At 36.7% G+C, this 144,179-nt stretch overlaps 1 pseudogene; it reads left to right on the top strand.

Annotated features, from left to right (window-relative positions):
- Positions 1–26,396: 26,396 nt before the first annotated feature.
- Positions 26,397–92,625, top strand: LOC149250425 (serine/threonine-protein phosphatase PP2A-1 catalytic subunit-like; annotated as a pseudogene).
- The last annotated feature ends 51,554 nt before the right edge of the window (positions 92,626–144,179 follow it).

The raw sequence follows: 144,179 nt of genomic DNA, 5'->3' as shown, positions 1-144,179 counted from the left end.
ATAGGGCAAGCAAGACAACCTTAGTCGAAAACTTGGCTGAGGCATTGGCAGTCGAAAGACGCGTAGTAGCCCTAGAAAAGAGATCTACAATCGAAGAGCGTAAATCTAAGAAAATCTCTTTCAAAGAAGAAACCAAGAAGTAGCAAATGAAGGATCCTTTCGACATGGAAGGATTACAAAAAATCTTGAAAGCCATGTCTAATGAGATGATTGACATAAGAAAGCAAGTGGCAGAATCGTCCCCAAGAAAGCCTTTTAGGAATTTCAAAAGAAATCCCCCTATGGAGACGAAGCCACCCAACGTGGTCTCAAATGTGGAATCTGAAGAAGAAGAAGAAGAAAGCACCATCGAAACGCAGACCAACGACGAAGAAGTGGTGGAACTACAAGGAATGTGGGATTTCATCCTCCCACAAGAGGAAGATCAAGAAGCACTTCCGGTTAGCACACGAAGCAGAAATCAACTTGATCCTCCCCAGACTACCCCAAAACAGAAGGGCGCAAGCCCTCCAGTGAAAGAAAAGGTCGCAACAAAGAAGACAACCTCTAAAGCGACCTCATTTAGTCCAGTCCAATCAGAGCAATCGCCTCCATCAAAGACACTAATAGTGTCGGATGAAATGGAGTATAACATCATCGACGACATGAAGAAGACTAGGGCTAATATCACCCTGTACGAGTTGAGAAAATTGAAACACCAACAGAAGATCATGATGAAAGAGTTAGACGCCGTACCTACTCCACCTCTACCTACAGCTATAGCTTCCCATAATATAGGAAGACCCCCAATCAACGCGATCAATAAAATCGATCCAAATGACATCGCTTTGATTGGAGGGAGGTCTAGATCTCACACTCCTCCTTTCCTCCTCACTTATGAGATCTTTAACAGAAACGTGCATAACTGCTTGGTTGATTCTGGTGCTTCAACCAATATTTTACCCAAGTTAATATGCGCCAAACTTAATGTTCAACCGCAAAAATCCGCAGTGCGCATAGTTCAACTTGATCGATCACAAGTCTAAGTGATAGGCGAACTTAATCAAGTGAACATAAGACTGTCGTCCAACCCCAAGGTATGCCAGGTCATCGATATTCTAGTTGTTGACATCCCTGAATTTTATGGTCTAATTCTTAGCAGGGATTGGTCCGAGAAGCTCCACGGATATTTTTCGACTGACTTGTCACACATGTGGTTACCCTTCAACGGGAAGCCAAATCAAATAAAGGTTGAACGAGAACTGCACCAAAAGTACATAGTGACGGATTTGGAGGGAGAGAACGAAGCCATAGCATACAACAGCAGCATCATAGGCAACTACTCGGTAGACTCTTTCCTTGGAAATTTCAATGCTCACATATCACCATATTTAGAAAATTCAGTCGTGTCCCAAGTAGAAAACTTTTCCCAGACTGATGATTCAAAATGTGTTAGTTTCTTAGATAACCCTGTAAATACTTCTTTATTTTGGAAATTATATTTTGATGGCTCTAAGTCCAATGAGGGAGCAGGAGCAGGATGCGTCTTGATTAGCCCCAACAGAAATAAGACCATGCTCACATGCAGGCTAGAGTTCGATTGCACGAACAACACAGCAGAATACGAAGCCTTGGTGTAAGGCCTATACAAAGCAATCGGCTGCAACGTCAAATATCTTCAAGTCTTTGGAGATTCCGAGATCGTCGTCAAACAGGTACGTAACACCATACACTGCCTGTCTAGTCATTTAAAGCATTATCAGTCTTTAGTGCAAGATCTCACTGCGCATTTTACAGCATTCAATATTTCATCAATCCCAAGACTTCACAATGCAAGCGTAGACCTCCTAGCAAACGTAGCCTCTAGACTCATCCCCTCCGAAGACTTTAGTCCAGATAGGTTTTCCATAGAGTTAATTTTTAAGCCGTCTATCCCTGACAACATCACCAACTGGAGAGTATTCAACGACGACCCAGACATCGTAAGTTTCCTTACCTCTGAAGGATCCTACTCAAACCAGATAATCGACGAGGACTGTCATGACCACCAAATACAACAAAATGGCACGGATAATGCTATACCCAAATCAGTGGTCAAATTAGAAGATTTGTATGACTTAAAAAGTCGGTTCAAAAGATCAGCTAACACTAAACTTTACAGTTCAACTCTAAACTACGAATCAGTGAACTTAGGAACCGAAGAGAAACCCCAAAATGTTAATCTAGGCCAAGGCCTAGCTCCTGAAGAAAAGTCAGCATACATCCGTCTTCTATGACAGTACAAAAACGTCTTTGCCTGGAACTACGATGAGCTGAAAACATATAACACTTCTATCATTCAGCACAGTATCCCTATGATTGATAACGAGAAACCCGTCCAATAGAAGCTCAGGAAAATCCACCCCAACCTGGAAAATCAGATAAAAACTGAGCTGAATAAGTTGTTGAGAGCCAGAATAATTTTCCCTGTCAGACATTCCAAATGGGTATCCAATATGGTACCTGTTAGGAAGAAAAATGGAGATATTAGAATCTGCATCGACTTCCGGAATCTCAACAAAGCCTGTCAGAAAGACAATTTTCCCCTCCCTCCTATGGAGCAAATACTACAGGCTGTAGCAGGGTCAGAATTGATGTCTTTCTTGGATGGATTTTCAGGATATAATCAAGTGCTAGTACACCCAGACGATCAGCTAAAAACCACCTTCCGAACTAAATGGGGTACCTACGCGTATCGGAAGATGCCGTTCGGTCTGATCAACGTCGGCGCTACTTTTCAAAGGGCTGTGGACATTGCGTTCAAAGGGTTAGTCAATAAATCAGTAGTGATTTACCTGGATGATATAATTGTGTACTCCAAGAACCGAAGCGACCATCTCAAAAATTTGAAGCAAATCTTTCAAAGATGTTTAAGGTATGGAATCTCGCTTAACCCGAAGAAATCTTTTTTCGCGTTGACTGAAGGAAAATTGCTAGGGTTCATAGTGTCCAAATCGGGCATTCACATTGAACCTGACAGAATCAGAGAAATTTCCGAGATATCCATGCCCCATAACAAAAAGACCATGCAATCTTTCCTAGGACAGATCAATTTTGTGAAAAGATTTGTCCCAGATTTTTCACACATTATTTCTCCTTTACAAAAAATGATAAAAAAGAATTCAAACTTTAAATGGGGTCTAGACGAGCACGAAGCGTTTAACTTAATCAAACAAGCCATCATCAACGCTCCATCCCTAGCAACCCCAAATTTTTCAGAGCCATTCATCTTATACACGTTCGCCTCAGAAAATTCTTATGCTGCGATCTTGACCCAGGCAAACCAAGAAAAGGCAGAAGCCCCGATCGCATTCTTTAGCTGAAACTTACAAGGTGCTGAGCTGAAATATTCGGACGTAGAGAAACAGGCGTATGCCGTTTTCAAAGCGGTCAAATATTTCAGACCCTTCTTGCTAAAGGCCCATACCAAGGTCATAGTACCATTCCCAATGGTAAGAAACCTCCTGATTCAGAAAGACGTGGGCGAGAAGAGAGCGAATTGGATCACCGCCTTGCAAGAATACGACCTGGAAATCAAGCCAACACACATCGTAAGAGGCCAAGGCTTCTGCAAGATGTTAGCTGGAGCATCGCAAATCCCCAAAGAATCGCCTGAAAAGGTACACATGTATGAGGTAAGCCTAAACGACGCAGAATCATTTTATGCTGACATCATTTATTTCCTGAAAAACGGATATGCTCCATTTCACCTGGATCACATCAAAAAGAGAGCCCTGAGGTTAAAAGCCAAACGATATCAGCTCGTAGATGATGTCTTATTTAAAAGAAACTATGATTCTGTGCTTCTTAGATGTCTTGAGAAAACTGAAGCCGAAAAGGTTTTGCAGGAACTCCACGATGGACCAGCAGGTGGACATTATGCTGGAGAAGCCACCACACACAAAATCTTACGTGCAGGATACTACTGGCCCACGCTGTTCAAAGACTCGTACAATCACGTAAGAAAATGCCAAGCCTGCCAAACGGCTGCAGGGAAACAAAAGAAGTCATCCATGCCACTGCAGCTGGTTAACATCGAACAGCCTTTCAGCCAATGGGGCCTGGACATAATAGGTGAGATCGTTCCTCACTCCTCTAAACAGCATAGGTATATCCTCACTGCAACTGACTATTTTGCTAAATGGGTAGAGGCAGTTCCTCTCAAGACAGCTAATTCTGAAAATATTATTGAATTCATAGATCAGTTTATCATTACTAGGTTTGGATTGCCAACGGCCTTAATATTCGATAGCGCTTCATATTTTTCTGGAGATACCATGGATGAGTTCACACTCAAAAGAGGGTTCAAACTAAAGTATTCTGCCAACTACTATCCGCAAGGTAATGGGTTGGCTGAATCAACGAACAAGAACCTAATTAGGATTATCAAAAAGACAGTCGACCAAAGCCAAAAGAATTGGCATAAAGCGCTAGTAAACGCCCTGTGCGCAGACAGAATTACAAAGAAATCCTCTATCGACACTTCTCCCTTTAATTTAGTTTACGGGAGAGAAGTAGTTCTTCCTACTCACTTAGTCATTCCCTCCTTGTCCTTAGTACAATACATTGATGAAGTATCCACTTCTCCCTTACAACTAAGGCAAACGGAAATAATCAAGCTAGAAGAACAACGAGAACAGGCCAAGAAAACCCACGCTCACCACCAAGCGCTGATAAAATCCTCTTTTGATTCAAACATACTGACCAGAAAAAACTTTCAGATGGGAGATCTAGTTTTGAAGTGGGATAAGGCTCACGAAGAGAAGGGCAAACATACGAAATTCCAGAAGCTATGGCTTGGTCCTTTTCAAATCGTAGAAGTCATAGGCCCATCGACTTTTGTGTTGCAGGACTTGACAGGCAGGAGAGATTCTCTGCCTGTAAACGGACAAATCCTCAAAATGTATTTTCCATAGAAGGTTATCCTTCTAATTTTTGTAGGATAATTTTAGTTTTATTTTTTAAATATAAATAAGGTTGGTTGTGAGTGATCATAAATTGTATTTATGAAGTATATACCATTTCTCTATCAGATTTTGATTTCACTTGTATAAATAGTAAAACTTTTCGAAAAATTTGACTTTTATTATTGACTGGTAGAGTTAACTTTAGCCTGAATGTGATGTTAGTTTCAACTTTACAAAGAAATCTGGGATGAAGGTAACTTTTGGCAAAAAATTGTTCTATGCCAACGCAATGAAAAGTATCATCAATAACAAAATAAGTATTCTCTGCAAAACTGCTGTTCTTAAACTCTATTATTGTCGTCCAGAGCTTTCTTAAGGAAAAATAATGATTTCCTCCCTGTTAAGGAAAATCGCAGCATCCAGAGAAACAATCCAAGAAAACACTATATCTCAAAGAATAAGAGGTCTCATCACGAGCCGGCTTATCATGATCACAGATATTATAACTTGCTAACTTTGCCACTACTGTCTATCAAAACAGGGCAACGACTCAAGATTGTTGCAATCAAAAGACAAGGGGTCTCATCGCGAGCCAGCTTGTTCAGCAAAAGTGTAAATCAAGTGAATGACTGTGTCATAATTTGGCCACCAAACCAAGACATTGTTCTTTAGAGAATAAAAAAATAAAAATTTAAAAGGAAAGAAAAGGTGTCAAAAGGGTTTTTCTCTGGAATGTTGTAAATAACCTCAAGCAGGAAAAAGGATCATTGCTGGATAATATGGTAACCTTGTCGAGGCTATGGACGCTTGCGGGCAACAGAGGCTCTACCTACGACAAATGAGCATACTTTACAAAACCAGTATGCAGAGAAGACCTTATTTTGTCTTTGAAAACACTGAGTAATGTCTAGGTGTAAATACAAGAAATAACCCAGAGGAAGCAAACAATCGGAATGAAATAAAAAGTTGTGACGAAACATCATTGACAGGATAAGGGGTGATACTCTATCTGTCCATAACAAAATTTAGGCGTAAGAAAACTTTTCTGTTTGGAAGTGAAAATGCAATAGAACAAGCAGAGATAACTGGTTCTTCACAGTGAATCGCCATTGTTGTGGTCACCAACAACCCCCCTTCTTCACTTGACATTAGCAATAACGTCAAGCAAAGAGGGGACCCTGAAAAAAAAAAAAAAAAAAATCCCAAAAAATATTTTTCTAAAGTTTTTATATTTCTCTCCCTAAGGCTTAAATCGCATCGCAAAGAAAGGTCGAAGCATTGCTCGAGCGCGAAAAGCAAGACCGCGAATGAGCGATGCAAAGTTCATCGTGTCGCATACATCACACGTGCCCCTTTAAAAGAAGACCTTCGAAAACCGCCGACCGCCGATATGCGAAATCGCAAATTGCAAGCATCGCGCTATACGGCATAACCATTAAACAAAATTTGCGATCTGCGATGGCAGCGATTTGCGATCTGCGATCTGAAAAGACTTATCACACGACAAGCCCAAGATTAAGTGCCCGCCTTGAAGGAATTTAATGACCTCATGCTTGAGTATCAAGGAATGATTGCATAGCATTTATCGAAGAGTAAAGTCTTGATGCATGTCAGGATTACGCATTCATTAGAGTTTAATGCTTTCATGTCAATCTTTTCATTTCCCTTCTTCTTTGCGTAGACTGCAAGACACGCAACTGATATAAATCTATATGCAGGAAACATCTGAGAGAGAGGGGAAAGCGGCTGAAGGAAAATTTTAAGGATGGAAAATTTTCTTGAAGTTTAAAACATTGGCGAATCTCACTAATCCCTAAAATGCAAATTATAAATGTTTATTGATATATTTGTAAAATTATTCAAATTTATAATTATTTTATATATAATCTCTATATAATGTTGGCGATTTTTAAGGTAAAATAATTATATATTCTAAAATTTGGGCGAATCGTATTTTATAAAATTGGAAATTGGCGAATCTTTTTTGTGGAAAAATCATGGAAAATTAGCCCACTGGGCGAACATTAGCCCCTAAAATTTTCCATGGTCAAAGCGCCAATCAAACAGCAGAGAGAAGATGCCTCCGCACACGAATGCCGCATGCAGCAGGACCGCGGATTCCAGACTATCAGACAACCGGCACTGATGAAATTAGACTATCCAGGACTCAGAGTCAAAGGCGCACAAAAGCAGCGTGTTCAGAAAAGATCCTGAAGCTCAGACTTGGTAAAGCAGAGAAAGAAGCGCATGAGAAGGAAGACGCTTCAGGAAAACCTGGAACAAAGAACGGAAACAATTCTTAAAATAGGGGGATGTCCATACAGCACGACTCCCAACCCACTCAGTCATTCGCACGACCGGAAACCGAAAACAGCAACAGCAAAATCAGTTCGAGAAGAACCTGGGTTGTGCTAAGTATACACGTGGCGAATACACCCAGCTAGAGAAAGGTTTTCGAAAATATCTTCCGGTCTGTCAGAAGAAAGTGTCAGCTCTTGTTATTTCCACTTTTATCTCCCGAGCAAAAGAAGAAGGTAGTCAGCCGACTCTTCCCAGGAAAACGTTGCGCTGTTGACAGCACTAAAGAGAATATACAGAAACGGTCAGAAATTAGATTTAAAGTTTTAGAAATAAATTTGCTTTTAGTAAAGGGCGGTCATTTGAAGCCGATTCCCTAGATTCGTGTAATTAATATCAATTAGCTAGTAGTATTTAACCCTTCTCATGGCATTTGGAGAAGGGTCCGGAAATCTGTCAAAAAACTTATCCTCAGAACATGCACTTCTGCACCCTCAGAGGAGGTTTTTGATGAATAGATGGATCAAGATTTATTTATGTTTGCATTTTAATATCTGTTACTGATGTTGCACTTCTGTACTCTTAGCAGATGTTAGAACAAGTAGAAATAAATCATTATTACTTGAAGTTTTTTGGTGAAGTTAGTCATAAATGGTACTTTTATCTCTTGACTAGATTCTGCTAGTATCCCTAAAGTGATATGTAGCTGAGTTCTTTATATGTTATTGTATGAATGTCTGCATTACCATTTGGCACTTCTGTACGATGGGATCATTTAATTATGCTTAACATATAGAAAACTGATTATGCGATATGTTTTTCACAACTACTCTGCCTAACTTCTTATGCAGAACTGTTTATCTTTATTGGTTTATATTCTGATATCAGTTGAATGATCTTTATTACCAGGTGCTGTTAGAAATCTTTCTAGATCGCACAAACAAAAGAAAAACACCTCAGGTTAGCATAGATCAGATGTATTTCTCTTCATTATATTACATTAGCATAGAGTTAGTTTAGCAGTTAAAATCAAGACTAGTTTAGAAAAACCTCTAGATTAATATCATCAGACTCTACGCACACACACACACCCATCACATTGGGAAACTGGTCCCATTACCCCTAGTCAGACCCGCTACTCCAAACGGGCAAGGAGCCGCCAGCCAGGTTCCGGACTGGGTGGGTATCCCCCTTGTTGTTGACCCGACTTCGGGGCCCTCAACAGGTCCTCACCAATCTATAAGAGGACCAAAACATACAACCCTTAGAAGTAAAGGCACATGAGAAACAACAGTAGTATGACAACGTCAAAGGGACCGCGCAGATGGTGGCCCTTACTTGGAGGCTCGCACGAATGAAATAGGCCAAAGCACTTAAAGAGAAAGTAGACACAGCGTGACACAAAGACATAGTTTTGAAGGCACGTATTCAACCTTGGATCGACGAGGCCTTCGTAATCACACAATAATTGAAGGTAAGCTCACGCAGATGCAGTGGATGTAGGAACATATAAAGGGAAGCAGTTCTGACACCGCGGTATCAAAACAACACATGTAGGAGATACAACAAGCAGCTGCTCAGTGCAATGCTGACCTTGCAGCTGTCCGAGTAGAGTTGGGAGGTCTCCAAGCAAAGATCTCCGTATCGATAGAGTGACTCGAGGGCGAGTCATGATGTTTGTGTTGGGGGTCTGTTGGGCGTGGGATCCCCCCCATGGCAAGTTTTAGGGCTTAAAGCCCAAGTTTTGACTAAGTCCATTATAAAGACTCCGCGATTTGTGAGCGCAAAGAGTGAAGTTGTAATAGAGTCATAGGGTTGTCCGCCCTCATATTTGTAATGTAATGTCAGTTTGAGAGATCTACTGGACCATGGGATTGTATAAATAGAGTGAGGCTCTAAATGTAAAGATATCTAAGAATATAAAAAGGAAGGATCGAAGGAAATGAATCCATGAAGCTTTGAGTCAAAGTGTAGAGTTGTGTCTTTGGGTAGTAGATTAGGAGAAGGCTTTGCAATTGAGTGTGGAGAGGCCTAGTAGTCCACAGCTAAGTGCCTAGGGCAGGCTAAGTCTATAACTGTTGGAAACATTAATAAAGAGAAGTGTTGCCATATTTTTTTGTATATTTTCTTGTTTTATGCATTGAAGTATATTGGGTATGAATTGCAAGTTTACTATTTATATACTGCATGCACTTATATGAATGTGTTGAATAAGTAAATCTAATAGAAGGTATCTGTTTACGTGAATATAACTAATTGTTATAAGAAAATAAGTAAGACATATCGTGTGACTTGGGGAAATAGTGCATATCACTGCTCTAGCAGTGGGAAATCCCTATAGTCCCTGGTTAGGGCTATGCGAAGACGAATATAACAGAGCACGAAGGCCTCACAGGCTAGGGAAGAGTACGAAATAACCTGCATGAAATTATTCACAGTTGGAATAAATCAACCCATCACACATGTCAAGGGTGCGGAAACCTGGCTCCAGCATCCCCCCATACTGCATCCGGTGAGACCTTAGCCTGCACTCCATGGGTTGTTGCCCTAAGGGCGAGTAGTATAGGGATTTATTTGGATAATTAACTCCGAACATGGGTCAGGCCCCAACAAGCCAACACTCTACCACTTATAGATTTAGTAGCATATGAGAAAACGATTCATAAGCTGCGAAGAGTCTCTCCATCTTTTTCCATGAGACCCATGGTAATTATGTTCAAGTGTCAATTACTAGTGTTAAGATATCATCTTTGATTTAGGGTACATATACTTCTTCAACTAGTGGGGGGTAATTCAAGCATTAAGTAGGTAAGGTTTTTCATTTACAAGGTTGACATCGATAAAGTCTCTTACCTCTGTACCCAATCTAAGATGAGGAGTGTGCATAATTGACTTATTATTGTCAACAACTACAAATATTAAATTATCTTGAAGTTCAAGGGCTTCAATTGGTTGCATCAACCTACAAATATTCAAAGGAAGTGTGTGTTTTTCAATTGTACCCTTGTAGTCAAGGAGCTATAAAAGAGAAAGGCCTTATGGCTATTTTTAAATGGTTGGCCTAGGTTCACCTATATACTAACTTCTTTTGTTAGATGACAAATGAAACTTTGGTCATTGTGGCAAGAAACTAAATTACACTCTTCGCAAATTTTTCTTCTTGTGTGTTATTGATCCCAGAAAATTAGATCATGTGATAGGCAAGCTCTGCTTGAAGGGTTTGGAGCAATTGTTTGATATTCTAAAAGTTTACAACGTTTATATTTGACAAACTTTCTCACGAACAAGGCCTTTCAATGGATTGGTACTCATGAAAAATATTTGGAGATATTTTGTTTCTTTCGTTGGTGATAGCTACTTTGAGATGCAATTTGTATTCTCAAAATTTACAAGTCTCTCTAATATTGAGGAAAGGCATATTACATTTGATTATTTTCACTTTTTTATTAAGTTTACAAACAATGGATTAATGTGATCCATTTTGATGTCACCCCATTCTACTAAAATTCGTGGACTTTAGGAATTTTTTACAACAATGTTTACCATGAATGTTGAATTTATCCATGCTAGGGATCAATTTTAAGACATGAGTTACACTAGTCAATCCATATATTGACACTATGTACCAATCACTTTCCAAACATCAAAATGATACACCACGTCATAGATGCACTATGTAACTAGTTATCTCATTTCTCACGTACCATGGATGAAACTCACACATTCTTGCTCAAGCAATGGAGTTATATTCATGGAGAGGAATTTTCTCTCTTACACAATAGATGTGGTTATTTTTTTTGTGGAAATCAACATTTTCACCTTTCACTGCGAATTTTTTATGGAGTGTAACAAAAAATTTAGAGATTAATTTCTATTTGGCATATATTTATTCTTGACATTTTAGCACCATGCAACATTATATTCCAATTTATTGCATTTTCTATGGACTAATTTTTGGACTCCTTTAGCTATGACAAAAAAATTTAAATTTAGTGAATGCACAACTATGTAGACCATGACAGGGGTTTAGGAAATAGTACAGTCTAATTTCATTAATATGGGTTTAGGAGAAGGAGGACCATGAAGCAATAGATCCTCCATTGTGTATAAATGGAATCATATTTAAAAATACTCCTTCTATGTTTTTGTGATGTCCCCACTTCCAATTTATTAGACATATATTACTAAACAGGAAAGGATTTAAAGTCACAGTCAAGTATTTATTCCAAGTGCCCATAATATCAATTTTAAAAGACTTATAAATGTTTGTAAATTCAAGAGGAAACATTAGTAACTTGAAATACTACAGTTATCCCACTCTCATAATTTTCATCTTTTAATCCATCTTTTTTATGCGTAATTTGTGGTCATTGCATCACATAGCGTTGTGGTTTTTCAACTGCAATATGCTAAACATGTGAAAAATGAATTTCAAATTGATAAAGATATTTATAATTGGAAATTATGCAAAATAAGGAAAAAATAAACACCATATACATCAATATAATATTCCAAAATTTTGAATAGGATGGGTGAATATTATTTCCTATTTATATTTTAAACCATATGCTAAATCAATTTCCCTATATGTAAGATTGATATATGCTTTATGTTCAGCTTTTCTAACCAATGTATCCATCTCACACCATGATAACCTATGATTATTAGAGTATAAACATTATTTAGTCGATACAGTCATCCATTCTAGATTTTTTGCAATGTATAAATGTATTACATCCCACTATCGAGTAGTTGTATTGAAATAAAAAAATTCATAGATAATTAGATACCAAGTATACCTTCACACCAATGGCTTATGCAACAAGACTAAAAATTAAATAAGTATGATATACATAAAAATAAAAAGTGAAATGTGTTATAAATCTCCACCATATTCTTACATATCACTTTCCTCATTCTACCTTTCCCCAATAGGTGCTCCCCTTCAAATTAGTTGATGTGGTTGACATCCCAAATGTGATCCACATTAATAATTTTAGCTATTTTAGGAATATATCGAGTAATATGAACCATGATTTGATTTTCCATATACCCCTCTACTATAGAACCCTCAAGACATGCCCTTTGTCTACCCAAATCCGTCAATGATTTCAAGTGCCTCTCAACCATCCACATTGACCTTATGTGTACATGTCCACACTTTTCAATATCCTTAGCTTGGTGTATGAAGTAGTGTTGTTTTGCATTGAAAAATGCTAGAGGTAGACACTTCCACATTTGACACATCAAACAAGTAATTTGTTTCGTCCAATACTTTATATTTTGTTTATCAGTTTCTTTAGATGAAAACCATCTAAAAATGATGTAAGAAAATAAAATAAAACACATGCAATGAAATAAAAGTTGTACAATGAATTGAACAAATTACACTTTGCATATAAATTGTCACTTACCTCATGTATTTACTAGTATCATGTATAACTTGTTTGAAATTGTTTTCAAAGATATATGGGAGAGATAGAGGTAAAACATGCTAAAACAAAAAAAACATGAATCATTAGTTATTCCCAAACAGGTAGGAAAAGAAAAACTAACATGAATTTTCATCAATATACAAATATATACACCAAAATAATTACTTTAATAAAGGTTTGGCAATCATGATTTTTTATTGGGCACCTAATTCAACTTTCTTTGTTGGGAAACTTTTTATGTTTGAAGAAAATCCAATGGATTTTTTTTTTTTAATAACCTATTATACATCCTTTCTTTGCTACTCTATCAATAACCATGGAAGGACACTTATATTTTTCTCTTCATTGTTATTTGAATGAAACACATATTGCATTGGATGATTGGCCTCCTTAACGTCATTGCTAACCTTGACAATGGTTTTATTATGAAAAGTAAGAAAACATTCTGTAAAAATCACATCATTAGACTTTTGTCGATGCATTTCAAACCATCTAGTGTGGTTCGTCTTGTGGTGACAATGAACCACACTCGATGGTTTGAAACACGTCAACAAAAATTTGATGATGTTATTTTTACTAAAAAATTTCTTATTTTTCATAAAAGAAATTAGTATCACTCTTTCTATATAATATTCACCATAATGTCTATATTATATTCTTCCAAATGTGAATTATACTAAACAAATGAACAATTTCTAAGTGTTGATAGTCTAGGAGCATACTGAATTGTATGAGATAACTTTTCATTCCTCATGGAAGGACCCCATTATTAATTCCTTCATGACAACCTTCAAGGTGAAGTATAATGAATGAGATTGAAATAATTCTTGTTATTTAGTACAAAGAACAAAATGCAATAAAAATATGAAATATTCCAAAATTTTCATGTATGATATACATAGATGATTTGATCTATATCTTGATGATTTATATTATATGTCAATTTCCATAGATGAGATTTAATTCGCTTTGGCTTTGATATAGTTTCTTCTTTCCCAATGAAACGTTGTTTTTCGGTAGTTTGATACCTATGGTTCTTAGAGAGGAAATCTTTATACCATAAAAGGCCTTATTTCCTAAAGTTCTTGAAATGTGAGATTTCATCTTAGGACCACAAACTATACATGCAAATTTACCATTTGTTTGAATACCTACAAGAGATGGAATAAATTTTATATCAATTATTCGAATTAATATGTATAAGAAATGGATTATTTAAAAAACACCCTTATTAGGCACTTCATAAAATGAAACACTATTAAAATGTAGTGTAATGTTATAACATACTATGGATATGTGTTAGCCCTATGGCATCATGAATTATCCATACGAACATTGCATAGAATTGAAATTCCCTTTGGGCACCTATTGGTCTATAAATATCACACGTAATTATGCCCTCCCATAACTCTGGTAACTTTTCGATAAGAGGATCAATATATACATTCATATCTTTGACTTGGTACTTAGTTAATTGATAAAACATACAATACATAATTACTACATATATGAGTAAATAAAAAACATCAAACATATTATAACACATAATTGAATATATATGACTACACAAAAAAATATAAAACATAATTACGAAACAAACAGGACAAATAAGATCTTACGGTGTTAAAAAAATATTTTAAAAAAATACCTAGAACAATACTTTCCAACATTATGTGCTCCCTCTTTATTGACATCAGTGGATGAATGTTATTGTTGATGACAAAAATAGGTCACACTGAGTAAGTAGATCTAGGCTCTCTAAATGGATTGGCATCACCAATTTCCAACGAAAGCATAATATTATGAGGTTTGAATTTAAAATGTGGCCACAATTCCTCTATATTCTTAAAGGAAAACCCAACAATAGGCATTCAAAGAACACATATTTACTTGTGTTCTTTGCATGGTAATCCATAAATCGTGCTACACTTTTACTCTTGGGCAATTACCGCAAACATGGAATTAATGGGAATATAACAAAGAACCTTGTGATACACCCTTTTTGTTACTTTATTTCTTTCATATCTACTAATTTTAAATTTTTAGCATTATTCTTTCAACACTTGTTCTCCATAATACAAAATAAGATCAGTAGGGCATACATGAATAACTTGATACTCCATTGCAACTATCTTTCATAACAGAATTGAAATCTCAATATGTGTGAGGTAAAACATTTGTCAATAGTGGCAACATAAATTTACCAAACAATTTACAACATAATTAGAAAAAACTTGTTAATGATTGTAAAGAATATTAACCATACATATTCCATCCAAACTATACAGATGATCAACTAACAATAAAAATAGAGGAAAAAAGAAAATCTTTATCAGCATGTACTAAATGTGACAAAATATATTAGATACCTTGGGAATTGTGTGACATGAGTGTGTGACAAACCATTGATAACCTTTATGTTCACCAACAATAATACAAAAATTATAAGACTTTTTTTGGAGCCTTCATAAAGAGGTTGTCTTTCCTTCTCTAGTGCAAATATGTCAAAAACAATATTGATATTGTCGTCATCAAATTCCATTCCAACATTATTAAATGTCTCATATATCAATATATTTTTACGATATTTTTCAACGATGTTATTAGCATCATCATATTCTTCGATAGGATCATTAACTTGATCTTTGATATTAGCCCCATGTTCCTCAATAAGTCCTTGTACAACCATGTCTTTCTCCATGGGAAGTGCCCAAGGGTGTTGTTTCTTTATAACTACAAACAATCAAGTAATATTAATGTATATAAAAATATCAAAATGATACAAACAATCAAAAACAAAATATAGGAAATCAAATAAAACAAAGTCAAAGACAAAAGGGAGATTAGTTAGGATTTATAAACAAAGAAAACAAATAAATGATGAATATTGTCACACAAATGAAATTCCAATGGAGCATCAAAGAAAAAATTACATGCAAATGCTAAACAACACAAGGCTCAACCAACTATTATGAGGGTTTCAATCTAGCTAAAATTCCTTTGTAAATGACTAAACAATTAGTATGCAATTTGAGGATTAATAAGACATGAACATTTGTGTTCTTGTACATTTCAATGAAAAATATATACTAGAAGATTTATCTGCTAATTTTTTTTATTACATTTCTTTTTTATTCATTTTAAAATATGGTTATAATTTTTGAGTATTTTTTTGAGAAAATCATGAATAAAATGTCCAATATGCTGAACCAATAGCAAAAACATACTATATTCTGAACTACAAAACCCTCTCTTAATTTTTTACTATTATTAATATTTCCTCTATTTGTTAATCCAATGCTTGTTATCGATGTTGAGCTCTATCCATTTTCTAAATGTAAGGAACTCTTTCCATTTGAAATTATTCATAGTGTTTAGAAAAGTATTTCATGTATTTAATATTTTTTCCTATAATGGCATTCTGGCCATTGGACATGCTTTCTAAATTGAAATAGAATGGATAAGAGGAGGTTGAAGGGTTTGGAGGAGAACATCAAAGGAAAGGATTAAGATTAGACTTGAAATGGTTACACATATTTTAGGTTTGCATCACCTATAATTGAGTTAACTTGTCAATCCTTAACATTGGAAAATAAATTTTATTAATTGTATTTAATGAAAAAAAATACCATGAACTGGAAAATTTTCATTAAGATTCAGTAAGGTATAGTTCCCAACAAAAATGACATAAAATGGAAGTAAACTTGAAAGGATATATTGGTTCATAATCTAATATATGTTTCATTGGCTTAATATTCAATGTTTGTAGTAAGCTTAAGTTCGACATAAAACTCCAACTTCGTTGATAAGAAATTTGTCTCCTAAAGGAAGAAATTCCTTCCACTTCATCTTTTAAGAAAAAGTACAAAGGAATCATATGTTGTAGCATACACATTTCCAATGACATGGAACATATCAAGGAGGATATTTTTTATTATGATGACTCATTTCACATAAGTTGAAGCTCAAATGGATGTCAATATTGAGTGAATTCTAGCAGCCAATAGCATTCAGTAAAGCTATTCTTTCAAATGGAAAATCAATACAATTGTAGTATGCTTGAAAGATTATCTTTGTCGATGTTATGGTATCATCATCTTAAGATGCCTCTGAATCCCCTCGGAAATAAACACCCTAAACCTAAATTAAACCCTAATCTATTAAGCCCTAACCCCTTAACCATTAAGCACCAATATAGCCTTATTAATCCTTAAACCACTAAAATCTTAACTCCTAACCCCTTACACCTTGTACCCCTAAATTTTTAACTTCTTAACATGTAAACCCTACCCTAAACCCTGCTTAAAATATACATCTTATGTCTACTTCTTCTCTTCTTAACTTACTCTCAATTTGTTGTGTACGTAGAATATATCCATAAAGAAAAAATAATACATTATTTTTCTTCTACATTTAACATATAAACATTTACAAAAATAATCTGCAATATAAATACATATAATAAATAACTTACCAAGTGGTTATTTTAATTCTTTCCTTCAAAGTGTCTATACTATATACAATGTCTTTTAGCTATTTTTATTAAAATTTTCCTCCTTTTATAGCCCTTACATTCTTTGCAAGGAAAATAACATTCTCCATCACCCGAAGCTTGTAATGTGAATATTGTGTCTCGTTCCCCGTTGGAGGAATGTTTTGTGACATTTTTCCTTACCAAACATTGAGTGATGATTATCTTCAAAATCAATCACAATAACATTTAATTATTTGTAATGAAATTAAAAATATATTTTTTTCTATTTTGACCAAAAAAATAGCCATTAGATATATATCGCCTTTTTGTTGGAATGTTGACGGCTGTTGAGCAAATAGATGTAGTTTAATGTGAAAAAATATTGACTTCGTCAAATGTTGGTATTATGATAAATATATAATTGAGCTAGTCAAAATATCTAATAAGAATTCAATTATTATCAGATATTTAACAAATGCAATTATTATGGTGATATACGAATAATATAGAGTCAAATATTTGACGATAATTGTGTTGGTTGGATATTAAATGAAAGTTAAGGATTATAAAAAATAACAAAAAAAAATGCAAGTAAAATTTGACAATATAGTCAAATTGTGAGAGTATTATGTCATATTTTCTTCCCATATGTACTATTGGAGTCATGGTTGCCAACCAACATAAAAAAATGATCAGATTAGCGTTATACAATAATTGAATAGATCTTATAGATCACTTATTTACAACCAAACTTAGGAGAGGGAAAAAATAATATTTTTTCGCTACTATGTGTTTTATATTGATTTATGTTCCTCTAGCATGGATTCACATATCTTTAAACTGGGGAAAAGTTGCATAGTAAAGGAGATATGTATAGTCCAATATTTGTACATTTTTCTACCATGGAATTATTAATTTTCATTTTTCTATTCCATATTCATATTTATTATAAGGGAAGAAGTTGCTGAGTAAAGAATATATGTATGGTCAAATATTTCTATGCTTGTTTCTGTTGAATGAAGCATGGTGATCAATTTCAAATTTAAATACTGGATGTATTTCATTGATGAATTATTTTGCTGAAAATATAGTGTTAAGCCATCATTATTATATTAATAGAAAATGATTATTTATTCACAATATAAGAAAATTTCACATACAATAAGCATATAGAACAAGATTAAATTGATTGTATCTAGATGAAGAAGTTTGTTGCAAAATAAGATTAAATTGATTGTATTTGGTTGAAGAAGTTTTTTGGAGATCATTGTTTAGGAGTTTTATTCCACATTCAATTTTTCTATTCTACTATTATACTGACTTGAAATTGGAGGATAATTTGGCTGCATCATACTTTAAAAGTTACATTCTCAACATGTTTTTAAATTTTTTCCAACACATTGTCTCGAATAGCCTAAAATGGATTAGATATTTGTTGTGTCACGTCTTTCATGGTTGCAATAGTAAACAAATTTGCCCAGGCATTATTTTGCAAAATTGTAAAAGTAGACATTAATGAAAACTTTCACTTGGTTGTGAGTGCTAGTTTTTTATTTTTAAATAATTTCTCTATTTAAGTGTTAAATGAGGGTTTGGGCTTTGATTTTTTTTTAGCTAATTTTAATATTAATGGGTGACTTTGAGAATGTGCTGAGTGGAAGAAGCTTCCATATCTAAGAAGAAGAATGTATCATGTTTTTGCATAGGGAGTTAGATAATTTGGAATGGAAGTGAGAAACTACTTTTATAAGATATTGATTCAATTTTATATGAGATTTATAATACTTTTTTTTTTGAGATACTTTTTTTCACATTTCAAGGGAATATATTAGCAATTGCACCACATGTTGAAAATGAAATGCCATAAGATAATAACATACTGAAGAATAAAATAGAGGAGAAAAATGTGACATGTTGTGTGGTTTACATTAATTACTGCCCCTAACGACTTGTAATAAATTAATTTAACTTTATAAGAAGTTGATAATTTAGTTGTTATAATATACCTTTCAATATAAGCAAATTAAAATAAATTTATTTTGAGAATTTGTAAATTATTATAGTTGTGATATTCAATTTTCATTCAATAGTGACTTAATGGTCAGGTGTAGATTGATTTAGGCACTCTAGTTACCAGATATTTAAAAAAAGAAATACTAAATTCCTAAAGAAAATAAATCATCAACAAAATTACGGCCTACTTAAATACTAAATTCCTAAAGAAAATAAATAATCAACAAAATTACGGCCTACTTAAACAAGTCCTTTTAATGTTTTTGGATATCTTGGTGTGTGATTAAGTGTTAATTTTGTTTGGGGATGTTATTATAACTTTAAGGGTTAATTTTTTGGGGGATATCTATAAGTGGTGTGTGATTAAGGGTTAATTTGATTTGGGATGTTATTATAACTTTAAGAGTTGGTTTGATTGGTTTGAATGTTAAATATATACCAGATTTGTCTTGTCATATGGATTCGATTTAAGACTCTTTTGGAATAACATTGTTTTTACACTTAAGGTAACAACTACAACTCTTTTGATATATCAATGTCATTACTTCTGATTTTTGAATATATTTTATATTATTGTTTTATTAATGAATTTATAAGATTTTTTATCCTTTTAATTATAATAATTATTAGTTATTAATTTAAAATTTAATTTAAGAAATTTTTAATTATGAAAAATAGGTAGCAATTTATATAGTAACAATTTATATAGTTTATATTATTATTGTTATTTATATTTGAAAATAAATTATTATTAATTCTAAATTTTAATAATATATAAATAATTAATATAAATGATATTAAAAATGTTAATAATATAGATGTTTTAGCGGATGATGTTCAATTATTTATTTATTAATTTATATTAATTCAAGTTAAACATGCAAGTAAGAGGAAAATATTAATTTAATGTAAAAATATTGAAAAAATAATATTTCAAAATTTTTGTTTTTCATTTAAATTTGGTGATATACTTTTGATGAAGTGTCATTTCTTCTTCTTTATATAATTATTTTTAAATAATTAAATATTATATTTCATTTTATATAACTATAATTAAATATATTTTTAATTAAATAATTAAAAATAAAATAATTAACCAAAAAAACTAAAAAAATATATTGCTATATATATTTTTTCCAAAATAAAAAAATATCAATATGCAATAAACATATAAATAAATACATTTCACATAATGACAATCCATTTATAAATAAATTAATTGTTGATGGCAAGCAATTCATAGAAAATACAATAACTATATGCAAGTAATATATAAAAAAAAATTGGAATTTCAGAAACTCCATTAATGGTTAATAATTTGCCAATTCACACTATACTCTTCTCATACATAACGATCGATCACCACGTTTTGATTTTGAACTCTAATATATAACTATTTAAATATATTGATATAAAATGTTTTCAATATATAAAATAGATTCATTAAATTGGGCAGATATGTAACATTAAAAATATTTCGCTTTATTAAAGTACCTTGATGTTATTCAACTTCCACTTAAATAAATAAATAAGAGCTATGTCGAGCCTTTCTAAGCATAGTTATTCAACTTCCAGCGCAGATATACATAACACCACAAATGAGAGCAAAGTGTAGCATGCATACAAGAGTAGAAGAGTAAAAATATAACATGGAGTTCATGTCTGATCAATCAAAATCACTATATTCATATATGATAAAAGATAAAAGAGCAATTAAATTAAATTTATTATTATTTACATGTTGAACCTAAAAAATTTTAATAGGCAATTCAATTAATTTAAAATTATATATAAAATCCGTGTTGCCCTCTGAAGTTTCTAGACAGAAACGTGGCAGCCGTCCAGCTTCCGCCCATCCCTTTCTTCTCATCTGTCGTACACCTCCCCTCCCTTCTCATCTGCCAGTAGACAGAATCCTCTGTCGGTTGACCTACATACCTCCTCTATCCTCCCCACCACCTCGCGACATTTGCGACGTTTGCCCGGGCTAAGAGAGGAGCTCATCCAGCATAGCCGGCAGGTCTACCTGCATGCAACGACGCGTTTCCCTTGACCTCCGTCAAGCCGCCGAATAGACAACAGACGAGACCAACAGGGTTTTTTCACACCATGTTGCACATCGCCATGTTTTCGTTTCCTTCGACCATTCGTCCATCGTCGCCCCTCCCGAACACAAACCAGGTGAAGTATTTTAAAGCTTATTTCACTAACACTCCTCTACTGCCGCGACATATGCCAAGCGCTAATAGTTATGGCTTTTTGAGTTCTTGATTAGGGCAACGATGGTACGAGCGGCACAACTCTGGATAGGAGAGGACCAGTACCAACATCGGCCGTGCCTACAAGGATTTTCTCTGTTGCCGCCGCCAAATTTGAAGGGCTGACACCGAATCTAGGGTTTCTACCTCACGGATTCGTTTTTTTCACTGTCCTGCCCAGTGATTCTCACCAGGGATTTGCTAGATAAGGTTTCCAACTTAGGGTTCCCTAGATGAGGTTTCCTAGTGTAGGGTTTGCTGGTCTCATCAACGGGGTTCCAGAAACACAAAGTTTATCTCTGCTTTGCACTTGCATGCCCAAAGTCGCGGGCCTTTTTTTCAATTATGGACGTATGGACGTCTGTAGTTTTAAAGAACCCTTTATAGGAGGTTTCACATTTTTCTTTTCCTGGACGCTCGTTTTAAATTTTTCCTCTGCTGGACTGTTATTTTTGCAAAAAATAAATAAATTTTTGTTCGACGCAATTTTTTATTATTCAAGTTATTAATTTACATTTTTTTCCCTTTCTTCAACTAAAATCTATGCATAAAAAATTTTAGATCTCATCTTTTTGCGAAAAAAACTGTAATTTTTTTTAATGGACGCTTATTAATTATTTATTTTTTGTTCCCCTGCCATTATATTCCAGACTATTCAATGTCTTGTTTATTCCCTCTCAGGAAAAAGGGTTTTTTTTCTCCCTGCAAAAGAAATTTGTGTAAATAATGACATATTGACTTTGGGTAAAAAAAAAATCGAATAAAAAAAAAATAACATGAAAAGAAATAGCTAAAAAAAAAGAGGCTATTTTGATTAAAAAGAAATACTAAAAAAATGAGGCTATTTTGATTAATTAGGCAAGACAATGAGGCTAGCTTTCATCAACAATCAGAGTATTTGTTCGATTAGCTCTAAATAAGACGACATCATGATATATCATTTATCAATCTCTAGGCTATAGCGGAGGAAATCAAACTAATTTTTTCGATTAGCTAAAAGTACAGAACCGGTATCTGAACTAAATCAGAAGGAACGATAGAAAGCCCTGTATGAAATTTAACCTCATGCCAATCACGGACCAATTAAAATGCCGGCAAAATCAAAGGTGATGTTTTACTTCAACCATACAATGAAAGTCTCTCGGCCATCCATTTCCATTCATATGAATGGAAATGAAGAGAAATGATAGAAGCCATGAATGGAGATTAATTGAGGGATTCATGGAAAGATACATAGAGATACTCATGGATATATTATAGAGATAATTATGGAATTGGTTTGAAATAAATTCTTAAATATGAAATGATTTTTATGGTCATATACAGTTATATAAGGAACCATTTGTACATTAATTATAAGAATCAAGATTAATAATTTAATACAATTATCCATTATGGAATCAAGATTAATAATTTAATACAATTATCCATTATGAGGACTCTGTGTAATGGTATTGGTGTCCCTTTCTCTACTTCAATCTGCATAGTGTAAATATGGTAGTGTTTTTCATTATGCTGATACTCTAAAGACATCATGCACAATGAAACTTAAATATGAAATATAAATTCTCATATTTTTGAACCCCCTCTGTTTTTGTAATAAGCAAGGAGTTAAAAAAATTTAAGGTTTAGGGGACTCCAAACTATTGATTTGCTAGGAATGTAAAAGACGAGTAACTGATGTTGCTTTTCTTGATCCTCTTCAGCATGATATTTATACTCTTGTTTGAATGAATATACTTCAATCCTATCTATAAGAAATAAAAAATGTCCATGGAGACTTTAGACCTACAGCTAGATTAATTTGGTATATATGAATTCCAAGATCGCTAGAAAGGGGAAGCTATGGAATTCCATTTATATGCTATTTAATTTGGTATCGATCAACTTCAATATGGATAGGAAAGGGAAGCTATGGAATTCCATTTATATATTGTCTTCAATATGGATAGGAAAGGGAAGCTATGGAATTCCATTTATATATATATCATTTACGTAATTATATATAAATATATATCATTTACGTAATTAGTTTTATTCTAATCAACCTGGCATTTTTATGGGATAAGATTTTAAATTTCTAATTCAGAAGTATTTATGTATATAACAATTTTATATGATAAAGAAAGCAATTTGTAGTTGAGAGTAATTTTTACTGATGTTTATAAGGAAAAATATATATCTCTATGTCAATAGAATTCACTCGTTAAGATTGTTGAAACAACATACAAAAACAACTCATTAAAATTGGGGTCATTTAGTTCTCTCCTTTCTTATAAATCAACATAGATCCATCTTAACCCCAAATTTATCATACATCGAGAAGGATCAAATCCCTTGTGGTGCAAACCTTTCCTCCCATATTAACCATGTCTCTATCATGTGCTCAGAGTGATCAAATCCCTCGAGGTGCAAACCTTTCCTCAAGTTCTACACTCCAGAAAGAAGGTTTGCACCTCCAGGGATTTGGTCCCTCTCAGCACATGATAGATCAAGGGTTAACATGGATCTATGATGGTTTCATTCATGCGTGGCCATAGAAAAATGATTGAACATCCAATTGCTATGGTGAATATGTCTAATATTAATCTGGTCACTTTAATATTAAATTTTCTCAATTACCTCAATTTTTTGAGATGATAGAGATTGTTAATAACTTGATTATTGAAATATGGTCCAGTAAAAAATTCAAATGAAAAGTTACAATCTAACAGTGTTGAGTGATAGAAAATGTGAATAATAAGAATGTATTCAATTACAAATCTATTGTTCTTACTGACACAACGAATAGTTTTTCTACCTTTTCATATGGACCATATGGAAAGGGCGTTTTAAATCATAGACCATTCATGATGTAGGAGCCAACTGTTTATTAGAGGAGTTAGTTTAGAAAGCTAGGATTTAATTATTTATTGCATTTTCATGTAGCTTTTAAGAGAGAATGATTATTATTGTAAGTAGGAGAAGGTTCAAGAGTGTTGTGGAAGGTTTGAGAGGATTATGGATTAGTTAGCTCTTATCTAGCCATAAGGATTTGGATGAGAGATTTTAGGGATCTGGAGAGATATTGTTGGAGTTTGTTAAGGGATCTAGAACCTACTTGGGTTCTAATCCATTTGTATAAATTAAGGTGAGCCTATGAGGCATGTAGGATGTAGAAATGTATATAGAAGTTTGAGACTTTTGATTAAATTAGTTAGAGCTTTTGACTGTGATTTTTTTAGAGTGTTCAAAGTATTGGAAGCGCTGCATCATTTTTGATATTAGAGCTACGGTGAGAGATGAGTGAGATTGTGTGGTTTTTAAATTAGTTGTGCTTTTAATTAATCTTGGGAAAGGTTCATAAGTTGGTTGATCGCAGGCTGTGCCTTTGATCGTTGATGGAGATTCCGTTGCAAAGAGCGTTGTTGGAAGAATTGTAGGAAGCATTGGGTTTATTAACATTTGTGGGGCAATGGTTGTTTATCAATAGACCATTTCTATTAGAAGATAAGCGCATTTTCTCTTGTTCGCATACACTGCCCGTCTATCTGGAGAAGTAGATCTTGAGCTTGGAAAGAAATCGGTCATTTGGAGCTCACTATGAAGTGTGTAGAGAGTTCACACAAGATTTATTTTAACGATTACATGTGCGTCAAACTGGATCTGTGTAACGTCATTGTGAAATCGTGATCTGCGATTTCATGTATGTGAGGATTCTATCATGGTCGGTTAGTACTGCAATAAATTGTGAGACGTCATTGTGTGGATTGGAGACATATTGTTCGGAAGGTAGATGATACTACATTGAAGATACTACAAAGGAGTTGAAGTCTTACAGTCTTCAGGCATGCTATACGTGATATGGTGGTTCATGATGCTGTGAAAAAGTTGAATGCTGTGGTGCTAAAGACAGCCGATGATATGTCCAAACTTGAAGTTATTTTTCAGGCATCGTATATTTTGTCCAAGGTGAACGACTTGTGAGAATTTTTGTGTGAAGAAACCAATTAGAGGATATCTGTGTGGGCGTGGCTACTATGAAACCTCCAAAGGCTTTGAAACCTTGTCATGTGAGTTTTTATGAAAAGTCAAAACTTGATTTCAAACCGAGGAGAAATATTTTTGGTGTGAATGTTCGAGGATCGTGAGGGGAGAAGTACGGAGAGAAATGGCACTCTTGAGCAAAATGCCTCTTTAGAAGCTCGCATTGTCTTTAATTGAAGCAGAGGCGTTGAAATTAAATCTAACTAACGATACGTTAGATTCTTATGGTAGCATACTATAAGATAGGTGGTTTTTATGTCTAATGTGTACAGTTTGATTGGTGGGTTGTGTGGCAGTGAGTTCAGATATGCAGTCTTGGGCTTCACCTCTTGCAAATTTCACGAATCATTAGCTTTCTAGTTTCATAATTTTGATTCCTTTATGCTCATATCGATTTGATTGGCATTTTGGAAGCACTAATAAAAGATTTGTAAACAACGTGGATGCATGTGCAACATGGAACGTTGAGTAGTACACTTTATCACCGAGTTGGTTGATTTGTTGCATTGGATCATCGGTTGTGTGAGAAGCTGTTGCATAGCCTGGAAAATTATATATTTTGATGTAATGTGAGCTACAGAACTGTATTTCATTTGTAGTCTACATTGGAATTTGGCACTTTCAAATAGAGGAAAATCTTTGGCCATAAAATAAATCTATTGTGTGTGGAGTCTACTATGAACGAGTTGCACTCTTAAGACAAAGTAAGTGGTTACTATGAAGGAAAGTGGTGAAGAACCTAAATGTTCTAGCTAAAGGTTAGACATAGAGGAAAAGAGTGTTCTCAAGAAAAGTGGATTTAAGTTACAGAAGGAAAGAGGAGCAAGAGAGTTGCTCAGAAGATGGTTCCAAGACAAAGAACCAAAAGATATCAAGAGGTCAAGCACAGAGAGAAAACTTGCATTGTTGGATGGCAAGTATGAAGGCTTGCTGAAAAGGGGATTGAATGCAGTCCATAAGTGAACAGATGGAGTTCACAGAGGAGGAGAAGGTGACTGTTGATATTCATTGAAGAGGATTGGGGAGAAGCCATAGAAAGGAGAAGGAAAATTCCAAGGGAAACGTCATGAGAAGGAATGAAGAAGAGATTTACATAGAGAAAGTTGAGATAAAATTCTGTCTTGAGTTATTGATGGATATGTTATAGAGGAATAAGGAAGACCAGAGGTATGGTTGGATTATGAAAAGAAAATTCAAATGGCATAGATTGCAAGTGAAGTGGGAGTGTAGATTGAATGCTCAACTGAAGGAAGAGTTACTCAGAGTAAATGAGTTACTTAATGGGAGAAGACAATCATCTAAAGCTGTCATGGAGATGGAAGATCAGAATATTATTCTGGTGAAGAATGAAGGAAAATTGTGTCAGAGAGGTAAGCCAATGAATTGGAATAATGTTATTGTTGAAGAAAAATTGTGGAAGAATGCTAAGGCAGAAGATGGCACAATGATATCTCTTGAAGAGGGATTACAAAACGACAGTAATGCAAAATTTGTTGAAGAAGGAAGTGAGGTAGATTTGTCTTAGGACAAAAAGAAGATAGTCATAGGATTGAATAGAGAGGAATGGAAGCTACTCAAAGACGAAGAACCTATTGAAGACTATAAAAAACATCATGATGAAGTACTTGTGAGGTGTCAAAGAGAAATTTAGTTGCTAGAGTATTTGCTAAAAGAACATGTGTATGAGAGTGTGATTGCAGTAATAATTGAGGGAGTGTCTTAAGATTTGATTGGGACAGAGATATGTGTTAGCTTCCAAATTCCTAATATATTGGCTAACATAGAAGAGGCGGATGAGTATGCAGTTAGAAAGATGACAGACAATTTACTTCTTGAAAGTAAATTTGAAGATAAGAATCAGAAGATGGAAATTGCACAGGAAGATATTTTCAAAGACATTAAGGATGTATGGATGGCAGAAAAAGTTGACATGAGTAGCCAGCAGATTAAAAATGAATGTGCAAAATTGCAACAGAGAATGGATCTCAGGTAAGATCTTAGGCAAGTTGTTGAGACAAAAGGATTCCATGAGAAAGCAAAAAATTGATTCTGTGATTGAAGAACTGTGAAAATTGATGATGTGACAATCCATATGGAGATAACTAATAGCAGAAGGAATGATTAATTATAATTTGAAAATGATTGAAGAAAGGAAAATGAACCAAAAGATAGTAGACATGCAGCAACAAAAAAGGTGTAGATCATTTGGACAATTACAAATTAAGGTTTGGGAACTTGGAGCTTTTCATCATCATATGAAATCACATGATCAGGAGATCATGAATGTTTTCAACTTTGGGAGTCTCATGGAGGAGCATCTAACCTATGTCAATTGTTTATTATAGGAGTTAGTTTAGAAAGCTAGGATTTAATTATTTATTGTATTTTCGTATAGTTTTTAAGAGAGAATTATTATTATTATTATAAATAGGAGAATATTCGAGAGTATTGTGGGAGGTTTGAGAGGATTATGGATTAGTTAGCTCTTATCTAGGGATAACGATTTGGATGAGAGATTTTAGGGATAAAGAGAGATATTGTTGGAGTTTGTTAAGGGATCTAGAACCTACTTGGGTTCTAATCCATTCGTATAAATTAAGGTGAGCCTATGAGGCATGTAGGATGTAGAAATGTATGTAGAAGTTTAAGACTTTTGATTTGGTTAGAGCTTTTGAGTGTGATTCTTTTTGTGTGTTCGAGTATTGGAAGCGTTGCACCTATTCAAATCTTTCATTCAATCTATTGTACTAAATATCATACCTTGTCTCTATTACTCTCAAATATTAATATTAGCTCTCCAAACTCAATCATTGTGACTTATGGAGTGTTAAACCCCAACTAAGCTTCATTGGTTGTTATTTTATATCACCTCATTTAAACGCAAATTTACTAACAATGTTGGATGATGGAAAATGGGAATAGTAAGAATGTAGTCAATTACAAATAGTTTAAGTTTTTAAAAATAAACATTTCAAGTAAGTGAACATTATATTTAAGATGGAAATTAAAGTATTTTATTTATGGTTGAATTACTATAACACAAAAATCAATGTACGTCATCAATAACTTATTTTTGCGCTTATATTGAAATCAATGCACTCTATTAACCTAATTACATCTAAATTAATATACATCATATGTCTAGTTACATCAAATCAGGAATCAATATTTATACTACAATCAATGCATCTAGTGCAGCCATTCAAATAGAATTAGAAATCAACATTTACACTTAAATCAATGCATTTAGTTCAAGAAACCAAATAGTATTAGAAACCAACATCTATAGTGAAATCAATGCATGGATTGCAACCAATCAAATGAGAATAGAAATAAACATCTACATTGAAAATCAATGCATCTAGTGTAAACAATCAAATGGAATTAGGAATCAACATCTACACTCAGAGCAAAGCATTTAGTGCAAGAAATCAAATAAAAGTAGAAATCGAGGACTACACTAAAATCAATGCATCCAATGTAATCAATCACATAGGATTAGGAATAAACATCTATATTTAAATAAATTCATCTAGTGTAAGAAATCAGATAAAATTAAAAATCAACAACTACACTAAAGTGAATGCATCGAGTGCCATCAGTCACATAGGATTAGGATCGACATGTGCACTGAAATCAATGTATATACTTTAGTGAATGACATTTTATCCACCCTCCCTCTCTCCCCCTCTCCACTCTTCCCCCACCATATATATATATATATATATATATATATATATATATATCCCCCTTTATCTCTCCTTATTCATCTCTGTATACCCCTCAAACACACATGCTCTCTCTCTCTCTCTCTCTCTCTCTCTCTCTCTCTCCCATATCTATCTATCTCTCCCTCTCTCTTCTTCTCTCAGCCTTTGCTCGCTATATATATTTATATCTCCCTCCATCTCTCCTTAATTTTCTTTCTATCTCACACCTCTAAGCAAACACACTATCTCTCTCTCCATAACTATCTATATCCCCCTCCTTCCCACTGTCACTATTTTCCTCTCTCCTTCCCTCTTCCTCTCCCTCTCCCTCCTTTTGTCTCTTTTCCCCCACTCCCCTGTCTCCTTCGATCTCTCTCCATCTCTCCCTTTTCACTCCCTGTCTCTTTCTCTACACCATTTTCCCTCTAACTCCATCTATCTCTCTCGAGTATTCCATCTCTTCATTCCTCTCTATCCATTTCTCTAGCACCTCCCTCTATCTCTCCCCTTCATCTCTCTCTAAACATTTGTCTCTATCTCCTCCATATCCATCTCTTTCCCCCATCTCCTTCTCTCTCTTCCTTTCACTTGCTCTTCCTTCCTCTCTTCCTATCTCTCCCAATTCAATCCAATTATTTTGGAGAGAAAGGGTCAACCCTCAAAAGACAGATAAGCAAATATCTCAAATTCCACTTAAAATGAAGACATAGTGTAGTTATTATTATATTTTTGTTACATTATTTATATAGGTTTATTGGGCCAAATATCTCCAAATCCTTTTAGAATAAAGTCATAATATACTTAATATTATATTTTTCACTATATTATTATATAGATTTATTTGTAAACATAATATAATTAATTAATTCAATTATTATTTTTTTTAAACAATTTATAAATTAAATATATTAACCATAGAAGGAAAACTTACAATATGTATTAAACAGCAACTTACATTTTCCCAAGATAGAAAACTAAGCTCGATTTGTTATATCTAGTGGCATAGTAGAGGAAGAAGAGTGGAAAACCTAGATTTATCATATAATTAATAATAGCAATGAGACAAACGTCAGGAAAGGGAATTCCAAAGATAGAAGTCAATATTCATGTAGATAGAATATCATATTTTTTTCCAAGATATTTAATATTATAAACCTAAAAAATTAGAAAATATATTTTATTTATATTAAATCAGCATATATTCGGGCTAACTATGGACTTCTTAAATGGTGGGAAGTTTTCCGAATACTTTTACTTAAACTGAAGCTTGTATCATCCATATGATTTTCAATAGATGCTATTCGCACTGTGTCATGCTATGATAGAATTCCATCACCTGCCACACACAATTTTTCTCTCATCAAATTCAATTACATAATGTTTTAGTGGCGCATTGAAACCCTAAAATATATTTTTCATATTTTTGATTTAAAAACCTTCATCAAATCAATAGCTATATTTACAATAATTTGGAAACCTAAAGCATTAAAAAGATCAATTATGTAAAAGTGCAATTCTTTATTTTGAATGTAGAACATGTAAAATGATTTGATGAGAAAAACTTGATAAATTTTAAAGTTAAAGTAAATTTAATTTTATTATATATAATATTTTTTATTTTATTTTATTTTAACTCACTTAAAATTTTCAAAATATTTACTTAAGGTAACATTGAAACATCACATTACAACAACACCTAAAGCAACACCTCCTCTTGACATAATTATTAATTAGATTATTAATTCAACCCTACTATATCTCATTCCAAATTCAAAGACAACAATACAATACATATGAGATCATCTCTATATCTAGATCCAATTCGATTATGTGTGATTCAACACCAACAATTTATTGTAGTTGACTGAATTAGTCATCCATTATCGCCACATGCATTATGATTTTGTTGCATCCAAATTAATCATGAGATTCGATAGGGATCTCTGGTTTATTTTAAAAGCCAATCAATCAAATTTTAACCAACATTGTGTGATGTTAATTGTTAATCCATAATAAACACTTGTTAGAGATAATCGAGAATATCCTAGAGTAGTGAATTGGTTCACGATACCTCAAGATAGGAATTAGTTTCTATTTCTTAGGGTATGGTTCTAACTTCCCTAAAACCATGATTGCTATATAATGTTTGATGTACATTGAGTATGTAGAGCGTTCTTCAGAGCCAGACTCTTTTGGTTCATACTCTCTTTCGTAGAGCTAACCAATGGGTATTTTTTATTAATTCAAAGATCTCTTTTAACATTGTACCAGAGCTACAGGGCTAAGAAACTTGTTCGTTGAGTGAAGGATTTTCCAGGCGTGCCTGAGGCAAAATTGTCATGTGGTTTGGGGGAAAAATTGGATCGATCCCACTGTGAGACTTGCACGTATTTTTATTTTTCTGATTGTCGCGAATCTTTTTTGTACAATCACGTCGAACATCGTGAATCTTTCGTGCTAAATCGTGTCAACTTTGCAAACAAAAAAAGGGGCTACATCTTGGTGGTGGCTGCCGATAGAAGTCTCTGTGGAGCTCGAGGTTTGCCGAGAGGAGGTCATGGTGGAGGTCGTGGTAGAGGCCGTGAAGGAAGCCATGGTGGTTTGCATGTGCACTACGGGATCAAATAGTATTGGAGACCGTTTATCACAAACATTGTCTTTCATAAAGATCTAGGGTAAATCTAACATATATTTTTTTTTACCTGTCAAATTTTTTAATCACCAAGATGAATAATCAAATGATTGAAGCATACTTGATTGAGCATAACAAGCTCGATGGCTCCAATTATGCGAATTGGAAATTCAAGATGTAGACTTTGCTGGAAGTGCAGAGTGCTTGGACGAATGCAAATGGGGATAAGCAGAAGCCAGTAGCTCGATCAACATCGAGCCCAGATTGGGAGAAGTGAAAATGTAAAGAAAGGACGCTGTTGAAGATGTTAGTGAAAGATTACAACATATCACATATTAGAGAATGTAAATTGGCAAGCGAAATTTGGAGAATATTGAAGGATTTGTATGAGATCATGAATACAAATCGTCTTTTGTTCCTGAAGAGCAAGATCTTATCCCTAAAGATGGAGGAGAATGAAATATCTATTGCCTTCATAGCAAGGATCAAATATCTAAAGAAAAAATTCATAGACGTTGGTGATACAGTTGTAGATACAGATCTACTAACAATTGCCATGAATGGTGTGACTGATGACTACCATTTTACCTAATGGTACTGTAAGACAAATTCATAATGTCATGTATGTGCCCAGTGTGTTGAAATTAGCAACAAGAAATGCTAAAAATAGAAATGCTAAAAATAGCATTGCTATAGATAGCATTTCAAGATATTTTCCAATTTTAATTTGTCCTTGAATTAAAATGGAGAATTTAGTCTCACCAACTGTTTGAAAAATAATTAATAAATTCATATTGAGTTAATTAGTTGGAGAAATTCAAGCATGAACTCTTTATGAAGTCATGCAATAGTTATGCCTTTGATTGAGGAAGTTATCCCTTAATTAAGGAGATAAGGATGAGTTGTAATTAGTTAGCTGAGTTAACTGAGTTATGTCTAGTTAAATTAGTTCCAAACAGTTTGTGGAACTGATTGTTAGTTCAGTCAGTTAATACATGCATGCATGCAACTAGTCTTCTCTATATAACTGAATATTTTCTCATAAATAACTCATGCATGTCAGTTCAGACAAAGACCCAGTTGAGATTAAAGGAAGGGACAATGTACTATCAGTTGCAAGAATATTCCCATGAGGAAATCTCTTGCATGCAGAAGGAATTCATTCCTTGAGGATTGGGTAGCTTCTACAGAGGTCAGAGCAGTGTGTGAGGTGAGAATTACATAGGTTATAGCTGGAGGACCCAGGGAAAACTGTTCAAGGAAATAAGAGGCTTGGAGGGTAGAGGAGAAGGCATATGTGTTGTCTATTATGTCTATTAGCAGCAGTGAGGGATTGTACTGAGAGCTAGATAGCTTGAGAGCTAAATCTTTGTTTAATCCTGAGATATTTCCACTTGTATGATAATACATATAGCGGGGTTTCTAGTTGAGGCTTTCCCCAGAGTATTCTTCTGTGTTTCATGTGTGATTGTATCTTCTTCTCTGTTATATGTGTTCTGTTTGAACTTTCTCAAAATCAATTAAGCTTTCGCAAGTTTGATTGTAGAAGTAGATTAAGTATGTTTCTTTAGTAATTGCATAATCAGTTTAATATATAGTGAGAATTTCTACATGGTATCACAACAAAGGTGATCAGAGTTGTGAATAGCATATTGAGAAGGGAAAATTTCGAAGTTTGAAGTTCTTGATTACACGTACAAAATTGATTTCTTATAACATCTCCAAGTTCACCAATGGTGTTCAATGGCTTGAGACTTGAGTATGCCCTGGATGGTAGCTTGAATTACATAGCATGGAAGTGGTATTAGAATATAATGGTTTGAAGGACTTCATTGATCAAGAAGTCCCCAAGCCAGCAGCAGCTAATGCCCAGAATTGGCGAAATGGAAGAAATGTGTGGTGAGAGCAAGGAGTATTCTTCTGGAGGGAGTTCAAGACCATATTGTCTCGAGTCTCCATGGGAAGGAGACTCCATTCTAAATGTAGAAGACATTGAATGACCTATATAAAAACAACAACCACCAATAGAAACTGGCGTTGAAGGATAAGCTTTGGAAATCAAGTGTGAAAAGGGTGACACGATTTCTACATACCTGAACAAGCTCACCACCTGCAAAGATGAGATTGGAAGTGTAGGAATCACAATAGTCGATGATGATATGGTGAGTCTTGCTCTCCTCGGTATTCCTAATAGCTAGCATAGCTACCAGGACTCAGTAAATGGAGGAGAGAAACTACCAAATTGGGAACGACCGTGGTCGGATATGATGTAGGAGGAGATTAGGAGGAGTACCAGTGATCGTTCTTCATCTAAGCACGATGATGAAGAAAATCTAGCCTTACCAGGTAAGGCGAGGAAAGGGAAAGGGAAGGCTTCCCATTCCAAATCGAGTTCTTCCCATGGAGGGAAGAAGATTGACAAATCTAAAGTGAGATGCTTTAATTGTCATGAGGTGGGCCATTATGCAACTAATTGTCCATTAAAGAAATCGAAGAAGGGATCCTCGAAATGATTAGAAGGTGAGGCACTGACCTCACAATTTGAATTGGATTTCACCCTCATCGCATGCATGGTTTCATCGATGGTGGGTTGTGTTTGGTACTTGGACAGTGGAGACTCATTCCTGATGACCGACGATAAGAGTTTATTCAGTACCTTGGAGGAGAAAGACCTCAAGATGCACATAGAGATGGATGATGATGGAAGGTACCGTGTTTCACGTAAAGGTACGGTTGTGTTTCAGAGGGAGCATGGAGCTCCTCTGATCCTGACTGATGTAAAGTATGTGCTTGTACTAAAGAAAAACTTGGTATCGGTCACGATGTTGGAAGACAAAGGCTATGATGTAGTCTTCAGTAAAGGAAAGGCATTCCTAAGACACATAGTCCCAGGTCAGACTAAGAGGATTGGGATTCGAGGAAAGATTCTCTACAAGTTGGAGGTAGATGATTGTGCTGCATTGAGTTCCAAAGTAGAATTGGTGCAAAGCCAAGATATTGGCAAGCTATGGCATAGAAGGTTGGAACACTTGCATCATGGGGCATTGAAGATAATGCTGCAAATTTCTACCAAACTTCCCAAAGGTAAACTTGAGCAAGTGGACACATGCAAAGGTTGTACCTTGGGTAAGTATGCAAAATCTTCCTTTTAGGATCGAGGCAGTCAAATAGAAGCAATCTTGGAGAAAGTTCATACAGATGTGTGTGGACCATTATCGACAGCCTCCACCACTAAATCAAGGTATTATGTGATTTTCATTGACGATTTTCCTCATAAATTTTTGATCTATTTCATGCAGAAGAAGGATCAAACCTTCTCAAAGTTTTGTGAGTTCAAAGCTTTGGTTGAGAAGGAATCAGGGAAGAAGATCAGGGCCTTGAGAAGCAACAATGGTCGAGAGTATTTCTCTCAAGATTTTAAGTACTTCTGTGTAGCAAAAGGAATTAAACAGGAGTCGAAGGAACCTCATAACCCATAGCAGAATGGGGTGGCCGAGAGGAAGAACAGAACAATTGTGGGGGTAGATCAAGCGATGCTGCATGACCAAGGCCTACCACTTCATTTATGGGCTGAGGCATGGAACATATTGATCTATTTGAAAAATAGAAGCTCACATCACATACTTGGGATGAAGACACCAAAAGAAGTATTTTCAAGGAAGAGACCAGATGTGAGTCACTTTAGGATCTTTGGCTCATCGGTTTATTGCCATGTGACCAAGGATTCTCGGAAGAAACTTGAGCCAACAGTAGAGTTGCAGATACTTGTGGGGTACACTGACACACCTCACAACTATCGGGTGTACTTGCCTACTAGTCGGAGGACAGTGCTATGCAGAAATCTAAATTTTGATGAGCAGAAGGCCATGCAATTTTCCCTTGAGAGGGAGCTCCAAATACAGGCTATGGAGGAACTTTTGGATCTTAAGGAGGAGGAGCCTTAGACTGATGCGGAGCAGCCACATGCAGAGGTTCCAGGAGTGGAGACATCCACTCAAGCAGAGTCTTCCAGAGATGGGTGGAAGTGCACGAGAGAAGCTGGCAGATTGTTGTTGGATGCGAGAGAGAATTTGAGAGAACCATCTTCTCAGCGGAGACAAAGGAGGTCATCTGATAGGTATAGTGGATACATGGCCCTTGTTTGGGAATGTATTGAGACTAGGCCATCTCCCTTTGAGGAAGAAGTGAAACAACCAATTTTAGTTGATGCTATGGTGGAGGAGTATGACTCCATAGTTCAGAACAGTGTTTGGGATGTGGTTCAAAGACCAGAGAACAAGTCAGTTGTGAGTTCCCATTGGCTTTACAAGGTAAAGCAAGCTACTGATGGTAGCGTGGAGAAATAGAAGGCAAGTTTTGTTGCCCGTGGTTTCTCACACATCAAGGGGATCGACTATGATGAGACATTTTCCCCTGTAGCAAGGTACTCATCTATCATATCGATGTTGGCACTATCAACATAGATGGGTTGAAGATCCATTAGATGGATGTGAAGACTACATTCCTCAATGGCAAGATTGAGGAAGAGGTGTACATAGAGCACCCATAAGGTTTTGAGGCTTTTGATTGTGAGTCGCATGCGTGCCGAGTCAAGAGAGCATTCTACGGGCTGAATCAAGCACCTTATGCTTCGTACACTAGGATCAACAACTACTTCACCAGGTTGGGCTTCACAAAGAGTGAAGCGGATGCGAACATGTACCACATCATGGTGGAAGGTAAGCAGTTGATCATTGTTCTTTATGTTCATGATTTGATATTAACAGGTGATTATTAGTTGATCATGTCTTGCAAGGAGGACCTTGCAAGAGAGTTTGAGAAGAAAGACATGGGTCTCACGCACTACTTTCTAGGCATGGAAGTGTGGCAGAAGGATGGGGAAGTGTTTGTGTTTCAAGGCAAGTATTCCAATGAGATACTCAAGAGATTCCACATGGAGAAATGTAAGCCCATGTAGACTCATCTAGCAGGTAACTGGAGGAAGGAGGATGCTACTTCAAGAGAAGTAGTAGAATCTATTGTGTATCGGTAGCTTGTGGGTTCACTGATGTACTTAGTGAACACACAACCACACATGTGCTATGCGGTGAAGCAACTGAGTCAAGCTATGGTTCAGCCTACCAAGTTGTTTTGGAAGGTATCTAAGCATGTTTTGAGATACCTCAGAGGCACATCTCAATATGGATTATGGTACAGATGGTCAAAGGGAGTGAAGCTACAGAGCTTCACAAATGCAGATTGGGTAGGGATTCCATAAGATTGGAAGAGCACATCAGGAGGAATTTTCAACCTTGGTTCAACAGCAGTTTCTTGGCACAGTAAGAAACAGAGGTCAGTTGCACTCAGCTCAGTAGAGGCTGAATACATGGCTGCAAGTCAGGCATCATGTGAGGCCATTTGGATGCAAAAAATTCTAGTTGGTTTGTTTGATTAGAGGATGGATCCAACTGTGATCTATTGTGATAATCAAAGTTGTATCAAACTCTCTATGAATCTAGTATTTCATGACAAGTCCAAGCATATCAACATTCGGTATCATCATCTCAGAGACTGTGTGGCTAGCAGGATCATGTTTTTGTAGTATATTTTGACCGAGGAGCAAGATGTTGACATTTTGATTAAGGCATTGTCAAAGCGTAAATTCGAGTTCCATAGAGATAGGATTGGGGTGACAGATAATCCCTTTCTTGTTGAGAGAGAGTGTTGAAAATAGAAAGAAAAAATGCTAAAAATAGCATTGCTATAGAGAGCATTTCAGGATATATTCCAATTTTAATTTTGTCCTTGAATTAAAATTTGAATTTAGTCTCACCAGCTGTTTGAAAAATAATTAATTAATTCATCTTGAGTTAATTAGTTGGAGAAATTCAAACATGAAGTCTTTGTGAAGTCATGCAACAGTTATCCCTTAATTAAGGAGATAAGGATGAGTTGTATTTAATTTGTAATTATTTAGCTTAGTTAACTGAGTTAAGTCCAGTTGGACTAGTTCCAAACAGTTTTTGGAACTGATTATGAGTTTAGTTAGTTAATGTATGCATGCATGCAACTAGTGGTCTCCAAAAAACTGAATATTCTCTCATAAATAACTCATGCATGTTAGTTCAGAAAAAGACCTAGTTGAGATTAAAGGCAGGGACAATGTACTATTAGTTGAAAGAATATTCCCCTGAGGAAATATCTTGCATGCAGAAGGAATTCATTCCTTGAGGATTGCATAGTTTCTACAGAGGTCAAAGCAGTGTATGAGGTGAGAATCACACAGGTTATAGCTGGAGGACCTAGGGAAAACTGCACAAGGAAATAGGAGGCTTGGAGGGTAGAGGAGAAGGCATATGTGTTGTCTATTCTGTCTATGAGTAGCAGTGAGGGATTGTATTGAGATATGGATAGCTTGAGAGCTAAAGCTTTGTGTAATCCTGAGATATTTCCGCTTGTATGATAACAGAGATAGCGAGGTTTTTAGCTGAGGCTTTCCACGGAGTATTGTTCTGTGTTTCATGTGTGATTGAATATTCTTCTCTTTTATATGTGTTATGTTTGATCTTGCTCAAAATAAATTAAGCTTCCACAAGTTTTATTGCAGAAGTAGATTAAGTATTTTGCTTTAGTACATTGCATAATCAGTTTAATCTATAGTGAGAATTTCTACACGGTGTAACAAAGAACTTGATTTCTGTGTCCATTATTTCAGATCAATATCTCAAAGTTGAATATTTAAAACCTAATTGTTATATTAAAGATCTGTTAGATGGCGTGAAGACTATTGCTACGAGAATTCAAATAGGAGGTCTGTACAAATTCGATGTAATACCAACACTAGTTCGAGCCTTGACAACACTGAGTTTGACTACAGAAGATCTGTGGCATCAGAGATTTGGTCATATCAAATATAATCATTTGTTGTTACTTCAGAAAAAGGAAATGTTAAAAGATCTTCCTATGTTAAAATAGGTGCATAATGATTGTGATTCTTCTACATTAGGAACGATGCATAGAGAGGAATTCCCTATTTGAGTAGAGAAGAAACAAAGAGACATACTTGAATTAGTGCACACAAATCTTTGTGGACCCATGCAAACAAAGTCATTAGGAGGTGCATTGTATTTTTTACTATTTATTGATGATTGTACAAAGTTTTCTTGGCTATATTTTTTGAGTAAGAAAAGTCACACATTTGAATACTTTAAGCAGTTCACAAACATGATTGAAAAGAAAATAGAGAAGCATATAAAAATTCTCCACTTCGATCAAGGGGGAGAATATAGGAACGATGAGCTTATCAAGTATTTTAAAGACCATGGGATATTACAGCAATTCACAATGCCCCATACTGCTCCGCAAAATGGAGTAACGGAAAGAAAGAACAGAAAGTTGGTGGAATGTGCTAGGAGCATGTTGAAAGGTAAGAATCTTTCGAATGGTTTTTGGGCTGAAGCATTGAATACTGTACTTTATTTGAAAAAATAGGAGTCCTGCAAAGATTCTTGAGTTTAAAACTCCTTATGAAGCATTATATGGATTTAAGCCTATAGTAAAACATTTAAGAGTGTTTGGGTATAAAGCATTTTCCCATATTCCAAAGGAAGACAGAAGAAAACTAGATTCAAAATCCATCATATGTACCTCTAGAGGGTGGTGTTCACAATATAAAGCTTATAGATTATTTAATCCCTCTACTCACAAGATTTTCGTTAGTAGATATGTCGTATTCCATGAGTAGGATCATGAAGAATATAATAAGCACAATGAGGAATGGGATGTTCTGTTCTTGGTGGAAGAAGGAAGTGATGAATTAGGTGATAGAAATGAGTAGCAGCAACATCAGCAGCAGGAGAAACAGGAAGGAAAAGAAGATGATGTAGCTATCAAGCCAAGTCCAGAAAATGATGATCAGACAAGGTTTGAAGCTACCCCACCACTCAGGAGATCAAGTAGAAAAGCTTAGTTTTCAACAAGATATAGGGAAAATGCTTTTATAACTAGTATGAGGAATGTTGTTGAACCTTCTAGTTATAAGGAAGAAAATGAATGTAGTGAATGGAAAACAGCTATGGAACATGAATATGAATCTATAATTAGGAACAACACTTGGGAGCTGGTTGAACTTCATAAAGGGAAATAAACCATAGGTTGCAAATGGTTGTATAAACCAAAGATTAATGCAAATGGAACCATAGATAAATTAAAAGATATATTGGTAGTAAAGGGGTATTCACAAAAAGAAGGCATTGACTATGAAGAAACCTTTTCCCTGTAGCTAAACTAAATACCATCAGAATGTTGATTGCTTTAGCTACTAAGAAACATTGGATGATTCACCAACTAGATGTAAAGTCTGCCTTTTTAAATGGAGAATTGAAAGAGGAGGTTTATTTAGAGCAACCTGAGGGGTTTGTCCAGAAAGGGAAAGAACATTTAGTCAGTAGATTAAAGAAAGCTCTTTATGGATTAAAGCAAGCACACAGGTCTAGGTATGAAAGGATTGATTCATTGTTTTTGCAACTTGGCTACAATAGAAGTAAAAATGACCCTAATCTATATAACATGAAAGATGAACAGGGGTGCACAATTTTGATTTCTTTGTATGTATATGATTTAATTATTACAGGTGATGTTATTTCTCTAATTAAAGAAATCAAGCAAAAAGTGTCACAGGTGTTTGAAATGAAAGACCTTGGTGAATTAAGATATTGCTTGGGTCTTGAGATCTTGAGAGATTCAGGAAAAAAAATTATGTCCCAAGGTAAGTATATCAAAGGTCTACTGGAAATATTCATAATGGATCAGTGTAAGGTTGCAACAGGACCATTATAGCATAACATTAAACTTTAAAGTGAGGATGTCTCTAAAGAGGTAGATGCGACACTTTATAGATAGTTGGTTGGGAGCTTAATCTACCTGACCACTACTAGACCAGATTTGGCTTATGCAGTGAGTGTGCTAAGTCAATACATGTCCAGGCCACTTGAGAGTCATTGGAATGTAGCGAAATGTGTTTTGAGGCATCTAGAAGGTACTATAGACTATGGTATTATTTAGATTGATTCCTCTGATGTTAGATTGATAGGATTTACGGATTCTGACTAGGTTGGAAATGTAGACAACCACAAATCCACAACAGGATATGAATTTAGCATTGGATTCAAGGTTTTTACATGGAGCAGCAAGAAAAATAAAATAGTTTCCTTGTCTTCAGCGGAAGCAGAGTATCAAGCCATGTGCACAGTGACATGTGAGGCAGTTTGGTTGTGGATACTTCTCCAAGATGTTGGAGAAGAATAGAAAGATGCAACAACAATCAAATGCAACAATCACAGTTCAATCAAAATTGATAATAATATAGTGCTTCACAAGAACACTAAACACATTGATACACATTTCCACTTTGTCAGGGAGAATGTGTAATCAAAAGAAATCCATCTTGTATATTGTAATACATGTGATAATGTTGCAGACATTTTCACTAAACCTCTTGGCAAAATTAAGTTTGAAATTTTTAGGGAGATGTTAGGCATATTTGTGAAACCCTTCTCCATTAAGGGGGAGTGTTAGAGATAATGGAGAATATCCTAGAATATTGAATTGGTTCACGGTACCTCAGGATAGGAATTAGTTTCTATTTGTTAGGGTATGGTTCTAAATTCCCTAAAACCATGATTGCTATATAATGTGTGATGTACATTGAGTATGTAGAACATTTTGCAGAGCTAGACTCTCTTAGTTCAGACTCTCTTTCATAGAGCTAACTAGTGGGTGTTTTTTATTAATTCAAACATCGCATTTTAACAACACTCATTTCCATTAGATGGGATTCGTAACTATCAGTATGTTAAAACAAATATTTAAGAGCGGTCCATTGTTAGGATTTGGCAACAACAATTTATTAAATTAACAACTTGGAGCTTGAGTGTGGGATTTTTGCAATAGGAATAGTTTCGATGTCTAATCTGAATCCAAAAATGACGAATTGTGATCTGATCATAAACCTAGATTTCAACTTTTGTCTGCTACTTGAGGGTGAAATAAAATCATGTCATGAACCTGACAAAAGAAAAGTGATCAAATGAAATTTAGAAAAATATGTTGTAAGGGTTGACATTAAGAGACTATAGTAATCCAATAATGGCTTTAACATTAGTTCAATGGAAAATTACATTAATTTACCTGATGCTTTGAATTGGTATTTTATAAAACATTTTGCTTAAACCTATGAGGTGCATACAATGGGTTTTTTAACTACCAAAAGCTTTTTTCATTTTATATGGCCTCTTTTAGAGGGACAACTCTATATTCTTCTCTGATTTCTCAAGTTGATAGGGTTCATGTCAATATTATTGTTCCAAACTAGAAGTAATGCTAGCATTAATTCATTAACATGAAATGTTTTCTTTATATTATAATATAAGGTGGTTGTGATGTTACTGCATATGGCTATGTCAGCATGTAACTTGGCACCAGCCCACCACCTCTGCCCACTTGTCACTGCACTACCCATGTCATTTTATTTGCATGAGACTAACTATACTTATCTGTTGTGTCAAAGTCGTTGTTTGCATGGGAACCAGATCTGGCATGGAAACACTCCTACACAATATTTTTCTTTACTTTCTTTTGGCTGGAATAGTAAGAATGCACTTAAAATTCTCGAGAAAATATTCTCTCTTTGGGTGGAAGAGTCAGAATTACTTCAATGTTTCATGGTGGCCACAACTTACGAGTCAAGTCTCTAGGAATGACAGTTTAGCAACAACAACAACAATTTCTTATGCTTTTATTGTTTGGTTGGTGAATTATCATGATAGGAAAAATTATATAAATTTTTGAATTATTCATTTCATTATGTTGGTAGTTGTATTTGGTCAATGTTTTTATAACATTTGATTTTCAAGAACTTTCTTATAGTAAGCTAAGTTTGCAACAGTATCTCTATCTATTTGTATTTGAGGAGCCAACTCGTTCAATAGCATTGGTTTTCGTAAGGCAAACTACATCAATATTTTGTCTGGGAACACAAAGTTAATCAATATTCCTTAGAGAGATGCAAGTGGATCTAAGATATGGTGGAAGTGGTCTAAATAACTTCCTATATTTTGCATCATTAGGTTTATTCAACACAAATCGGTAACAATGACTTTTTTTCGCTTCCATATTTGCAACTTCAAACAACCAGCTAGCTCGATATGTATTTGTTCCATATCCTTGCCTTATTTTACTCATAAATGCTTTCAGTAGAGACATAATAAAAACCAAGATATAAACCTATTAGTCATATCGAATTCAGACCTGTTGGAAAACACTTGATTAGATTCTCAATATGGAAGGTGGAATAGAAGACAAAGAATACCTTTTGGAACCTAAGACCTAGCTATTAACGTTTACTAAAAGCATTATTTGTATGCATTTTTACTTACAAGAATTCCATATACAAGTTTCTAGGTCAATTTTGTATCCAATCAATTCTAGTTGTTTCTACTACTATGAATCTCCACTATTACGAATTTGAGGATTCAGGCTAATAAAATCATAGGGATATCCTATGAATTCATTATATAACTTGAACAATTATTAATATTATAGGAGGCGAAGAGTGAATGTTGGTAAAACCGTTCTACAACTCGCCTCTTCTTCTATCCCTAGTTACTGAAATCATAACAGAACTATGTGAAATACCGGATATGATATAGAAAATATAGCATTACCGACCTTTCCTGGTTTAATAGTTGCATTCACTAGTCACTACATTGGTTGAAATCTTCCCAGCTGGTTCAACACTCTATATGGCACTATATGGTCTGTCCTACGGTCCAGTCTTCCGAAATCAAGCTTGTGTATCTCATCTGTACTGGAATATTTTCTTTGCAGTTACTTATCTTTCTATGCACTTGTCTTGATTTGGCTTCTTGTGCCTAAGAACACTAATGCGTGAGTTGTCCAAGCGATAGGTTGAGCTAGTCTCACGGCGAGTTTAAAACAATAGTATATGCAAAAAGAAGGAAAAATCTACCCCCAATCTGTCGTCAAGATCCACACACCGTCTTTAACTAAGTAATAAGTCAATGCAGAGCACTGGCACCAGTTCATCCTGCTCATTTCAACTTGCTCATATTCTCAATTTCTTTTTAGATTGCAACCAATCTTCTACTTACTGTACCAGTTGTAGATGCTCTAGGTCCAGGATCATTGGCCTTAGATCCAATATAATTTTAATCCCTAGCTTTCCTAGTTTCTAGTCATGGCAATTTGGTTTGATCCTCCATAAAAATCCAATGAGACACTGCCTTTCAGGTGCTAGAGTTAGGGTTATTTTCATACAGGTAGTAGCACCAGCTATAATACATATTCATCTTGGCATCATCTCGGCAAGGGCCAGTAGTGAGAATTGTAGTGGGATCATTGTTTCATTGTTGTACACAGACGTGAAGGACTTCATAACTCTTACCTCCACACATATACAATCAACTAGTAAGCTAAGAAGCGATAATTTTGGAAGTCTAAATCTATGCTAATGATTTAGTGTGTGATTTCCAGATGTAGTTTGTGGTTTCCAAACACTACATGTAGCACATGCAAGCCCAGTTGCCTATCACATATGTTTTTCATAATAATTTTATTTATTTTTTAAAATATTCGCTTTTTCCTTTTAGATTATTTTTTTCATATTTCATTTTATTCACTATTTAATTTAAAAAATTCGGCAAGTGTGTTCCTCTAGCATAACATTTAGATCTAAGTTCATTGTGCATAGATTCTTCATGGTGTTGGGAACATCTTTGTAACCTCTATCTTGAAGGGTTTTCCTTCTAGTAGTTTGACAAGTTTACATGAAAATTATTCTGTCATGAAGAGAACCTACTATTTTTCAGATCTTTCAATCATAAACCTTCATTCATTCCCAATGGAGAGTTGAAATTTAATCTTTTCCATAAAAAAGTAGTTTCTGTTAACCAATTTTCCACCAAAAATAGTAGCCAAGTGATGTTCCAATTGTTCAAATGTATTTATTTGAGTAGGAATCTCCTCAGCGCTAGTGTGCTCCCTATCTTCACATATTGTATAAAATTGCAAGAAACCTATTTCCTTGATGCATCTTTCAAATGGGCTCCTTGATGCCAATATAATAAAATTATGATTTTCTTCAAAAAATCAACATACAAACCTTCCTCAAACTTGTCTTCCTCCAATGAAATGATCTAAAAGACCTATCTCCTTCAATATTTTTCCCTTCGTTCACTTGTCCTTGCAAACCCCAATTGTTGTGAAGGATAGCTTATTCAAGGAGTGAAAATTGATTTTAATACTAGGATATTGGTTTTCTGCAACATTGGGTGTAATTATATTGGACAGATGGAAACTTTTCTCTTGTGGTATCTGGACCTTGTTTACAAAGCTTGATTCCTGCTCGGCAGATGCAATTTTCATTGCTTGAAAGAGGGAGCCTTCAGATTCTTGGTTGATAATTTATCAGTACTAGTGTGGTTCATTAAATCAAGTTTAAGGTCTTTAAAATTCAACAATGTGCTGGGTGATTGTTCCCTTGTGATAGTTGCTTTTGGATGGGGAATCTAGTGTCCCATCTCGAATTTCTTCTGAAATGATTTCAACTTCCAAATGCATCATGTTAACATAATCACACAGTAAGGATGTTGAATCATCCACTGTCTTTTCTTTTTCCACACATATGGTATCATTAGAAAAAAAATTACGCACAATGGACATTCCTTCCCTATTTTTTGATGAAACAGAGTTATTTCTTGTTTCTACTACGAAAACTGAAATTCCAGTGCCAAAGATGTCAGGTGGACTCATAACTTCAGTTGCATATTCTCCTTGTTTTCTAGTACTAGGCTTCAAATTCTTGGTTGATAATTTATCAGTACTAGTGTGGTTCATTAAATCAAGTTTAAGGTCTTTAGAATTCAACAATGTGCTTGGTAATTTTTCACTTATGATAGTTTTTTTTTATGGGATATCTAGCGTCCCATCTCGAATTGATTCTAAAATGATTTCAACTTCCAAATGCATCACGTTAACATAATCATGGAGTAAGGATGTTGAATCATCCACCATCGTTTCTTTTTCCACCCATATAGTATCATTAGAAAAAAAAAATCAGGCACAATGGACATTCCTTCCCTATTTTTTGATGAAACAGAGTTATTTCTTGTTTCCACTATGAAAACTGAAATATCAGTGCCAAATATGTCAGGTGGACTCATAACTTCAGTTGCATATTCTCCTTGTCTTTCTAGTACTAGGCTTCAGATTCTTGGTTGATAATTTACCAGTACTAGTGTGGTTCATTAAATCAAGTTTAAGGTCTTTAGAATTCAACAATGTGCTTGGTGATTGTTCACTTATGATAGTCGTTTTCTAATGGGGAATCTAGCATCCCATCTCGAATTGCTTCGGAAATGATTTCAACTTCCAAATGCATCACGTTAACATAATCATGCAGCAAGGATATTGAATCATCCACCATATTTTATTTTTCCACCCATATGGTATCATTAGAAAAAAAGATAATCAGGCACAATGGACATTCCTTCCCTATTTTTTGATGAAACAGAGTTATTTCTTGTTTCCACAATGAAAATTGAAATGCCAGTGCCAAAGATGTCAGGTGGACTCATAACTTCAATTGCATATAATAATTAGAACTACCTTTTCTTCTTTTGCTTCTTATAATAGAACACCATTTAATCTCATACTAGTATTTCTACTAGTGTTTCTTATACTCCTCCTTTTTATGAAACTAGTTGTTATGTTGGGACTATAATCTTCCCTTTTATGATTCTACCATTGTCATTGCTCCAGGAGAAATTCCTTACTTCTATGTTTTAGATATTTTCTCTATCATAAACCTAGATCCATTAAGATTTCTACCATACATAATGTAAACAAGTTGTTGCAAATTCTACAAGAGATTTTATGCCACAAAAAAATTGTGGCTAGTTTTACAAAAGCACTTTGTGTTGAAAATAGAAATAAGAAATATTAAAAATAACATCTAGAAATTCCAATTTAATTTTTCCTTGAATTAAATTTTGAATTAATTTGTCATTATATTATCATAGAAACGTGTAATAGTTAACTAAGTTAAGCTGATTTAGTTAACTTAAGAATTTTGAGTTGGAAATCTATCTAGAGTCATGGAAGTGTGATCCCTAATTGTTATAGACATATTTGGGCACTGCAACCCCAATCACATATGTCCATAAACCAACGGCTTCTAAGCCCCTAAAAAGTGTTGTTTCATACCCTAAAGGAACAAGGTCAGTTGATTACATCATTTCCCAGAAGTTCTCCCTCAAAAACTGCTCAGAACTACTCAAAACTGGACCATACAGACTGCTCCATGAATAAGGTGCGATGCATCTTAGCTATTACACATGGGGAGTGCGATGCACACTGGAAAGCCCTTCTATATGGTGCGATGAGCGAGATCAGGAAAATGGCAAAAGCATTTTGCTAGGTGGAAACTCAAAGAATCTTCTAGAAATTGCTCATATGACACTTGCCTCTCTGAATTTGCCCAGGGATGAGTAAGAGATCATGAAATCTCCAAGTGGAACCAAGAACTATCAGTGAAATGAAACTAATCAAAATACCAAAAGTTGACTCACTCTCCTACAAACATCTATATATGGATCCCTCATCCTAGAGATCCAGAGGCTGGAATTTTGTAATTTGCAAGGAAATGTTGTTGGTTTCTCTTTGAAGACATTGTTGGGTGATCTTGATTTGTATGAGGTGAAGAGGGCTTTCATGCTAGGAGGATGATGCTGGATCAGACAGCTTGTTTGTAATTCTCTCTTCTACTACTTCTATCAATAAAGTTATTTGAGTTTTCCTCCATATGCTTGTATATCTCTGAATCTTGTATTTGTATATGCATTTACATGGTTAATGTACATCTGATCCTACATTGTTTATGGTTACCGATCTCTATGCTTTGATGGTATTTTGTTGCTTTGACTCTACAGGTGTCCTTTGAAGCGGGACAAGTGAGAAAGGAGTGGTGAAAGCTCTATCAAGGAAGAGAGGAAACAAGTAAGGGGACTAGAAAAAGACTGAGGTTGGTACTATCTACTTCTCTCTCATCTATCTCTCATAAAGGAAAACACAAGTAACTTTAGTTTGTTTGTTTCTAAGATAGCTACCCGTCTTAGTGGGACTAGCAGCTCTGAATGGACACTAGTTTTCCGAATAACAAAACGGTGACTCAACTATGGAATGAATAGTTTTTTTGTTTTGTTACTGTTGTTTTCTTTATAAACCACAGACGGAGCCTAAAGTTAAGCCAGCTAGCCTTCGAACTGCTTTTGCTATGCAACTACAAATTAGATCAACGCTGCTTCAGTCAATCTCCGGATTGGTTTATGAATTGAACATCTAGCTTGCAAAGATCCTAAGTGCCCTGATGGTAGCTCAAATAACCTCATTAGATCAGCCCCTATACTTTGTGCTTACTGACAATCATTAGCTCAGCCTAAATCCCTGAACTTAGCTACAAACTGTGAGTGAAAACCAAGCTTAGTCTCGTCCCTGGGCATCGCACTATCTCTTCTCGGCAACCTGGATGCATCGCACCTCTCATGTGTTGTAGGTGAGATGCATCCTTGTTTCCCTGTGTTACAGGTGCGATGATTGAATGAGATTGTTTCTGCCTCTTGATTTTGGTTTTTTCTTCATTGTCTTCAGCTTTATTCAGTAGTTTTGCTGTCTATGATCAGTATATATCTGTTGAAACCATCTTCCTTTGCATTATTCAGCCTCCATCAGAAGGAATTGTGAATATTTTTTAATGTATTTTTCATCATTTACAGTTCTCCTTTGCAAATAGTAGCTTAATTGAACTGTCGTCTTTTGATTTGAAAGTGTCGTAAGTGTCGTTTTCAGTCAAGAAAAAGAGTGTTGCAAAGCATTCCTCTTTTAGATACTTAATTACAATTTTTCCATTGTATTTGATTTGAATTATTATTATTTCAAGTGTCGAAAGCAGTTTTAATTCAAAATCACAAAGTGTCATCGTAGTCTTCCTTTCGTTTTTTGAAGAGAAAATTGTTAATATTGTCGCCTTGAAAGAAAATAATCCAGATCTGTACTTAGTTTTATTTTTGTCATTTCTCACATTAAGGAAACTGAAAAACATTACATGCATGTGCATTTGCATTTAGACTGCATGCTGGAATTGATTTAGGAAAAGTGCATCTAGTGTGTGCTCTCTGCTCTATGTTGAAAGAATTTCATTTCTCTTTCCTTAGTAGCTAGGATTTTCATTGCAAAAAGAAAGTAAACGACTATTTATCATATTGGATTGCATATTTAGGAATTGTATATCTACATCATGCGGTGATACTTAAAGGCGAACTTCTTAAGAAAGATCAACTGTAAAATAAACCTCAATGAGCATAAAAACGTTTTGGAAACTAATGCACAACATTTAGAAGTCTAGGCTAGAGATGTATTCCGGCATCGTAAAGCCTGGTAACTATCGTTTTCATCGTAGGTTGGGTGATTCCTCCTCTTTGAGATGACAAGTGCCAATATGGACTTGTGCTCCCACATACCGTCAAGTATATATTGGGAGACCACAATAGACTACATCCTTTATCCTTAGGAAGCCATGTATGCCGCCCTATCAATCGCAATGCACTGAACACAACATTCGGGAAGATTGACTGTTGTAATGTAAAAAAGCATTCTGCAGTATTGTGATTGGTTTGGTAGTCCCTCTGTCTAGATTTATAGAGAAGTCACTTTCATTCCTTTTCAAACTCCTTAAAAGAAAAGGTCGATCTGAGCACTTGTCGCTTCAGGCTCATTAAAAATCGAACACAACTAGAGTCATCTTTAGCTTTTTCTCAACTCTTAAAAATTGAAAATCAAGTTGTGTCAAAGCGTCATAAAATTCATTTAATTCGGAATAACAATTTTCCCTTCTTATTTTGAGTTGATCAAGTAATCCGTAATCGTGGAAGAAATTCAATCAAAACCCCGTCGTTCGTGGAGACTAACGAGTCAACCATCTTTGACTTCGAAACCTTGTGTTTCAACATCCTCAATGACTCCAGTTACTCCAACTATTTCTGGTATCCCTTCCTCTATAGAAGAGGTTCTGCAGTTACAAGAGGACACTAGAATTGATCCTATGTAACCATAGAAAATTTTAGTGGCAAATGTTCGCCCTTTGGCGAATATAAGGGGTTTTAAATTTTTAGTGGGCGAATATTTTGTATCATAGTACATTTTTACAAATCACCTCAAATAGCCCACCTTTTTTTAAGGGAGAGGGTAAAAAAGGTAAATTTAGCCCTTGAAATTAGGATTTACAACCTTCCATTCGCCCATTTTCAAGAATAGGTTTTATTTAAGTGAATCCATTCGCCCATTTTCAAGAATAGGTTTTATTTAAGTGAGTCCTCTGGGCCAAAGGCCTAAATACCATATTTATAAAAGAGGTATAGTAAATTAATAAAAATATAAATAGATGAGAGGTATGGTAAATAAATAAAACATTTTTTATATTTACTCCATAAGTCACCTTATATACATGCAAAGGTGTAAACAAATAAAAATATAAGTAAAGTGGAGGTATGGTAAATAAATAAAAATATAAATAAACTAGACGCATGGTAAATAAATAAAACCTCTTTTTATATTTAGTCCATAACCATCGTTCTATTTATGAAGGCTCAAGAAAGAGGTTTTAGTTAAGTGAATCCTATGGGCCAATTACCATATTTGTAAAAGAGGTATGGTAAATTAATAAAAATATAAATAAACGAGAGGTATGTTAAACAAAAAAAACATTTTTTTATATTTACTCCATAAGTCACCTTATATTTACGAACACTCAAAAAATGCGTTATATTTAGGTGAAACCTATGGGAAAAATACTATGGGACAAATACCATGGACTAGATTGTTATTAATACCATGCAAAAAAACATTATTAACCCTAATATTAGTATTAATAAAAATAAAAATGGAACATGGTATTGACCCATGGTATTCACCTAGAATGTAGCCTATTTAAATGGGGGAATAAACCAGCATAGATCCATCTTTACTCTAGAGCTACTAACCCCCGAGAGGTATCAAATATCGTGATATGCAAACTAGCATAGAGTGAAAAAATATTTGATCCGATAAAGAGTAAAAATGTATGTTGTAATTTAATGTATGTTAAACATTTTAGCTTGGTTAAAATAAAAATGAACTATAATTTTATTAATTTTTATAAATTACTACTAGTAATTTTTAAGCTCCAGGTTTATGATAACCCATGGTAATACCATGGTATTCATGTGAGAATGGGCTATTTAAAGGGGAAATTCTATCATCTTAGATCCATCTTAATTCTAGGTCTACCAAGTGCTCAGAGGGATAAATAGATTTCATCCCCCTCGGAGTGGTAGATGTGGAGTTAAGATGGATATAGGTTGGTTTTTATGATAATGAAAATATTAAATAGACTTAGGAAATTATATTGTAAAAACATCTTAAGGTGAATCGTTAAAGCATAGACATTGGACAAGTATATTTGTATATTTCTGTTTTAAACTGAAACAAATCCAGGGCTAAAAGGAATGGATTGATTGCACTAGTCATCCTTATATAACTTTCCAACATATTCTGGAGTAAACAGATCATAATTTGGGTAATTTTTCTAATTGCAGACTTGAACATACTTGTGTATTGGCAGGGTGGTTACGAGGTCCGTAGAAGTGATGAATTTGAATTTTTCTTGGTTTTATATATAGTATTAGGTTTTTTCTCATGCTTTATGTGAATGGCACAGGTGAATTTTATCCTACACCCACTAGGTTATCGATATGTAATTTCAGTAATTTTGATTTCAAAAGATATTTTAAATAAATGCAATGATTTCATTTGTGTATTCAATAAACACAAGATTTTATAATTGAGTAAAATATTCTCCATGCCTGGTGAGAGATTCGCCAAAAAATTATATATACATATCATATTATTGATAAAATCGCCTTCCATTTTTCCTATATACCATGGAGATTCGCCCATTTATTATACATGGAAATTCAGGGGGGGGGGTTCTTAAAATTTTCCCTGAGTGTAACGGTAAACACATCTACTCCTAAACCAACTCCATCTAGGACTGATTCGGAAGGTGTCAACCCTCCAACATCTGTCGCTGTAGAGTGTGTACCTTCTTCGGCACCAGAAATATTTTACGGACCTAACGGTCTGTCTCTTCCACCTGGACTGATTGCGATAGAAGAGATTGTGGAGGATCTTCCATCCAGTACCTCAGTACATTTTGGAACTGGTATCCACCTATATCCTTCTAATTCAGAAGCTAGTCACCCTTCATAGAAAGTTCCTATAGAATCGCTAGGAAGACTTTTGTATAGACTCAATATGTCTGAACAACCATCGACATCTAGGACTATTTCATCTGATACAACAGTAGCAGAACCTCCTACCACTACTCCAACAATGTTCACTGGTATACCATCTGTCCCAACTAGCTCTCAACTGCTAGATGGAGTCCACTCAGGGACTGTTTCAACAATATGGTCTGTTCCCGTTTGTTTGTCCAGAATAATATCTGGAATTTCTTATGTTGAGTCTCAGCAAAGTGATCCTTCACAACAGTATCAATTTGGGTAGTCTAGTCTACAAAGACTGATTTTTCCATTAAACACTGAATTGCCGCCATATGAGGGGCAGTATTCCTTTTCATTGTTCCCTCTAGGAGAACAACCATATGAGAGTTCACAACAAAATTCAGGTCAAGCTGGAGTTGCATCTAGTGGTTGGGTGCTAGTACTGCCTCAACAGCCAAGAGTGGTATATTCAATGCAACCAAATCTACTTGTGTCAAATATTCCCACTACACCGGCTATTTTAACGGTGTCTCAAGTACAAGCGCTATCTGTTGTATGTCAACCTCAAGTTTCTCATGTCGTAATACAATAGCCTCTTGTCTCAATGACTCAACCAGAATTGTCGATTAGTGGCTCCTTAACTGAGGCGACTCAGGCTCAAACGAGTACTATCACCCCTCATCTTGTTCAAACATCTAGTATTGGACAATAGAAAATGGTTTCACAACCATGGCTGGTGCAATATCAACAACCGCAGTTCCAGCAAGCTTACTAAGGACCTGAGAAACCAAGCTTTGCGAGTAATGGACAACCGTATATTCAAAACAGTCACCATCAATCATATCACAATGGTTATGCCCATCAACCTGATCAAAGTTATCAACATCAAATACATTATGCTAGTATGAAAAGACCCACTGCTCAGGCTATCCCATCTTATCCTAGGTATGCTTTGCCAAACCTGAATCAACAATTGCCTTTCGTTGCAACTTTATAATTACCAGATCTGAATCAGCTAACAAACGATCCAATTGCTTATGCCCCTTGGTGGTCAGCGATTCCTCATAAACTTCCATCAGATATTCCTAAATTCAATGGAAATCCAGGTGAAGATCCATCGAATCATGTAATGACCATTCATCTGTGGTGTTCATCCAACACTCTCAATGATGATTTGATTAGGCTTCGCCTTTTTTAGCAAAGGTTAACTGGTTCGGTAGAAAAATGGTACATCGAATTTCCTAGAGCTTCATTCGATAACTTCAGCACCTTTTCCACCACCTTTTTAACCCATTTTCAGTTACCCATAAGTTACGAAACAAGAACGGAACTTCTTACCAATTTTAAGCAGACAGCAGCCACTCACATATCTGATCATATTCATGAATGGCGACGTCATCGTTGAATGGTAAAAACATATGTTCCTGATTAGTTGCTAGGTGAATGGTTTATTAAGTCATTGTTACCTTCTATTACAGCAGATGTGGCCGAGGGGGGAGTTGTCACTGAAGAGCAAGTCATTTCTCGTGCACAATATCTAGACTTGATCTATACTCAGTCTGGCACACTCTATGACAAAATTCTTGATGCTCCTAGACCAGAATTTTCTGTTCCTCCTCCTAAATCAAACAAAGACTCTCATGTTGGTGATGGTGTGATAGGTACAACCATCACAGAAACTGTAAAGGCTACATCTAAGAAAGCCCATATAGTTTCTAGTCAAAAAGCAAATGAAGAACTTCTTGGCTCTGAGGTTAATGCCGTATCGGCTGACAAAGGCAAAGAACCAAAGCAACCAGAGGGCAAGAAGAAAGGGAAAAGTAAAAAGAAGAATCAAGATGATTCGTCTCTTGAAAAATCTTCTACGAACCCTTCTGGGGAAAAGAAACCTCCTGGGCCATGTCTCATATGCGATGAGGACCATTGGACGAGAGATTGTCCATGTAGAGCTGAGGTTAAGAAATTCTTTAAGAGTTCAAAAACTTTGGTGGTATTGACTGATCCGTTTCCAAACCCAGAAACCAATCTGGTTGCTAGTGACAATGCTTCCCCATCCCAAGTGCTTATGTTGCCCATTTTGAAACAGAAAAATGATGCTTTGACATCGACAAGGAACAAATATTATGGGAATCCACAGCTGTCGAACAAGAAGGCCGCGGATCAACCTAGTAGTTCGACGACAACGTCAACCGAAGTTGTGCCACCCATCATTCCTGAGCTAACAATAAAGCCGCCAAAGAGAGTAGTAAACAAATCGACATTTAATCCTCACGCCCGAGCAGCACAAAATTATAATATAGTAGAGGATCTGGCCTAATCGTCGTCTGCTATGTTGACGCTTGAAGTATTGCAAAATTGCCCCTCCCAAAACCAGGCTCTATTATCAGTGCTAGGTAGGATTGACCCAGCGGATTCCAATATTGTGGCATTTAATCATAAAGGATTTGAACCTTAGTTACCAGCTCAACTCGCTTTTCTCATCCAATTGAAAGCCCTTAACAAAACTGTTCATCGAACAATTATAAATGATGGGGCATCTACCTGCATTATGTCAATGAGTTGCTAGAAAACTTTAGGATCACCATCCTTGTCAAGATCATCAACGACATTAAAATCATTCGATGGTAGAACATACACCCCGTATGAGATTTTAAGTAACTTGCAAGTTGAACTGGGGGGCAAGATAGTAGAAATTGACGTCAATTTGATCGATGGAAACCTCGATTACAATATCCTACTAAGAAGGCCCTAGATTTATTCTATGGTTGCTATTGTATCGACTTACTTTAGAAAGATTTCATTTCCTTTTCAAGGAGGAATTACAATTGTTGATCAAAAAAACTTTCTCCCCAATAGTTCACAAGTTACAGGAAGCATTCCAATGATCCATGGAAGCTCTCATTCGCTTCAAAATGTCAGAGTAGGCCTATTGAAAGACCCTGCCTTGATGGGTACTTTTGCCCTACCACCTTCGAGTAATCTGGCAGAAGTGGAAACAATAGGAACCTACAATATGACATCTTCCATTCAAAAGATTTCTGAACATTTTGTTAGCATGGATCATCAACAGGTATTGCCTCCAAGCCCAATAGAGATTTTGTAGCAATCAATTTTCTTGGCTTGGGTGGCAAACCCAAATCAATGCTCATTGAGTGTTTGGGTAGATAGGTCAAAGGAATATGTCACCTCTTCAGATCCTTGGTCACATGTACATTCTATAGACGAAGGAATTATTCAGTCGATGATGATAGGAGAGGCACCATGGGAAGATTACCACCATTGTTCCCATCTTCCAGATTACAACGAAGATTATTCCAAGGACCTTGATTATCCTTTATTTTTTTATTTTCTATCAATACTGTAAATACAGTGGATTCTGAGCAAAATCTATCCAATCTTGAGGAAACTATCACCATAAATATCTAGATCAAACCTAATGTTGTAGATAATTTTCATGTCGGCAAATCTTATTCTTCTTCAAAACTGGAAATATATTGCACTCTCTTTCGCGAATTTAGAGATGTCTTTGCATGGTCATATGAAGAAATGCCAGGCATTGACTCGAGCACAGTTGAACACGAAATTAAGATGTATCCAAATGTCAAACCGGTACAACAACGACTTCGGCAGGTGCACCAGAAGAAAGCCGCGGCCATCAAGGCAGAAGTTGAAAAACTTTTACATGTTGGTTTCATTTATCCGGTTCCTATAACTGATTGGGTATCGAATATTGTTCTTGTGATGAAAAAGCAAGGAACAATTAGAGTGTGCGTTGATTACAGGGATGTAAATCAAGCTTGTCCAAAGGATAACTACCCTACACCCTTCATCGACTAGATAATTGATGAATGTGCCGGATGCGAAATCTTTTCATTTATGGATGGATTTTTCGAGTATAATGAAATAAATATCCACCCACAGCACCAATCAAAGACTACATGTATATGTCCGTGGGGCACATTTGCATACCACAAATTACCTTTTGGTTTAAAGAATCCAGGGGCAACCTTTCAGAGGGCTATGAATTATGCCTTCCATGACATCAAGAACATCGATCAACCATATCTCAATGATCTTTTGGCTCATTTGCGAAAGCGGATTGACCATCCGCAACATTTGAGAGCTATATTTCTACGTTGTCGACACTACAAGATACAACTCAGCCCACACAAGTGTATGTTTTGTGTTAGTTCTGGTCGTTTACTTGGCTTCATGGACTCTAAAGATGGAATTTGACTTTACCCATGTAAGGTTCACGCAATCATCGATATGCCTCCACCTTCAAATTTGCTTCAGATTCAGAAACTCCAAGGGAAAGCAAATTGTCTGAGGTGGTTCATTCCAAATTACGTCGAACTTGCTAAAGGTTATATGTGTCTTTTGAAAAAATAAGTACCCTTTAACTGGGATTAGGTTGCACAAGCTTCCTTTGATTCTCTAAAGGAATCCCTAATAAAAGCATCATTAATGTACACTCCTAATTATCGAAAAGACTTTAACCTATATCTAGCCGCAGTAGATACAACCATCGCAATGGTTCTAGTTCAAGAAGAAAATGGAATTGAACATCCTGTCTGTTATTTAAGCTGAAACTTAAAATGACACAGAATGCAAATACTCCTATGTTGAAAAGTTGGCTCTTGCAGCTGTTCAAGCAGTACATAGATTTCGACACTATATCCTCTCTCGCAAAACTACCATTTTGTCAGATTGCAATCCTATGACTCACGTTCTATCGCGTCAGTCACTTGGGGGCAAATATTCGAAATGGATAGCTATTTTGCAAGAGTTTGATCTGGAATTCGTAAAATCCAAATCAAAGAAATCTCTAGTTTTCGTGGAGCTATTATGTGACTTCCCATCATCGTCCAACGATTCAACATCCAAAGCAACAATCATGGATGAATATTTGTTTCTGATATCGTCAAGTGATTCGTGGTATGGAGATATAATCATCTATCTCCAAACCCAAACATACAGGCCTAATACCTCTCACTCTAAACAACGACGTGCTCAACACCAAGCAAAAGACTACATGATCATTGGTGATACGCTTTACCGTCGCGGTATCGATACAGTTTAGCGAAGGTGTCTCACCAATGGGGAGGCCGAAAAAGCGTGTGTGGGGGGCATCAATCTGGTTATGCTACAACACAAAAGATTTTACAAGTAGGTTACTTCTCGCCAGCAATGTTCAAAGATTACATAACCATAGTTAGAAGTTGCCATGCTTTTCATATCTTCAATTGCAAAACCAGAATACCACCCACACCTCTGCATCCAGTAGTTGTTGTTGGACCATTCACAAAATGGGGGATATATTTCACGACATGTAAACTCGCCTCAGCCGGGGGGCATGGGTATATCACAGTCACAGTTGACTATTTTATGAAATGGGCTGAGGCGATGCCTACATTAAACAACAACAATGAAACAACTGCTCTTTTCATTTTCAATCATGTAGTCTTTAGGTTCGGTGTTCCACAAGCTATAGTCACAGATCATGGATCACATTTCCACAAGCACATGATGGTCCAATTGGCTGCCAAATTAGGATTGTCCCACGAGAATTCTACTCCGTATTATGCACAAGTTAATGGACAAGTTGAGGCCATCAACAAAGTCCTGAAGCGCATGCTACAAAGGATGATTGGAGTCCACAAATGGAGTTGGCACCTAATCCTGTACTCAGCTTTGTGGGCATATAGAACCTCAGTAAGAAATGCAACTGCGTTTACACCGTTTCAGCTGGTGTATGGCTTGGAAGCTATATTACCAATTCAGTGTGAGCTTTCATCTCTCAAGCTCGCAATTGACCTTCTCCCCAGAACTTCAGAGGAAGAGGCTCGTTTGTTGGAACTAATCCAATTGGATGAAACCCATCGTGACACCTCCTTGGCTAACGAAGCTCATAAGAAACGAGTTAATGCGCAATTTTATAAAAATGTCAAACCCCGTGTCTGCTCAGAAGGTGACCTCGTCTTGCTTTACGATCAGGAATCCGATAAATTGGGAGCAGGTAAGTTCCAATCTTTATGGATGGGTCCCTACATTGTTAAATGAGTGTTAGCAAAAGGAGCCTACGAGCTAGAATATTACGATGGGATTCCGCTGGCACAACCTCGAGACGGGTTGTACCTTAAGCGTTACTATGCTTGACTAAGTGTAGTAATCTCTTTATGTGCTTTTGTTACATTTTTGTTTTCATAAATAGTGATCGTTTTGGTTAGGTAATCCACTTTTGCATTTGTTTCAGATGTCAAACCTATTGGAATCATTTGTTGGATATGCTGACGAAGCTTGTCATAGTACACAGAACCTATCTTCTGCAGCCTTGGCCATTTTTGATCCAAGCGGCGAGTTAGTGAGTTTCAGAGGATTATGTATTGGTCGGTCAATGAACAACATCACTGAGTATAGTGCGTTGATAGAACTTCTCTCTAATTCCATCGCACGTGGCATACGCCAACTTATTGTCAACCTAGACTCACAACTTATCATCCTACAGCTTACTGACATCTATTTTGTTCGGAATCCAGCTATTTATCATATGTTCCTAAGGGTCAGGATTTTGGAAAGGAAGTTTGATTCTATTCAATATCAACACATTTCCAGAAGCTTAAACACATTAACTAATTCATTAGAAAATTATGTGTTAGATAGACATTTGTAGTATTTATAAAAGAAAGCATTTTAATCAACATTTGCATCAAGATCATATAACTTAACCAAAATAAAGCTCTGAAAATCAAAATATATATAACTATTTATAGTTTGTCAAAATGTTTTGTGTCCAAGACAAAATTGGTCACATGACCCAAAAACTCAAAAATGCAAGTAAGCACCCTACACTAATGGTGCTAGTGATAACAAGTCACCACTTGTGTGATCATATGTAAGAGCCTAGTTCATCGACTTGGAACACTAGTAGTATGGTGCTGTAATCTCAGAGGTAACTCGTCGGTCCTCACATCCTGAATACCAAGGGTGAGACCCTCGATCTGATCCTGCAATACTGCAAGGGTCTAAGCTACGTCTATATCACGAAGGACAACCCTCCCTATATCCTCTCCTGCTAAACGGCAGCTGCTACTCTCGGGCGCACTGTCGGTTGCACTGGTCCAATATCTGCACAAATGTATGGGTTTGATTAGTCTTGATGACATTTAAAAGACACAAGAACAATATAAAAACATTAAACAGAGATATGGTTAGATATTTTACCTATAACACCCCACTGCTCACCAACCGACAACACCAAATTTGGGTCAGCCCAGAAATCCATCCCAACATACAGATACTCAGCAAAGACCATCTTCTGACAGTTGAACCACTCAAAGAAGGCATCAGAGAATGAAATTTGCGATTGACCAACATGTTTGGCCATAAGATCAACCCATCTCTACATCCGTGGTTCTGTCGGCGCTGGTACTCCAAGTGAAATGTACTGTGGCTGCATCAGTGGGATCTTTTTCGAAGGCGAAAGGGGTTAGAATAGAATTGTACCCAAAGTTCTTAGATCTTCTGTTATTCACCTTGGTAAGTTGTTCCTTTATAACCAGAAGTACTGCATCACACGAGTTGAATACCTTTGGTTCAAGGCATTCAAGAGCATACTGCATATAGGACCTATTGGCCAAATGAAGAGCTGCACTACCAGCCAATCTAGCAAAGGTTAATAAGATAGTCCTCAAGGATCGGTCAGTGACATCTCGAATACTGATCTTTCTATCCCTGCTTGGCTGAGATCCATATCTACAGAATCGACAAATATAATCCCTCACGAATTCACCTCCACGGGCGGATCCTGATAGTGAGAGAGGGGCACCTCGCCTCGATAAACCGGTCAAGAAGTAGATATCCTCAATTGTCAAAGGGATGGATTTACCTCCAATCTGGAACAATTGGTTGGTAGAATCCCATGCATCGAGAAAATATTGCAACAAATTGATTTGTTACCTCATGCTGGATATGTAGAAAAATTTGAGCAAGCCACAGTTCCGCAATGCAGCCACCGTACCCAGATCATGTAAAGCAACCATGTCCTCTTCTTCATGCTCACGTTCAAACCATGTAACAACCATCTTGATCCGATAAATCTCTGAAAAACAAACAAGAGAAGAATTAGGATCCGGATTCAGGAAAAAACACTACATAAACTTTGCTTTTTGCGCCCATCGCACCCAGTTGTGTACTAGGTGGGATGCATCCTAACTGGCCAATGGCCAGCTCAGTATGCATCGTACCTTTCGATGTATACTAGGTGCAATGGGGAGAGAACGAATTTTTCAAACACCAGAGGCCCAGAAGAATAGGAAAACATGTGGAGAATCAGAAAGGGAAAGAATGCAATTGAAAAGCTCAAGGTTAGCTCCTACCTAGTCCAGACGGTGTTGAAAATAGTCCGCAGAATCTCTTGGAATCAGCTGGTGAAAATCGAGGGGGAAAACACCTCTAGAGCTCCAAAAGTCCCAAATTGGAATGAAATGGTAAAAATGAGAGGTAAAAATTACTTTTATGTTACTATTCACGTAATTCGAGTAAAATATTAGTATTTAACTCATTTTTCAAGCATGTATTTACATTTCTAATCAATTTTATGGAGTAATTGAACATGCAGTACGACCGTGAGAAGAACATAGTGTTAATGGTGAAATCAACATCTCTGACTATTATCATGAGTAGTTTTACGCAAAGTTCAAGCTCGTTAAAAAATAAACCTAGCCACGAGTAGTTTTACGCGAAGTTCAAGCTTGTTAAAAAATAAACCTAGCCATGAGAAAATGTTTCCCCAGAGTTCAAGCTCATTAAAAAATGAACCCACCTTCGGTAAATAACCACTGTGATCGCATGGCTATCAGCTTTTGAACCTTCATCGTGTTCTTACCATCACCTCCAGTATTTTTTAGCCGATCATACGCCTCCATTTGATTATTTACCCTTTCGAGGAACAACTGCGACGAGTGATTCTCTTAACCACCTTCTTTACACTGCTGTGATTGAAAAGTTCCAAACCTTACCTGGAACTAGTTGCTATCTAAAAACATCACTCGTTCCTCAAAAAAAGAGTCTCCTTTAAGCTCTTTTCATCTGACTCGTAAAATATGAAAGGATTTCCGATAAATTGGCCTCTCCAGCTTGTTAAAACAATCAGAAATGCCATCTATCCTCTAGATTTTAATCTTTTTGGACCTGGGGGATCATTACACAAAAAGATTGAGTGCTTGTCTTGTTCAGCTCATTAAAACTATCGAAAAGTCATCCCTTTCGTATTATTTTATACTTTTTCGGACTTAAGGGATTACATTAAGAAAAAGGACTACTGGAGATTCCTTTCTATCCCTTTTTAGAATCTCTAAAATTAAAATGGATTGAGTTATCTTTGTAGTTAAACTCGTTAAAGCAATAGTGACAAACTTGTCCATGCAGACAAGAGTGAGTTTCAATGTTGCTAAGCTCATTAAAACATAGCGACGGATTTGCCCGAAGGGAAAATTATAGAACAAGCATATGTTATCCTACTCAAGCTTGACAAAAATAAAGAGGTACTAGTCAGCAATGACTGGAGAAAAATGGAAGAAAACTTGAATAACTACATTGGTAGCAGGTCGCTCTTCAACATGACACTTTCTCCGTCACCATGATTGAGTCGGGTTGGGTTATTCCATTCACCAGTCATATCACCATTGGTCCGCTATACCATCCATTTTGGGGTTAACGCTACCAAATCCATTTCGGTGTCACTGATATGTTCAAGAGAAATTGCTCAGAGAATTCACCAACCTAGCTAATGCCTCATCTGCTGCAATACCTTCACTCTCCATTTTTCATGACTGCCACCCTGAACCTTATATCATCAGATTGTTTTCACCTCCACAAAATCATTTGCTCCATTTCATGTCATAGATGTGGGACTCATCAAGGCCCTCCTACGACGGTTCATTTCTTGTCGACATTAGCTCATTATCAAAGAATTCAACTTAGGAACAACCCTTTCAGTACTTTGAAGCTTGCATGCCTCAATGGCAAGTTTCTCACTTCCGGAGATAGGTTTACATCAATGGCCTTCGACCGAAATATTTTGCGTGGTGTTCAACATCAACTCATGTATTCACACTACGTGAATTGTACTGTAGTACCTTGAGGGTAATTTTCATTATTCGTGATTCCTCTCGTGCCTGTTAACAGCTTACATCATTGGCTAGTAATCAGGCGATGTCCTTCCATGTTCGACATCAGAACATCTTTTCACATTGATTGACTTGTACTTTGGGCGAAGATTGAACGAGTTTGAAGACCTTGGATCTAGTTTCATCCATCCGGGCTGCGATATATTCAGGAAAATAAAGATGTCAAATGTACATCACAGCTGCACAGATAATCACCCGAGCTAAGGGATGATGGCTCTACCAGAATCATCAGTCTGCCACACAGACGATTGTCTATCTTATTGTACATGAAAATGAATTTATAAAGATAAGCATGGGAATGCTCACCTCAGCTAGATCATGAAAATATTATGAAGATAATGTATTGTATTGTATCTTATTACAGGTCACCTTCCAATTTGAAAAACTTTGGATCCTCATTATAAAGCATTTCTCCTGACATCAGAAGATTTACGACCTCATGCTTCATGGGGCAACTGTTATAGACATATTTGGGCACTGAAACCCCAATCATATATGTCCATAAACCAAGGGCTTCTAAAGCCCTAACAATTTTTGTTTCATACCCTAAAGAAACATGGTCAACTCATTACATCATTTCCCAGAAGTTCTCCCTAAAAATCTATTCAGAACTGGTCAAAACTGGACCATACAGACTTCTCCATGCATAGGGTGCTATGCATCTCACCTATTACACATGGAGGGTGCGATGCATACTAGACAACCCTTCTGTAGGGTGTAATGAGCAAGATCAGACAAATGGCAGAAGCAGTTTGCTATGTGGAAACTCAAAGAATATTCTAGAAACTGCTCATATGACACTCGCCTCTGTGAATTCGCCCAGGGATGAGTAAGAGATCATGAAATCTCCAAGTGGAACCAAGAACTATCAATGAAACGACACTAATGAAAATCCCAGAAGCTTACTCACTCTCCTACAAACATCTATATATGTATCCCTCATCCTAGAGATCCAGAGGCGGGAATTTTGTAATTTGCAGGAAAGTGTTGTTGGTTTCTCCTTGAAGACATTGTTGAATTATCTTGCTTTATATGAGGTGAAGAGGGCCTTCATGTTGGGAGGATGATGCTGGATCAGACAGCTTGGTTGTAATCCTCTCTTCTACTACTTCTATCAATAAAGCTATTTGAGTTTTCCTCCATATGCTTGTATATCTCTGAATCTTGTATTTGTATATGCATGTATATGGTTAATGTACATCTGATCCTACATTGTTTATTGTTATATATCTCTATGATTTGATGGTATTTTCTGCTTTGACTCTACAGGTGTCCTTTGAAGCGAGACAAGTGAGAAAGGAGTGGCGAAATCTCTATCAAGGAACAGAGGAAACAAGCAAGGAGACTAGTGAAAGACTGAGGTTGGTACTCTCTGCTTCTCTCTCATCTATATTTCATAAAGGAAAACATAAGTAACTTTAGTTTGTTTGTTTCTAAGATAGATACCTGTCTTAGTGGGACTAGCAGCTCTGAATGGACACTAGTTTTCTTGATAACACTAATTTAGGGGTCAGTATTAATTTTATTAGAGTTGTAATTAGATAACTCAATTCAACTGAGCTATAGTCATTTAAACAAGTTCTAACTGTTGGAGGAACTAGTAGAGGTCTAGTAGTGAGTTGGTGCACTAGTGCATTCTTAGTGCCACACCAGCTCACTGAAGATTCAGTCAATAATAACTCATGAATGTCAGTTCAAAGGAAGACCTAGTTGAGACTAGAGTGTGGGGTGTTGTAACATAAATGGTTTTGATAAGTTAGATATTTATAAAAGAGGGTATAAAAAAAAAAGAATAAAAGAATGAAAATATAAAAAAAAAATAATGAAACAAACCCCATGAAAATAAAAAAAAAATTGTACAAGTGAGCAAGCTCAAATGCCACTAGAAATAATTCATGTTTGAATCATATAAATTAATCATGATCAAACATATTTAAATTTATGTTTTTAGATTAGGAAATAATTCAACCAAACTGTTTAATCTTGGTTGAAATTAGTAGATACGACAGATTGGAGAGAAAGTGACCATGTCATTTTTACATGGTCAACTGCATTATATGCACTAGAATAGGGTTAGAAGTAACCTTAGGAAATAAAAAGAGGGTCTGCTAGATCAAATGCACCCTTAGGATATATTAATTATGCTTTAGATAGATAAATCCGTGTTAAATAATTAACTAATAATTTCGTTTCAACATGATTAGCAATTTGTAATAAGCATTAACAATTCATTTTTATTATAAGGTCAGGAGATGGCAAGATATTTTTTCGGCTTGTGATATCGCAAAATCACCTTTCAATGGCCATGATTTTCCCCACCCAGATCAACGATGCAAAAACAACTTTGCAACCCCGCATCCCATTTAACGTTAACGACAAGAGGGGGTCCAAAAATCGATATTTCTTTTTCTTGGCCACACTTAATGTCGCGCTTCCTCACAACTTTGTACCCCCTCACTAAAAACCACATATCACCACTTCCCCCCCGAAATCTGCCCATTTTTCCTCCACTCCCACCAACAGTCACCACGTCACCTCCTGTATTTACCTATCGCTAATTATTCACCCCACTTGACATTCGTCCATTTTCTCACCACGTATTTCCTTTTCCATCTACCCATTATACATTTATCTGTTGTAAATTTCTTGTTTCCCATTAATTCATCTAAATCCCATTCTATAACGGTTCCAAGGTAATTGAACAAGCCTTATAATGTTTTTCACGTCTCATCCCACATGAATCTCCTAGCTGCACTATCACTATTTTGATTGCAGGTATTGATTTCCACTATCACAACCCCTACTATTTCCAACACTTCTCAATCCTAGAAAAAACATAGTCCACTTCCATTAACAAATATTCATCACTTATCTGGGTATGTTTTCATGCCAAACCTCTGTTATCTTTTTCCTTCTCAAACTCCTTATAAATGGCACCAGAGGGAAAGGGAAAATCCTCTAGTAGAAAATCGAAAAATGAGGATAACCCTAAAATCTCTTCTACCTTAGACCTCAACCAAATGTCATTGGCAGACTAATATTTCAAGATTTTTGATATGAGCGCGAATTCAACCTATTCAAATTACACCATTGGTTGAAGCAAAACTACCTAGACTAGCAAGATGAAATTAACCTTTGGGAATCCTTATTACCCATGTTCATGTTCCCACATAAACACTATTTCCCTGATCTTGTCATGTGGTGTCAAACTAGATACGATCCACCACAAAGAACGATTGTGGCTTAGAATGGAGACATTTTGATCTCAATTTCACCTGAAGCCATAAACCAGATGTTTCTAATTCTTGAAAATGACTCCCTCAACCATTTTTTTTAGTTTTTTCTTATGGATTTGTATCATAAGCTCACCTCCCCTCAGAGTGCTAAGATTTTCGATATTTTCCTTCCAGAAGATTCTCAAGTTACTAAGAAAAATCCCCCTTATCCAACTTTTATGTTCCCAGAGAAAGCCAAATAGATCATTACTTTAGTTTCTTTCCTTTTATGGTATCAATCAGGCCAGTGGGTGGATGAGCCTATTCTAGGCTTTCTATTTATTTTCTCTAAAGAACATAAGCCAACATTCATTTTTAATTTTAGTCAATTTATGGTTGATAATATGCATGAACAAATGATGAAGGTTACTACAGAAGGCATGCTTAAATATGAATTTGTATTAGTCTATATGTTTCTTTTTCAGTGAAAAGACAAGTTTCAAATGACTTTAAATAAAAAATATTATCAAGGTATCAACCAATCAGTGATACAGTGGACTTCATTAGTCAAGAAAAACTCAATAGAGTTTAAATTTGTAGACTTCATAGACAATTTTTTTCATACAGTTGCAAGGCTTGTTAGTAGTCAGAGTGAGCCAAGGATTAGTTCAGAGATTAAAAGGGTTTTGTACCCGAGTGAACAAACAAAATCTGGAGACTGGTATCTGTGCCAGAACTATATAGAGATAAAGATATATGGGTGTGAGTTAGCTCCCTACAAGCTCCAAAAATATGTTCCAATGGGGATTTTCTCTCTTCAATATATAGGGCAGATGATCAATATGGATGAAATCCATTTTGTCTTAAGTAAAAGAAAATCATAATTTAATATCAAGATCCATGTGGGACAATTCATATGTAATACCAGAACAACAGGTAATGAGGCAAACTCAATTCTCAAGCAATTCAATTTTCAGCCCAGTTTCACCTGGTCATATGACCCATTCAGCATAATTTCTAATTTAAGGGTGGAACTCAAAACCACACCTTATAATGATACCCCCAGAACATAGATCATGAAGTTCATGAATCAAGACCAGTGGGCAAAAAATACACTACAATAGGCAGAAGAGCATAGTTTATCTACAACCACCCTCCACACTATAGTACCTCAAGATAAACAGGGGAAAATGCAAAGGGAAGAACCTTCATCTTTAGCATGTACATAAATAAGTGTGCAAGAATTCATCATTCAATAGAAAAAGAAGAGGACACATCTCAAATATGTCACCATTCATAATGAGGAAGAACAAGAAACTATTGCTATGATTGGTTGACAGCTTCCTACAGGGTCGGAGTAGCTCTTCCCTGATACGCCATCCTCCTCGGTCTCAGAGAATCCTTCAGAAAAATCCCAGTAAATAGAATTGGGTGAACATGATGATCCCAACATATTCAGTAAGTTTTTGGTAATTAAGTAGAAAAATGAAACACTCAAAGCCAACACCTATGCTTAGTTTTGGAAGCAGGCTTCTACCTCCCAGCATAGGTTGTTAACAACATTTGATAGTGAGATAGGAAGGATGCATATGGCATTCTTACAGGCTCAAGTACCATTTCCAAAAACCCCTTAAGACTATAAGAAGACTATCTTCTCATTTGATGCAAAGAAAATACATCCCATTTATCAAATGGATATGCATAGACAGTTTGGAGAAATGATTTTGTCCACCATGATGAATACTGCGGTGACACTTTCAAAGTTGAGGACATCTCTCACCAATGTTGAGACACAATTAAAATTTGAGAAAATTTCTTCATTAAGAAAGGACACTAAAATAAAAAAATTGGAATATTTGGTGATCAAGCTAGGGTATGATCCCAGCGATGTCAAAGTAGTTGAGTATATCCTCAAGAGGAAGAATGCAGAGCTAGCAGCACTCAGGAAAAAACTAAAGTTACGGTCTACAGAGGATCCACAAACAAAAGAGATAGAAGAAAGTGAGCAGCATAATGAAGACATGCTCAAATTGATCATTAAGCAAAATATATAGATAAAGGAAATGGAGGAATATATAGAGAATCTACTTAAGGAAAAAGAAGAGGTTGCACAATTGACTATAGCTCCAGTAATAGCCGTACCAATTATAGTTGTAGGGATAGCAAGGAATTCAACATCTGTACCAGATGATTTGAACAAAGTTATGAAGGACATGTCTCTTCAGAGACAAGAAAATGATATTATCCAGGAAAAACTAAAGAAGCTATAAGTAGAAAACATAATAAAAGATACCATCTTGGTGGAAGAGATGCAGAAACCTCACCAACTTGCAAAGGAGATTTATCAATTAGAAAATCACTCATGATGGCTCACGCCTTGGCCCAGGCCAAGGGAAGTATTTAGCTGGATATAAATGATGCCATAACTAATATTTGGCCATCCATTTATATTATTTTTGAACAAGAAGAGTTAATTGACAGGTGCAGAACAACCATTGACAAGTTAGAACAACATTGGGAAAATAACCAGCTAAGGCTACATCCATGATCAAAGTGTTGAATTCAAAAACTAGATCAAAGTTAGAGCAGATCCATATTGAAGATAGGACAAAGAACATCATAGAAATAAAGAAGGTATTGCAGATAAGAAATTTAATGACTCAGTTAGAGGCTGTGTCAAAGTCTGGAAATGTTGTCCAGAGATTTCATATTAAATTTAATTTTCTAAATCAAAGAGGATTTCTAGGGTTAGTAACACCCAATGACAGATTAATCGACTTGGAATATTACTGTAAGAAAATTTAAACTATTGTAAGAAATAAATCCAAGTTTGAAGGTATCAAAGGACATGTGAAGGTAAAGCTTTTATAGAAGCTTTGGAGTTTTATTTAACTATCAAAAATAAAATCAGGCACATTTTCATCAACAAGCCAACTTTCGAGAAATATAATGTAGAAGATGAAGTTTATAGAAAGATACTAAATCATTTTATACCCAATGATGAAAGGTGAGCTTAGTTGTGTGATACCATCAAGTAAAAAGAAATTAATCTCAAACTGACAAACAACAAGACAACACATTTTGACGCCGAGTCAGCAAATAATTTCCTCGAATATAGTGTGAGCAACCTAAAAATTTTAAGCGTCCTGACATTTTTGTACTATTTTTTCTAAATTAGTTAGATGTTTCTAGAATCCAAATATTTTTGTATAAATAAGTAGCAATTCAATGTATTAAGGGTTGAACCCTTGGATGAGCTTCCTAAAGTAGAATTATATCAAACTAAAATTGATTGATATTAAGGAAAGGATTATGGTTTTGATTCAAACAAATTGTCACTTTGTGTACTTTTCTTATGTTTTCACTTCATCATCCTTGAAAATAAATCATACTTGAAGATGAAGATAAATTAGTAGAAGATGATGATTTATTGAAGTTTTTAAAGGAATTTGAATGACGAACTTCTAGACCTCTATTTCAACTTCTTCTTTGGTTTCTAACAAAGGATTTGAGTATACAGAAAAAGTATCCTCAGGTTGGGCAAAAGTAGATAGAAAAGTATAAATAGTTGGAGAGATAAAGTCAATTGGTTTTGACTCTGGTAAATGTACATCTTCTACTAATTTATCTTCATCTTCAAGTATGATTTCTTTTCAAGCTATTGTTCAAGCCAGGTGTGCTTCTTGATATCTTCCTAATATACTCAATAATTTTCCTGATGGGTATTTAAAAGAAATACCTAGCTTTAATGGACAAATTGGTTTGTCTGCTGAAGACCATTTAGCTGCCTTCTTGGACTTTGTTGATAACATGAATATTGAACATGAAAATGTGTATATGAGATTGTTTGTTCAACCACTAGAAGGGAATATAAAAATTTGGTTTAGACAACTAAGACCAAATTCTATCAGATCTTGGAATGAAGTAACTACCATATTTAAGAATCAATGGGGGGTTAATAAGGATCCTGTTTAGTTTATTACATAATTTGAAGAATTGAAAAGAAACCCTAGTGAGACAATGGTTGATTTCATAAAGAGATTTAATAAACTTTATCATAAAATGCCACCTCACTATAAGCCACCAATAGTAGCGGCCAAAGTTAGATTTTCAAATAATTTGAAGATGATTTTGTAGTTATGCTTAGGGAAAGAACATCTCATACATTAGAAGACATGCAAACAAATGCCATAGAAGTTGAATCCAATAGGTCAATATCAGCTAAACTTAAAGCTAAGGTAGAAAAAGATGAAAGGAAACTAAAAGCCATGGAAGAGGGTTCTTCCTCCAAAACTAAAAATGAAGATCAAAAGATAGATGAAATCACTTGATTTCTTAGAAACATTTCAAATAGGATTTCAAAAATAGAAGCTCATCCTAGAACAATTCAACAAACTACTGCTAGACCTGAAACTCCATATAGGAGACCTTTCCAACACCAAATCTCACAAATACCAAATGTTGATCAACAAATTCAACCTCCATTAATGATTGATGATTATCAATCTAAAGACATTAGCCATTTTATTACTAAGGATATCAATAATATTGATCATTTATCTATTTAAAATGATATTGTCTCTCTTCCTCTAAATCAATCTTGTCAGCAAGTTCAAGAAAACTCACAAGTTTCAAAATATTAGGCCTTTTCTGAGTTTTTAATTGAAGAATTGAATAGAAGATATGATTTAAGACCAAGGTGAAGGGCCTAGTAGACCTCCCAAAAATCCCATTTTAAAATGAACCAAAAATTAAATCTACTGAATCTCAAACAACAACAATCCAACCATTGAATTAACCAAATGAAACAACTTCAATTGATAAAACCATTCTAATCACTTTAAATTTTGAAAGGGAATTAGAAAGAGCCAAAATACCCATTCCTTTCTCTAAACTTTCAAATAATCCAAGTTATAAAAATCAACTTTCCAAATCGATCCAATCTTCAAGTGTTGATGTTGAAGGAGATGTGATATGCTTACAAGATGAAAAAATTTCAGTAGTATTTGGTCCCAGCTCATATATGATTGATGAAAATGTACCACCCTTCTATGTAACTTTAAAAGTTCATAATTTTTTGTCATACAACTTCATGCTAGATTCTGGAGCCTCCTACAATCTGATGCCAAAGGTAATTATGGATCAACTTCAATTAGAGTTCACTAGATCTTATCATGATCTATATACTTTTGATTCCAATAAAGCACCTTGTCTTGGACTTATAAAGGATCTAGTGGTCACTTTAGATCAAATCCATAGTAAGAGTGTGGTATTAGACATTGTAGTTACTGATATTCCTCCTAAATTCGGCATGTTATTATTGATATCATGTTGTGCCAAATTAGGAGGAAGTCTTCAAATGGACATGTCTTATGCTACCATTCCTGTATATTGGGGTGAACATATTAGGTTATAAGGAGTGGTAAGATTCATTAATATTGATTTAAAATCAAATCAAGCAAGAAATCATCCAATTTATGCAGTGGATCCATATTTTGGATGTTTTGAATTATCATCAAATAACATACGAAACACTTAGCTTAGCATTGAAAACATTGTAGACAAACCAAAGCCTATTAAGACTAATATTTGGAAGTTATATTTCGATGATTCTTGGTCAAAGGAAGGAGATGGCATTGTAATAGTTTCAACTGACAAAGGGAATATAACTCAATCCTATAAGATTGAAGTTGATGTTACAAATAATGTATCACAATATGAAGCCTTGCTTCTAGGATTGGAATTAGCACAAAGTCTTAAAGTGCAAAGTCTAAGTGTATTCAGTGACTCAGAACTCACTTTTAAACAAGTAAGGAATATTTGTCAAACAAAACATCCTAGACTTAGATCTTAGAGAAATGAGGTATGGGACTCAGTGGATAATTTATTTCAAGCATTTAACATCACTGTTATTCCAAGGAATGAGAATATTCATGTAGACTCTTTAGCCGTTTCACCTATTTCTTTTGAAATTCCTGATTAAATGCTCGTGCAAAATCAAATTCAAGTTAAATGTATGCCTTCAATTCCTAATAATATTAAACATTGGAAAATATTTGAGGATGATGAACAATTTAAATCATTTTTGCAAGTAATTGATGAATTTTCAGCCTTGCAAATTGAAGAAGAACAACTGGATAATAATGAGTTGAATAAGGAAAATCAAACTTGACAATTAGACTCGAGAATTGGTGATCATAACACCATTATGTTATCTAACAATTCATTCTTAAGGGCTTGTTTCCCCTTGAAAAAAATTGACCATAACGATTGTCCAAAAATTCCATTGTCAAATTCACCTGAAGAAGATACAAAAGAATGTAATATTGGAACTTCAGAAGAAACAATAAATATTAAAATCTTTGCATCTAACTCGAGAATTAAAATATTAAAATATTAGACTCGAGAATTGGTGATCATAACACCATTCTGTTATCTAACAATTCATTCTTAAGGGCTTGTTTCCCCTTGAAAAAAATTGACCATAATGATTGTCCAAAAATTCCATTGTCAAATTCACCTGAAGAAGATACAAAAGAATGTAATATTGGAACTTCAGAAGAAACAATAAATATTAAAATCTTTGCATCTCTGCCAATGGAAGTGAAAGATAAATATTTAGATGTCCTTAAATCTTATAAAGATTTTTTTTCTTGGTCCTATAATGAGTTGAATACATATGATACAACACTCACTGAACATAAAATCCCTTTAAAACTAGAAGCTAAACCTTTTAAGCAAAAGTTAAGGAGAATTAATCCAGTCCTTCTTACTACCATTGAGAAAGAACTTAAAAAACTACTCGATGCCAATATCATGGTTCCATTGAGGTATTATTGTTGGGTAGCAAATTTAACTCTAGTAAGATAGAAAAATGGTGAAATCAGACTGTGTGAAATTATCTTTGAAAGATAATTATCCATTACCCAAGTTGGACCAATTTCTTCAAAAAGTTTCAGGTGCTAATAGAATTTCTCTACTAGATGGTTTTTTTGGATACAATAAGATCATGGTGAGCACAGAGTATAGAGAAAATAAAACATGCACAACTCTTTGGCGTACATTATGTATGCAAGGATGCCTTTCAGATTAACCAATGTTAGAAGCTACCTTTCAAACAGCTATGGATTTAGCATTTATTGGTAAGACGGAGAAATTTGATGTCATTTATCTTGATGGTCTAATTGTATCTTCTAATTCTGATAAAAAACATTTAAAGCACTTGAGGAAAGTTTTTGATAGGTGTAGGAGATTTTGGATATCACTCAATCCTAAAAAGCCCTTGTTTGCAATCAAAGAAGGAAAATTTGTTGGCCATATTATTTCTAAGGAAGGAGTGGTCATTGATCCCATAATAGTTTCAGTTATCCAAGAACTTTCATTACCAAGGAATAAAAAGGATATTTAGGATTTTCTTGGAAAAATCAACTTTTTAAGGAGATTTCTACCAAACTATGTTGAAATACTTAAGGATATCACTGATATGTTGAGGAAATATCATGAAGTCAAATGGACAATACCAGCAAGATTTTCTATTAACCAGATTAAAAAGGCTATTTCTAAAGCCCCAATATTGGCAAATCCAAACTATTATGAACCATTTAGCATTTTTTTATTTTCCTTTGAAAGCACCTTAGTTGTTGTTCTTTTACAAAAGAATGAGAATGCAGATGACCAACCTATTTCCTTTTTTAGTAAAGTTAAGAGAGATGTTGAACTCAAATATGATATTATTGAAGAACAAGCCTATTCCTTAGTTCAAGCCTTAAAAGGTTTTAGAGTCTATGTCCTTCATTCTTTCATTATTTCCTATGTTCCCAGTAGTGTTGTTAAAACTATATTAACTTAGCCTGATACCGATGGAAGAAGAGGAATATGGATTACTAAGATATTAGAATTTGATATCATTGTCAAAACTATTTGGTAAAAGGTCAGGGTTTGGCTAAACTCTTAGCTGAGTCAAAGAGTAAAGTTTTGGGGATAAATTATGTTTTGTAAATTTCAGAAGAGAAGAACCCACAAGAACCTTATCAAATTTCAATAGAGAAGAACCCACAAGAACCTTCTCAAACTTTAGTAGAGAAGAATCCACAAGAACCTTTTCAAACTCCACTAGAGAAGAATCCACAAGAACCTTCATCTTCAATTCAATTAACTCCTATTTATATTGATGAGAAATTATTTTTATCTAAATGTTACACTGATATTGTACATTTTCTTAGAGATTTTGAGCATCCATCTGAATTTACAAAGAAACAATGCAAGACACTAAAGTTGAAGGCCATAAATATTGTACCATGAATGCAAATCTATATTGGAAATATCCACTCAATATCCTTTTTCTTTGCTTAACATAAAATGAGATGGAAGTAATTATTGGTCAATTTCATACATGTATTTTTGGAGGACATTATGCTTGGAGAGCTACAGGATATAAAATTTTGAGAGTGGGATCTTATTGGCCGACATTATTTCCACAAGAAAGAGAAAAGGTTAGAATTCGTAATCAATGCCAAATGTTTGCTAGAAAGAAACGATTAGGAACACTTCCTGTAATTCCAGTACTAGTTCAAGCACCTTTCCTACAATGGGGATTGGATTTCATTGGATAAATTCATCCAACATCAACCAGCCAACATAAATGGATATTAACTACCACAAATTACTTTACTAAATGGGTAGAGGCAATTCCAGTTAGAAATGAAAGTGATGCTATACTTATTATATTTATTGAAGAAAATATATTATCTATGTTTGGATGCCCCCAACAAATAGTTAGAAAGAATGTTGCAACATTTAGTAGTGTCAAAATGATTGAATTATGTCAGAAATATGAAATTTTGTTGCATCATTAAATCCCCTACTATCCACGGGGAAATGGACTGGTATAGTCTTCAAACAAGACTCTAGTTAAAGTCATTAAGAAAATGTTGGAAGACAACAAAAGGAGTTGCGACATCCATCTCATATATGTAGTTTGGGCAAACAGGATATTTCCAAATAGGTCAACAGGTAAATCTCCATTTCATCTTGTTTATTGTAAAGAATCCATATTTCCTCACGGGAGCTTCAGTAGAGGAGAAATACCATAGCACGTGGGTTCATATCTGGAGATATATATTGAGGTTAAAATTACATAATATATTGAGCATATATTAGGGGATAAAGGATTTTTATATTGGAAGGTATAAATAAAGAGCTCAAATTTAATGAAAAAATATAAAGGGGTATAAAAAATGTTAATAAAATAATGGATGCCTACAATATCTAGTGAAACTAGGGGTTTTTCAAACTAGAAGTTATATTGGATTCTTATAGGCAGGGGATTAAATAATGTGATTTTTAGAAGTATTTTCCAATATGTAATCAAATTAGGGGTGTTTTTTAGTATGCCACAAATGCAGGTGATATGTTAAAGGTTCATTGAGTGAAGCCCCTGTGTATTTCCTACACATCTAGCTTTTCTTGTTATGAGATTTTTACAAGAAGAAAATGAAGGACCTGATGATTTTTCTAGGAGAATCAATCAGATTATAGAATTTAATGAAAATAGAGATGAATTTCATTATAAGCTTCAGAAATATCACAACAAAATGAAAAGTCTGTTTGAAAAGGTTAGAGAAAGAGATTTTAATAAAGGAGATTTAGTATTAAGATGGGATGCTAGAAGGGAAGATAAAGGAAAAAATGGAAGGTGTGACTATCTCTAGTTTGGACCTTTAGCATCACATAAGTTAAAGGAAATAATACGTTTATCTTGAAAAACTTGGAAGGACAATATTCCTCATTTCCTATCAATGGGAAATATTTGGAGCATTATATCCAACTTTCAAGCTCCTTCATTCATTCATCATTTGTACATAACCGGATTGTTTTTATTTTTAAGTAATGTGTTATTGTTTGCAACAGAGACCCCATTAGCCCAAGGAGAAGGCACATGGATCTGTAAGTTCTCTACATCCTACAGGAGAAAGAAGACCCCAGTTGGAGTTGATGTTGTAACATAAATTGTTTCGATAAGTTAGATTTTTATAAAAGAGGGCATAAAAAATAAAAAAATAGAAGAAAAGGATTAAAATATAATTTATTTATTTTTAATATTGAAAAGAACCCAATGAAAATAAAAACAAGTGTACAAGTGAGCAAGCTCAAATTCCACTAGAAATAGTTCCTATTTGAATCAGATAGTACAATCATGATCAAACATATTTAAATATATGTTTTTAGATTAGGAAATAATTCAACTAAACTGTCTAATCTTGGTTGAAATTAATAGAGAGGATAGATTGGAGAAAAAGTGACCAAGGTATTTATACATGGTCAATTTCATTATATGCGGTATAATAGGGTTAGAAGTAACCTTAGGAAATGAAAATAGGGTCTCCTAGATCAAATGCACCCTTAGGATATATTAGTCATGCTTTAGATAGATTAATCTTGGTTAAATAATGAAATAATCATGTAATTTAAACACGATTAGAAATTTGTAATAAGCATTAAGCATTGGGTTTTATTATAAGGTCGAGAGATGACAAGTTATTTTGTTAGCTTGTGATATAGCAAAGGCACCTTTCAACGACCATGATTTTCCCTACCCGAATCAACGATGTGAAAACAAGTTCGCACCCCCTCATCGCATTTCCCGTTAATGGAAGGAGGGGGGTATGAAAATAGGTATTGCTTTTTTTGGGCCCCCCATAATGTGGCACTTCCTCACAACTTCGCACTTCTCTCGATGAAAACCACATATCACCACTCCCACCCCTTCAAAATCTGCATATTTCTCCTCTGCTCCCGCCAACAGTCACCTCATCACCTCCTATACTTACCTAACGCTAATTACTCTACCCTACTTTTCATTCCTCCATTTTCTCACCACCTATTCCCATTGCCATCTACCCATTATACATTTATTCATTGAAAATTTTCCATCACCAATTAATTCATCCAAATATCATTCTGTAATGATTCTAACCACAACAGTAATTATCCAAGCCTTATAAACGTCTCCTCATCTCATCCTGTGTGACCGTCCTAGCTGCGTTGTTACTATTTTGATTATAGGTATTGATTGTAGTTTTCGCAACCCCTACTATTTCCAACACCTATCAATACTAGTAAATTCAGAGCCCACTACCATTGATAGATATTAATCACTCATCCAGGTACCTGTTCACACCGAATATATGTGATTTTTTACTTCTCAAACTCCTTATACTTGGAACCAAAGGGAAAGGGCCAATCCTCTAGTAGCAAATCAAACAATGGGGAGAACCATAAAATATTTGCTACCCTAGACCTCGACCATATGCCATTCATAGACCACTATTACAAGATTGTCTATCACGAGTGTGAATTTGATGTGTTCGAAATACATGACAAGTTGAAGCAAAATTACTTAGACCAGCAAGATGAAATTAACCTTTGGGAATCCCTACTACCCATGTTCATGTTCGCACAGACACACTATTTCTTTGATCTTGTCATGTGTTGTCAGGCCAAATACAATCCACTACAAATAACCATTATGGCCTAGAATGGAGACATTCTAATCTCAATTGCACCTAAAACCATAAACCAGATGTTTATAATTCCTGTAAATGACTCCCTCAACCATTTTTGTACATCTTTCCTTATGGATTTGTATCATAAGCTCACCTTCCCTCAAAGAGCCTAGATTTTCAAGATTTTCCTTCAAGAAGATTCTTATCTTCCCAAGAAAATCCCCCTTATCTAGCTTCTATGTTCCAAGAGGAAGCTAAACAGATCATTGGTTTATTTCTTACCTCTTAGGGTATCAATCAGACAACTGGGTGGATGAGCCTATTCTAGACTTTCTATCTATTTTCTGTAAAGAACATAAGCTACCATTCATGTCTAATTTTAGTCAATTTATGGTTGATAATATGCATGAACAAATGATGAATATTACTGCATAAGGGATGTTTAAATATACATCTATATTAGTATATATGTTTCTTTTTCAGCAAGAAGACAAGTTTCCAATGACCTTACATAAACAAGATGATCAAGGAATCAACCAATCAATGATACATTAGACTTCATTAGTCAGGAAAAACTCAATAGAGTTTAAACTTGTAGACTTCATAGACAATTCTTTTCATACAGTTGCAGGGATTCTTAGTAGTTACAGTGAGCAAAGGATCAGTTTATAGATTAAAAGGGTTTTTCACTTGAATGAGCAGATAAAAACACGAGACCGTTATCTATACCATCATTATATAGAGATAAGGATATATGGATGTGGGTTGGCTCCCTAAAAGTTTCCAAAATATGTTCCAATGAGGGTTTTCTTTCTGGAATAGATAAGGAAGATGATCAATATGGATGAAATCCATTTTGTCTCAGGTAAAACAAAATCACAATTTAAGATCAAGACCCAAGTGGGACCATTCATATGTAATACCAGAACAACAGGTAATGAGGCAAAACCAATTCTCAAGCACTTCAATTTTAAGCCCAGTTTCACCTCATCATATGACCCATTCAAAATAATTTCTAATTTAAAGGTGGAACTCAAAACCACAACTTATAATCATACCCCCAGAGTAGATATTGAGAAGTTCACAAGTGGGAGAAAAATACACTACATGAGGCCGAAGATTAGATTCTATCTACAACCACCCTCCATACTCTAGTACCTCAAGATAAATAGGGAAAAAGGCAAAGGGAAGAATGTTCATCTTCAACATGTATAGAAATAAGTGCGCAAGAATTCATCATTCAATAGAAAATGTAGAGGACACATCTCAAAGATGTCAACATTAGGAATGAGAAAGAATAAGAAACTAATGTTATGATTGGTTCACAGGTTCCCACAAGGTTAGTGGAGCGCTTCCCTGATACCCCATCCTCCTCGGCCTCATGGAATCCTTTAGAAAAATCAAAGTCAATAGAATTGGGTGAACATGATGATCCCAACATCTTCAGTATGTTTTTGGAAATTAAGCAGAAAAATGAAACACTCAAAGCCAAAACCTATGCTTAGTTTTGGAAGAAAACTTCTACCTTCCAGCATAGGTTGTTAACAACATTTGATAGTGGTAAAGGAATGATGCAAATGGAATTCTTATAGGCTCATGTACCATTTCCAAAAACCCCTTAAGACTATAAGAAGACTATATTCTCATTTGATGCAAAGAAAATACATCCCATTGATCAAATGGATATGCATTGACAATATGGAGAAATGATTTTCTCCATAATGACAAATATTGTTATGACACTTTAAAAGTTAGGACATCTATCACTAATGTCGAGACACAATTAAAATTGGAGAAAATTTATTCATTAGCAAAGGACACTAAAATCAAAACATTGGAAGATTTGGTGATCAAGCTGGGTTATGACCTTTGCAATGTCAAAGCAGTGGAGTAGATCCTCAAGAGAAAGAATGCAGAGCTAGTAGCACTCAGGAAACATTTGAAGTTACCTTATACACAAGATCCACAAACAAAAAGATGAAAGTGAGAAACATAGAGGAGACATGCTCAAATTGATCGTTCGCCAAAATGTACAGATAAAGGAAATGGGGGAATAGATAGAGACGTTACTTAAGGAAAAAGAAGAGGTTGCATAGTTGTTTATAGCTCCAGTAACAACATTAACAATTATAGTTGCAGGGACAGCAGGGGATTCTACATCAGTACCAGATGATTTGAACAAATTTATGCAGGACCTGTCTATTAATTTTAGGTATGTTCTATGCTTAGAGAAATTTATTTCAAATTTTCCAATTAGCTCAATATAATTTCAAGATTAGTAATCACATCAACATAGTAGTAAATTACAAATAGAGCATAAACATAAATCACATAAGACAAGCTAACACAAGACACAAGATGTGCCGCTAGCCAGGGACAAACCCCAATGTGGGGAAACCCTTGATCAATTCTTCTTATATGGTCTTCAATAGTTCAACAGAGAGAGAGAGAGAGAGAGAGAGAGAGAGAGAGAGAGAGAGAGAGAGAGATAGTGCATATACATCAGAAGTCAACATTTTGACTTGTCATAATAAGAGCAGTGATCATCTCTAAGAAGATAATACATGAGGTAGATGAACTCAGTTGAAGACATGCTGCCTCAACTGATTCTCCAAGGTTACTCCATCACCATGCTGGACCTATCATTGTGTTGCACCTCATCAGCATGTTGCACCTCACTATGTTGCACCCATCATCACTATGTTGCATCTCATCATGCTTCACTAATCATGATTGTACCCATCACTGCGCTTAATTTATACTGCAATGTATCATCACTTCAACATGCTGCTTCAATACCTTTTTTTGTTGCACTATTCACATCATGCTCATTATTACCAATCTGTTGCACTGTACAACATCCATGTTTCCTACAACAATCATTGCATTTATCATGCTTCTTTATGCACCTTACGGCATCATGTTTCCCATGCATCTTACTACACTATCACTATGTCTTACTTCCATTTCAAGTCTGCATCATAGTTGTTGTGAATGTGATTGGTTAGGTCATATTTGAAGCCCCTAAACAGTCACCCAAACAAACCTCCTTGGTTGCATCCTATACTAGGAGATATGCTCACCTGACTTGATGTTGTTCTGGGCATGAACAACCCTCACTATATCCTACACTGCCCTTCAACAGTGAGGTAGGGCCTGCATCCTAACCACAACAATCTACATTGCCTCTCCCAAGGATTATCCACCCAAGAACCAACTCAAATAGCCCTGAAACTTATCCTCCCTATCTCCGCCTTCAAGAACAGACCCTTGACCCTCCATCTAGCACTTTTGTTACCCTAAATCAGTAGCTCATATATCCTTCCATGAGAACTTAACAGAGTCCCCAAGTTACATCGCTATGGTAGCTTCGTTTCGGCATCTAAGGGTTGTCCTCCATGAGTAGAAATCCTTTCATAAAAGCGTATAGGGTTAGGGAATCATGACTATGTTTATCTATGAGTATACTACGGCTAGGGTACCTTATTACAACAGTTGTAGCTCCTCCAAAAGTAGGTTATAACCCTTCCTTAGATTTGCACTAGGGCTCCAAGAATAGGGCCACCTTGCTGCGTATTGAAGCTCCCCTAAATAGTGGATAGATCTCCCTTTCAACTCCAGCCAAACCTTCACAAGACCTACAGCTAGGCTTCATTATGACAGCAGCTAGGGCCTCCTTCTTTTGCGGTGAATAGGGTCTCCTTCTAGGCCTGTGCTTAGGGCTTCATCCACTTATATTTCTCTTGCCACTAAAACCCAAAACAAATGGAGAGAAGTCAAGAGTGAAGTGTGTGTCCAAATGAATATCAAGCCACCTCCTCTTATAGTAAAAGGTTGAACACAAGTAGGGATTATTTGGTTGTTGGTCGATCTTGATGAATTGTCCCATCACACAAATAAATTCATATCTCTATGAATACTTATTGGAATCGGATGATATTTAGATCAATCTTAGACCTCTCGATGAGAGGAGTCCAAGAAAAATATGAGTTGTCATAAATAATATGACCCACATGGAGTTTGGCCCTAGTTGCCAATTTTAACACTCCCTCTCAATAAGGGAGAACTCCATCTGCTGATCCATCTGTGAGATTGTACTATCTCTTCCATCATTTCTCTGCACTGCATTGCTTTGCTAAACCATTACGAAGATGAATTGGTCAAGAATGTCTCATACCATTCTCTACTGACCCAAATTCAGTCCCATATGAAGAGAGTGTGTCATACCAGTGTTACTGATCCCGGATCAGTTCCAAAAGAGAGTGATTTATATTACTCTTACTGACTTGAATTTAGTTTCATTGATCCTAGATCAATATCAAAAGAGAGTGTCTCAAACCACTCATACTCACCCGAATTCGGTTTCATTGATCCCATTTCAATATCATATGGCATTGTCTCAAACCACTAATACTGACCTGAAGTCAGTTTCATTGATCCCAGACCAATATCATCCTAGCATAGGGAGTACGGTAGTAACACAATGCTTCCATCAGTACTACTATGGTCCCTATCCTCATTTACCTGCTTATTTTCTAGATTAGAGGTACTTAACATGAGTCCCAAACTACATGGATAGGATGTCTCAGCAAGAGAAGGATGAACCACTCATCTTGCCTACATGTCATAAGGGGTATCCCACGGGAAGGCTGAACCACTCACCCTGTACACAACAAATCACCAGGGGAAGGCTTGACCACTCACGCTATGATTGTGTCTTGGTAGGAGAAGGGTGAACCACTCATCCTACCTACATGAAAACCAGTAGGGGAAGGCTAGACCACTCACTCTATGGTTACTCATCACTCCACGATGTACCCCCAAGCCCCCCCGGAGCTCCCAGAGCTCAATATACATATCATATAGGACCCTTAGGAGAGAGTCTCTCCACTACTCTTAGTCATTCTTGTAAATTCACAAATTTTACCTTTCTTAGGGGCTTCGACAGAATGTCGGCAACCTACACATCAGTCCCAATGTGATGAAGCCTTCTTGCTTATTGATGTACCATATCCTAGATAAAGTGGTACCTAATGTATATATACTTGGAGCGATCATAGAACATGGTATTCCTCAATAATCAAATCCCCCTCTAGTTGACGCAGAAGATCACGGTGGTATCCATCATGTGTACAAATAGCTCACTGAAGAGCTTCCTCAACCAGGCAGCTTCACATGAGGTCATACTCATAGCTATGTATTCGGTCTCAATGGTGCTCAAAGCAATTGTCTTCTACTTCCTACTCATACATGATATCAAAGAAGAACCAGCACCCAGAAGTGCTCTTATGATCCTCCACACTTCCTACCTAGTCAGCATTCAAATAATCATGCAGCTTCACATTTCCAGCAGTGTATCTCAATGCATGAGAGATTGTTCCTCGAAGATATCTCAGAATATTCTTAGCACCAATTTAGTGAGGCTCAACCATGTATGAGATCAACATGCTAACTACAACATATATCCAGATGGGAGTTCACCAAGAACATCAATGCTAGAATGAGTTTATGAAACTCAGAGGCATTTACCAAATTAGGTCTGCCATCACTACCACATACCTTCTAAAAGTTAAGCTCCATCGAGGTAGTCATGGGCTAGCAGTTTACCATTCCAAATCTAGAATCCAACTCCCTATTACTTTTGCAAATGAGAGGGTCTACACCTGTCAGAAAGAGGTCATCCTCATAAGGTGCCAGTATGAGAGGTCTATCATCCACAACCTTCAAGCAAATGTTTGGACTGGCTTCACTCCTAGTGAATCTCAGCTTCATCATACAACTATCAATTCGAGGTATTAGGTCTAAAATAGAGAGAAATTTCTTCAACCTACATACATGAGATTCCTGATCATGAATCTCAAATCCCATGGGTTGTTCCAAACCTCTGGACTTGCTACATGAGGGGAATGGCCCCTTTGTAGGATTTTCCTTCGGTACATCTCGGATATGTACCTTCATTCTCTTCTTGAATTTAGGCACCCCTATCACCATTTGATTCACATTGGGTAGGGTCCCATAATAAGAAGACGTTCAGAGAGATGTGTCAACTAACATGGTCCCCAATGGACTTCCTGCAACTTGATTCAAATTGCCAACCCTGAATAAAATCATCTTTGGAATTCCATTTTCTAACATGTACCTTTCCATCGATCAATGCCACCGTGAAACCTTTAACTTCCATTTCTGAAATGGACACTAGGTTCTTCTTGCGATCAGGGACATAAAGAGATTCGTTTAAATGAATCGAGCTACCCTTATTCAATTGACGGGTAACATTCCCTACACCCTTTCTGGGATAGGTGACATTGACTCCAAGTATAATATCCATGATTATTTCCATCTCTACCAAATTAGAGAGAGCACCATTCTATCTAATGAAGTGCCTTGAAGCACTATAATCAATAAGCCATATTCCCAAAGAGACTGGAGGAGAGGGTTAACAACATTTGATTCTTCATACATGGGTTTCCTTGCTTTCTTTGAGGAGTTGGCCATTTCCTTGATGACCTGCATTCCTTCAATCATTGAAGATGTCCCTCAAATAATTGTTATCATCATCAATTGATGCGTCCCTACCATTCATACACTTATTCACATAATCACTGAACTTATTGCAAGCAAGGCATCTGCCTTTCCTTCCACCCTTAGATCTGTACTTCCCATTGAAGTGAACTTTAGGTAGGTTATCAGATGCTTCCACTACGCCACCCTTGGTGAATTTGTGGAAGGATGAGGAATCCATTGATCCTTTTGTCCTTTCTAAATGTCTTGGATGATTGCTCTTTCACTCTTACTTAGTCTTTGTCTTCACCTCAGCTCTGATGCCATGTTAATTTTAGGTATGTTCTATGCTTATATCAATTTATTTTAATTTTTCCAATTACCTTAATATCATTTCCATATTAGCACTCACATGAGCATAATAGTAAATTGCATATAGAACATAAACATAAATCAGAGAATACAAGCCAATACAAGAGGACACATGATGTGTCACTAGCCAGGGAAAACCCCAACATGGGGAAACCCTTGATCAATTCTTCGTATATGTTCTTCAATACCAGAGAGAGAGAGATAATACATATACATCATAAACCAAAATTTTGAATTGTGATAATAAGGGAAGTGATCATCTCTAAGAAGATTATACATGAGGTAGTTGAACCTTGTTGAATACATGCTGCTTCAACTCATTCTCCAAGGTGACTCCATCATCATGCTATAACTATCATTGTGCTACACCTAACCATCATGCTGCACTTCACTATGTTGCACCATGCCGCACCCATCATCACTATGTTGCATGCCATCATGCTTCACTAATCATGATTGTCCCCATCACTATGTTCAATGTATACTTCAATGTATCATCACTTCAACTTGTTGCTTCAATACATTTTGTTGTTGCAATATTCACATCATGCTCATCATTACCAATGTGTTGCACTATATAGCATCCATGTTGCCTACAAAAATCACTGCATTTATCATGCTTCTTTATGTACCTTATTGCATCATGTTGCCCATGCATCTTACTACACTATCACTATGTCTTCCTACAGTTTCAGGTCTGCAATATAGTTGTTGTGACTATGACTAGTTAGGGCGTATTGGAAGCCCCTAAATAGTCACCTAGATAGCCCTCCTTGGTTGTGGCCTATAGTAGGAGAGATGCTCACCTGACTTGATGTTGTTCTGGGCATGCACAACCCCCAATATATCCTATGCTGCCCTTCAATTGTGAGCTAGGGCCTGCGGCCTAAGCACAACAATATATGTTGCCTCTCCCAAGGTTTCTCCACCCAAGAACCACCTCAAACAGCCCTGAAACTTATCCTCTCTGTCTCGACCTTCAAGAATAGACCATTGACCCTCCAACTAGCACTTTGGTTACCCTAAAACAATAGCTCATATATCCTTCCATGAGCACTTAGCATAGTCCCCAAACTTCCTCGTTGTGGTAGCCTCTTTGTTACATCTAAGGGATGTCCTCCATGACTAGAAACCCTTCCATAATAGTGTATATGGATAGGGCATCACGACTATGTTTATCTATGAGTATACTATGGCTAGGGCATGTTATTACAAGAGCTATGTCTCCAAAGCTAGGTTATAACCCTTCGTTAAGTCTATGGATAGGGCTCCAAGATTAGGGATACCTTGTTGTGTATTGAAGATCCCCTAAATAGTGGATAGATATCCCTTTGAACTGCGACCAAACCTTCACAAGACCTATAGCTAGGCTTTGTTATGAAAGCGGCTAGGGCCTCCTTCTACACCTATGTTTAGGGCTTCATCCTCTTAGATTTCTCTTACCACTAAAACCCAAAGCAAGTGGAGCGAAATGAAGAGTAAAGTGTGTGTCAAAATGACTATCAAGCCACCTCCTTTTATACTAAAATTTTGAGCACAAGTGGGAGTTATTTGGTTGCTAGCCAACCTTGACAAATTGTCTCATAACACAAATAAATTCATATCTCCATGAATACTTATCAGAATAAGATGATATTTAGATCAATCCTACACCTCTCGATGAGAGGAGTACAAGAAAAATATCTACATTCATAAATAAGATGACCCACATGGATTTTGGCCCTAGTTGCCAATTTTAACACTGTCTCTTCAAAGATAAGAAAATGATAAGCTGTAGCAAAAACTAAATAATATAGAAGCACATAACATAAAAAATGACACTGTCTTGGTGGAGGAGGTGTAGAAATCTCACCAACTTGCCAAGAAGATTGATCAATTAGAAAATCAGTCATTAATGGCTCACACCTTGGCCCAAGCCAAGGAAAGTATTTGACTGGATATAAATCATGCCATAACTGAGATTTGGCCATCCATTCAAATTATTTTTTAACAAGAAGAGTTAATTGACAATTGAAAAAAAAACCATTGAACAAGTTAGAACAACACTTGGACAAAAACTAGATAAGGCTACATCCATGATCAAATTGTTGAATTCTAAGACTAGATTAGAGTTAGAATAGGTCCAGATTGCAGATAGGAGAGAGACCATCCTACACATCAAGAAGGTCTTGTAGAAAACGAATTTAATGACTAAGTTGGTGACTAAGTGTGAAACTCTGGAAAATTTTCTCTAGAGATTTCATATAAAATTTAACTTTCTCAATCAAAGAGGATTGCTAGGGTTAGTAGCACCCAATGAAAAATTAATAAACTTGGAATATTACTGTAATAAACTTTACACTATTGCAATAGACAAATCCAAGTGTTTGGGTATCAAAGGACAGTCACATGTAAGGAGTTCATAGAAGCTTTGGAGTTTCATTTAATGATCAAACATGAAAGCAAGAACATTTTCATGACCAAAACAACTTTTAGGAAATATACATAAGTAGATGAAGTTTATAGAAAGCTAATAAATCTTTCTATACCCAATGATGAAAGGCGGGATTAGTTGTGTGATACCATCGACTAAAAGTTTTTTTAATCTCTTACAAACAGAGAGTAAGACAACACATTTTGGGGCTGAGTCATCAAACAATTTCCTTGAAGCTAGTGCTAGCAACCTCAACATTTTAAGCATTCCTACATTTTTTAAATTAGTTAGATGGTTCTAGAATCCAAATATTTTTGTATAAATAAGTAGCAATTCGATGTATTAAGGGTTTTACCCTTGGATTATTTTTCTAAAGAATAATTGTATCAAATTGAAATTGCTTCATATTAATGAAAGGATTCTATATTTGCTTCAAACAACCTGTTATTTTGTGAGTTTTTCTTATGTTTTTACTTCATTTTGTTGTTCTACATGTATTTATGTTTTTATGATGAAAACTAGGGTAGAGAAAATTGAATATTAGTCTATCTTAAATCCCCTCTGAACTTATAATCTATTTTAGAGATTGGTTTATTGGACTGTTTTTCTTTATAAGCTCCTCTACATTTATAAATTGTCAATCAACTTCATAAGATTAAATATATTTTGTTGGTTTGTAAACATTGTTTACTTGCATTCTTTCTTACGATTAACTAAAAATTCAGTTTGGATATTTAGGATATCATAGCCTCTTACATCTCTACCTTTCCACACACGTTTAAATGAAATTACTATTCAGAGGTAAGGAATCAACCCTTTCTAAATATTTAGTATTAATAAGGTTTAAGCACCTGCCTTAATCTACTCATAACATATCCAAAAAAAATTAAAGCAACAAAACATTTTATATTCTCTCGCACAATTACTTAACCTAGAATTATCTCAGAGGACAACATCACAGGGAGAGTGTACAGATGGTGCATGCAATTAGTTGAGGACCTAGTTTTGGATTACATGGTTATGGAAGAATGATTTCCTCATTAAATAGAGCTTAATTCCTCTAGGAATTGAACAAGGAAATAGAATCTTGAAGGCTAGGAATTTGGCTAAGTATTGGCCAAAGGAAATCATCAGGTAGAGGATAGGAAATCCTTGTGCAAGTTGATCTCAAGGTTGAATAGGATAAGTGTTGGCTTGAGCTAGCTTGTGAGAAGAGAGTTGATAATACTTGTGTAGGACTTGTTATACAAAGAACAAACTTTGTATTTACTTCTCATATCCTCTAATTAATTCAATATAGATAGTCGGGGTTTTGAGTAGTGTCTTTCCGTAGACAAATATTGTGTTATGTGCCATTGATTATCTTTCTCTTAGTGATTATTGTTTTCATATATATCTTGCTTTCCGTTGTTGAGAGTAGAGTGTATTCTTGTATTGTGTTTTAGAACATTACATGACATGTTGAATCCATAGTAAAAATCTACATGGTATTAGAGTAGGAATTTTTGGGTGGTGAGTTCGAAGAGAAGATATGAAATTTTTTGTGGAAATAAAAAAAAAAAATAGTAGACCTAGATTCCTTGTAAAACAATACCCAAATTCAAAAAAAAAACGTCTGAATCGATGTTCGGATGAGGGAGATATTGTTGATTTAAAATCAACACTATTTTTCATAAAATTTTCTGACGGTAGGACAAACGAAACTAATTGGTGTGCGAGCCAAGAACTTGTATGCTCTTGAGGTACAAGATGCATGCAGAGCCTTGAAGAGCAAGGAAAATTTTAGAGACTTGGTGGTTGAGAGGGAACATGAATTACCTCTCGACATGCAACCTCATAAACAAACTCAAAAAATTGTGGAGCAACCACAACTGGAGAAGCATAGAGGTTACTGAGTGGAGAGATCCACTCAAGAAGAGAAGAACAAACCTCAAAATTAGTCTCAAAAAGTTTTGGAGCAGCCATAATTGGAGAAGCAACGAGGAGAACGAGTGGAGGCATCCACTCAAGCAGAGACCTCCAGTAGGGGGGAATTTCGAGCCAAGTGGGTAGAGGGAGAACATGCAGTCATACCTCCAGGTGAGAGGTGGGGTGATGCGAAGTGATAGTCCCAAGAGGGAAGAAATTTGTGCAGGGTCCATTGAGAAGTTTTATCTATTGGATCATACACTACTATGTGAACCCACAATATATAATAGCCGCATGGACCAGTGGCAGATGATGCACTCAGAGATCAAAGTGACAAAGGCAAGCATAGTTAGATACTGGAAAGCATAGAGCTGAGTTGAAAATAGTGCAGAAAGGAAGAATCAGTAGAAGCCCAAATTTTTTAATCGACAGAGGCAGAGCTAACGGAAGTAAGATATTTTGATGATTGATGCATCATACCGATTCAGGTTGGATTTTTTATTTATTATTTTATTTTTTTCTTGTAGCAACAACACTAGAGAGAAGTGTTGCATGTAGAACATTCCAAAGGTTTAGGATCATGATAGAGTTGAATTCCTTTCTTTTTGGAAGGAGTGTTGAAAATAGAAACAATAAATTTTAAGAACATGGGGGATTCACTGGCAGAGCAATACCATACCACGTGGGCTCATATTGGGGGATATATATTGAGGAAAATTTGACTTAATATATTGGGGATATATAGGGGGTAACAGGTTTTTATATTGGAAAGTATAAAAAATGGAGTTCAAAGTTAATGAACAAATATAAAGGGGTATAAAGAATGTTAATGAAAAAATGGATACTTACAATATCTAGTGAAAGTAGGGGGTTTTTAAATTGGGGAGGTGTATTGGGTTCATATTGGTAGGGGGTTAAATAATGTGATTTTTAGAGGTATTTTCCAATATGTAGTCAAATTAGAGGTATTGTTTCATATTCGATGAATGCACATGATATGTCATAGGTGCATTAAGTGAAGCCCCCATGGTTAAAAATAACATGTAGAAATTCCAATTTAATTTGTCCTTGAATTAAATTGTCAATTAATTTGTAATTCTATTCTCGTAGCAACTTGTAATAGTTAACTAAGTTAAGTTGACTAAGTTAACTTAGGAATTTTGAGTTGGTAGTTTATCTCGAGTCACGTAAGTCCGATCCCTAAGTTTTAGGGGTCAAGATTGATTTTATTGGAGTTGTAATTAGATAACTCGGTTCAACTAAGTTATATCAGTTAAACTAGTTCTAACTATTGGAGGAACTAGTAGAGGTCTAGTAGTGAGTTGGTGCACTAGTGCATCCTCAGTGCCACATCAGCGAACTGAAGATTCACTAAATAATAAATCATGCATGTCAGGTCAGAGGAGGGCCTAGTTGAGACTAGAGTGTAGGGAGAGTGTACTATCAGTTGTATAATTTTCTGAGTTGTACAGATGGTGCATGCAATTAGTTGAGGACCTAGTTTTAGATTGCGCAGTTATAAAAGAGCTATTTCCTCATTAAATAAAGTCTAATTACTCTATGAATTGCACAAGGAAATATAATCTTAAAGGCTAGGCATTTTTCTAAGTATTGGCTAAAAGAAATCATCAGGAAGTGGATAGGAAATACTTGTGCAGGTTGAGAAAAGAATATTATATTCAACCAAATTATTTCACCAAGAGTGCAAGGAAGTAGGGGCTTCGAGAGTAGCACAACAGGCTAAGTGTTGGATTGAGATAGCTTGTGATAAGAGACAGTTGATCACACTTGTGTAGGAATTTTTCTAGTGAGAACAAGCTTTGTATTTTCTTCTCAGGTCCTCTGATTAATGCAATACAGATAGTCAGGGTTGTGAGCAGTGGCCTTCCCCAAAGAAATATTGTGTTATGTACCATTTATTATCTTCATCTTGCTTATTATTTTTTTCATCGATCTATTGGTTTCTTCTATTGAGGGTAGATTAGATTCTTGTCTTATGTTTTAGTACATTAGATGAGTTGCTGAATCGACAGGAAAATATACACTTTGTTACATCTTGTTGTAGAATTTAGAACTATGGTCTCAAAAACATGTTCGTCATGTATACTTTCTCACAACTAATTCAAAATTTAGATTTCACCTTATGAATTTTAGTTGGGTGATACACAATACATGAAATGAGAAGAAACAAAATATGATCTTTTAAATAAATGTATAGTATTCAAATGACTTAGAGTCAAGGTATTAGAAAAATAGAAAAATTATTTTAGGGATTCTCTTAGTGGATGAAGCCACTGAACTGTCTGATCCTCCTATTGGAGTATGATGGTTTGAAATGAAAACTATTTCAATGGTCACATTGTTAAACTTCCTTGATTTTAGAAACATTCTTCCTTAATTTCCCTCCTTCATGTCCTTTCATTAGCCTTCTCGCCACTTTCTCTATCTCAATAGACCTTACCAAACCATTTTAATCAACTTTATCCTCTAAATCCATGCCTACTTTCCATATATCCATTGAAAACCAATAGTTCAGGAATTGTTCTGACCAGTACAACCAGCAGATCATGGGAACACCCATGTTGATACTTATGATGCTGAGAGCTCAAATATTTGTCATATTTCACCAGTACAGTTATGTTTTTGGGATCGAACCATATATATATATATATATATATATATATATATATATATATATATATATATATATATATATATATATATATATATATATCACGTAGTTAAGACATGTTTACTTACTGAGCATTATTGGATGAAATTGTTGTAACTATTACCTCTTGATTTACCACTTCTTAACATGGATCATCTCTTGTTCCACAAACCATCAAGATAATTTATCACATTTCCACATCCATTCCCTTCCTTCAAGCTCCCACTCAAAGAATGGACTTCCTTCCATTCAACTAGTGTATCTCGCCTTTACATGCCTCCTACTAGACAAAGAATACGATATGATTTATTCTAGAAAAATGCATCGAGGAGATCATTATTACTCCTTGTTTGAAGGACATGCGAGAATCTCATATTTGTGGTTTCATATGGTTATATCTATGGAGGCTTAATTTGTAGTGTATGATCTTCATATGAGAGAAACAATAGGGATGTCTAGTGAGATGTTTTCTGAAAGAAGATTTTGATTTATAGGAAGAGAAGAAGGGTATATGACCAAGCTCTTTGCATCTCATCGACAAGTTTAAATAATCTATATTTGTCTTGGGTACCCACTAGATGTTTCCGAGCACTTCTAAATTTGAGCAGCTAAAAATAGGTGAGTTATCAATACCATAAAATTGCATGTCTATGAAGATGCATTGAAACACAATGGGTGTACACAAAAAGTGATCCAAAATATCAACTGCTAGAAGATAGGGAGTTGTCAGGTGGTTGCGATTTTGCGTTGCAGGGTCAATTTGGTTTTCTACTTATCTTAGAATTGTTGGATTTGATTGGATCCATGAATTATAGAATCAGATATGCTTCATATTGGGATTTAGATAGCTAGATAGAACAAATATTGTAATTCAAGACACTTTTAGACCAGGAGGTAAAGGTCCTCTATGATCGGACAAGAGTTATTTTAGTGGAAGAATGGAATGTCTAGCTAGTGAAATGTACCATTACTATTTTCATAGACATCCACAATTAGTTCCATGGTCTAATAGAGCTCTTTCGCATCGGTGCCATGAATTTTGACACCAACTATATATTCATGCGAGATTATGTTGATCATGGAAACTACTCTGTCGATACCATGTCATTGTTGTTTTATTTGAAAGTGTGCTACAGGGATATAATTACCATACTACAAGGAAAACATGAAAGCAGGAAAATTACTTAAGTGTATGGATTTTACGATGAGTTCTTAAGAAAGTATATGAATTCAATTATGTGGAACTATTTTATAGATAAGTTTGATTAACTTCCCCTAATATCACTCATTAAAATCCAAATATTCTTCCTCTCACCCTCACTGGACAGGCTAAATAATATAAGAGCCATGGATTGAATTCAAGAAGAACCACATGATGGGCCTATGTATCATCTACTATGGTTAGACCCAGATGATCGATGTGGGTGTAGTATTTCACTTATAGGATCTAGATATACTTTTGGTTAGGACATAGCAACCTAATTCAATGACTCATTATCCAGTGTTTTAATTGGTGTCATAGTAACAATGGTTTACAATTTTCAGCACACTGAATTATTTCTATAGGTGTCGTAATATGGCAGCTATAATGGAGATTAGTGAGACTATGGAGAAAAATTTCTTTGAATTTGAGTGAACACCTAGGAAAATTGAACCTGATATGACACGCAAGACACTTGAGTAGTTTTTGTATTTTTTATTTACATAAGTGTAAGGTTTTCATGTGTCTTGTAATGTTCTAAATGCAGGAAACATATACTGAAATTCTAGAGCATTCGTTTGTCAAAGTTTATTTTTACTTTTTGCTGGTTATTAGAAAAGGGAAAACATGTCTACCTTCTCTGTGCAATTACAGAGAAATCAAAGAAACAATAAACCAAAAAAAGCCCTAACTTTTGTATAAGGAAAGTTTGTTATCGAGAGTTTAGAATTCCCACTTTTTGGTAGAAAATGGAAAATGACTACTTTCCCTTCTATTCTGATAAGGATAGAACCTATTTTTGTCCCAACATAATGTGTTTGGGATAAAGTAAAGTGCAGGGAAGAGAAAAAATGCAAATAGATAAAAGTTCCATTTGTAAAAATGACCACAAATATTATGTTTCACTAGGTTGGATACAATAACTAAAGGGATAGATAAATTTTCTTCTTTAGTACCCATGGACCAGGTATCCTTAACTTGAGATGTTAGTTCTAATCTGATGCTTTATTGTTTGGGAAAGAGACATTATTCCACAGTATCATTGAAGGAGATCATAGTTGATTAGCCTTTATCAGCAATGGCTTCTTATCTATATTAATCAATTTTAATCTATTGCCCTAGCTCCCAGCTATTTACTCTAGTTCTAAGCCTTCTCTCTTGTTTCTCTTTTAACCCTAGAACCAGAAGCGGTGTTGCTAGCAATGGGACTGTAGCCATCCTTCCCCCATTTACCCAATTTCACAGCTTGCAAGGGTAAACATGAGCGGAGAAGCTACTATGACATGACACGATCTCCTAGGTTCCATTAAATAAGTCGGTCCGACCATGGAAGAGAAATTAGCATCTTAAAACATTCTATAGGGGCTACAGGTAACTTAGAGGTTGAGTAACCACCCTAGGTTCCCAAAACCGAAGTTGGACACCCTTTCTTATGACCTAGGTCCCCAACTTCTCCCAAAACAAGTCCTCCATGTTGTTGGAAGCCTCCAACTTTATGCACAAGTATGAATCCATGTAGCTAAAACAAAAATTTCTCTATTGGGAGCGTGCGGTCCCAAGATTTGAACCTACATTCCATTTCAACCTCCAACCACTGCCTAAAACTTCATGTAACTTCTTATAATTATAAATTACATCAAGAAAAATACATTCATGTAAAACTTTATAAAAAAATTGAGATAACCAGGCCTAACCTTGACAAGAATTTCATCAAACATATGGCGAACATGTAAGCTACTCATCATCAAAGCATATATGATCATAATAGTCTGAGATCCGTGTGAGAGACACCAAGAAGGCTTTATTCCCTCTCCACATAGTTGAAACAACCCTTGTTAGTCCATGAATTCATCAATCATTCATATATTCATCAAACATATCAAGATCCATAGATATAACCAACAAATAATCAGCATGGAAATCATGGCACTCAACCATAATATTACCAACATAATCAGTACATGTGGTCATAAATCACAATAGAAAATACCTCATATTAACATATGAAAATATAAACCAAGTCAGGGACTTCCACGTGCCACCCAACCATAGATTGGGTTGAACAAAATCTTTCTTTCAACTAATCACCTTCACACCATATTCTAGCGAATGTGGGATCTCATGAAATAAAACAAGCAAAACCCAACCAAGGCTTCTAAAGGAAAAACCACATCAACCCTAAACCACTAATTCCACCACATGGTCATACATCACTTACACCAACAAAATCAGCCTCTACCCAACTTGTCCAGGGATCCAAGAACTAGTAACCTAATCCGCAATCTTATAGGGCTCTAGATCATTTTTCCAACCTAGCTCCAGGACTGGTAACTCAACCCGCCAATGATTCCAGAGAATTTGTCCAACCTAGGCTCTAGGACTAATAGCTCAATCCAAGTTGTCACAAGGATTCTAGAGCGTTTGTTCCAACCCACAACCTTAAGGAATTACATACACCAATCAGAAAACAAATCAATGGAAAAACCTGAAACACTATGTCTATCCAAGAAATGGAAAGGCAAGGATAAAACCACTATCAGTCTAGGAAAATATACATGCCAGTGGAAGAAAATAACCAATAAACCGCATGCATATACCATGCATGTAAACACTAGGAATGAAATCATAAATGCAACTCGATACCTACAAAGAACTCTAGTTCTAGCCATTGATCCACCTATTCCCCTACACTTTCCCACTTTCCTTTGCCTTCTTTCTCCAAATCAAATGTATTCCAAAGTGATCCAATAATACTCTATGTTTTCAAGAGTATGAGAGAATGAGAGAATAGAAGAGAGCTCCCAGACTGAACTCAGAAAATACTCAATGAAACTGTTAAAATCCATGAACTGATCCTACAAATCCTTTTTATCATTGAGGCATTTATTTTCTTCACTTTCCTTGAATTTTACTCACATGAAACTTTGTGACTCTTCACCTTCCTTTTATTTTATTTTCCTTCATTTCATAAATAAATTCCAATTATTGCCTCTTTTCCTTTTCCAATGCCTTTGCCAATTTTCTTAGTCATAATAAAGCAAAAGTGACACCCACTAAGATGTTTTTCCCAACATTCAGCTTGGAATATGTGTCTGGTGACCTTAGTCTTTATGTTTCTTTTGCATGGAAAATCAAGTAGGGGATATTATGAACCCCTCCCCCTTGGGGGAATACTGTCCTCGTTTTTCTTTGACACCAATGATTAGAAAACCATTGAAAACAAAACATAATTCCCATGGAGATTTATAACATAGCTCGTTGCAGTATTTACAATGATCACTTTGCTGAAAACATGAAAATCATATTGTTTAATAGAGATTTATAACACAAGACATTAAGTTATTTACAAACAAAACCACATATACACTCATGAACATTTTCTTCAAAGAGTAAATAATCATATTGTCTATGGATATTTATAAATCAAACTCAATACATTATTCACAATAATATACACATACATGCATATGTACATTTTCTCTAACTAGCAAATAATAAGATATGATTCTATTGTCTGCAACAAGGGAATACATAGGCTCACATCTCCACCCTTAAATTAATACCACGATTTATGTCCTTCCAAGGAAGTCCAAATCCATTGCCAGAGTCAAACCTACATCCAAAGTCCAACAGTATGATCCTGATACTACTTGTTCTCTCAGTGAACAATTACCGACTCATTGTTCCAAGGCATGCTCCCAATGGGCGTTTCATTCCATCTGGATGTCCAACACTATGATCCTCACACAACTTGTTCTCTCAGTGAACAATGATCAACTCATTGTTCCAAGGCATGCTCCCAATGGGTGTTTGATTCCATTTGGAAACTCTAATAACAAAAACAAATATATTCCCCCACATTCCTTTCTTTGCTACATAGTCCCTCAGGCAATCCAATCACCCCATTCCACGTATTCACACACCTTCCAAGTTTCACTAACATCCCTTTCTCTACTACATAACCCCTTGGGTGACCTATCCCTTGTCAAGGTTACCTCACATTGAAAGGTCCAAAAACCAAGGCATGTCCCTGCCTCAAAACTATCATATTAGACATATCATGCTCATGGAAATTAATGGACACTATTGGGTACCATTGTCCCATAATGGCCATACTCCTGAATACTTTACCATCATATTGTTGCGTGTTTCAATTTCTTTCATTGGTGCTGCTAAAATAATTCCAACCATCCAAACCAGGCATTTCCAACCACGCAAACCTAAGAATTTTCCATGCTTTCCTACACCAAACACATAATCATCATTAGATTCAAAACAAATTGAAGTAAATTCAAATCATACCTCATTGTGGCTCGTCAATAAGGTACACGTGCAATTTTGTTTACTTCCTATCAAAACAAGTAAAGCCAACTCCTCATTCAAATCATCATGTATAAAAATATCACAACTGGTTAGCTCGAAACATAGCCATCATAAATCAGGATCATGGATCACATGTAATCATCATAAATAATAATCATAGATTAGATGTAACCATCATAAATCAGTGTCATAGATCACATGCATAATTAAAACTGAAATAAAATTCTAATACTTATCCTTCAATCGGTCCTTTTCTTCTACCTTTGTTCTCTATCCTTTCTATACATACAATGGCTCAGTTTCCACACTCGACAAGAACCCAATGCTTCTCTTCTCTTCAATCATGTACACATACACACAATGTACATCAAATCTATGGACCCACACATGGAGTCCAACACCATGAAATACATACATATACACCCGACATGCAACACAACACATACATTTACACATGATGTACAACACAACACATACATGTACCCCCGATATACAACACAACACATACACCTTCACCAGTGTACCACACAATACATATACTTACGCAGAGTATGACATAACGAATATACATGTTACAATACAATGACTACACAATACCACATGTACACACGATTTGTATGATGTGTACACATACACACAATGTACATCACATATGTGCACCCACACATGGTGTCCAACACCACGTAATACATAAATATACACCCGACATGCAACACACCACATACATTTACACATGGTGTACACCACAACACATACATGTACACCCAATATACAACACAAGGCATACACCTACACTAGGTGTATAACACAATACATATACGTACACAGAGTACAACATAATGAATATACATGTTACGATACAATGACTACACAATATGCATAACACAATACCACATGTACACACACAATGCGTATGACACGTACACAATAATACATGTATACACCACCACCTACAAAATGTGTATATAGAGCCACATGTACACACCACCACCTGTACAATGTGTAAACAACACCACATGTACACATATTCACCTGCACGACATGTACATAGCACCACATTTACACAACACCGCATGCATACAACACCACATGTACATAGCACCACATGAACACAACACAACATGTACAATCATACACACCTCACCATATGTACATAGCACCACATGTACACCATGTACACTACACCATATCTACACAACACCCCATATACATAATGTACATTGCATCATATATACGTAGCACCAAATATACAATCTATACACTACACCATATGTACACAACATCAAATATACAACATGTGCACAACACATTATGTACACAACATATACAACATGTAAATAAATCTAGTACTACACATTTGAAGACAATATTGTCTCTACCAAACAACCTTGCAACTAGTGTATCTCCACTTTCCATGCTTGACCTAGTATGCCGCAAGACACACTTCTTTCTTTCTTCTGATGTATCCCTCAACATATCAATCCATATACACATGATACTAACCTAATAAATATGTCAATGCTACTTTTCCACTTGATTCCTCATAACCTATGAACCTCTTCATGCCATTCAAATGCATAAGTAATATTTCCCCCACAAGCATGATCCCTAACGACCCTGTCAGACAATGACATACATACATACATATATACATATAAACATTAGCATAAATCAATCATGATCTATGATGAACTTCTAAGTGAATGACATATGTACACACATATATAGATATATAGACATTAACATAATCATGATCATAATACAATTATCAGTGTTCATAAGGTCAAGGTTAAGTGAATATCCTTTACCCGTGCATAACATGCAAAACATTGAGAACAAAATTTCCCAACATATTGAAGGAATATGATGCCTCAAATCCATTTTATATGTACACAACATATATATCATGTACACAACTCTAGTACTACACATTTGAAGACAGTATTGTCTCTACCAAGCAACCTTGCAACTAGTGTCTCTCCACATTCCATGCTTGACCCAATATGCCACAAGCCACACTGCTTTCTTTCTTCTGATGTATCCCTCAACATATCAATCCATATCCACATGATACTAACCTAATAGATATGTTAGGGCTACTCTTCCACATGATTCCTCATAACCTAGGAACCTCTTCATGCCATTCACCTGCATAGGTAATATTTCCTCCACAAGCCTAATCCCTAACGACCCCGTCAGACAATCACATACATACATACATATATACATATAAACATTAGCATAAATCAATCATGATCGATGATGAACTTCTTAGTGAATGACATATGAACACACATATATACATATATAGACATGAACATAATCATGATCATAATACAATTACCAGTGTTCATAAGGTCAAGGTTAATTGAATATCCTTTATCCGTGCACAACATGCAAAACATTGAGAACAAAATTTCCCAACATATCCAAGGAATATGATGCCTCAAATCCATTAACCTTGCCTTTAGTTTTACCTTTCTCATATTTGTCTTGCCACTATCCATTTACCCCAATGGACCCAACGAATGCAACTAGTTATCATATTGTTACCTTCAACATCCCTTTACTCATGTGCCAAGCTTCGTCTATGTCTTACACTACCTGTTGGATTTCATTCATCTATCGCCGAGCTCTGTTAACTTTATTCTTTCCCAAACCAATTCCCAAGATCCTTAAAACACAAAAGGAACAAATAAGAAACCAACAACAAGAAAACCATGAAAAAACAATAACAACACAATACAACAAACAAATTGGCATGGTCATGCACTAAACGCAATCAAAACCACAAATCAAGTAAAAAAAAATCACCAAATATCAAAATTACAAACTATCAACAGACACCATGAATCAATCCCCATCGTTCCCAATGCTTCCAAGGGAAAGTTCAACCTAAGCCTTCTTCAAGATTTCATGGTAGTGGCTTTTTCCATGCAATCCCCTACATCATACCACCTTAAACACATAATTATCCATGCATAAATAAACATAACAACATATCGGTTACCTTACATTGTTATACCCAAGATGTTGACTTGTAACTGAACACATACATATATCATCCCTCAAGGGACCCCAATTCCTTGATGAATCCATCCATAATTGGACACCAGCAATTATACATCTCAAATACATGTTCATGAATATAGTACATATCTGCATTATATAGGACAAAATAAAGGGTAAGAATACTTCTTGTATTCATGCAAAGCACTGATTCATTTGGTTTTGCGGTTTCAAAATATTGCCAAAGGGATTCTCATCCAATTTTTTCTACCTTTTTCCCTCCTATAATTAATTCTTATTATGCGCTATCACATCACCCAACTATTAGTTATATAAATAGATCAAATGTTACCTTTTCATGCTAATTCCAAACATGTTGCCCTGCAATTGTTCACACATGTCAGTCATATGTTCCAAAGATCAAGACATTGTGTGTATTAATTGAAATCATCCCTTACCAAGGCTAACAACCATGTCATAATAAACATTCAACTCACATTCATCGGTCAGAATACTACAAATAACACTCCCTCGCATTCCAGTGCATATCAATAGTCTCAGCACATATTTTGTTAGTACAACTATCTTAAAACAAGATTATTCTTCATGTAATAATATAGACACATACTCATATCATTCAATTAATAAAAAATTCAAATGACCTGTAAACATACCATATTAGATAAACCAAATAGATGACATAATCAATCTCATAACTCAATGTATCTCAAGGGAGGCTATCACATTTTCACAAGTCAGTACATATTAGTATGACATAGTATGACAATTATATCATCTCATACCTTAATATCATAACCATGACCATCTACATAGGCAAATCTAGATTAGGACGATACATAATAATTTCAATAATTTAACAATAATGATAATAACCATCATGCATATGATTGCAATGCATACAACAATTAGTTACTACGATTCATTACAATCCATTGTATGTGCTTAAAACTGCACTGATTAACTAACATCTATCATTCATGTAACCACAACATTAGTATAATGACAAGCACATATATAGCAATAGTGCTTATAACAACCATTAACCAAGCATGCCCAACATACAAATCTACATGACGATATGCTCTTACCCCGAGGTCTAGTGTTGCAACCTCGCTTTGCTAATTTTCTTCTCCTTCTCTATTTGAGTCAACACATCAACATCATACATGATGACATAGATTGTAACATCGAAAATATACATGAAAACTATAGCCACTACCACTCATGTACATGACTGACATGCATGGATAATAATAAAATTACACCCATCCAATCCAAGGGTTGAACCTAAGAGCTTTGATACCAGCTTGTAACCACCCCTCCCACATTTACCCAGTTTCACCAGCCTGTCAGGGTAAACATGGGAGGGGGAGCTACTGTGACATGAACTGAACTCCTAGGTTGCATTAAATAAGTGGGGTTGGCCATGGAAGGAAAACTAACATCTCATAACATTCTACAAGGGCTAAAGGTCACTCAAAGGCTAAGTAACCAAACCTGTTGGTTTAAAACCTGAGATGGAGACCCTTTTCTCTAACATGGGCCTTAACCGCTCCCACAACATGCCCTTGATGCTATTGGAAGGTTACAACTGCATGCACAAGCCTGCATCCATGTGATTGAAACCCAAATTTCTCAGTTACGAGCATGTGGTCACGCGTTCTAAGCCTACATGCTAGGTTAGTCTCTAGATCACTGACCAAAACTTCCTGTAACTTCTATGAATGAAAAATGACATCAAGACAAAGCCATTTATATAAAACTTGATTAAATATTTGACATAATTTGGCTAAACCATGACAGGAATTTTGTCAAACATATGGCGATCTTGTAAGATACAAGTCATGAATGCATACCTGATCATAATAGTTTGAGATGCAACAGCACTTGTTAGTCCATGCATTCATCAACCATTCACATATTCATCAAACATGTGAAGATACATAGACAATATACATTATATAACCAACAAATAACCCACATATAAAGCATGGCACTCACCCATAATATCACCAACATAATCAATACATATTCTCATAGATCACAATAGAAATACCTCCTATTAATATATGAAAATGTCAACCAAGTCAGGGACTTTCACCTACCACTCGACCATGGATTGTACTGAACCAAATATTTCTTTAAGCCAATCACTGTCACACCATATTCCAAGCATGAATGTGGGATCTCATGAAATAGACCAAACAAAATGAAACGAGGGCTCCTATAGGCAAACCCACCTCAGACCTCAACCAACGATTTCACCTCACATTTGGACATCATTGACACCACCTAGATTATTCTCTACCCAAGTTGTCCAGGGCTCGAGGAACTAGTAACTAAACCCATAGCCTTCTAGGGCTTCGAATAATTTTGTCCAACCTCGCTCTAGGACTTGTAACTCAACTCGCAAAGGGCTCTAGAGCATTTGTCCATCCCAGTCTCCAAGACTAGTAACTCCCCCCAGGTTGTTATAGGGTTTCCAAATCATTTGTTCCAACCCACAAGCATAAGGAATTACAAGAACAAATCATAAAAAAATCCAATGGAAAAACCCACAACACCATGGCTATCTATGAAATTGAAAGGCAAGGATAAAACCATTGTAAATCTTGGAAAATCTCCATGCCAATTACAACACATAACCAAGAAACCAAATTGATATACCATTTATGCCAAAACAAGTAAGGAAATCATACATGAAACTCAATACCCGCAAAGAAATTGAGTTGTAGCCATTGATCCACTTGTTCCTTTACGTTTTCCTTCTTTCCTTTGCCTTGTTTCTCCAATCCAATGTATCCCAAAGTGCTCCAAGAATACTCTAAGTGTGCAAGAGTATGAGGGAAGGACAGAATAAAAGGTAGCCCCAAAAATAAACTCACAAAAGCCCCAACCAAACTGTCAAAAGCCTTGAACTCATCCTCGTAAGCCTGTTTATCATTGAGGTCTCTATTTTCTTCATTTTCCTTCATTTTCCCTTCAATTTTCCTCACATGCAAATATGTGACTCTTCACCTTCCTTTTCTAATATTTTCCTTTATTTCATAAATCAATGCCAATTATTTCCCCTTTTCCTTTTCCAATTCATTTTCGAATTTCTTTAGCCATAATAAACCAAAAGTGACACCCACTAAGATGTTTTCCCCAATATCATCTTGGAATATGTGTCTCATGACCTTGGTATTCATTTTTTTTACATGCAAAATCAACCAGGGGTTGTTACAAACCCCTCCCCATTGCAGGAACATCCTCCTCAGTGTTCTTTGACACATATGACCAACGAACCTTTGAAAACAAAACATACTTCAAATGGAGATTTATAATACAACTCGTTGCAATATTTACAATGACCATTGTTGAAAACATGACAATCAAATTGTTTATTGGAGCTTTATAACACAACTCACTACGATATTTAGAGTCACAACCACATATATACTCACACATTTACTTCAGCCAACAAATGATCATACTATCTATTGATCTTTATAAATCCAACTCATTACAGTATTCGCAAAAATATACATATACATAAATATTTACATTTTCTCTAACCATAAAATAAGAGGATATGATGCCTGCATCAAAAACAAGGGAATCCAGAGGCTCGCACCTCCAAACTCAAAGTAATACCAAGATTCACATCCTTCTAGGGAAGTCCAAATTCCACTACCAAAGCCAAACCTACATCCATTTTCTAGCGCTATGATCTTCATGCTATTTGTTCTCTCAGTGAAAATTTACCAGCTCATTATTCCAGGGCACACTCCCGATGTGCATATGGTTCCATTCGGAAATTATAATGACCAAAAAAATATATATTCCATGACCTTTCCTTCTCTACTACATACCTCCTTGGGAAATTCGACCACCCCCTTCTATGCAGTAAGACACCTTCCAAGTTCCACTGGCATCCCCTTGTCTACTTCATAGTCCCTTGTGTGATCCATCGCTTGGCAAGGTTTCCTGACATCAGGAGGTCCACAAACCAGGGAATATCCCTGCCTCAAAACCATCATATTGGTCATAAAATGCTGATGGCCATCAATGGACACTATTAGGTACTATTGTCCCACAATGGCTTTTCTCCTAAATGCTTTACCATCATAATGTTCCATGTTCCAATTTGATTCACTACTATTGTTAATTATTTGACAGTTAATTCCAACCACCCAAGCAAGGCATTTCCAACCACCCAAACCTAGGAATTTTCCATGCTTTGTTGTACCAAGCACATAATTGTCATTAGATTCAAAATGGATTGAAATAAATCCAAATCATACCTCATTAGTGGCTCATCAATAAGGTACACCTGCAATTCCTTTTACTTCCTATCACAACAAGTAAAACTATCTCTTTGATGAAATCATCATGTATAAACATATCACATCCAGTTAGCTCAAAACACAACGATCATATATTAGGATCATAGATCATATGTAACCATCATAAATCATTATCTTATATGACATGTAACCATCATAATTCAGAGTCATAGATCATCTACATAATTAGAACTAAAATAAAATACTATATCCTTCAATCGATCCTTTGCTTCTACCTTTTCTCATTGTCCTTTTCGTACATACATCGACTTGGTTACCATACCCAACAAGCATCTAATGCTTCTCTTCTCTTCAACCACATACACATACACAGAATTTACATCACACATGTGAACCTACACACGGCATAAAACACCACATAATACATATACCTACACCTGACATGCAACACAACACATACATCTACACCTGGTGTACAACTCAACACATACAACAACACCCTGTCTACAACAAAATACATATACATAGGCATAGTATAACACAATGACTACACAGGTCACGATACAATGACTACACAATACACACAACACAGTACCATATGTGTACACACAACACATATGATGTGTAGACATTACTACATGTACATAGTACCACCTGCACGACGTGTATACAACACCGCATGTACACAACACCACCTGCACAACGTGTACACAAGACCACATGTATATAATACCACCTGCACGAGGTGCACATAACACCATATGTACACAACACCATATTCACAATGTGTACACAACACCAAATGCATGCAACACCACATGTACCAGATGTACATAGCACCACATGCACGCAGCACCATATGTACACAACACCACATATACATCATGCACAATACACCATATGTACATAGCACCACATATACAATATGTACACTACACCATATGTACACAACATTTCATATACATTATGTACACAACACCATATGTACACAACATTTCATATACAACATATAAACAACACTAGTACTGCACATCTCGAGACCACACTATCTCTACCAAGAAACCTTGCATATAGAATCTCTCCACTTTCCATGCTTTTCCCAGCATCTTGCAAATCCCACTATTTCATTCTGTTGATGTATACCTTAGCATTACCAGTCATAGAATAAACATAGGCATAGTATAAACACATAATATCAAACCATATCCACATGATAGTAACCTCATAGATCTGTCAGGGCTACGCTTCCACTTCATTCCTCATAACCCATGAACATCTTCATGTCATTCACCTGCATAAGAAATAATTCTTGCACAAGCATCATCCTTGAGGACCTTTTTAGACAACGACATACAAACATACATCTATACATATAAACATTAACATAAAGCAATCGTAATCTCTGATGACCCTATCAGTGAACGAAATATCTCTCTCTCTCTCTCTCTCTCTCTCTCTCTCTATATATATATATATATATATATATATATATATATATATATATATATATATATATATATATATATATATATATATATATATATATATATATATATATATATATATATATATATATATATCAGCATAATCATGATCATAATCCAATTACTACTGTTCATAAGGTCAAGGTTAAGCGAACTTATTTTATCTATGCATAAGATGCACACCTTTGAGAAAAGTAGTTCCCAACATAGCCAAGGCATCTAACACCTCAAATCCATTCAGCTTGCCTTTGTTGTTACCTTTCTCATAATTGTCCTACCATCATCCATTTACACTAATGGACCCAAACAATCCAACTATCTATCATATTCTTACCTTCAGCTACCCTTTACTCATGCACTAGGATTCATCTAGTTCTTACACCACCTGTTGGTTTTCATTCATCTCTCCCTAAGCTCCATTAAATTTCCTCTTTCCCCAACCAATTTTGAATACTGTTAAAAAACAAAAGGCAAGAAAAAGAAACAAATAAGAAGAAAACCATGAAAAAAAATAGTAGTACGACACCACAAAAAAAGTGGTATGGCCATGCACCAAACACAATCAAAATCCAAAATTAAGTGCTAACAAATCACAAAATGTTGAAAGCACAAACTATCAATAAACACCACGACTCAATTCCCATGGTTCCCAGTTCTGCCAAGGGAAAGTTCAACTTTAGCCTTCTTCAAGATTTCATGGCAGTCACTTTTTCCATGCAATCCCCTCCATCATATCGCCTTAAACACATAACTATCAGTGCATAAATAAACAAAACAATATATCGATTACCTTACCTTGTTGTACCCAACACGCTGACTTTTAATTGAATGCATACATATACCATCCCTCAAGGGACTCCAGTTCCTTGATGAATCCATACATAACTCGAAACCAGCTATTATACCTATCAAATAAATATTCATGAATATAGTACATATCCCCATCATGTTAGACAAAATCAAGGGTAAGAAGACTTCTTGTATTCATGACAAGCACTCATTCATTTAGAATTGCAGTTTCCAATCATAGCCAAAGGCATTCTCACCCAATTATTTTCTTTTACATTATTCCTTGCTACAATTAATTCTTATTATGCGCTATCACATCACCCAACTATTAGTTATATAAACAAATCAAATGTTACCTTTTCATGCTAATTCCAAGCATGATTCCCTGCAATTGTTCACACATGTTAGTCACATGTTTCAAACATCAATAAATCATGCACATTAATTTAAATCAGGCCTTACCAAGACCAACACCATGTCATAAGCAATAGTAAAATCATGGTCATCAGTCATAATATTGCAACTAACACCCACTTGCACTCAAGTGCATCTCAGCTATTTCAACGCATATTGTGTTAGTATAACTATCTTACAACAAGATCATTCTTCATCCAATATTATAGACACATACTCATCGCATTCAATTAATCAAACATTCAAGTGACCTGTAAACATACTATGTTAGATAAACCAAATGTATGACATAATCAAGATCATATCTCAGGGGATTTTATCACATCTCCACAAGTGAGTACATATTAGTATGACACAATAAAATAGGTATAACATCTCATACCTGAATATCATAACCACAAGTATCTTCACAAGCCAATTCAGATTAGCATGATACATATTAATTTTAATAATGTAACCATAATGATAAAAACCATCATTCACATGATCCAGGTGGATATTGGTGGCCACCCACCAATTCCACCAAGACCCCCCAATCAGTTTCATATGTTTCCTTGTTCATTTTAGCATTTACTATTTTTAACAATTTTTTGGGTCTTGAATTTTGAGAGCAGTTTTGACCTTCTAAATGACGTTTTTTTAGGGTCTGTGGCAGGCCCGTCGCCATGGGAGGGGCTTATGATGAAACCTATAGTAATCATAGAAACCTTTCCAACAAGGTATCATATGCGCCAAACAGAGATAATATGACCAAGTTATGACCTTGGCAAGTTGGCTTCCCAAATAACCCCAACAGACCCAACAAAATCTGGTGTTACATCTCCTGGGGTTACGGTTTTGGTTGTTTAGGTTTTCTCATGTTTTCCAATAATAAATAGGCTCTTGAGCCTCATTGTAACACAATTCAGAGGCATCTATCCACAATCTCTCTTCTTAGAGATAAGCTACCATCGCCCGATCTATCTTATTTCCATTCTATTTGTAAGCATAGTTCAATATTTTTCTATCAATGAAGTGAAGTTTTTTTCTACTGCATCTCTGTGTTTATGATTATATATATATATAAGTTGTTGCATTCTTTTTTCTGTTTAGATCAGTGGTATTAGAGCGATCTTCGATTTCTTTGTTTTTCTTTGCATGTCCCCAATGAGGTTAGGGTATAAGGAGTTATGGCTTGTTTTAGTTGAACCATTGCAAGACCCGCCTCGCAAAACCTGACGACCTCCCATGCTGAAATAAAAGAAATATGAGGGGGTAGGATACCCTTTCAAAATTTTTCTTGAGGAATCCCTTGAGTGACAAAGGGACACAATGATGGATAACTTTACCCAGATCCTTTGAAAAATAACCACAAGCGATGCATCCTCATCCAGTAGCCACTCTAGAGGTGCCACTCCTTTTAAGGTACAAGTTAACTTCGATATTCCTATATTCAAAGGCCTGATAGATGCAGATGCCATAGATAAATGGCTAAATCTATTGGAAGGATATTTTTCAGTTCATGACTTTTCAAATGAGGAAAAGATTACTTTTTAACTTCTTAAAGCCGCCACAAATGTCAAGGATTAGTGGGAAACCTACTGTAAACAAAATGACAAGAGTGAACCCTCATTTTTTTCAACTGCACCTACTTGGAATTCTTTCCGAGACACCATCAAGGAAAAATATTACCAGTTCAGGAGCTATGAATACAAATACATAAAGTGGATCATCCTATGCTAGGGAAGGGACCAAGATGTGCTAGAGTAGAATTTGGTTCTCAAATACTACAACCATCTATACAAGTGCAACCAAAAGGAGATGGGGTTCCTGGAAATTTCCTCACTCGACATGGCGTATCATTATGCTGTCAGTATTGAGTAGAAGTTTAAACAAAAGAAGTGAGACTTTGAATCTGTGAATCCAAAACAAGGAAGACGCACCCCCAAACCACAGAAAAAAGGACAAGGCCAAGGTGGTTCTACGCAGGACATCCCATTGATGCCACAAGAAAAGAAAAATACTCCAAAGATGAATAAGGACATGGGAAATTGTGTGAGTACCATAAGAGCTCCACTCGCAATACAAGCGAGTTTCAGGCCAAGCAGTCACTAGTGGTCGAGTGGAAGGCTTCTGAATCAGACATAGGTTCTAACTCTAAATCAAAAATCGATAAGGGAACTGACAAAAGGAAGAATATCGTTGATGTAGAGCCTAGTGCCACCGTGGCCACCACCAAGATTTAGAAGATTGAGCCTGAAGATCTAGAGGAGGGGGAACACCTCTTCCACTCACAGATGTGGGTGAAGGGCTCTCCACTGCAGTTCATTGTCGATAGCAGGAGCCAAAAGAACCTCATTTTAACAGAGGTCATGAAGCAGGTGGGCCTAAATACTATAGCACATCCATAGCCATACACCATTAGGTGGCTTCACCAAGGCCAATATCTTCGTGTCATCCAACAGTGTCGCCTTCCCTATAGCATCAAGCCCTTCACGATGAGGTATTGTGTGATGTTTCTCCTCTTGAATTTTGTGATGTATGATGAGTCCCATAAATGGGTAATTATATGGGCTCATTTTGCCTCCTAACATAGTTAAATAGCCCATTCTCTTAGCTTATTGCATGTTTTTTATTATATTTATGCTTATGGAGTGAGTTGAGTTAGTTATGATTCCATGAGGTCTAATATGTGTTTAATGTAGATTTTTGTTAAATTTTGAAGACAAAGTCAAAGATTCAATGGAAAATTGGCAGAAATAATTAAAAGTGGACAAAGCAGAGGATTTATAGGAGGGAATCCCCCTCATTTATTACTCCCCACTTCGAATTCCCCTTCATGCATCCCAGAGTACAAATAGCCAAATCAATGCACTAGGAGGCAGCCGAGCAAGTGGAGGATAACTTATGTTTGTCTCAAGTTTTGGGAGCCACGCCTCCCTGATTTTAAGGAAGCTATTGGGAGCTTGGATTGTATAAGTAGAGAGTCCTAGGGCCTCACTAGGGTTGAATTTTTGTTGCACTATTGCTATTGTAAAACTCTGCTCAACTTCGAGCTTATTTTTGGTGATAGTTTCATGTAATCCTATTACTATTTTGATAATGAAGATCAGATCTTTCTTGAGCTAGCACTGAGTTACCTCAGAGGGCTAAATCTCTTGGGTTAGGGCCAAGTCCAAGCAACCAAGCTCCTATTTTTGTATTTATATGCTTTGTTTTAGTTTATGGATTAGTTGTTGTTAGATGAATTTCTTTCTTGGTTAAGAATAGCTTGCTTTTGGTGATTTAGAAGGTTGCTTACATTTGTGTTTTCAATAGCAGGTTAAGCAGTGATAGAAAGAAGATTCAAAAGGGTAGCAATAGTTCCTTGGCCTCTTTTCCTCCCTTTGGGACCATGAACTGAGGCAAAGACCCTCTTGCTACCCCAAAAACACATATTTTCCTTCTCCATTGGATTTCTAGTGTTGGCAGTTTGTTAGAAGGTTAATGCTTTGCTTTAGATCTCTTCCACCATGCTCATTTCTACCTTTGCAATAAGCCCTTTTCCATGCTTTCTTTCCCTGTAGCATTTTTTAGCATTTCTTTCCATAGCTCATAATTTAGATTAACTTGATGCAAAATTCTGTTTTTTTTATGTACTTAATTTCCTTGCTTGCTTGATCTCATTGGTCGACTGTCAGTTCTTTTGCAGTAGATCTCTTCTCAAAACAGGTCATTTGATCAGCCATCACATTCTATCTTTGATCCATTCCCTACAGGTCACCCAAAGTTCACCTCAAATCTGCCTTAGTTTTCTGTATTTTTCCATAGGATTTATTCTTCTCTCAAAATCATCTTTCCCTCTCCTAGTGATCCTATGCAGACCCTAGGCACCCTAACACATCATCCCATCCTTAATCTACCTTTTCCACCCACTCTCACACCTTCAAAACCTTCAAAACTGCTCTCGACATCCTCCTGTAGACCTCCTGTAGACTTCCAGTAGATCCCCTATGTCCTCCTGTAGATTTTCCTGTAGGGTTTCTTTTGAAATCTGAGTGTGGGAAAAGCCTTCAAAAGGCCACCCAAGGCCTCCTAGGACCCATATACACCATCCTACACCTCCTCAAACCCCAAAGTTACCCTTCAACACCACCTATTCGCTTCCACCTTCACGCATAATAAAATACATGCATTTCAATTTCACATCAAAATACATAAAAATCCAAAAAGATATTTTTTGCTCATTTACTTCTAGAAATAGCTTGAGTAGATGTTGTTTAATTCCTTGAGTAGGTAATGGCATTCATTTCATGGTTTTCATAGTGCTTTATGCAAAAGTAGGATTAGTTGGTTAAGTAGGGTTTGCTAGGTTTACTTTACATTTCAGTCCTTTCCCTTTCTGCAATTAGAGTAGCCTCTATAGAGTAGGCTTTCCTTTCTTTCATCACATATAGAGCTTCTTCTGGAATCCATAGAATTTGGCTTGAGCTCCTAGTGATCTTGCGCCAGCTGACCAAGTGACAGCCTGCAGTAAGAACTAGTACTTATGCATATGGCACCATCTCTTCCAAGTTCATTACAAACTACCGAGTTGATAAGAGTAAAGTTGGCATCCCAGGAGTTGCAGCATTATTGTTTCAATACTGGTGCTCACCACTTTTTGGAGCCATTGCCTTGGAAGCGTCAGAGTATTTTTTGATTATTGCTTTCTTCTATTTTCTATCGCAACATTCTGCTAAGTAGTTTATTTCAGCAAAAGTAGAATAGTTGTTTCTTTCAGTTTCTGCATTTCCTTGCTTTCCTTTCCAATTCTACAAATTTCATTTCAGCAAAAGTAGAATAGTTGTTTCTTTCAGTTTCTGCATTTCCTTGCTTTCCTTTTCAATTCTGCAAATTTCATTTCAGCAAAGTTAATTTCAGTTAGTTGCAATTTGTATTGTTCAATCCATTTCAGTTTTGCAGGTACAATCAATGAAAAAAACAAAAGCCAACCAAAAAAGATTTCCTTTCAGGCCTCGTAGGAATAGAGATAATTCAAGAAAATTCTTGCCCAACACCCCCACTACATCACACAGACAAGCTTCTCTCTTCTTCGGTGGCAGTGATCAAGAAGAAACATTAGGTGAACAACCAGAGATATTTGAAGAACTTATAGGGGAAGAAGAAGAAGAAAAAATCCCTCCTGAGCCAATGGATGAAAACATAAATGCTAGGGGAAATGGAGAGAGAATAGAGGGTACCCTTCCCATTTGGGAAACCAATGGGGACACCAAAATGAAGAATATAAGTCCTTCATCCCATCCTCACTTCCATAATTTTACTACAAAAGATCCTAACACCTTCTTGTTTGAGTTTGTTGTCATCTATCGAACCTATGACTATGCAAAAGATGAGTAAAAGTTGAAACTATTCCCTTCTACTCTGAGGATGCAACATTGTGCTAGTTCATGGGGTTACCTAGAAATAGCATCACAAGTTGGGCTCAGATGCAGTAGCCATTTAATAACAAATATCGAGACTATTGTAGGTCAAAAGACACCAAAGAAGAAATCTTCTGAATGACCATGGGAAGTGATGAATCCTTGGAATATTATGAAGAGAGGCTCCAACTCAGTTACAAAAGTACCAGGTGCACACTTGACCCTGAATCTATAAAGTTGGTCTTGCTCATGGGAATCCTAGAAGACCTTCTAGACACCCTCCATCTACTGGCTCGGGGAGACATCTACCAACTATCTTATGAGGACAAAGGCTGTCTTTAGAAACCATTCTAGAGCATCCAGAAAGGAAGGTAGGGGGAGTCAACCCATAGCTAGTACCTCCTCTTCCAATTTATCCGTCAAAGGTTAACTCAAAAACATGCTGGAAGACTTCAAGTGTGAGATGCTGCAGACTCTCACCATGCAAATGGATACCTTGCATATCAAAAGGAAACAAGAGGAATCAGAGAGGGCTTTGGCCATTTTTGTCCTAGATGCACTAGGAGGCATCCCAGGAATGAATGTCCATTGAACTCTATAGAGGTTTGTTTATTTTGTGAAGAAGATAATTCTACAGATAAGTGCCCTTCATTGCTCAGACTTAAAGCTATATACCAAGGGGCCGAAGGAGCGATTGAGCCACTCTATTTCATGAACCAAAGGAGACCGCATGGACATAGACCATACCAGCAGGGGATGCAAGGGACATCTCAGGCATACTACAACCCCAACTAAGTCACTTCCATACATTCTTAGGGCCCTCCTGCTCATCCTTCCTAGTTCACGCCTCCTCCTTGGTCCTTCGCATCTCAATATCATGCCCAACCATCCACTCATTCATTTCAATCCTATGTTTAGGCGCAACCTCAGTGGAATGCATCTCATCGGGGGTGGAGGCCCCAGTACAACTCTCCTCTCGCTCTTTTTCCTCCACCACCTACTCAACCACAACCATTACCTTCTGCTCTACCAAGGAAACCCCAAATGCCTGCCCAGCTGAACCCGAACTCAAACAACAGATAGGCTCAGCAAGTATATAGTGGGGAACCATCATGCCCAACTTATGCTATGGAGATTCAGGAGATTAACCTATGATCTAGGAAGGTTCTCCCAGATAGCCAGCCTCCACCTAGGGAGGTTGAGGAAGATAAAGAGGAAAATGAACCTAAAGAAATTCCACCCTTTCTTGAGAAATTATCCGGGACAACAAAGCTTGCCCCAGAAGAAACTGAACTTTTGGGAGAATTGAAATAGTTATGTGTGAAGATACCACTTCTCCAAGCCATAAAATATGTGCCTATATACAATAAGTTGATCAAAGAGAACTGCTTTAGGCATCTAGGGAGCAAGCAAGAGAGATGCTCCAACCATCAATGTCATAGGACAACTATCCGACCTGATGTTGGGATAGGTAATCTATCTGAAATATCTGGACCCTGGAAGCCCATCAGTTGATGTCCACATTAATGGCACCATGATCCCACATACCTTGATTTATTTGGGATATGCCATTAATGTGATGACAAAGGACACAATGCTCAAACTTAACCTCTAGGGCTCCTTCAGGAAGACCATGATAGTACTGTAGCTAGCAGACCGCTCCACCATGACCCCTGAAGGGATTGTGGAAGATCTGATGGTATCCATTGATTCCTAGGAGTACCGTGCTAATTTATTAGTTCTCCAACCAAAGGCAAAGCTCACTGGGTATCCTCTCATCCTGGGAAGACCCTGGTTGACTACTTCCGATGCCTACATCAGTTGTCGAGCTGGGAACATGACCATTAAGAAGGGGCATATGTCCAAACAGTTAATCCTCTATCCTCCTGCCCAACCCTTGCTAGAACATGATCTACCACTCTGGTTGGAGGATAAGGATGAGGATGAAATCTCTTCTGCGCCACTTTGTGCATTAGAAACCGCCATGGGGGGGAAACCGCAAGATGAAGACGATAACATTGAAAATTTAATTCAAAATCCACCCCCGAATATCTTACCATTAGAGGAAATAGTGAGAGAAACCCAAAACAACCCCTTAAATGATCTCTGTGTGGCCGACCCGATCTCTTTCTGTGTTAAGAATATAAATTTCAGCCCAGAAAGAACCTTGAAAATCAATCCATCCCTATCCACTTCCCAGGAGAAGGAGCTATGTAGCTTATTGAGAAAACATTTAGGTGCCTGCACCCGGAGTTATAAGGAGATGAAGGGAGTGCACCCTTCAGTATGTACGCATCATATATATATATATATATATATATATATATATATATATAGGAAGATTACAAACCAGTCAGGCAGCCTCAATGGAGGATGAATCCAGCACTTAAAGACATTGTTAAGGAAGAGTTGCAGAAATGACTTGATGCAGGATTCATCTACCCCATCTCTGACAGTGAATGGGTCTCTCCTTTGGTGCTAGTTCCAAATAAAAATGGCAAGTGGAGAATCTATGTCGACTATTGGGAATTGGACAAAGCCACTAAAAAGGACCATTTTCCTTTGCCTTTCATAAATCAAGTGTTAGATGGTCTGGCGGGGAATTTTTTTTCTCCTTCCTAGATGGGTTTAGTGGGTACAATCAGATTCAAATAAGCCCAAAAGACCAAGATAAGACCACTTTCACTTTTCCTTAGGGTACCTTTGCATACTGGGTCCTTCCTTTTGGTTTATGCAATGCCCCAACCACTTTCTAGGGAGTGGTATTGAGTATAATTTCTGAACTGCTTCATGATGCAGTAGAAATATATATGGATGATTTTAATCCTTATGGTTCTGAATTTCAAGAAGTTTTATCTAACCTAGGAAAAATTTTGGACGAGTGTATTGATATGAACCTATCCCTCAATCTGGAAAAATGTAAATTCTTTTTTACTAAAGGGACCGTGCTAGGTCATGCAATATCTCAATAAGGATTGCAGGTGGACTCCAACAAAGTTGCCATCATCCAAAGGGTCCCACCTACTCAAAAGGTGAGAGATGTCAGAAGTTTTCTAGGCTTAGCTAGGTATTACCGAAGATTCATTAAATATTTCAGCAAGCTAGCCTCTCTGTTGTTTGGTCTTTTAGGTAAAGATGTTGAATTTATTTGGTCAGAAAACTGTCAAGAAGCATTAGATACCTTGAAGAGTAAGCTTGCGACTGCCCCAATTTTGAGAGGCCCAAACTGGGCCCTACCTTTCCATATTCGCACAGACACCTCGAACAGAGCAATACGAGCAACCATAGGATAGTTTGATGAAAATTTGCCTTATGCCATATACTGTATAAGCAAAAAATTGTCAAAGGAGGAGTTGAAATATACGGTAACTGAGAAGGAACTCCTGGCTGTAGTGCATTCCTTAAACAATTCAGACATTATATCACAGGCTATCAAACCTTTGTTCACATTGATCGTGCTGCAATTAGATATCTAATGAACAAACCGGATGTAAATGCTCGCATTATTAGATGGTTTCTTTTACAGCAGCAGTTTGATTTAACCATTGTTGATAAGCCTAGTAAAGAAAATGTTGTTGTTGACTTTTTTTCTAGAGTAAATTCTCTTGCAGGTGAAGAAGGAATGGTGGATGATCAAATGCTAGATGAACACCTGTTTGCTATCTCGGTACTCTCTCCATGTTTTGCTAATATAGCAAACTACTTGGTTTCAGCACAGTTCCCACCACACCTGTCCTCAAAGGAGGAGCAAGATAGAGAGGAAAAGTGTCCATTTCACCTGGATTGGGGGTAATATCTTCAAACTTGGCCCGTATCAGATCTTGAGAAGATGTGTCAGGGAGAAGAAAGTTTTTGACATCCTCCTGACCTGTCATGACGGGCCTTGTGCAGGTCATTTTGCAGTGAGGAGAAGTGCCTTCAAAATTTTGCAAGCAGGCTACTACTGGCCCACTCTTCATGAATATTGAAGGAGACACACTAGCCAATGTGATCGGTGTCAAAGGATGGGGAAACCTACTCCAAAGGATGAGATGCTTATGCAACCTCAAGTGACCTTGGAGCCATTTGAGAAGTGGGGCATTGACTTTGTGGGTCCTATCAACCCTCCTTCAAAACAGAAGCAATACATCATTGTGTGCACCGATTACTTGAAAAAGTGGGTAGAAACAAAAGCAATCAAAGTAGAAATAGAGGAAAAAGTAGCTGAGTTTTGAGAGAAAACATATTCTACAAGTTCAGGTATCCAAGAGAATTGGTCACAGATCAAGGTAGTCAGTTCACTTCCAATTTGATTGAAGACTTGCTCACACATCATCAAATCAAGCACAAGACTTCCACCCCTTACCATCCACAAGCTAATTGGCAGGTGGAAGTCACTAATAGAGCTTTGGAAGGAATTGTAACCAAGGTAGTGAGAAGCAACAGAAAATATTGGGAGGACAGATTAATTGAGGCCACCTGCACCTACAATAGAACATAGAAGACCACCACAGGGTTCACACTCTATGAACTGTTCTATGGGAAGAAGGCTTTGCTATTAATAGAATTTGAATTCAATACACTAAGGATAGCAACTCAGCTAGACCTAGACCTTAGCCATGCATAAAAGGAAAGATTACTCCAGCTCAATGGATTGGATGAGCAAATATTGCAGGCCCTTCTCCACACAGAGGTAGTTTAGCTTCAGAGGAAAATATGGCATGACAAAAGTATCAAGGAGAAGCAATTCCAGGAGGGATATTGGGCACTGATCTATGATTCAAGGTATAAAGACTTAAAAGGCAAGATGAGGACAAGATGGTTGGGACCCTACAATGTGGAAAAATGCAATGACAATGGTTCAGTTCTGATCAAAACCATTGATGAGGAAGCCATCCCCATGCTTGCCAATGGACATAGCTTTAAAATTTACAAGAAGCCCCTCTCCAAGCGAGAGTTCATTGAAGATCTGAATAAGATAGTGATGGTAGTGGAGCATGTCCTAGCCTCCACCTCACCCACTCACTAAAGAAATATAAAATAGAAATAAAAAATAAGGACTCAAGTGAAAACCTCCATGAGGCGCTTGAGTCTCGTCATTGGGTTGAAAACCTCTTCTGAGGCAGCCCAGTGATGCCAAAAAAAAGAGAAAAGAAAAAGTGAATAAGATCCCTGGGTGAAAACCTCCCTTGGAGGTGCCCAGGGCAGGCAATTAGGGTGAAAACCTCCTTAAGGCACCCTAGTTGTTTTCAAAAAAAAAAAAAAAACAGAGAAAAAGAAGAAAAAGAAAATTGAATTTTAATGTGCATTGCAAGTTTGCAGGAGGACCACAAGGAGCAAGAGAAGATGCCACAGAGCCTTGATACTCACACCAACACCTATTTCATCTGCTCCACACTCTTCTCCCTCATTTTTGACCTTTCTTCCATCCAACTGTGCTCTTTTTTCAGAAACTGTGTGTTCTACAGGAGGCTCTGTGTTTTCTAGAGGAGGAGGCTCCTGTAGTAATTACAGAGAGCCCGAAATGGTTCCAAAAAGTAGTTCGAGGGGTTGAAAAGCTTTAGGAAGAACATGTAAACCCACTTACAGCTATCAACCCTCCTTTCCATGCATTCCACACCTGCATCACATCATCATCATCATTTTTTTCCTTCCTGTCATAGAAAAAACACATAAAACCAGTTTTCAGTAAAAAGGAGAAAACACAAATAAGAGCAGAAGAGGCACCTCAAATCTCACCTGCAGCTTACCTAGTACCTCTCGATCTCCATCAGCATCTCTAGCATCATCCTCATGGCTCCCAGCACAGAAATTAGTTGAAATTTCAAAGGGAGAAGCAACTATAGGAGCTCCTGTAGGAATTCCTGTAGCAGCTGATCCCATTAAAATCAAGCCACAACAGTAAAAGAAGTGCAACCATGAGGATTGAAGGATACATCTGAAGCGTATATCCAGCCAGAGGATACCTACACAAGACATATAGCCACACATCAGGAAGTAGAGAGCATGCAATAGTAAAAGGAGCCAAAATACCTCACAACACATACATTCGACTCACAGGTAAGTGACTAACCTGCTCCTCTGTTTTCATTTATGTAATTGAAAGATATGCATGAGAAAATGAGATGGTTGCGGTTAAATGAGAAAAGGTGGCTAGTTAACTTGGCCACCTTCATCTAGTTGACTGCACTCATCCGAAGATGTCACCCACACGTGAACATAGTCAACTCAGAGAAAGTCCCCAAGGACAGGTAGTGGAGGGTATGCAAACTCCGATGCAATGATGAGAGGTGACTGTGGGAAGAAACCATTATGACAAGGTAGGTGGGGACCAATGGTAAAAATATGGCCAATGTACATTTTTTCCAGCTCACCCCCATGACCAGAAATATCTAAAAGAAGCAATAATTACTCTCCTTGAAACACTCTGACAACCTTTTCTTTCATTCTATTCTCGTCCACTTAGCTACAACAAGCTCCTTGTCACCCCATAGCCTCAAAACCATCATTCTCCATCGCTCTCATCCATCCCCCTGCAATCGGTGTTCTACAGGAGCACTTACAGGATCTAGAGGAGCACCTACAGGCAGTTCTATAGGAGGAGCAGTGAGCTGTTTTTAAGAAGAAAACACGAGTTTTTTGCTTGATTTTTGGCGTGAGGAGGTAGGTTCCACGCATACCCACCTTGGTTATCAATATGTGCAAGGAATTATATCATTTTAAGGAGGAATTGAATCCATATAAGAAGAGGAATTACATAAAAAAAAATATGCCTGTTAAAAAAAAAAAAAAACATAGTTTTCCTCTATTTTCTGGTTTTCTTCAAAATTCTTGTCTCCATCTCCACATTTGTTGTTCAAAAGGGGTATAAACAATGACAGGAGAATTCATGAGGAAGGAACTGACTAATTCAATCAGGCTCCATGAACATCCCCAAGTAGTAGCCATATTCACCATGGCAAATTGGATGACATTTTTTGAGAAATTCTGAGGGTTTGATGAAGAAGTTGCTCAGGAATTTTCCCTTTCTTTAGTCCCTCACTCAACTTTTAGAGGTCTTTCCATGGAAATCATCCCAGAATTTATCAGTGGGGTTACTACCCTTCCTCTGGGATATCCTTGGAGCAAAGATGAAAAACCAATTGGACAGGCTACCAAGAAAACTTCTTCCAAAACAATGAACATCATGTAGAAGATAAAAATGGCATTAGAAGGAAAAGCATACCCTACACTTGGGATGAGGTTAGTTACCAAATCCTCAAATATATTTCCTATGAGGGGATGTATAGCATAGTCTATGGCTACCATTTTAAAATCCTTCATGAGTTGAGATATGGCATGGACACTCCAACACCCCAGAAACTCAGCATCCCCTATTTCCTCCTACAGTCCCCCATAGACTCTAGCATTAATTTTAAGGTAGGGAGTCTAGATCAGCTGGCTCACCATGAGTTAATCAAAATTTTAGTGGAAGAGACTCTCCATACATTCACACTCCCTATAAAATTGGAAGTCCTCAGAAACATGACAGCAGAAGATGACATAAAGGCCCTCACCTATGATATCAGTCCTTCTGACAGTGAGGAAGAAGGGCAGAAAGGGGGAGAAGGTGAAGCAATCGATGACTCAGCAAGACAAGAAAATGAGGAAGAAGAAACTAAGATAGAAGAGGAGAAGGATGAAGAAACATAACAGAAAGAAACAGAGCAAACAGAGATCGAAAAGGAGGTAGAAGGAGGAGAAAAAGAGGCAGCAAAGGAAAAACAAGGAGAAGGGTCCCCTGAGACTCTAGAAAGAGAGGTGGCAGCTGCCCTCACTGCCCTGAACACACCAATTAAACCAAAAGAAAAGAAAAAAGGCAAGCCTCCATGTATTTCAAGGCCAGGAAAAGCACAAGGATAAAAACAGGAAAACCCCAACCATCTTCAACAGTGCCCATTAAAATTGAATATTCTCCCACTGTCAAATGGGAAGAATCTCCCTCTAAAACCCCTATCACATATGAAGGAGGGACTCCTAGATCTTCCACCTGGAAGGAAAAAGTGAAACTACAAGACCAAAAACAGTCATATAAGAGGCACAGACAGTTCTATAAGAGACACTTTCAAGGATACAAGAGACCCAACAACTTGAGAGAACAATGGAAGAGTAGCCAAAGGGGAAGGAGGAAGCTACAGAGCCACAAGAACGTGATCCCTAGCCCAGCCTTACCTATTATTACCATCTTCTTGGGGGGGGGGGGGGGGGGGGGGGGGGAAGAATCATTCCACAAAAATTTGCAATTCCACTATTCTTTGAGTTGGAGAAAGAAAGAATAAGGACCCATAAGTGGATGTAAATAGCCAAATCCAAGGGAGATGAGGATATTGGCCATATGGAGAATCAACTCAGAGAAATGGGTAGAGAATTAAGTGTTGTCAGACATAGAGAAGCAATCACAAGAACTCACCTTGAACCAGAAAATGAATTGCTAAGAAGACAACTAAAAGAGAGAGAGACACAACTGACATGTATGGCCAGCTGGTCCATGGAAGCACTACAATGTAGAACACCAGCAAAATCCTATGGATTATACCTCAAGGACCAATGGCTACAGTTTCAGATAAAGACTTTGGCACAGAGAGGCATGATGCCTTTCCAAGATTACAAACAGTTTATGGACCTATGTGACCAAAGCTCATCAGAAGACAAGGCAAAAATAATAGAATTATATCTACATAATATGGCCTTCATAGACATGAATGTGTCGGGCCCCAATGCTAGGCTAGGGGACCTACAAATAATGGCCATGGCCTCATGGATGAATCATTAAGAGTTAAGGGCAGAAGAAATAAGAAATTTGATGATAAAGGAGCCGAATGAGCCCTTAATGATCAAAGTTGAGCCATCAGATCCCATGGCACTCATTAGCACACATAACCTACTTGCAAATAAACCCCAAATTGCCCCTAAATATATCAAAGATCAGGCTCAAGCCATTGCACATTTTGAGGATATGGAAAGGTTACTTGGGGATGATTAGGTGCATGCTTGTATGAGGAGGTCGAACTCCTTACCACACAGTTTGTAGATCAGGGAGTATCACTCCCCAAAAAGGATGAAAGAGGCATTAAGGAGAGTGCTGATGTACAAGCACTCCATGAAGAGTTTGAAGGTCAATTGGATTGGCCTCAAATTGACTCCCCCACTACTACTAGGCATGCTAGAAGGAAGAAAAGAGGAAGAAGAGCAATAACAGTTGGAAGAGGTAGACAGAAAGGCAGGATTCCATGACAAAGAAGAGGAGATCACATCAGAAGCATGGGATGTTAGGGAGGCCACTAGGGCCATCAAAGATGAGGAGATGGACTAAGTTGCTTAGAGGATGAGCAACACCTTCATTAGGGGGGTGATGATGAGCCCCATAAATGGGTAATTATATGGGGTCATTTTTCCTCCTAACATAGTTAAGTCAACCATTCTCTTAGCTTATTGAATGCTTTTTTATTATATTTATGCTTATGAAGTGAGTTGAGTTAGTTATGATGCCATGAGGTTTAATATGTGTATAATGCAGATTTTTGTTGAATTTTGAAGACAAAGTCAAGGATTCAATGGACAATTGGTAGAAATAATTCGAAGTGGACAAAGGAGAGGATTTATAGGAGGGAATCCCCCTCATTCATTACTCCCCACTTCGAATTCCCCTTCATGTAGCTTGGAGTATAAACAGCCAAATCAATCCACTAGGAGGCAGCTGAGCAAGTGGAAGATATGTTTATCTCATGTTTTAGGAGCCAAGCCTCCCTGATTTTAAGGAAGCTATTGGGAGCTTCAATTGTATAAGTAGAAAGGCCTAGGGCCTCACTAGTGTCGAATTTTTGTTGAATTTTTGTTGCATTTTTGCTATTGTAAAACTCTGCTCAACTTCGAGCTTACTTTTGGTGATAATTTCATGTAATCCTATTACTATTTTGATAATGAAGATGAGATCTTTCTTGAGCTAGTACTGTGTTATAGACATTTTTGTGCCCTACAACTCCAAGCATGAAATGTCCATAAACCAAGGGCTCATAAGTCCCTAAAAGTGTTGTTCTAACCCCTAAAGGAACAAGGTCAACATATTATAGCTTCTCCCAAAAGTTCTCCACCAGAAACTGCTCAGAATGGGTCAAAACAGGATCATTTCAGCTGCTCCACTGGCTAGGTGCGTTGCATTGCACCTAAATACACTATGAGGGTGCATTTCATTTCAAAAGTCCCTTCTGTGGGGTGCGATGGGCGAGAAATGACAAATGGCAGTGTCATTCCGCGAGGTGGAGAGACAATGGAAGCTTCCAGAATCTTCTCCTGTGACACTTGCCTCACTGAGTTCGACCAAGGATGAGTAAGAGGCCTTTAGTCTGCAAGTGGAAGCAAGAACTGACAGAGAGAAGACACTAATCAAATCAAAAGCTAACTCATTCTCCTTACAGATATCTATATATGGATCCCTCATCCCAGAGATCCAGAGGCTGGAATTTTGCATATTGTAAGGAATTGTTGTTGGTTTCTAGAGACAAATATCAGATTGTTGGGTGATTTATGCATTGTTTGAGGTGAAGAGGGGCTTCTTTGCTGGGAGGTTGATGCTGGGTCAGAACCACTGGTTGTAACTCCTCCTGGATCTTTTCTTGTTTATCAATAAAAACTATTTGAGTTTTCCTCCATGCTTTTGTATTATTAATGCTTGTTACATTTTGTATGGTTAACTTAAATCTGATCCTAAGTTGTTTATGAATATAGATCCATGTCTTTGTATAGTGCTCTTCTTCTGTGATCTTATAGGTACTTTGTGAAGCTAGGCAAGCAAGGGAGCAGGTAGCTGGAGACTATCAAAGAAGAGAGGGATTGGATCAAAGGATTAGCACAAGACACAGGTTGGTTCTTTCTGTTCCTCTCTATCTATAATTCATAAAGGAAATACAAAGGTAGTTTTTCTCTATTTGTTTCTAAGGCAGCTATCACACCTTAGTGGGATAGAGTAGTTCTAAATAGACACTTTTCCCAGTAACAAAATGGCGACTCCGCTGGGGAGCTAATTAGTTTGTTTGTTTATCATTCTTTGTTTGTTTGTTTCATAAACTTATAAGTGGCATTCGAACTGCATTTGCCATAACAAATGCAAAGTAGACAATTGTTGCTTCAATCCATTTACTAGATCTGTTTATGATTTAAACAACTGATTCACAAACTATCTGATTGCCCTTGTGATAGCTCTTAGATCCTCCTTAGATCTACCCCTGATTGTTGAATTATTGATTGCTTTTTACTCGGCCAAAAACCAACAACTGAACTGCAAAATGTGACCCAGAACCCAAACAGAGTCTCGCTTCTAGCCCAGCACAGGTACTGTTAAGAGATTCTGAATTTCAGCGTACTTCCCAAGTGGACAACCTGCGCTGCATTTCAGATTCTCTGTGTTACAGGTGCGCTGATCAGACTAGCTCTGTGCAGTTGTGGATTCTGTGCTTCATTCTTTCCAGTTCTATTCCTGAATTTTGCTGCCTGTGATCAGTATATGTCTGTTTGAAACCCATTTTCCTTGTTGTTATTTCGCCTCCTTTGTACAAAAGAACTATAGATGTTTTTGTGTGTTTGTTGAGTCATTTACAGTTCTCCTTAGCAAAAGTATCGTAATCGTACTGTCGTCCTTTGATTTGAATCTGTCGTAAGTGTCGATTTCAATCGTAGGAAAGAGTTTGATTGCTGTTGATGGTTGATTATCCTGTTACTATTGCTTTTGGTCTAAAATTGTGATTTTCTAGTGTCAAAAACGAGTATTCATTTCAAAACCGTAAGGTGTCGTAATCATCTCTATTTTTGATTTCGAAAAGAAGCTTGTTTATGTTTGTCGCTTGAAAAGAAATTCAGATTTGTGCATCAACTTTCTTTTTAGCATCCATATACTAAGAAAGTCGAAAACAAATACATGCATGTGCATTTGCATATAGACAGTCTGTTTGGCTTGATTTAGGAAAGTGCATTTACAGTGTGCTCTTTGCTCTTTGTGAAAAGATTATGTCTTTCTTTTCCCCTAGTACTTAGGATTTTCATTGCACAAAAGAGATAAAAGTTTGTTTATCATATTTAGATTGCATTTTAGGAATTACATCTACATCTCGTGGTGAACCCGAAAGGCAAACTTCATAAACAAGATCAACTTAAAATAAATTCAATGAATCTAACAATGCTTTGGAACTTAACGCACAACATTTAGAGGTCTAGGCTAGAGATGTATTCCGGCGTCGTAAATCCTGGTAACTGTTGTCCTCACTGATGGTTGGGTGATTCCTCCACTTTGAGACGATAAGTGCCCGTACGAACTTGTGCTCCCACATACCGTCGAGTATATTTTGGGAGACCCCTATAGGCTTAAATCCTTTATCCTTAGGAAGCCGTGTCTGCCGCCCTATCGATTGCAATGCACTGAACACAGCATTCAGGAAGATTGACTGTCGTACTGTAAAAAGTATTCTGCAGTTTTGCGATTGGTTTGGTACTCCCTCTACCTAGATCTCCAGAGTAGTCCCTTTCGTTCCTTTTCAGACTCCTTAACGGAAAAGGTCTATCTTAGCACTTGTCACTTCAGGCTCATTAAAAATAGAAGGCGACTAGAGTCATCTTTTGTTTTTTCTCGACTCTTAAAAACTGAAAAAACAAGTTGTGTCAAAGTGTCTAAAAAAATTATTTTAAACAGAGTATTCATTACCCCTTTCCTACGTTGATCTTGGGTTGAGAAAATGGAGTCCACCAACCAGGGAATTCCCCTTGGAGGAAATCCTAGTCCCTTCTCCTCTTGGGGAGATGTTGGTGCACCCCATATGGCCACATTGTCACTTCCAGGACTAACAATTGGTTTGCCTGTATGGCTCTTCTCAACCTCTGTCGTTAAGAACACCACTATTCCTGAACAATTGAATCAGCAATTAGACGAGTCCGGAGTTACCCAACAACCTTCTACTTCCTCTAATTATTCCTCTCCTCCTTCCTCTTCGCTTGATGGGGCTGGTAAAGCCAAAATTCAGGTTCCTAAGGAGAAGAAGGAAAAGAAGAAGAAATAGAAGAAGAAGAAGGAGCCGAAAGCGAATGGGGGAAAACGAGTGTCGTCTAACAAAAATCCACACACTGCACCGACCAGGCCTAAATCACCATGTGTCCTTTGCAAAGGAGACCATTTTCCCAGAGATTGTCCTTGCATCCCTCGGATCTTAAGGGACTGGTCTCCTTGTTTGCACAACCCGGTGTCGTCAACCTCTGATGATCATGTTGAAAACACACCGTCAACTAGTGAAAGTGAAGCCCAGGACAAAAAGGAAAATATAGATTTCCTTGTAAATTGTGCGAAGGCGATCATGACGTCCACCGTTGTCCCTTCTTAGACGAGGCTAAAAGAGTTTTGGACGATCATCCGGTTTCACCGTCACGACTTCCTCCTGGATATAAAAAACTCTTGCCGAGTCCGTCACCAGTTGAAAATCCGGCTAACCCGCTCAGGTTGTCGGCTGAAGCATCTATCATTGAAGATAAACCATCTAAATCCATACCAGACGAAAGTCAAAAGGTCGAGGCGGCAGTTGACGCGATATTTCCTTCAGAGGTTTCATCTTCAGATGATACAGTCACTGAAAAGATCAAGGATGACACCGTCCAAATTCTCTTCATAAGCACAAACTCCAACGAACATGGGGGCAATTTATCCGTTCCTTTACTGCAGGAAGGAAGTTCGTCAGAGTCGTTCCCGGCCGTCTATTCGGTCCCACCTCCAAGCAACCTAGTTGTCTCCTTCGACTGGAATCAACTAGGCAGACCCCATTTACCAGCTAGTGTACCATTCCGAATTGTTGTTCAAATATATAGAATGGTTATGGCTGGTACCATCATAGATGAGGGGGCTTTTGTGAGTATCCTTTCCTCAACTGCTTGGAAAGCGCTTGGTTCGCCATCGCTTTTGCTTGAGATGAGAAATCTGACAGGTTTTGATAAAGGAACCAGTCGACTGTTAGGGATCCTTCCCAATGTGCCCATAACATTGAGAGGGAAAACCGTTCACATGAACGTGATGGTAGTTCAAGGACCCCTGGATTACAATCTACTCCTTGGACGAGACTATATTTGTTGCATGGGAGCAATTGTCTCCTCACTCTTTAGAGTAATGTGTTTTCCGCACGAAGGAAGAGTGGTTAAGCTCATAGACCAGCTTTCATTTCCCGAATCACGCATAGCAAATAGTCATATACCATCCCTTAATGGTCTTTTCATGCAAGAAATGTCTCAATCTCCAGTCCGTCCACCCGATGAGTGCGAGTGATTCTGGGGGAGATGACTGAAACCCAGGGGGCATGCATCCTGGTCTGCTTCAGCAGGAAAACTTCGGGTATAAGGTAGGTTTCCGCGAGAGAATATGACCTCCGTACTCCCGTCCGTGATTGGAAGGGGGAGTTGGACTGGAACAAGATCCTCTTGTCAAAGTTATGTCAGGGACGGTCATGCCATACCATCCGCTCACCTTTGTTTATTTCGGTAGAGATCGCCAAAGAAGTGTTTTGTTTGCGCTGTGAATAGAACAATCTTTGGGTAACCTGTAAGAGGTAGGCCTCTCTCGGTAAAACAAGTGTTTTAACAGACTAAAGAAGGGGTAACCTTGAAACTCTGTTTTATACCTGGGGGCATGCAAACCTTTTGGAGTGCAAGCGAAGAGCGACTATTTATTTTTTTAAATTTATAGTACCTCTAACCCTTTAAGCTTGTAGGATTGGTCGTCTCCTAACTTGCGTAAAGAAAGGATGTGGGGCAAAACTCTAAAAGTTGCCATTTTTGTATGAGACATTCTTATCATACGATTGGATTAATCGAGCAGTTTTAGCACATAGTTCATGCTCGTTAAAAAATAAACATAAGACATGAGCAAATGTTTCCACCCGCGTTTAAGCTCGTTAAAAAATGAACTATTCCCTGGTAAATAACCATCGTGAATGTAGTACTTCAGCCATTAAAGCCTTGGTCGTGTTCGCACTGTCACCTCCACTTTTTCATTGGCCAATCATTCACCTCCATTTGATTTCTTACCCATTTTGAGGAACAGCTGCGAAGAGTGATTTCACTAGCCATCCTTGTGACACTGCGATGATTGGAAAATTCCAAACCTTACCTGGAATCAGCTGCTACCCGTTTTATCACTCGTTCCTCAAAAGACGAGTATCCTTTAAGCTCTTTTCAACTGACTCATAAAATATGAAAAGATTTCCGCGTCCTTGGCCTTTCCAGCTCATTAAAGGGACAGGAAGTGCTATCCCTCCTCTAGATTTTAATCTTTTTGGACCTGAGGGATTATTACACAAAAAGATCGAGAGCTTGTTTTATTTGGCTCGTTAAAAGTATCGAAAATTCATCCCTTCTGTATTGTTTTATACTTTTTCGGACTTAAGGGATTAGATGACGAAAAAGAAATTTTGGAGTTTCCTTTACGTTCCTTTTCAGACTCTCTAAAATTGAAAAGGACCGAGTTATCTTTGTCGTTAAACTCGTTAAAAATATTAATAACGACAAACTTGTCTATAGACGAGAACGAGTTTCACTATTGCTAGGCTCGTTAAAACATAGCGATGGGTTTGCCCGAAGGGCAAATTATAGAACAAGCATATGTTATCCTCCTCAAGCTTGACAAAAATAAAGAGGTACTGGTCAGCAATGACTGGGGAAAAATTGGGAAGAAAACTCAAAGAAACTTTGTTGGTAGCAAGTCACTCTTGAACATGACACTTCCACTCCGTGTCCGAGTCGGGTTGGGTTGTTTCATTCACTGGTCACATCACCATGGTCATGCCATACCATCCACATTTGAGGTTAATGCTACCAATCCGTCATAGTAGTGTCGCCGATATGTTCAAGAGAAGTCATTCAGAGAATTCACCTGTGTCTCACCCACTACCATACATGATACTCCATTCTTTCATGACCACCACCCTGAACCTTATATCACCAAATCGTTTTCACCTCCATCAAAATCATTTGCTCCGTTCCGTGTCATTGATGTGGGATTCACTAAGGCCCTCCTGTGATGGATCACTTCTTGTCGACATCAACTCATTATCCAAGAAGTTGATCTAGGAACACCCCATTCAGTACTTTGAAGCTTGCAAGCCTCAATGGCAAGTTTCTCACTTCCGTCGACAGGTTTACATCAATGGCCTTCGACCGAAAGATTTTGTGTGGTGTTCGACACCAAGTCCTTTATTGACACCACGTGAATTGTACTACAGTACCTTGAGGATCATTATCATTATCGGTGATTCCTCTCGCGCTTGTTAACAGTTTACATCATTGACTGGTAATCAAGCGATGTATTTCCATGTTCGACTTCAGAACATTTCTCACATGGATCAACTTGTACTTCGAGTGAAGATCGGACGAGATTGAAGACCCCGAATCTAGTTTCATCCATCCGGGCTGCGATATATATTCAAGGAAATAAACACATTAAATGTACAACATTGCAACACAGATAATCATCCTACCAAAAGGATGATGACTCTATCAGAATCATCAGTCTACACTCAGACGATTGTCTGTCCTATGTACATGAAAATGAATTTATAAAGTTGAGCATGGGAATGCCCGCCTCAGCTAGATCATGAAAAAAGTATGAAGATAATGTATTGTATTGTATCTTATTACAGGTCTCCTCCCAACATTGAAAGAACTTCGGATCCTCATAATAAAGCATTTCACCCGACACCAAAAGGTTAACGGCCTCATACTTTAGGGGGCAACTATTATAGACATTTTTGTGCCCTACAACTCCAAGCATGAAATGTCCATAAAACAAGGGCTCCTAAGTCCCTAAAAGTGTTGTTCTAAGCCCTAAAGGAACAAGGTCAACAGATTACAGCTTCTCCCAGAAGTTCTCCACCGGAAACTGCTCAGAATGGGTCAAAACAGGATCATTTCAGCTACTCCACTGGCTAGGTGCGTTGCATTGCACCTAAATACACTATGAGGGTGCGTTGCATTTCAAAAGTCCCTTCTGTGGGGTGCGATGGGTAAGAAATGACAAATGGAAGTGTCATTCCGCAAGGTGGAGAGACAATGGAAGCTTCCAGAATCTTCTCCTGTGACACTTGCCTCACTGAATTCGACCAAGGATGAGTAAGAGGCCTTCAGTCTCCAAGTGGAAGCAAGAACTGACAGAGAGAAGACACTAATCAAATCACAGGCAAACTCATCCTCCTTACAGATATCTATATATGGATCCCTCATCCCAGAGATCCATAGGTTGGAATTTTGCATATTGTAAGGAATTGTTGTTGGTTTCTAGAGACAAACATCAGATTGTTGGGTGATTTATGCTTTGTTTGAGGTGAAGAGGGGCTTCTTTGCTGGGAGGTTGATGCTAGGTCGGAACCACTGGTTGTAACTCCTCCTGGATCTTTTCTTGTTTATCAATAAAAACTATTTGAGTTTTCCTCCACGCTTTTGTATCATTGATGCTTGTTACATTTTGTATGGTTAACTTAAATTTGATCCTAAGTTGTTTATGAATATAGATCCATGTCTTTGTATAGTGTTCTTCTTCTGTGATCTTACAGGTACTTTGTGAAGTTGGGCAAGCAAGGGAGCAGGTAGCTAGAGACTATCAAATAAGAGAGGGATTGGATCAAAGGATTAGCGCAAGACACAGGTTGTTTCTTTCTATTCGTCTCTATCTATAATTCATAAAGGAAATACAAAAGTAGTTTTTCTCTGTTTGTTTCTAAGGTAGCTGTCACACCTTAGTGGGATAGAGCAGTTCTAAATAGACACTTTTCTCGGTAACACACTGGGTTACCTCAGAGGGCTGAAGCTCTTGGGTTAGGGCCCAGTCCAAGTAGCCAAGCTCCTCTTGTTTGTATTTATATGATTTGTTTCAGATTATGGATTAGTTGTTGTTAGATGAATTTCTTTCTTGGTTAAGAATACGTTGCTTTTGGTGATTTAGAAGGTTGTTTCCATTTGTGTTTTCTATAGCAAGTTAAGAAGTGATAGAAATAAGATTCAAAAGGCTACCAACAGTGCCTTGGCCTCTTTCCTCCCTTTGGGACCATGAACTGAGGCAAAGACCCTCTTACTACCCCAAAAACGCAGATTTTCCTTCTCCATAGGATTTCTAGTGTTGGCAGTTTGTTAGACGGTTAATGCTTTGCCTTAGATCTCTTCCACCATGCTCATTTCTATCTTTGCAATAAGTCCTCTTCCTTGCTTTCTTTCCTTGTAGCATTTTTCAGCGTTTCTTTCCATAGCTCATAATTTAGATTAGCTTGATGCAAAATTCTGTTTTTTTTTATGTACTTAATTTCCTTGCTTGCTTGACCTCATTGGTCGACTATTATTTCTTTTGCAGCAAATATCTTCTCACCAATGGTTAGCCTATTAGCCATCACATTCTCTCTTTGATCCATGCCCTATAGGTTGCCCAAATTTCACCTCAAATCTGCCTTATTTTTCTACATTTTTCCATAGGATTTCTTCCTCTCCCCCAATTATCTTTCCCTCTCCTAGTGATCCTAGGTGGACCCTAGGCACCCTAACACATCATCCCAACCTTCATCTACCTTTTCCACCCACTCTCAAACCTTCAAAACTGCTCTCGGCATCCTCCTGTAGACCTCCTATAGACCTCTTGTAGATCCTATGTCCTCCTGTAGATTTTCCTGTAGGCTTTCTTTTGAAATCCGACTGTGGGAAAAGCCTTAAGAAGGCCATGCAAGGCCTCCTACAACCCATCTACACCATCCTCAAACCCCAAAGTCACCCTTCAACACCACCTATTCTCTTCCACCTTCATGCACAATAAAATACAGGCATGTCAATTTCACATAAAAATCCAAAAAGATGTTTTTTGCTCATTTACTTCTAGAAATAGCTTGAGTAGATGATGTTTACTTACTTGACTAGATAATGGCATTCATTTCATGGTTTTCATAGTGCTTTCTGCAAAAGTAGGAGTAATTGGTTAAGTAGGGTTTTCTAGGTTTACTTTACATTTCAGTCCTTTCCCTTTCTGCAATTAGAGTAGCCTTTCTAGAGTAAGATTTCCTATCTTTCATCATATATAGAGCTTCTTCTGGAATCCATAGAAGTTGGCTTGAGCTCCTAGTGATCTTGTGCCAGCTGACCAAGTGATAGCCTGTAGTAAGAACTAGTAGTTATGCATACATCACCATCACTTCCAAGTTTGTTAGAAACTACTGGGTTGATAAGAGTAAAGTAGGCAGCCTAGGAGTTGCAGCATTATTACTACAATACTGATGCTCACCAATGTAGTGTTAGGAAAACCATACTTGTGGATGCAGCACACTGCATGAGTGTAGACCTCACTCTATGATTATTAATTTCGATAATAAGTTGTACAGGATACGAGAAGTAGCCCCACCTACCACCATCTCTTTGATCAACACAAAGCAATGAAGTAAGTACATTCACCAAACCAGGAAATTTGTTTTCCTTATGATTCGCCCCCAGGGAAAAGAAAAGGTTGTGGCCATGACTTCCAGGAAAGTATCCTCCGCACAAAAGCAGAAAATGGAAAAGGTCATGGAAGAGTACAGGGATATTTTCACCTCACCCACAGGGGTGCCTCTACTATGTGAGGTCAAGCACTCCATCGATATGACCCCAGGCATGATGCTACCCAATGGACTGATCTATCGACACTCCATTATGGAGAACAATGAGATCAAGAGGCGTATTCAAGAACTATTACAGAAGGGCATGTCATGCCAAGCTCATCACCTTGTGGGAGCCTGATTGTATTGGTACAAAAGAAGGATGGGACCTAGAGGCTCTATATTGACTATCAGGCGCTGAACAAGATCGCTATCTAGAATACCTAATTCCACAGATTGATGACCTTCTAGATTGGCTTAAGGTGACCAAATATTTCAACAATATTGACTTGAAGTCAGGTTATCACTAGGTGCCTATCGAATCGTTCCATGTGTGGAAGACTACCTTCAAATCCAAGGAAGGCCCTTTTGAATGGTTGGTCATGATGTTGGGCTTGACGAACGCACCTGCAACCTTTATGAGATTGATGGATGACATATTGCGACCCTTCACCAATGCATTCGTGATGGTGTATTTAAATGACATCTTAATCTTTAGCCAAATTTGGGAAAATCACGTCCACCATATTCGACAGGTCCTTCAAACCTTACGCCAACACATGTTCTGTGCTAACTTAGAGAAATGCACCTTTCGCCTAACCCAAGCTCAATATCTGACATACATCATTGATGACTAGGGTGTACATGTGGACCCATCCAAGATACAAGTCATTCAGGATTGTCCAGCCCCAACTAGTCTAATAGAGCTCTGTAGCTTTTTGGGTCTTACTAATTTCTAACGTAGATTCGTGTTGGGGTTCTCTCATATCGCTTGGCCTTTAGGTCAAGCCACCAAGGGAGGAGAAAATTCCATCAGAAAAATAAAAATGAACATTCTTTGAGTTGAAGAACCACCTCAGTTTTGCACCAGTGCTCACATTACTAGACCTTTAACAACCATTTGAGTTTGAGACAGATGCCTCTAACTATGCTATTTGTGCGGTTCTTACACAACATGGGAATCTAGTGGCTTTCCACACTGAGACACTTTCAGACAGAGTATGAAAGTACCCCACTTATTAAAAATAAATGTATTTGATTATGCAGTCCTATTGTCAATGGAAGCATTACCTTCCGGAGAAGGAAATAGTCATCCACACAGGCCACTAACCTCTACAGTTCATATAAAAACAAGGGAAGTTGCAGAACGATTGCCATCAGAAACGGTCCACCTATTTGCAACAGTTCCATTTGAACATTAACTATAAGAAGGACAACACAAATAATGTTTCTGATTGCCTCAACCGACCACCGGTCATGGCGCAGATGACTATGCTCGACCCTTGTGGGCATGGGACATCAAAGTGGCCACATATTTACAAGAGCATCCAAAATTCGGAAGTATATACCAGACACTCATGGAAGGAAAGCAAGCTCCAATTTTTCACCTTCAGGATGCACTGTTATGCCATCTGGGACACATCTGTGTTGCTTCAAGTGAGCGTGCCAATATGATGTGTGAGGGGCACTAAAGTCAGGTCGTTGTACATTTCAGAGTAGAGCAAATAATGGCAGCATTATAGAAGTATCTCTATTGCCCAAAACTTAGTCAAGATGTTGGGATATACATTAGGTCCTACACCACTATGCTATTTCGAAACCAACCATCAAGAAGCAAGGCTTGTATACTCCTTCACATCCTCCTAGATGGCGTTGGGAATCTATCTCCATGACAACCATTTCATTTTCATGGTCGTTGACAGATTCTCTAAGATGGCCACCATGGTGGCCTGCAAGAAGAGTATCATAGTAGAGTCCATTGCTAAGCTCTTCTTTGAGCAAGTATGGTACACTTTGGGATCCCACAATCCATCGTCTCATATCGGGACAGAAGATTCCCGAGTGAATTTTGGTCAAGTCTCTAGTCGATGCTAGATACAAAACTTACTAAGTCAATGAATTTCCATCCCCAAATTGATGGCGAAATAAAGGTTGTCAACAGGATGATCGTACACATTCTACCCATGTACAACTCGAACCATCCACACACTTGGGATGAAATTCTCCCCTATGTCCAACATAGCTACAATAGAGCTCTCCATAACTCAACGGGCCAAAACCCCTTTTAGGTAGGGTTGGGATTTCAACCATTACAGCCCATTGATGTGTTTTCATACCATTGGCAGCAACTCAGGTAGATTCGGCTCACGTTTAGTCCGAAGCTGAAAGGGCTGACAGCTTCGTTGAGAGAATTCAACACATCCACGAGTAGGTCCATGATATATTGGATAGAGCCAATGCTAAGTACATGATCCAAACTTAAACATGAATGCAAAAACTTATAGATATAATCATAAACAAAGAGATGGAGTAGAGAAACCTTTCATTTCATTAATAGAAAAATATTGAACTATGATTACAAACAGAATTGAAATAAGATAGCTTAGGCGATGGTAGCTTATCTTCGAGAAGAGATGTGGCAGCTACATGCCTCTAAACTATGTTACAATGAGGCTTAAGGGCCTATTAATTATTGGAAAACATGAGAGAAACCTAAATAACCAAAGCCCTAACCCCAGGATATGTAACACCAATAATTTATGGGCCCCGTTGGGGTTAGTTGGGAAACCAACCTCCCAGGGTCGTCACTTCGTAATATTAACTCCATTTGGGAATCATGATACCTTGTTGGAAAGGTCTCGCTGAGTACTACAAGTTCCATTTTAGGCAGACTTCTATGATTGTGGTCCTACCACAGAGCCCAAAAAATGTTGTTTAGGGAGTTAAAATGGCTCCTGAAGTTTAGGACCCAAAAAACTACTAAAAATAGTAAATGTTGAAATGAACAATGCAATTGATTAAACTGTCTAGTTGGGTCTAGGTGGAATAGGAGGGTGACCACCAATATCCACCTGGATCATTACAATTAGTGCCATGATCAACATCGAGTGTCGCACAAGTTGTAGGTGGGAGACAGTGTTTGGCTACATTTGCAGAGGGAGTGCCTTGCTAGAGCCCACCACAATCTTCACCTGCTTTGATATGGACCATACACCATCACCAAGGCCATCAGTGGTAATGCCTTTGAGATCAACATGCCACCATTCCTTGGTTTGCACCTAGTGTTCAATGTAGATCGCCTTCGGCCATACTTTCCACCATTGTTGGACACATCTGACATTGTGGAACAACTCACACCAACAGAGCTCAACCCGAACCGCATGGAATAGGCCACAAATGATCAAATCATGGACACACAGATCAAGAACACTCGCCAATAGAGGATACAACTATATCGTGTTGTCAAAGTAGGCCAACTCCTTAATTGGGGCAAATGGTTCAACATAAATTTCCGCACCTCATGGAGGCTTTACACGCAATGCAGACCATTTCTTCCTAAGAAGGGAGGAATGATTCAAGTGGATATTCGTGGCTACTCTGCTATTCTACCTAGGCCCCCCAGTTAGATTCCTCTTTTTCCTTGTTCATTTCAGCATTTACTATTTTTAGCAGTTTCTGGGTCCTAAACTTTCGGACCAATTTTGACCCCCTAAACAAGGTCTTTTTGGTGTCTATGGTAACCCCATAGCCATAGGTAGGGACCTGTGACAAAACCTATAGTACTCAGAGAGACCTTGACAACAAGGTATCATACGTACCAAACGGAAATAATATGGCCAAGTTACGACCCTGGGAAGTTGGCTGCCCAACTAACCCCAATGGGACCCACAGAATCTTGGTGTTACATTTCTTGGTGTTATGGTTTTGGTTTTTTAGTGTTTTCTCATTTTTTCCAATAATAAATAGGCCCTTAAGCCTCATTGTAACATAGTTAAGAGGCATTTATCCGCCACATCTCTTCTCAGAGATAAGCTACCATCACTCGAGCTATCTTATTTCCATTCTATTTGTAAACATAGTTCAATATTTTTATATTAATGAAATGAAGTGTTTTTCTATTGCATCTCCATGTTTATGATTATATCTGTAATTTTTTGCATTCCTGTTAAAGTTTGGACCAGTGGTATCAAAGCGGTCTACTCTTTCTCTATTTTTCTTTGCATGTCCCAAACAAGGTTAGGGTATAAGGAGTTAGGGCTTGATCTAGTTGAACCATTGCAAGATCAACATTGCAAAACCCAATCACCTCCCATGGCGGAAGAAAAGAAAGATGAGGGAGCATAAGATCCTTTCAAAATGTTGCTTAAGTAATCCCTCAAGTGATAGAGGGAAGCAATGATGGATAACTTTGCTCAGATCCTTCGACGACTACCCACAGGTGATGCATCTTCATCCAAAAGTCACCCTAGAGGTGCCACTCCTTTTAAGGTACAATTTAACTTTGATATTCCCATATTCGAAGGCTTGATAGATGAAGATGTCGTAGATAAATGGTTAAATCTTTTGGAAGGATATCTTTTAGTTCAATATTTTTCCAGTCGGGAAAATATTACTCTTTCACTTCTTAAATCCATCCCACACACCAAGGATTAGTGGGAAACCTATTGTGAACAAAAGGATGAGATTTAACCCTCGGTATTTTTAGCCACACCCACTTGGAATTTTTTGTGAGACAACATCAAGGAACAATATTACTGTGTCAGGATATATGAAGACAAATATGTAAAGTGGACCATGCTACGACAGGGAAGGGACCAAGATGTGGTAGAGTTCACAAATACTTTCCATACCCTTTGCATGAAGTTGGGTATCAAGGATATTGAGTGCCATTTGGTGCTCAGGTATCGTGACTATTTGTACAAGTACATCCATGATGAGATGGAGTTCCTGTAGATTTCCTCGCATAGCAAAACATATTGGTATGTTGTCAAGATTGAGAAGAAGTTTAAACAGAAGAATCAGGACTTTGGATCTACGAATCCAAAGCAAGGAAAACACACCCCCAAACCATAGAAAAAAGGACCAAGCCAAGGCGCTACTACTCAAGAGAAACCATCGAAGCCGCAAGAAAATTAAAACACCTCAAAGATGAAGAAGGACACGAGAAAATGGGGTGATTTACATAAGAGCTCCACTCACAATACAAGTGTCATTGTTGTCTAGGTAAATCCTCTCTACATACAAAGACAATCCCTCCAGCCCAATGAGTGGGTCTAGAAACCTAAGTGACAATCTACCAGACACTTTCCTAGGTTACAATTGAAAGGAGAGATGAAGAATATGGCCTACCTCATTCTGATGTTATGAAATCATCCTTTATTAAAGATCTCGAATCATTTGCATCGTGGGCTCATTCCTACTACTCATAGCATTTATGCACCTACACAAGAGATTAAGACACAACAAGGCATGCAAATACAAACAACATATTTAAAGGAAACCTACTTAACCGATCAAGGAATGTTAAGATAGATGATACATAAGCATACTCATCAATGGAAAATGAACCAATAGCTTTATATTAATAGAAAATAAGGGGAATCATACAACCAAGCCTTGATGTTGATCTTGAAATGAATATCCATGTCCAAGCTAAGCTCTCCAAGCACTCCTTCTCCAAGCCAAATGAGTAGCATATAGGCAGAATCTTAGCATAAGGGTGCAAATAGACATAAACCAACTATTTTGGAATGGGAGAGGATGTGTATATAGGATGGGAAAGGGGGTTAGGATCTCTCCAAAGATAGGAGTAGGCTCTCATCTCAAGGAGGTATCTCATAGGGATAATACCAAGAGGTGAAGTTGGGAGAACGAGACCTAATATATGCTGAACAACCTCCATCCGCTCTAGAAGCTTCCAGATAATGAAGCTTCTCATCTTCTTTGGAAAAATTTCATTTTTGGGATCATCATTGCTATATAAGTAAACAGAGTGATGCCATTGTGGGTCAAGTATAATACAACATGTGACCATCATGGTTTTTAGTCTCATAAGAGCGATGATCCTCAAATTAGGGTTTTAGAGTTATTTCCTGCAGGGAATGCTCAAGGCATTTTCCAACCAAAATCTTAGGAAGGATATGAACTGCATATATGGATGAGTACACTACATGATGGTCATGTTTAGGGAACTTCAGGGTATTTCACAAGGACGTGCAGGAAGTGTGACAAAATATTGTGTAACAAATTCCCCCTAAAGCATGAAGTTAGAATGAGGAGTGATGGTTGAGATGTTTTACGAGATTTTTCAAGGACGGGGGAAAACACTATTAAGGGACATGCAAATGAAGGATGCATATACAAATACATAACTAATATCAAAACATCAATCCATGGTTTGGATGCACCCATCCGGATGATAAGGAATATATGAAAGGATCCATGGTATTGGTGCAATCATCCAAATGAGAAGGAGCATATTTGAATCTAAGATCCATGGTATGGTCAGAGCCCTATGATATAGAAGGATCATCATAAATGTAAAGTTCCAGGGTATGTTCATAGCCATCCATATAGAAGAAACACATGTACAATCATGAATAGCATATAACTCCACGCAACCTGAGTCATATCAGATAAGACTTAAGTTCTTTCGCTCCATCCTGACCTGATCAAAGTACGAATTATAACATGCGAATGAATGTGTTGAAGTCAAACATGCTTGAAAACCACCTAATTATCGACCAATGATGTGGATAGTTAACAGGTACCAGAGAAACCACCAATAACGACAATGGATCTCAAGGTACGATAGTATAATCTGTGAATGTGATAATGAAATTGAAGTTGAAAACTTGTGGAATCATCCAATCAAATGCCAATGATGAAGACCTATCATTGGATGTGAAGAACTTGCCATAAAGCCATGCAAGCTCTAAGGTACTGAAAGGGAGTCTCTAAGTCATCTTCCTAGATAATGAACTAAATTCGATAGGAAGTGACCCATCGAAGGAGGGAAATGATGAATTCCCCATCATCGACACGAAACAAGGAATAAAGTGGAATTAAATGAATAAGACCCAAGACTGTAAAATTGGGTCAAACAATGTATAGGTAAATAACTACATATAGGACTTCTCTTGGACACTCACAACATGACTCTGGAGTGTGGTAGCATTTGGCTTAACATAGGACTAAAGGTCATGATGACAAAATGTAATATTCAAATGAGAGGCAAAAATGGATCACCCAAACCCGAGACGATGAGTGAATGAGTGAGGATATCCCAAACCCAACACGAAAGCTTAAGAGTGTTAATGTTTAAGAGCGACATGCTGCCTAAGAGATGTTTCACTTTCACTTTTTCCCCACTATTTCTAGTGAGTACCTCTTTATTTTTACACAAGCTTGAAGGGGATACCATGTGCTTGCCATATAAGTTCACCCTTTGGATGAATCCACCCTAGTAATTTTACGAGTCCTAGGAAGGAGAAACTTGGGCTTGTCATGGTGACAAGTCTTTCATCGTTCAATTTTCACGAGTCCAACGGAAGAGTAACTCTGTGTCTTTTTCATATTTAGAGAATTTGAAAAAGAGACAAAAAAAGAAAGTCCCATTAGGTCCACTTTTGCAATTTTTCCGTTGAATCCGAAAAGGTATAAAATAATATTCAAGAGGACCCCTTGATCATGTAACCAAGGTGTACCTTTTTTGTAAATAGTCAATCCCAACTCGAAAAGGGGTTAAACATATATTGATACAAGGTCAATTCATTTACTTTAATGAGTTGAAATGAGAAGTACTCATCAATATTTTCATATTTCAAGAGTCAGAAAAGAGTTGAAAGATGACTCTTCTTGGAGGAACGAGTGGTATAAAAGGATAGCAACTAGTTCCGGTGATGATGGAACTGCTCAAAACATGTATGCTCAAGAGGTTGGCTCATAAGAATACTCATCGTAGATGTTCCTGAGGCAAAGGGAAAACAACCAATTGAAAGAATATGATTGGAAAAAGAGATGGTGACAATGGAATGAACAAACCAAGGCTCATATGAAAAAAATCAGCTGAAAAAAGGGTAATCACGAGATGTGAAATGGGAATGGTTTCATTTTTACACAAGCTTGAAACAAAGATAAAATATGCTTGAGATAAGTTTGCATTCCCCCAGCATAATGACTCAATTCAAGGTACATGACGCCCAAGCTTCATTTCATTCATTGAAGTAGAATACATGTTACTAACAGGTAGATGGAATGAAGGTTCACTTACGAGATCAAGTGAAAGAATCGACTGGGATTTTACGAGATCTAACCAAAGATTTGAATTTGGAGGGTATTTGTTTCAATTTTTAATGACCTTGACACAAGAAAAGAACCATGATCTTGGCACTTATTTAATGTTTTAATGAGGTTGACATTGTAAAAGAACTATCCTCATATCCCTTGTTTCATTTTTTAAGGAGCATGACACAAGACACGAAACTCTGCTCCATGGTCGTTGTTTCATTTTTAACGAGTTTTACACAAGACAAGGAACTTTTCTCCATGGTATTTGTTTCATTTTTTAACTAGCTTGACACAAGACAAGGAACTTTTCTCCATCCCCTTGATTGCAGACCAAAAGAGGCCATAGATTCCAAGAGGTTCTCATTGTTGTCCCTTAAGAAAGAAATTCCTTGGCTATGTAGAAATTTTCCTTAAGATATTAATGTTTATAACTATTGTCACTTTTCTATCACTTAATTATATGTTGTATTCTCAAATGAAGGACCTAAAAGACTTGGTTTTAAACCCTCAATACTTAGGTGACAAGAAAATCTCAGAATTCCATTTGATTGCTGAATGTAAATGATGAATGAAGAAATCTTAAAGAATTCATAGACAATATGTTGTTTTACACAGAATCTACTATCTGTGACACTTGGAGAAGTTAAAGGTAATATGTCGTCTTACATAGAAACTACTATCTGTTACTTAGAAGAATTACAGAGGTGGGAACTTCAAGTATAGGGGAGCACTCTTTTAAGGGATTTTAACTTCATTTACATAAGCAAATAAAGACCTATAGCTTCATCACCATACTTAAAGGAAGAAAACATTTGATGAAACATAACAGAGATGTCACAAAATCATACCCAACAATGTATGGAATACATTAATCAATAGTTGTATCAGGAATACAGTGGCCTAGTCTTCAAGTTCTCCAAAGTTCAAACCCCTTTCTCTATAAATTTTTCTCTTTTTATACATTATGAGACAGTTGATAATCACCAAAACTATCAGACTACTTAACTATTCTCCTAACTATCTAAAGTACAAATTATTAGAGAATATTACATAGAGGATAAAAGACACCTGATTCTCAAGAAAATAAAATAACAAGAAGTAACAAAAATTAGTAGGTAAAATTAGTAGGTAATGGCTACTTGTTGTTCGAATATGTGGCTTGAGTATGTGGTTTGAGTGTTATTCTGCAAGTTGTGACCCTGTAGATGTCTTGATGATAGTTAGACTGTTTTAACACAGCAAACTACAACTTTACAAGAACTTTGTGCGTGGACTTGGGCCCATGTATGTATCGAAAATGTTCTGATTGGCTAAAACATAAAGAAACCCATGGAACTAAAAAAGATTTAGACTTTGGTTTGTAAAATTATCATGTCTACCTGAGCTGTGTGCAATCACCATCTGATCACACATTAAATAAACGGTCTGATCCTTCAGAACTCAATAAAAACCTTAAACCTATTGAACTAAACCTTATCGAGTCCACTTTTTCAATGACTCGTTGACTCCCATACAGACTTGACAGGAAATAAAACTACCAGTTAATGATTTATCAGGTCTGACTTTAAAGATAATATCTAATTACTTTTCGACCCGATATCCATCGGATCCTGTATCTTTCAATGGACAGCTACGATTGGCCCAGACTTCAGCGAATTAAACTATATTTCATATAGCATCACATCTGATCTCTGAAATAAAACCCATCCTGGTTAACTACACGATTGTCATCAGATCTGTAGCCTGTTGATTGGACAACCCAGATCTTCTCGTGAGTTTATCACTTTCAAAATCCATTAATAATATAAAATCAACCATTTGTTTCAAATATCCGCATTTCCTTTTATTTCCGTTATAACATAATATTTGGTTTTTCTTTAATATTTTTTATTTTTCTTTCCTTTTGTGATAAAACTAAAAATAAAACTTAAATAACAATGGATGCTACAATATCTAGCTCCACCTAGGGATAGTGCTTTTGCCACAGAATCACTAAGAACCACAGGTCAATGCCTTCACCTTGGGCATGGAGTCATATATTACTTAACCAATCCAAATTCTATGGCATTTGTACACTAAATTCAGTCTGCTATCTACAATGATAGGATGCTTGTGCTTTAGAACTGGAAATACTGCTTAAGGTACGACCAATTGACAGGCAGCTGTAGAGTTTCGCCATCAAGATTCTTTGAACTGAACACTTGAGCATTGTCTATTATGACTTTGATAGGGCATCCAATTTTGTTGAACATGCTTTCCTCATATGCCTTGAGATCCTCATAGGACCAAGCCAAAACATTAGTGTATTTCCTGAAATGCTTAATATATCTCTTGTTATAATTAAGTAAAACTTCCTTGAATAATTTGACCAGTTTGGGCTCCTTCTCAGTTCCAATATTATGATCTTGAATCTGTTCATCCTATGAAAGGAAACCATCACCTATTCCTTCTTTAGAATAGGCTCCATCAAAGAAGCACTTCCACACGCCTTCTATTTTCAGCTCTATATTTACACAGGCTGAAGTAAGCTGCCTCTGGTTATCTTCAACCAATTTTTCATTGTCATGCAGCATGAAGCAAGAAAAGTCATCTTTTTCCTGGCTATATACAGGTGAATTACTTGCTTCGTTATTTGTGATTGTTCTTATAAATCTTGTTTCTCTGTACAACCTCCTTTCTTCCCCACCAAAAATTGGTATGACAGCATAAGAAAAATATAGTTTCAAAACACCACCCAATTTAGTGCCCCATGTCCTAGATACTAACATTCCAAAACTAGTAGGGATATTTGCTACCACTACATCCATTACCAAACTTTTAGCTAGAATCTGGGCTAGTGACACCACCATGTCTTTAATGCCCCCGAGACACTTGACTTTATGTGAATCAAAAGAATACAAGTCTTTGAAAGGTTTAGTAACTTGTAGGTTTAGCTGTTTCGTCAATGATAATGGCATAAGGTTATGTGAGTCTCCTGAATCAAACATACAATTGTGCAAGAGTAAATCATGAACTAATAAAGAAATGTAGAAAGGAGATGTTGAAGAATCTACCTCATCCACATGTGAACCAAAAACCACTACTGGTTTATCTTCTTGAAAATTCACAATGTCATTTATATTCACATTTCGAGATATATTGATAAACTTTGTAATTTATCTTTGATAAGCTGGTGTTTTAACCAACTCTATGAGGGGTACCTGAATTCTGGTCTTTTCTAACTCTTTGGAAAAACTAAACACATGGCTCTCTTTAGTATTCGTTTCAGTCTCATCTTCACTTTTCTTCATGACTGAAATCTCTTGTGGAATGGAAACAAGTTTCTCTAAAGGATTTTTTTCACTTTTGTCTTGAAAGGACTCACCTTGAAGCATTTGAGTCTTGTTACTTGTATTCTACTGCTGCTTTCCTTTATTCAATTGTTTTCATGTTGTGGTTCTTGTTCTCGTGGAGTCGCCTTTTCTAAGGGAGCTAGAACTTGCTGCTCACCTTCATCTTCTTGACTTCTAGATCTTTTCCTTGATCTCAAGTCATATTTCTTATGTATTTCTACTTGCATAAACTCAGAAAACAACTTCCAACATTCATCAATTTCATTATCATCATAGAAGATATCTGTTTCACTATATTCTCCTCCCTCAACACCTAGTTCATCTTCATCTACTGCATATAATGTGAAAATATGGTCATCATGATCCTTGGAATGCTCTGGTACTCCATCAGGATCTACCTCTATCTATAGTGGTGCTTGAATCTGATCTTGATCTTTTCTCTCCCTCTGTAAAATTTGCAGAGGTTGTGTTCTATATTGAGGATTAAAATTTATATTTTGTTGTACTTGTCTCTGAGAATTATTACTCTCTAATTCCAATTTAATCAATTTATTAGACAAATTTCTAATTACATTATTCATATCCTCTAATATTTGATCTTGAAAGGATTTTACTTTAACCTTTCCCTTATCTTGGATAGGTTGTGCATCTGGTGTTTTACCTACAGCCACCAGATTTGCTTCTATCTCTAATGCATCTGTTTGGATCTAATCAAGGGTTGGGATCTCCTCTCCCTCAATGTGAATCCAAAATTTGACTCAAAAGCCCCTACAAAAGTTATTTTTGCACTAGCAGGAGGGGGCTTAATCTCCATTGGAAGACTATTGTACAATTTATTGAACCTTCTGATGAATTCAACAACACCTTCATCAAATTTCTTCTTGATAGCATTAAACTCTATGAGTGAATACCCATGGTCTCTTTTTTCTCCCCATCTCTGGGTGAACAGGCACTCCATCTCTTCGCATGTTGTAATACAATTATTAGGAATCCCTTTAAACCATTTTCTTGCTTCTCCATCCAAGGATTGGACAAAAAGTCCTAGAACAACATTTGGGTGTTCAACATTTAGGTCTTCTATGAAATCACAAAATACTGATATTTGATTCTATGTTGTTTGTTCATCCTCCCCTATGAAACGAGGAAGAATCTTCAAGTATTCTTGTGGAATTTTATTCAACTGTTGTGGCAATTGAAGAGGTGTATGCCTATTCATCAAGAATGCAAGCACTACCATGTTTTCTCCTGAATTTACTGAACCTTGATTACCAATAGATGTGGAACTTGACTGAGGGGTAAATGGAGTGTG

Source organism: Pinus tabuliformis, chromosome 7 (assembly GCF_031772625.1).
Source record: "Pinus tabuliformis cultivar Carrire ecotype Pingquan chromosome 7, CPIR1, whole genome shotgun sequence".
Classification (NCBI taxonomy): Eukaryota; Viridiplantae; Streptophyta; class Pinopsida; order Pinales; family Pinaceae; genus Pinus; species Pinus tabuliformis.
Note: the sequence above shows the minus strand (reverse complement) of the source record. Positions and strands in the feature narration are given on the sequence as shown.